Raw genomic sequence first — 144,179 nt, 5'->3', positions numbered from 1 at the left:
TGCTCCTTTTCCTACAAACATAGATTAATTTCTAATTTTTGGTACCCAAATTCTTTTGGGTCCATATTCATTAGTTTCCAAAATCCTAGTCCCTTTAGGTATCCATTTGTGTAGGATATCTTTATCTTTAGTAGTAATGAGTTCTTTAGGAACCCACATAAATTCTAATGATTTTTCCATTAGAGGTTCTTTGGGGTCCTCTATGATTGTAGTTTTTAAAATATTTTCTAACAAATTTGGATTTTGAATTTTCTCCTTTTTCAAAACGTTTTGTTCCAACTTTATCAAAAAAAGTTTTAAGATCATCAATCTTCTTTAGATGATCATCATGAACTTTTGAAAGTAAGTTATGCAAATCAATATTTTTCTTTTCAAAATCATTAATTTTGATTTACAATTCTTTGATCTTACTTTCAAGCTCATTGTTGGTCTTGGATATAAGACTATTTTCGTTTTTCAATTTTGAAATATCATTTTTGTATTTTGAAAATAGAGTCTTATAATCCGAAGCCAACCCATTATAATCCTCTAATAACTCATCATAAGATAATTCATCCAAATCAAATGAGTTAGAGGTTACCTTAGAATTTTCCTCGATAGCCATTAAAGCACAAGTTTGCAACTTCTTGTTCCTCTTCATCGGAACCTTCTTCATCGCTCCATGTAGCTACATGAGCCTTGTGCTTCTTTTTGGATTGACCCTTTTTCTTCAATTGTGGGCAATCGTATTTGACATGCCCCAGCTTTTTGCATTCATAGAAAATGATCGGGTCTTTCTCATTCGATTCAGTTTTGAAGCCTTCATGACGTTTGAATTTTCTTCCTCGGTTGGGCATCATCAACTTTCTAAATCGTTTGTCAAATAATGCCATTTCCTCGTCATCATCATCGTCATTCGAATCACTCTCATCTTTTGTGGATTTGAGAGCAACTCCAATGTTTTTCTTCTTCTCCTTATCCTTTGGTGTCTCGTCAATCTTATCGAGGTCCACCTTATCTTCAAGAATCATTTCATGAGTGAGGAGGGAACCGATTAGTTCTTCAAGAGTTAAGGACGTTAGGTCCTTAGACTCGATGATTGTCGTCTTTTTTGATTGCCACGATTTTGGAAGGGAGTAGACTAACTTCCTCACAAGCTTCTCATTTTAAATAATCTCTCCATATGATTTGAGACCATTGACAATCGTTCAAAATCTATCCGTCATAGCTTTGATATTTTCATTTGGTTTCATCTTGAAATTTTCATAGCTATGCGTTAGAATACTAATTTTGGATTTCTTTACCTCATCGGTACCTTCATGAGTGACTTGAAGTTTATCCCATATTTCTTTGGCGGTTGTACAAGATGAAACTCTTCTGTATTCATTTGGTCCAAGAGAACAAAATATGATATGGATGGCTTTGGAGTTGAGCTGGAACATTCTTGTCACTCCTTCACTCCACAATCTTGGATGAGTGAGAGGCTTGATGTATCCATTCTTCTACGGCATTCCATGCTCCCATGTCACTTGCTTGAATGAAGTACATCATCCTATTCTTCCAATAGGCATAGTTAGCTCCATTGAAGAAAAGAGGCTTGTTGACGGGCACCGAATCGAGATCGGAGTCGAAATTTAAAGCAAAGGCCATTGATGACTTGATAATCAATGTAACTCTTCCCGAATCGACTCAAGAGTCGATTAAACCTTTAAATGAGTTAGGCTCTAATACCAATTGTTAAGTTAATCGATTGATGGAATCGGCCAAGAGGTGGTGAATTGGCAATTAAAATTTTTGGTGGAAGCTTTTGCAGAAAATTGAAAATAATTGCACAGCGATTTAGAGTGGTTCGACTTTCTCAACCAAAGTCTACGTCCACTACCTTAGCTATCCACACTAAGGATTTTCCAACAAATTCACTAATTTGTTCTTTCTTTTGAGGACAAAGAGTAACCTTACAACTCCCTCAAGAATTATACCCCAATTCTTGAGCACACTCTTTTTTAAAGAGAAATACACAAATTTGCAAACTTACAAGGGAAACCTCACAAGGCAATATGTTTGCACAATTCTAGAACAAGATAAGAACACTCAAAGATAATTACAATTGAGCACAAATTGTGTTCTTGAAAGCAAAATGAATATTGAAAGGAAATTTGGCTTGAATTGCACAAACTTGATGTTTGATGCTTTCTCTCTTGTTTCTCAATGATTTCTTCTTTCTTGTTGTTGATCAATGGCTTCTAATCTTGTTTAAATACACCTTCAAATGATTCTGAACGTTGGGGATGATTAGTGGAGTCAATAGAGCCGTTTAAGTGTGAAAATAATTAATAAATTCAGTTGGGAGCGTCAGTGCATCGATGCATACCCTAGGTGCATCGGTGCATCAGTGTAAAATTCAAATATTTTGATCATTGGACTCTCAGTGCATCGATGCATGAAATGCATTCGATGTTTTGAAATAGCCTGAGTGCATCGATGCATGGTCTTGTGCATTGATGCATCAAATGCACTAAGTGCATCGATGCATGGTATGTGCATCGATGCATAAAATGCATTCGATGTTCAAGAAATTAATTGATGCATCGATGAATGGTGAAAATATGTTTAAAAAATAGTTTAAGTATAAAACACAAATTTACACATTTAGTAAGGTTTAAAATTGATCTTGAAAGACTTGGAGTAATAGCTTGATATTCGAGTAATTAAATCGAATATACTTTTCAAAAAATCATTTGTAAAATCTTAAAATTCATTTAACTTAATTTGTTATATCGAAACATCAAAAATGTTTTCAATAGGTTATTAGTGGACGGGCGAATGCGAGGCAAGTAAGGTCTCAAACCCATCACCTACTCACTACCCATTGCGGGTATGACCTTTTACATCCACACCTGATCACTACCCACTAAACTTATACCCATCTCCGCCCAAATTGGAGCGGGCGCGGTGTGGAATCCACAAAATTATTCCCATCCGTCATCCTTAAATACATGTGTTATATAACTTGTTCAAGTTTAGATAGAAAAAAATAAAAATAATTTAATTAGATTTGAACCCAAAATTAATTAGTAATCAAGCAAGCCTTACCCAATAAGCTAAATCCAATATTTAGGAATCAATTATAATATATATATATATATATTATAGTTAATGATAAAATAATAAAAACGGAACTTACATCTAGGCTAATTGAGAATATGACAACACTTAAATCACTAAAATAAATCTAATAGTTTATTTTATAATTGATTTAAGATTTTAATATTTTTAAACTAAATTTTATTGTTATAATCATAAGTTTGTGACATGTATCACAATTTGATTGGAGAAATAAATTTATTAAATTAAATTTGAAAGTATGACATAATTAAAAATTAAGAATTAAAGTTAATCTTGGTGATCAAATTAATTAATTTTAAAATCTAGGGGATTTAATCTACAAATTTAATACATGACTAGAATAAAAAAATTTAAAGGTAATGATCAATTAAGACAATAGAAAAATTAAAAATAGAATCAGGATCAAATTGCATTAAATGAAAATTCAAGGAAACAAATCATACACAAGTAGTAACCAAAATGGAAAAAACAAAAGAGGGTTTTAACGCCACAAATACATACTTTACAAGGACTAGTGTGCTAATTATACCATTTTGTTATCTGTCTACATAGACACTTCCATTAAATGTTAACGATATGTGGCTATATTGAAACAATTTAAATAGTTCAGTAGTCATATTAACGTAAATTTGAATATGATAGTCATTTTGTGACTCAGCCGATAGTTTTGTGGTCATTTATGTAGTTTACCCAAAAATATATTACATGTATTTCCAACTTTAATTTCTTTACTTGCAATTGTGAATTACCAAACTTGCCCATGGTTTACCTTAGGTTCAACCCATGGTTAATAATTAACTCAAGGTTAACCAATCATGATAACTAGCAACTATAAAATCGAAGGTTGGGGTCTTTATTTGAAACCCTACACCCTACTCAAAACTTCTCAATACCTAAATTTCTACCATTGATTTTGATTTTTATCTTTTCTTAATCTTTTCTCTTTTCAAAAAGAGAAGGGAAGAAAAAAATTGTAAAAAGGGGCTTAATAAAACCACCCGAAAGAAAAGGGTAGAAAAGAATATTAACAAAAGGGGAATTTAAAGGGGGAAGGAAAAATCCCTAAAGACGACGAAGGGAGTCCAAGAGAGAGACTAAAAAATAAATAAAAAACACAAGTATTTTTCTTTTCTCTCTTATTTTTAATTTATTTCTTTAATTAATCTAATTTTTAATCAAATTTCTTTAAAAACATTGCCTTAGAATCTAGGCCAAGGATTTGTTTCTGTACAAAACTTGCAGTTTAGTCCCTTGAGAAGTCCAATCTTTTCTCCTCCGCTCCATCTGCAATTAAGAGAGAGAAAGCGCGGGACAAAACCAAATTCACAATCAAACCCTAGATTTGTAACCTTTTCATTTTTCCGCCAAAAATCCCTAGCCTGCACCCAGATGTTTTAGTTTGTTTTTAAAACTTAAATATTTCTGTTGTTCTTTTTTAGTATTATCGTTTTGGTCCCTTTTTTTAAATTTACTTTTCTCGAATAATGAAAGATTATACAGAGAACTGCTTGTTTCTAGGTTTTGAATTCGAAATCCATGGCAGGGTAGTCGATGAGAACTGCCGATGTCTCTTCACTAGATTGCGCTAAATTCCTAGAAAAGCCCGTGCCCTTTTCCGAAGGGTTGTGGTTTAACGAGTTTCTTGGGTTGTTTTTGAAAGAGATTTGTTCCCTCCATTGCTTGCAGATGGACAGCCTGTGGATCTGTTTAAACTTTTCTTGGTCGTAAGAGAGAATGGTGGCAATGTTGTTTCGGAAAGTGGACTATGGGATTCAGTTGCTAAGGAATCTGGGTTGGATATAAATGTAGCTTCATCGGTTAAGTTGGTTTATGTTAGGTACTTAGTTTCATTAGAGAGATGGTTGGAAAGAATTGTTAAAGTGAGGACTTACATAATGAATCAGACTGAAGTGGTCAGTTGATGGAGTTGGGAGCTGAGCTTAAGGAATTTTTGATGGAATCAAAGAAGAAAGCTATGGAGTATTCACAAGTGGAGGAGAATATAGTAGCAGGGTCAGATGGAGGAGAGAAATGTGTAAAAGGAGAACCATCTAGTCATATTGATTTGACAAAGGGTTTTGCTTTATGAGGAAGTTGAAAATTTGCGGAATGACCATGATCTAAAGAACATGGTGTTCGGTCCTGAGTGTGACAAGAGGTTTATTTTAGTCGATTACTGTGAAGATATGCCTTCAAATATGGCGAAAAGTATGGTCAACTCAATGTGTAATGACGACGAGGATTGTGTTGAATATAAGAAATGCACAGATAATGACGACGACGATGTTATGATATTGGATTCAAATGATATTTAGCAAAATCTTTCATCTCATAAGCGAAAACGGGTTTCTATATGGGAAATGCTTAATTGGATTAGCGAAGTTGCAAAGGATCCTTGTCATTTGGTGGTTGGTTCATTACCTGAGAGTTCAAAGTGGAAGGCTTATGGGAGTGAAGAACTTTGGAGGCAGGTTTTATTGTTTCGTGAAGCTGCCTTTCGCAAAAATGATGATCATTCAAGTGCTGGCCAATCAAATTTGCAGGTACATACAGCCCATTGTTTTTTCCTTTTTTCCCCCTATATAATGCGAGTATTATATCCAAAGACCAACAGCAGCAAGCTGCTACAATAGGGACCAGAGTATCTCGCAAAAACTGATAGTCAGTCAAATAAATCCCAATCCGTACGAAGTCTAGCATTTACATCATCAATATTCAATCCTATCAAACTTCCTTCTATTGAGACTACATCAACAATATCTTTTATAGAATCAAGCCGTTTATTCCTTTCTTCCCATGTGCATTAGATAAATGCATTCCATGCAAGTTTGAGTAAAAGAACAAGCAGAGATTTACCCCTTAGAAAAGTGATCGCCCATTCCAGCTCTTGCTCCCAAAATTGCACAGCACAATTCAGACGCAAAGCTCCTGAATGTGCTTCCACACCCTTGCCGAAAACAAGCACCCAAAGAATAAATGGTCCCTAATCTCTGCCTCAATTCCACACAACACACATAGACCATCCGTAGATATTCCCATTCTTAGCAAACTCTCCTTAGTAGAGAGCCTGTTAAGAATCCCGAGCCAAGCCACCACAGCAAGTCTCGGAACTTGCATAGGGAATCATATTAATTTGTGCCATGCTACTTTATCCCCCTTCTCCTAAGTTCAGACCACACATATCTAGTACTTACTGTCCTCAGAATAGAAAAAACTATACGAGCCTCATTTCTTAAGGAAAAAATCTTCTTCAGGCACTAACTCATAACCCCTTTTATTTCAAAGGACCGAAAGTTGCACAACCGGTGGTGAACCATCCATGGCCAAAAGTTTTCTAAGCAACTGGAACATACAAGCTTTATTCCAGCAAAGGAGATCTTTAATACCAAGTCCACCTTCCGACTTCACTAAACAAATCTTTTCCCAACTAACCTTGGCGCCCGCAGCCTGAACATCCAAGCCTTTCCAAAAGAACCGAGAGCAAATCTGCTCAATATGCCGAAACAATACCTTCCATTGTTAAGCTGGCCTGCCTTTTAGTCATTAATTTAAGTCGGATCTATTTTATCAAAAAAAAAAATTAAGTCAGATCTATGTACTTATCACCTGTGCCTTGTTAGTTAAACCATAGATTAATTTGTATTATTCTTTAATTTCAATTTCTTTAAATGATGTGGAGGTAGTCTGCATGAAAATGCTCCACTATGCATTATGAGTTTCTTATGAATAATAAGTTTAAGTTTGGCTATTCGGGGACTTATTAGACAAGTTCCATTTTACCTGAAGTCAATAATAAATAAATTGAGTCACTTTCACACCATGATTAGAATTCTAACCATGTTGGAGTTTCATTCTGGAAACTGCGGTGTCATAGTGATGATGATTTGTTAAGGGCAAGTCTCTGTCAGCGACTTGGGGCTAGCTTAATCGCTGTTGGGAAAAACTTGGTTTTGGAGAAGTGTGGTTCAAGTGTTTGACAGCGCTCTTAAAAAATGTAAGAAATGTAAGCGATTGAAGTGTAAAAAATATTTAAAATAATAAAAGTTCAGAGTTGTGAGGATAATATTCATTTTATCCAAAAGCCAAACTTTTGTCCTTATTAGCCCTACTATGTAAGATATCGATTATGATTAGATCACAGTCTCCCATTTTGTCCTTTTGTTTGCATCAGATGATCCGCTTCCTGAAGCTTCGCATATTTTTTTCCTTATTAGCCCTACTATGTAAGATATCGATCACGATTATAAAAAATCATAGTGTAGTACCTATTTTCCGTATACGTTTCTATAAACAAGTTATAAGTGTCACATAATTTTAAAAAGGTTCACTCATTTGTAAAACTCATACAATTTTGTTTGAAATTTAAAACTAAAAACATCTTAATACAACAATAAAACAGTTGTTAAAACCTATTACCAGAGTTATCACTTTAAATACATTCTAGAGCAATTTTCTTAATTTTATTACATGCCAATAATTTTTCAAAATAAACCTGATTGTCCTACTGTTACTGATGAGAGTTAACCTTAGATTGATGATAGCTGCTACTGCTCCCAGTACCAGACTGTCTTTGATGTAACATACGTGTGAAATCAACACACATTAAGTATATACTTAGTGAGCCATAATATTGTAAAGAACATTAATGTATACATAAGTATATTTTGGTTATTTGGTTTTTAACTAATTCGTGTCATCCATAAGGATTAGATAAGTGCCTATTATTTAAATTAAATTTCTTTCATACTATCATCATAAACGTTCTTGTTATTTCCAACATACTTATCTTTCTGTGCATTTGTCCCATTATTCTTTAGTAATTATTCATTTAGGACATCTTTTCATGCCTTTAATGCACCGTTATGCATTTCATTTACGGTATCCTTTCATGCCTTTAATGCACTGTTATGCATTTTATTTATGGCATCCTTTCATGCCTTTAATGCAACATTATGCATTTCATTTATTGCATCTTTTCATGCCTTTAATGCATCGTTATACATTTCATTTATGACATCCTTTCATGCCTTTAATGCACCGCTAGGCCTTTAATATTTTATTTTAAACAATTTATACTCTAATAATTATTTCTAATATCAATTAACTCTTTTAATTCATTATAAGCTCTATAGTTTCCACACGTAGTGCCAATACGGTAATTCACAAACTTATTATAATTTGCGTGGGTTGCACACCCACTACTAATACGAAAATTCATAAACTTATTATGAATTTCTTAGTTTTGCACACACAGTGCCCATACTGAAATTCATAAATTTATTATGAATTTCATAGTTTTGTACACACAGTGCTCATACGGAAATTCATAAACTTATTATGAATTTCTTAGTTTTTGCACACATAATGCCATTTGGTAATCACCATACATATATTAAGCAACATGCATCTATGACTATCATAGCATATAAGTGCATAATAAATGGACTCACCTGGCTTGCCTCGCTATTATATCCAAAACGTAAATTTGACTACTCAGCTACTTTATTTTTACCTTTCATTTTGCTTGACTCGGGAGTTTGATTACGATCTACATAAGCATCCATTAAAGACATATACCATACTAAATGTTAGTATATTCCTTAACATTTATACTTTAATAATATTCACAAGTACTATTATTTAAATTTCAATAACAATTTCAGCTTATCTTATAAATTCTGCCTCAATAGTATCGGTACCCCTACCATGGTATCGATACTACTCTATTGTGGTATCGATACTTCTTTACAGTATCGATACTCCTTTACAGTATCGATACCATTTTTGCATTCTTTAACCAATGATATCGATAACTTCTTTATAGTATTGATTCCTCCTCTCAGTATTAATACCAATTGCATCAGTATCGATACTATTCAACTAATTCTTCCAATTTTAAGCCTATAGTATTGGTACTGTTCTATCAGTACCGATACCTTTACCCAGATTTTTCATTTTTCAGCTCGATTCTTACCCAAATTTAGTCAAATTTCCTTATGTTTACACCCAACAATACTATCAAACTCCTCTATACTTATCCCTACTAACTTCCCTTCATTTAGCTTCTTCTAACATCTAATTTCTCCAAAGAACATCCCAAACCAAGAATCATACTACTTTTTCACACATGTTTTTAATCACATCTAATACTTCTAATATCTTATTTACCTCTTTGGCAAGTCAAATATACTTTTAAACTTCAATAAAAACTCATTTTTCATCATATTACTTAAAAACCCATTTTCTTTAATTAATCACAAATAATTCACTAATCACTTAGTTTTAATCCCATTTAAACCTTCCTTAAGCTTCCACATCACTTAAGGTTTCAAAACTAGCCCATAAACTAAAATAAAAACCAATTTGAAGAAAGCTCACCTTCGGCTATGGAGGAGAGCACGAGACGAGCAAGAGGAGAAGAAAATAACTTAACTTAATTGACTTACCCCTTTTTTTTCTTCTTAAATATCCTAACTAAAATAACTTTTAAATCAATTTCCCTCTAAAGGACCAAAATACCCTTCCATTCTTTAATTCTTACTAATTAGTCTTAAACACAAATCCTCATTCATTTTCTTATACTTTACCATTTATTCGATTAAATCTTCCAAATTTTAAATCATTTCAATATAGTTACTAACCTAATATTTGGGGCATTACAATTCTCCCCCTTAAGAAAATTCGTCCTTGAATTTTATGAAGTACCTGATATGAAAAGGTGTGGAAATTGTTTCCTTATGTTCTTCTCTTTTTCTCAAGTAGTTTCTTTTACCTTATGGCTTTGCTAAAATACTTTAACTAGAGGAATCTTTTAATTCAAACATATTTAAGGGTGTTCTGCACTTCCTCCCATATAAAGCTTTATACGGGGACATCTTAATACTTGATTGGTAATTATTGTTATATGCAAATTCCGCTAAAGAAAAATACCTTTCCCATGATCCTTTAAATTCAATCACACATGTCCTTAGCATATCCTCCAATACCTGAATAATTCGTTCTGACTGCCCATCTATTTGTGGATGAAAAACTGTGCTAAAATTCAATCGAGTATCCAATGCCTCATGCAAGAACTTCCAAAACCTTGAAGTAAACCTTGGGTCTCGATCGAACACTATTGATATAGGCACTCCATGTAGTCGAACTATCTCTTACGTGTATATCTCATCACATTTATCCATCTAATAATATGTACGTATCAAAAATAAAGTGAGTTGTCTTGGTAATTCTCTCAACAATCACCCATATTGAGTCTCTCTTGCTAGATGTCAAAGATAGCATTGTAACATAGCCCACAGTGACTTGTTTCCCTGTCCATTCCTGAATCGAGATCGATTGAAACAATCCAGAAGATACTCGACGTTCAACTTTCCTCTATTGGTACATCAGACAATGTCACAATTTTCGTGATACCTCTTTTCAAACTATGTCACCAACTCGACTCTTTAAAACTTGGTACATTTTATTTCATCTGAATGCATAATCAACTGAATTAATGCCCCAAAAAGATTATCTTTCCTTAGATCTTCATCGTCGGAAATACAAAGTCTCCCACGATAGTACAACATCCATTAGACCTGACCTCAAAAGTCCTTAATCTCGTCATTTCTACTTGCAATTCTTACCAAAAGAAAATTTTATTTTAATTTTTTTTGTAATTCTCTTTTCCAATATAAAAACATCTGCTTTTTCTTTAATTCAGCCAACGATGTCATTTCTTTCAACACTAATCGCACATCCATAGTTCTCCAATCTACAAAAGTTTTCCGACTAAGTGCATCTGCAACAATATTTGCCTTCCCTTGGTGATAATCAATGATCACGTCATAATCCTTTAAAAACTCTATCCATCTTTTCTATCTCAAGTTCAACTCTTTTTGAGTCAACAAATACTTTCCAAGATAAAATACTCAAACTGATAAAATTTTAATTAATCAACTCTTATAATTGATCCCCTAATTCTCTTGACTTACTTAAGTCATTTGATACGAAATCAGAGAAACATGTTCAATACCTTAATAACCATCAACTTTGAATTTCACCTCTCGATCTGGAGGTAACCCTATGAATTTATCTGAAAAGATATCCATAAATTCCCAATTTTGTGAAATTATCAGACAATTCTACTTTAATTAATTATCTATCACATTAGCTAGAAAAGCTATATATATATATTTCTGACTTCATTTTCTTCACAATCATTATCGATATCACCTTGAGCGATGATTTTATTTTCTCACCAAAAACTATAATTTCCATAACCTCTGTATTTTTCTGAATTAATCATTTTTGTAGACAAACAACCTATACCCAATATGATCTTAACTCATCAAATGATAATTCCATCAAGTTCACCGAGAACATAGCCCCTGGAATCTTTATCAATTGTTTACTACATGTTCAATTTACATTTGTATTATGACCCACTAGGGCTTACCACTATCATCTCACTCGAGATTAAGCTGAATAGAATACTTTTATTTTAAAAATTTCTTATTTCCTTTTTGAGGTAATCTGTGTAACTTTTTGGGATCCCTTGAAAACATTCTCGAGCAGTTGAAACATTTTCCCTTTCAAATAGGAAAGTCTAAATATATACATCATTTAATAAGAATACTTGATAACTTCATAGCAATAACTTCTTTGCAGTTAATGCTAAATATTACCCTAATAAAAAAATTTACTCTTTTTCCTATCATTACAATCTTGATATTTTTCAAGTTCTTGAGAGTCAATCTCAATCTAAGCATTAATTCATTGTAGCATAGAATGAGTAGACAATCCATTTTCACAAATTACCTTCTAAAAGTAACTCTATCAAGTATATAAAACTCAACATTTCTTCTCAAACAACCTCATAATCATTTGATTTACTAATAAATCATCTTTCTTTAAACGTTTAGCGGACAACGTATTTATAGCTTACTCATTTCCTCTTACTCCAATTAACCATGTTTTAAACAATTTAATGCTTCACTAATATATTTTTCAATCATTTAATCCCACCTGAAGAAACCTCAGAGTTAACACTAGATTAAAAAATCTCCTCTGAATCCTCATCCGATTCAACTTCTCTTGTTAGTCGTTCAAACTTCTTAATGGATTCCTTCAATACAGAAACTTCGTTAAACACTGGGGCATTTCTTCCACAGAATGGAGGAAAATTCCTAGCAACATCTGCCATTCTTAAGCGTGATATTGAAGTCACGTCGGATTCTCTTGGGTCGATTTTAATCTCGACCTTCTTTTCAACATTATCAATTTTTTTGTCTTTGTCCTTAGTTTTCGAAATCTAATAGGACATACTTAGTAATAACACTACAGTTAGTAAAGAGTGTTATCAATCACACTCTAATAACACCATATTAGTAACCTTGACAATCGTAATGGCATGTAATTCCTTTTTCTAATTTCAAATAAAACTAGTTTCGGCCGAGAATCGGCTAAACCTGTAGCTCTGATACCAATAAATGTAACACCCATTTCCGTATACGTTTCCGTATACAAGTCATAGTTGTCACATGACTTTTAAAAACATTCACTCATTTGTAAAACTCATAATTTTGTTTGAAATTTAAAACTAAAAACATCTTAATGCAACAATAAAACAGTTGTTAAAACCTATTACTAGAGTTATCACTTTAAATACATTCTAGATCAATTTTTCTTAATTTTGATTACATGTCAATAATTTTTAAAATAAACCTGATTGTCCTACTGTTATTGATGAGAGTCAACTTTAGATTGATGATAGCTGCTACTGCTCTCAGTACCCGACTAGTCTTTGATGTTACATACGCGTGAAATTAACACACGTTAAGTATATACATAGTGAGCCATAATATTGTAAAAACATTAATGTATACATAAATATATTTTGGTTATTTGGTTTTGAACTAATTCGTATCATCCATAAGGATTAGATAAGTTCCTATTATTTAAATTAAATTTCTTTCATACTATCATCGTAAACATTCTTGGTATTTCCAACATACTTTTCTTTCTATGCATTGTTTCCATTATTTTTAGTAATTATTCATTATTTTCATTTAGAGCATCATTTCATGCTTTTAACATACTGTTAAGTATTTCATTTATGGCATCCTTTCATGTATTTAAAGCAACGTTATGCATTTAATTTATGACATCCTTTCATGCCTTCAATGCACTGTTATGCATTTTATTTATGACATCCTTTCATGCCTTTAATGCATCGTTATGCATTTCATTTATGGCACCCTTTCATGCCTTTAATGCATCGTTATGCATTTCATTTATGGCATCCTTTCATGCCTTTAATGCAATGTTATGCATTTAATTTATAGCATCATTTCATGCCTTTAATGCAACATTAGGCCTTTAGTCTTTTATTTTAGAACAGTTTCTACTCTAATAATTATTTCTAATATCAATTAACTCTTTCAATTCATTATAAGCTCTATAGTTTGCACATGTAGTGACAATACAATAATTCACAAACTTATTATAATTTGCGTGGGTTGTACACCCACTACCAATACGAAAATTCATAAACTTATTATGAATTTCTTAGTTTTGCACACACAGTGCACATACTGAAATTCATAAATTTATTATGAATTTCATAGTTTTGCACACAGTGCTCATACAGAAATTCATAAACTTAGTATGAATTTCTTAGTTTTTGCACACATATTGCCATTTGGTAATCACCATGCATATATTAATCAACATGCATCTATGACTATCATAACATATAAGTACATAATAAATGCACTCACCTGGCTTGCCTTGCTATTATATCCAAAACGCAAATCTGACTACTCAGCTACTTTATCTTTGCCTTTCGTTTTGCTTGACTTAGGAATTTGATTACGATCTACATAAGCATCCATTAAAGACATATACCATACTAAATGTTAGTATATTTCTTAACATTTATACTTTAATAATATTCACAAGTACTATTATTTAAATTTCTATTACAATTCCAACTTGTCTTATAATTTCTGCCTCAATAGTATCGGTACCCTACCATGGTATCGATACTATTATATTGTGGTACCGATACTCCCTTACAATATCGATACCATTTATGTATTCTGTAACCAATGGTATCGATACCTTCTTCATAGTATCGATACCCCCTTCTTAGTATTGATATAACAATTACATCAATGTCCATATTATTCAGCTAATTCTTCCAATTTTAAGCCTATAATATCGATACTGTTCTATCAGTATCGATACTTTTACCCAGATTTTCCATTTTTCAGCTCGATTCTTACCTAAATTTAGTCAAATTTCCTTATGTTTACACCCAACAATACTATCAAACTTTTCCCTATTTATCCCTACTAACTTTCCTTCATTTAGCTTCTTCTAACATCTAATTTCTTCAAAGAACATCCCAAACTAAGAATCATACTACTTTTTCACACATGTTATTAATCACATCTAATGCTTCTAATATCTTATTTGCCTCTTTGGCAAGTCAAATGTACTTTTAAACTTCAATAAAAACTCATTTTCTTTAATCTCAAATAATTCACTAATCACTTAGTTTTAATCCCATTTAAACCTTAAACTTTCACATCATTTAAGGTTTCAAAACTAGCCCATAAACTAAAAGAAAATCCAATTTGAAGAAAGCTCACCTTTGGCTATGGAGGAGAGCACGGGACGAGCAAGAGGAGAAGAAAATAACTTAATTGACTTACCCCTTTTTTTTCTTCTTAAATATCTCAACTAAAATAACTTTTAAATCCATTTCCCTCTAAAGGACCAAAATGCCCTTCCATTCTTCAATTTTTACTAATTAGTCTTGAACACAAATCCTCATTCATTTTCTTATACTTTACCATTTATTCTATTAAATCTTCCAAATTTTAAATCATTTCAATATAGTCACTAACCCGATATTTGGGGTAGTCTCCCATTTATTTCATCGTATTCTTTTCTTTTCCCCTATGAATGTTATAATATAATAATTCCATTGTGTGCTTACTCTGTAGAAAAACCAGAAGATGCATCCCCACATGTATGGTGATAACAGTAAACTTGGGTACAATCTCAGAGAGAGGCTGAGTTGCACAAGGAATGTGTTTTTTGGGAAAAGGGCAGCTAAAGGACAGGATCGGTCACAGTCATGTTCCTTGGGGAATCATAATGACTCGGACAGTTCTATGATAGGGATTGACAAACAGTTGCATGGAATTTGTGATTCTGCAACTCCAGGTTCAGTGTTCAATTATGATGTTGGCATTCAAGTTCCTATTGGGCCATTATTTCAAGTTGAGGTACCAGAGTGGACAGGGGTAGTATCAGAAAGTGATGCAAAATGGTTGGGGACTCGTGTTTGGCCGTTGGAGAAAACGGAAAAGAGGTCTTTTGTTGAATTGGATCGGATTGGAAAGGGAAGATCAGATTCATGTGGCTGCCACAATCAAGAATCTACACAATGTGTGAAGTTTCATGTTAGAGAGAGACGATTGAAAGTAAAGCTTGAGCTTGGTTCAGCTTTCAACAAGTGGAAATTCGATAAGATGGGTGAAGATGTTGCTTTTGCTTGGGCAGAGGAAGAACAGAAGATGTTTTTATCTATAGTGAAGTCGAATCCTCCGTCACCAGAAAAATCTTTTTGGGATGACATCTACAAGTATTTCCCGAAGAAAAGTAGAGAAGAGCTCGTTTGTTATTACTACAATGTCTTTCTCTTGCAGTGTAGAGCATACCAGAACCGGATGACTCCAAGCAACATTAACAGTGATGACGAGGAACCCAAAGACGAAGAAGAATCATTTGTTAAAGGCGGTGGGCGTGAAGCTATTAAGTCCTACACCTCCATTTTAATTTCCCCAAAGAAGTCACATAAGAGTAGATACACTTCCTAGAGCGAATATGGTTCGGGTTTAGGCCATTTTGAGGTCTATATAATATTCCTCAGTGGTGTGCCTTTGAAGAGTGATGTTTGGGTGTTCAAAGATTTTGTTCATAGGGGGAGAATAGATCACACTTGCACCTAAGGTTGCAAGCAGCGTCTATCTATGGATGCTGTTGAAGCGTTTTTGGATTCAAGCTTTTCGGGTTTTGAGGTAATTTTCATCATTCTCCATTTTCATCGTACTAACTATTTATCGTTAGCAACATCAAAATCAAATTTTCCCTTTTTTCATTGAGCTTGCTCTTGTTTTATTTTTATTTTTCTTAAATGCAGCATGACACTACGTTAAAAATAAATGATTTGACCTCAAAACACACCATAAATATAATTTATTGAATATTCACAAATTATAGGGTTTGTTTTGCTTAATTATTTTTTTTAATTCTCTTTTGTATTTACAGTTTTTTTATTTATTGAATTAGTGGATAGATTTTCCTAAACTCATTTAGTGGAATTCATTTTCATTTGGTAGAGTAATAATTGGGAGTAGTGTTCATGAATTTTAGGTTGGTTTTAAGAGATAGCAGAGCCCGGTTTTTATTTTGGCCCATTAGGGCAATCCCGTTTTAATTTTGTAATTTACGACAAATGCTATAGTATAAGAGGAATTTATCATCTCGAGGTGACGAGTTTTATTGGACATATTATTTTATTATCCCAATTTAGTGGGCTCCATGTGGGTTATTTTTTTAATTTATTTAATGGGACTCGTCACTTTAGGTGATGTGTCTCTTGAGAAATTATTTTTTAAAAATAATTTGAAAAATTAATTAAAAAATTTAAAATAAAAAAATTGTGGAACTTGTCACCTTGAGGTGATAAGTTCCTTTGAATTCAAATAAATTAGCCGTTTAAAATCGTTGGGCAACAAGCGGTCAATTTTTCAACGGTCACAATTTGTCACCTTGAGGTGATGAGTTCGGTCGGATTTAATTTTTAAAAAATATATTAATTACAAAAAAAAGTAAATTAATAATTTTATTACAAAACATAATAAAAGAGCGTTTACAAACTGACATATACATAATAAAAATTTATTTATATTTTCGTAGTTTTTGACAATGTCGAGGAGTGGTTGAATGATAGTGGTGTGTGGCTCTTGAGTATGTGGAGGCGTCCGCTTTGATCGTCTTCGTCTACATCTTTGTTTGGTTATTGAAAATGAGGTGTACTGAACACACTCTGAGATCCACCTTCAAAATGCGGTGATGAGATACTTATGGTATTTGATGACATCATTGTCATTGAATCGACTTGGCTATCTTGTTGACCATGTATGATATGATCCTATTCACCTTCACCTGCATGTTCTGTAGAAAATGCTTGAATGTTTTGTATTGCATCTTATGAACCTCCAACCTAAGTCGACTAAGTCTCGATTGAAGTATGATATAGATGATAAAAACCAAAACTAACATGAGATGCAAAATAATAATCTTGAGATGCAGAAGAAGAAGAAGAATAAGTCGACTTTGTGAATCGGGCCTTGTGTTGTTCCTATTCTCCCTTCTCTTCCGATGTCGTGAGATATGGTTTCCCATTTGCTTCATAATTTCGGACATAAAGAGAAAGGTCGAAATCTAAGTCGATAGGTGTAATATTGTAATGCATGGGGATGCTGATTCCATTGCTTAATGTAGGTAGCGTGCTTTCTCGACCAATTTTTGGTATATTTCCCACACGTATCAATTTTATGGAGCGCATCCATATCAAATATTTGTATTGGAATCAGTTGATGAGAAGCAAACTATTGCAATACTCTATCAACGGTGTGCACTTCAACATTCGCAAAGTGTAATAAAAGCGTTACGACACACCATAACTCCGACCTATTAAAAAATCTCAGTGGTAGTAATCGGTAGATCTCTTCAACACAATACGGAAGCTAAGAAAACTGTAAACAATAATTATAAAAATTAGTATATATAAAGTTATAAATTTTCAAAAAAATAATAAAATAATTAATATAATGCAGTTGAATATTTATCACATGTCAACCGGTAATATCGATCCTCATTCGTATATCATTTTCTTAGCTCCCGACAGCTTGGTCTCGGTTATTTTATGGTGTCGTATAAAAATATAAAAATAAAAATTGATTAAATAATAATATACAATAAATTAAAGAAAATAGTTTAAAAATGAAGTTACAAAATTACTTTGCAGCCAAAGGAAACTCAATCCGGACTGGTGTAATTGACATAAAAAGGGAACTGATACTAATCCCAAGACTGTAGTAGTAATAAACAACTCGCTACATTGGCTTTTTGGCCTCTTTCGACGTTTGTCGCATTGCATAGCTTCTGGTATAAAACGGTTAAAATCGTTGAGTCCCAAATAGTATTACGTCACTCAATCAAATTATTCAATATAGACAGATACTGAGTTTGTGTCAAATTATCGAATTTATTCGATAATAATATTCCTCTAATCAATTGTAGAAGATACGCCCGAGCCGTAAATATGACCTCGGTAGAGTTGTTCGTCACTTGAATTTGGACTCCAACATAGTCGATACCCATCTACTATCTTCGGTGGTGGCATTCTTCCCAAAACTGCGTGAACAATAGTGAATAGGTTGTAATCGTTCTGCCTCACAACAACCACACCATTAACCGAAACACTCAGCTGGCAGGCGACATCTTTCAACATAACCGTCGCTTCACCACTCAAAAAATGGAAAGTATGTGTCTCGAGTCTCCAACGTTTAATCAGAGCTGTAATCAACGCCCAGTTCACCTTAAAACCACATAGAAATGTGGCTGGATACAAGCTCGATTGTTGTAGATATATAATGATCCATTGATGTCGATCTCTCAATGTCATTTCTCATTGACGAATGTTTCCTTCTTCTTTCAGACAGAGTTCGAATGAATAAATATGGATATCATCAAGGCATAACATTTTTCATAACAATGGATGGTAAAAATCCTAAACCTCAAACCCCTATTTATAACATCAACGACTATAAACATATATTTTTTTTCAAAAATCAGACTGAACTTGTCACCTCGAAGTGACGAATTCCATGTTGACCGTTGGTAATTGATCGTTGTTGTTGCCCGTTGCCTAACTCGTCACCTCGAGTTTCATCATTTTTTATTTTAAATTTTTTAATTAATTTTTCAAATTATTTTTTAAAAAAATAATTTCTCAAGAGACTCGTCACCTCGACGTGACGAGTCTAATTAAATAAATTAAAATAATGGCTCTCGTGGGACCCACTAAATTAGGATCAATAAAATAATATATTCAATGGAACTCGTCACCTCGAGATGATAAGTTTAATCTTTTTTATTTTAGAATTTTTAATTAATTTTTCAAATTATTTTAAAAATAATTTCTCAATGGACTCCTCACCTCAACGTGACGAATCCCGTTAAATAAATTAAATAATGACCCACATAGGGCTCACTAGTCTGGGACCAATAAAATAATATATCTAATGAGGTGATGAATTTTTCTTGTATTGTATCATTTGCCGTAGATTATAAGATAAAAACGAGTGTTCCCTAATGGGCCAAATAATTTTTGGGTTTACCCTATTGGGCCAAAAAAATGGGCAGGGTGGTCCTGTCTCGTACTCACTCTCGTAACAAGGTTTTATCCCCCCTCTGTTCATTATGTGTGCAAAACCAAAACTCAAAGATCATATCTCGTGACTCGTAAAACCAAAATTATTTTTGTTTCACTGTCTACATTGATCTTGAGATCTATTTAATCATTGCTATACTCGTCTCGCAATATGTTGCAGGCACAAATTTAAAACCATCCTATCCTGTGATCCGTAAGACAAACAATTCATTTGATTTTCGAGTCCTATCTATTCTTCTTATATCTGTTCCATGACTCATTTTGTATAATATATTTACAAATATTACTAAATAAATCTATTTTTTTTTTTATAAAAACAATGGTGTATTATTTCACTACCTATAATAAGTACCAATCATTGTCTATTCAGATGGGATGTAAGGCCGGTCTCCATGAAATCACCCTACTAACATCCCTGTTTTATTTCATATTAAAAACTAATACAACATTTTTTGTTGGCTTAGGCTATTTTTCTATACCAAACATAGAAACTGAGTTTTTAAAAAAAAAAAAATTATTAGATCAAATATTCCTTTAGTATTTAATTTTGATAAGAAAAAATAAACTTTCATGTGAGCGTTTAGGTAAGTTGTCATGTCAAAATATAGCATTAGCTTATGTGCAGCATTTATTGATTTCCATAAAATAATTAATTGAGTAGTACATTACTATTTCATGTGATCTTTATTTAAGGCTAAATGAAAAATGGAAGCATTGACAGCAAATTTTGAAATGTTATTTATGGAACTCAAATTTAAAAAATTGGATTTAATCTTTTAATATAAATTATAATAATGAAAATTCATAATATTATGAAAAAAAATCAAGAGATAATAAAATAGTTCGAAAATAATAGGATTTTTTTTATTAATCAATTAATTATATGTTAACTTTTCAATGTACCTTGAAACAATATCATACATGGCGCATCTTATTGTATTGAGAAACTTGTTTGCGAGGAACCATTTTTCTGATTCTGATTAGTTCGTGCTGTCACTAAATGTGTACAGATCTCGTCAGGCATGGCAAATTCATGCAGTAAATATGATATTGGAATCTTAATATCCCAAAGCTCTTTTGATATTCTAAAGCTGCAATCACTTTGGAAAGACATGAACATCGAGGGGATCAATGAACCTACACTACATTAATGGTATATCTGATTGGAATTGTACATGCCATGAAGAACCATGAAATACACTAGATAGTCATAAATGGCTTGGCCTCCTTTTACCTACGTCTGTTCTCAACTTCTTCACAGGATTGGCCCAACCAATACTCCCAACACCACCACTTGAAGGTTGAGAAGGTTGGTTGGGCCAGATTTGCCGATGGGTGGTCTGCTGGTTCAGTCTCACATCCTTAGAGACTGACCCTGATTCTGGACTCCTGATGTTGCGAACTATACTCGGGAATGACACAGGGCCAACAGATCCAATCCTAGGCTTAACCGAAGACTTTTCCCTGTCTTTCCTCTTCTTCTTGCAAGTAACCAGCTCGCCAGGATGAGTTAGAAGAGAATCATCTTGTTGATATTGTTCCCTGGTGATGCCACTTGCACTTCCAAGCCTTGATTCCTTTTGGGGCATGTGCACTATAATCCTCGTGTCCTCACCACCAGAGTGGATGGATCCATGTCGTAATGACTTTTGAGTCAAGCCCAAGTCAGATTCCACCTCATTTATCTGCTTCTGTCTCTTGCCAACAGCTACCTGTCTAGAGGGACCTGATGTGGAGGTCGATACTGGGCTATAGAAAGAACGAGAATTCCTAGCTTCCCGAAAATCTGTATCTGGAAATGCTATCTTCAACAAGTCGAAAAACAGATCATGTACTTTCTTTGCTTCAGATCTGACCTATGAGTCCCAATTACATTTGCAGAGTAAGAAAACATATCAGGACATTGATGAGAGAATTAAAGCAAACATATATTGTTCAATTGGGCGGGAGGAGATTGGAAGAATTGCTAGGTGATTGAAGTTTCTAGGCACCTAAATACAATATAAGTAGGTTAACTTTGGACGAAAAGCCCTCAAAGTATTTGATTCCAGAAGACTATCCACAGAAAAAGCCAAAAGCGTGATGCAAAGGCGAGTAGCTGTGAACACAGAGAGATACTAACACCACCAAGATAAGATAGAAAAAAGAGATTATACCTCAAGTGAAAACCCATAAAAATGCATTGCACTTCTTAACACTAGCTGCACGTCTGAAACAAGCTCCATAACTCCACCGTACTCTAATCTGTCAACACTCTGACAAATCTTCCGGAAATCCAAATTATTACTTCCACTTCCACCAATGGAACCAGAGTTTTCAATCCTCTTCCACAAATCTGTCAAAAGTGGTACAATACGCTGACCCTCCTTATCTATTCTCCTTTGAAGCTTGCTAATCACATTTTTGCACTGGAATATGACAAATTTCAATAGAGGTCAAAGGTAAAAACTACTCATTTCTTAAAAGGGTAAGACATTTTGATGTGCAAAGCTTTCAATTATAAAGTACATGCCATGAAAAATATCATGCCTTCAAGACTAAACATGAAGATCAATTCTAAACGAACGAAAGATAGATGGACATGCGAAAACGAAAGGAGAGGAACAAATGACTGAAAATACTATATAGCGCGTAAACTTCCTAAATCTAAAAAGAAAATTCCCACCACATAAAATATAAACCAAATTCCCATCCTAGCAAAATCTAAACCAATATGTCAATGAGAGAAAACACTCGGATGAAATCCATGTATACTGCAGAGCATTAGTTGCAATATAAAAGACGAAATCCAATCAAAGAAGCCTAAGAAATTCAGGTGGATCAGAGCCATGGAGACTGGTGAGAACATGCTACAAGAAACCCCATCAAACTGTTCATAATACCAAAGCAAGTCCCCAATGGCCAGGAAAAGAAATCCATGATTGATACATATTTAAGATAAGATTCATACCTTTCTCAGAATGACGTCAGACATCTTAGCACCAAAACTTGACGACCTACTTGAATTAACCAGTTTACTGTCCCCGCTCTCTCTAGAGGGTTTGCCAGCATCTTCTGAAGGAGATGACATCAAAGTCATTCTACCAGACTTTGGTGCTGCATACAACTTTGATGTACTAGCTATTTTCCTTGAAGGTAAGTTCCTCCTACTTTTTGAAGATGAATCATTTGGATCATGCTTGGAAGCATTGTGTTCACGTGCTGGTTTTCTTTGTTTATCAGTACAAAGTTGTGGTTGGTATTTTTGGTCCATCTGGAGAGGGAACAGAGACGAATCTCCACTTCGGAGATGAGGCACGTCCATGGCAGATTTCTTCCCTACCCTTCCCACAGAATGACGAGGTCGAAACCGAATACTACGTTTTCGTTTTATTTTGGGTTGGACAACTTGTTCCTCTTCGCCTCTGTCACAATCATGGTTCCAACTTTCAGATTGCTGGTGGTACATGTGAGAATCTCTCGATACTGCAACTTCACCTTCCTCTAATTCATCGGACTGCCAAAATTAATATATCAGAAGACAGCAGTAATCAACTAACACCATAATACATCATTTTATGAAAGGAGACATACCAGCCTTCTTGCAGCAGAACCAGGCCTAGCATCTAATGCAGATAGAGATCCAAATTTCTGAGGAGATATCGGAGAGACCATCTGCGCTGGTCTACTACTGTCCAACGAAGATCCTGATGAACCACCATCTTCAAGTATGTGGTTGTTTCTAATCTGTTCTGAAACCTGGAGACACTCATACCCATCATCACCAAAGGCACCTTCTTCTGACTGGTCATTATTTATAGGTGGTGCCCCCACAGCACCACTAATTTCATCATCTTCAAATTCACCAATTTCCCCTCTTCTTCATTTCCAGAATAACCATTTCTCTCATCAGAACTTGCCTCAAAGAATTCCCCGTTCTCATCCATTTCCTTATAGTTGGGGTTCTTTTTCTTGGGTCGTCCCCTTTTTCTCTCGGTATCCATTTCCTTGGACTCAGCACCACCGTCAGCAGTAAATAAAATGTTCTTTGATGGCTTTTTTGATAAGGCAGCTACAGCAGCATTTACTTCACTTATAGTGGCTCGAAACCACTTAGGTACCTGTTCATGGCAAGTAATCTCCTCAGTCCAATCCAGTTCTTCATCCATTTGATCAAACAGCTCAACTTCTTCCTCACTTCTTGCTATCATGCGATTTACCTGGTGCAATGAGGGAACATCGTGGACAGTTTCTTGATACCTCTCCTCATCATGCAACAATGTTTCTAAAGTCATGCGTCTCTCTTCATGTGTTGTTCTCTGGTCAAAACGTCCAGCATTAATTACTTCATCAGCCATGTCAATTTTATACTGTTGAATATTATTCCTTATGAGGCTCTCGATGGATCCCATATATCTATCCTTACCAGCAAAATCATCCTCAAAATCAACTGTACCACCACTCCTTAGTTCATCCTCCTTCTGCTGGCTAGAGATTTTGTCAACAACTGCTTCCATGTAAATTACTTTGACTTCCCTTGTTTGTCCAATTCGGTGAGCTCTAGCCACTGCCTGTTCCTCATTTTTAGGATTTGGATCAGGATCATATATAACAACAGTGTCAGCAGATTGAAGATTTAGACCACGTCCAGCAGCACGAATGCTTAGTAAGAATATGAAGCACTCAGAATCCGGGCTATTGAAGTCAACAATAGCTGATTCTCGATCTTCCAAACTAGTCGTTCCATCAATACGCCTGTAAACAAGCCGCCTCCACTGCAAGTATTCCTCCAAGATATCCAGAAGCTTTGTCATGGTACTAAAGAGTAATACTCTATGCCCAGTTCTCTGCAGTTTTATAAGGATTCTGTCTAGGATCCACAATTTCCCACAAGATCTTACAAGGAAATCTTTGGAGAAATCATTGAAATACGGATAATTAAGCAAAGGATGATTGCAAGTCTTCCGAAGCTCCATACACCGGTTATTTAAGGTTTTGTACACCTTAGCCTGGTATATTGGATTTTTTGAACCTTGCGCCTCTCATCTTCCGGATCAACTCGAAGAGTCCCAGTTGATTTTATCCAATCATATATAGCACTCTGAATAGCTGACATTCTGCATTTTAATACTATCGACACCTGTAGTAGGCCAAGGAAATAAATTATTAAAACCAAGAAATGTTAAGTGGTGTTTGAAGTAGGTCACAATAAAGACATACCTTTGGAGGAAGTGAACCTTCCACGTCTTCAACACGACGTCTAAGCATAAAAGGCTCTAGTATTTGATGAAGTCGGTGGATGATGATAACCTTCTTCTCAGTCTCAAGCCAATCATCTTCTGCATTATGTGTAGATTCCCTTTGAAATGGTTGTGAAAACCAATCATGAAATGCTTTGCGATTATCAAATACCTCAGGAAGGAGAAGATTTAACAGTGACCAGAGTTCTTTCAGGTCATTCTGTAGCATAAAAAAAACTCTTGTTCAACAAATCAAACAACGATAGACACACACGCACACACATATAAGAAAGAGAGCCTGGGACAAAGGAAAGGCAAATAGGTTTAATCACTATAACGCATCAAATAAGCCACAGTGTAGGATAAAGTAAACTGTGATAGTTATCTGAACAAGCCACATTTTTTGGACAAGGGAAAGCAATACTGCAATTTCGTGAATGAATTAGAACATAGCAAGGAGTACTGTTAATTTTTTCCAGCTAAAAGAAGTTTAGGACAGACCATTGAAATTCCCAATAATTACCTATAAACAGCATTGTACGACATAGGCAAATCACATGGAACCTCCTTTTCATTATTCAAATGGAAATTTAGTGGGAACCAATACAAAGAGACACGATGAAGACTTAATAATTGGAGTTCAAGATTTCAAAAGTTAGGAGAAACTTGTAATAAACCTAAGCCTACCAACATGCATGCATCTGGGCATGCAATAAAAAGTGCTGCCAAGGAAAAAACAATGGTCATACCATTTCAAGAAGGCAGTCATAATAGTAAAGAAAAAAATGTTGTTCAAAGTCTTCAAATCTGTATGTATGTACATACAAGCGAGTAATTTCAATTTATAGAATATTAAAGGTGCCTTAACAGACCTGTAACGGTGTCCCAGTAAGAAGTAAACGCCTTTGGCAATGGTATCTATCAAGATCTCGAGCTAAAACAGACTCCCTATCCTTCATTCGCTGTGCTTCATCAATTACGATGTACTTCCAATCAATTTTAGAAAGTTTTGACCGATCATACATGATGAATTCATAAGTTGTCACAAGGACATTAAATTTCATTGCCAAAACCTCCTGCAAAACAAGTAAACTAAAAGAAAGCTCAGAAACTTTTGACACTTAAAACAATAACTAAATAAAGGTACTTATAGTTCTTACTTGAGAAAATAGCTTCGAACGTTGATCTTTTCCTCCAACATAATAGATGCATGACACAGATGGCAGCCAAGTGTGGAGTTCACTCTGCAAGAAATGACTCGTTTAGTTCTTTCCAAGATATTAGAAAAATGTCATAGCTATCAATAAAAAGAAAAAATTAAACTAACCTTCCAATTTACTAGAACGGCATTTGGAACAATTATAAGATGTGGACCAAAGTTTCCTTTAAATTCCATCAAATATGCAATCAATGCCATAACCTGCATGGTAAGTTAACCTAAGAAATTAACAGCCTTATTTTATCATATGATTATCTGCCAAAACAATAAATGCTAAGACTAATCCCAACACCCTGTCTAACTCCCAAAAAACCTATGAAGCACGGGGACAGTAAAGGAACCCCGTTTCAAGTACCTAATACGTCTCTGGCACGGGGACGGCTAGGGTACGTACCGGGGACGTGTCACGGTGGCAGGGTACGACTGAATGAAATCAGGGACATTCGATGCTTACCTAGGGAAGTTTCGGGGAAGTTCGTGGCGCTGTGAACGACAACAGCACCACGAACGGCGGCGCAGCAAGGAGTGGATGAACGACAGCTAGGTTTTGTGAAAAGAAAGAAAAATAAAATAAAAGGAGAAATAGGATTTAAAGAATTTTTGGTCTAATTGCCGTTTGATCCCTGAGCTTTCTAGGGCTTTCGAATCTGTAAACAAGTTTTGCAGTATTTTCAAATTGGCCACCAAAATTAATTTAGAGATTTTGAAAAAAATTCCCAAATGTTAGGATTTTTAATTAGGGTTAAATTAGGGTGTTACACCAATTTTCTATGGAGTATTGACTTTATTTATGATTTTTTTACATCTACTTATAATTTTAAAATTTTTTATATGCCATACCCTTGCCGTCCCCATACTTTGAAATTACCATTTTCCATCCCAGTCCCCGTATCCGTATTAGTGCAACATAGCAAATAACATACAAAACTGCAGTGTTACAATTATTTTTTTAAAAAAAAATCAAATACCTGAACAGTTTTCCCAAGACCCATCTCATCAGCCAAGATGCCATTTAGTTTATTATTATACAAAGAGCATCCACTGCAAACCGACCTACCAAAAGCCATACATAGATGTCATAAAAATCTTAACAAGCTATATAACAAATGGTAATAAACTGAGAGATACAAAATTCAATCGAGGAAAAGGTAGAAAGTAAACATAATATGTTATATAGCTACATACAAGCTGATAGTCTCGTAGTTTTCCAGCTCGTAGCATTGATGGTTGCCTTATGACCTTTTCATTGACAGCATGAGCGAGATTATAATACCTGTTGTGTTGATGACCACAAGAGATAAAGATTAAAATAGCCCAAGTTAGTGGCTTCTGATAAAATGTCATTAGAATAAACGGAAACATAAATAATAAATATTATCAATCATATTCATATGTGATTATAGTTATTGAACTAAAGAACATGAGAAAAAACTCCTGCAGGAGTCCCATCTATCACAAGATTACCACCCATTACTCATGTTTTGCGACTGAAGCCCCTACTGTATAATCAATAAGTCCTAAGAAATAAACTACAATATGATCATAGACGTAACTTACTTGCCAACAGATGAACCTCCCTGGGTGCATTCATTTCCATAAATCGATTTCTTATCATTACTTCCTCTCCAGCACAAGATGCAGCAGCCCTAACTTCTTCTTCTGATAGGCCCTTTAGTCAAGAAGTACAAACGAGAAGATAAGTAACACGGAGTCAACCTAAAGCATGGTGATTAGGAAAGGAAATGACTTTTTTCTTTAAGGCTTAGAATCAGTCCCAAAAAGAAAAAAAAAACTGAGAAAGGGGGAACACCCTAAAAGACAACCAGAAGTGGGTACAAGGGAGCTAGAGTTCAAGAAACCATGCCTGCAACCGAGCAGCAACAGCAGCAGCATTTGCTGCATCAGCTACTTCCTGCTGATTCTTGGCAGCTGTGATCTTACTTCCCAGTTTATGAAGATACTCTTCAGTCTGTGACAAGAATGATGAAAGGACTTCATATCTCTCAGCAGCATCTCCAGAGATATTTGTCTGCTGCTCAATCAACATCTCCCGGTACCTTTCAACATCATTATTCTTTAAGGCCTCCATCCTTCTATTTCTATCATCTTTCGTCTTTGAAAACTCCCGTAACATTCTTCGTGGTACTTGGCAACTCCCCTATTACAAGCAGTCCGTGCATCACGGATAGCCCAATGAGCCTCCAGGAGCTTCTTACGACACTGAAAGATGGATTTCAACTGCTTCTCTCTTAGGGCCTTCTGAGTGGCTTGTACTTGGCTGGTCATTTCAATACGCTGACAATCACACAGGCGGACAAATTTTCTATATCGTCTGTCAGGTATCGCCATTATCTCTTGTGCTGCTGGTCAATTTCATCCCTCAAACGAGCCTGAAGGTCTTTAAGTCGCAGCTTTTTTTCTTCAATTTGCAGTCGCAGAACAAGATCTGGCCTAATCCTTCTCTTCTCCATATTTATTGCCAGTAAGCCACCAATCTTCCTCAAATTCTCTGATCGTTCTTGCCAAGGACTTCCATGGCTTCCTCAAAGAGAATATCTTTGACACCATATGCCAAAGTTAAATTATTATTGCTGTTAGGCATTGCTGAACCATATGAATCGTGTTTCCTAGTGAAAAAAGGGAAATCAAATAGTGGACCATGATACTTCCTGGCAGAGGCAAGATCTTTTGGCTGGGGGGCAGCGTTTTCCTGCACAGGTTTCTTAACAAGCCCTCCATCAGATGCAGAAACTTGTGGTGAAACAGCTTTACCCCTATCCACACTAAAATCGCTTCTAAGTGGAGCTTTCGGAAGGCCATGTTCCACTTCTTGGTCTGAATTGGCACAAAAGACAGAACTTTGCTGCTCTTCTTTTCCAGCAGGTAATTTAGGTGGAAGTTCCTTGGCCATGGCTGACACACCTTGCATATGAGCAATTGATTCAGTTGCTCCATCATCTGTATGAGCTTCTTCTTTAGTAACATTCTGTGCTTCGGTATATGGCTCAGACAGTGAAACCTTCTCCTTTGACTCCACATGCTTTGCTTGATCCTCTACATTCTTTCCACCATCTCTCCCCTGGTAATTTCCACCTGAAGGAGGTAATGGCAGCTGCTGCTGCTCAAGTGGTGGGGGAACAATGGCTCGAAGAAGCTCTTGTGGAAGTGTACCTTCTCCTTTCTGTTAATGACCACAGAAACCAGCATGATCCATTCAATATTTCTTTATAAGCTTCATGCAGTAGAAATTAAGGCAAAAATATATAAATGGACTGAGAGATTAGTATACCTTCAGGCGCCTAAATGCTAGTATTTGTGCCTTGAGAACATGAAGTTGTTGTTTAGTGAAACCAAAGAGCTGCTGTGGCATCTGAGGAGCAGCTCCCCCTCGTGACGGTAAGTTGTGAACCGATCCCGCATCATTAGAAGGAGCAGCAGGCTGAAGTGAAGATCGATTTAAGTGTTTCAGATGCTGAATTTGCAGCGTTTCTATTCCACCTTGTGAATTTTTTTCTGACAAAGATGGATCCATACTCGAGCAAACATTTGCAGAAGATTGTGGAGGATGCATGGGAGGCAACTCATTTCCATGCCCAACTGGCTGTGTAGGAAGCACTTGGGTATCTTGCCCATGATTACCCAACAGCCGCATTGAAATGTTGTTAGCATTGTTAACAACCCCAGCACTGGAAGTTGAGCCAAAAGGGTTATGAAGAACTGTCTGCCTGGCTTTTGTAAATCCAGACATACCAGATATATCATTGGATGAATTACCACGGGGAGAACTCTCACTTGGAACTGATGGAGAAGTGTTTTGCGGCTTGGACACAAACTGGTGACTGAGTACCCATATTCCTTTCATTTGTTTTTTGCTGGGCAGCCATACGGGACTGCATTAGTGGAATGAGCTGAGCCATCAAGTTGGTGTTTGCAGGTTGCGACAGATCAATATTACGCTCAAGGGCCCACGCCTGCAACTGTGCAGCCATAGCAAGTTGATTGTTTCCCATGTTTTGAACAGTTTGCTGAGCTTGTTGTGCCTGCATGGCCCTTAAAACATTTCCAGGCATTAATTGTCCAGCAATTGTTGCCTGGCTGGGTGGCTTGGTCTCATTTCTGTGCTCAGAAACTGACCTTGGTCCTTGCTCCATCTGTTTTTCGGCACAACCAAGCTGCTCAGAAGCATTCTTAGAGGATGACGACTGAGCCTGGTTAGCAACCTGCAAGGAGATAAGATCCTGCATTTTTAAGTTTCCAATCCATGTGTCCTGATTCTTAACTGATGCAGAGCCCAACATGGCCATTTTAGCTTGCTGCTGCTGTGCCAGAAGTGCCTTCTGTTGCTGAGCAGCCTGCTGAGCAAACTGATAGTAAGCTTGCTGGACAGGATTTAGCATTTGTTGTTCAACACCTTGACTCCTATTCTGGCAGCCCTGGGCAGAAGAATGTTGTTGAGGCAGATCAAAGAACTTCCTGGATGGTTGAGGCGGTTGCATGGAGCTTGGAGATGAAGGGAAATTGCTTCCTCCCATTATATGTTGCGGGCCACTGGCTTGATATGCTAGGGCAGCTTCATTTCCTTCAGGTTTTCTAAGTGGTTGTAGTTGAAATGACTGCAAGAACAAATATTAAATGCGTGAACTTCTCAAACCAATGCATAAGGTTTAAATGGTGCCAGAACTATTAAGGTGGGTTGACTCAACTACATACTTCAAGCAATTCAAAAGTACCTTTTTATGATTTCAAGAGAAAAAGAATAAAACTTTGCAATAATTTCACTAGCAGCACCACAGAATTTTTTAGACCTAAGACCAGATTACAAATTTACAATCAATTTCCCAGGGGAGCTCCACTGCTTAATGCCACTAAATAGAATCCTCTTTTAAACTCCCTGAACACAATTGAATTACCAAGGAACCAATCAACCTTAAGTAGTAAATTAGATATTGCATTTATTACACCAAAATTAAAATCCCCAAAACCCGCCAAATTCTCCAACTTACCGCGCCCAATTACCGAAACGGACTGAGTTCCCAAAATCAAATTCAATTAAACCAAATTTCCTTTTGGTGTACTAAAATTTCCGAAGCACTTTACCTGCCCAGATGCAATTTGCTGCTGCACCACCGAATCAGACCCCAAGTGTGGGGTCGAAACGGCCGATGAGGAGGAAGACGGCGAAGCTGCGGACGATGTGGATGCCGCACGACCCACCGGGTTCCGGCTGGGCCCACCTCCGCCACCACCTCCAGAATGCATAAAAAAAAGTAATCCCGATATTCTTTTAACGGAAATTCCCCCGCGAAATCCAAACTATTAAGACAAAAAAACTCACCACTCTCACAACTGGAATCCCTCCAAAAACCTTTTTTATTTAATGAAAAAAAACCTCTTTTTTACCCTCCGATCCTAACGTTCAAAAATAAAAATAAAGAAAATTAACTATAAAAACAAAACCAAATATTCAGGTTTATTTTTGTTTCTCTCTCCAAAAATCCAAAAATTAAGGTAGAAATTAGAGATAAATCTTGATGAGTTAATCGGGAGCCAACTTGAAGGGAACTGTGGAAAATTAAAACTCGATGATTCGACTCACTGCTCGCAATTCACTACTCTCTCTCTCCTCTCCTCTCCTCTCCCTGGTTTTTCACACTATTTTGAAGAACTTTCCCATCTCAGGGCAAACCCTAGTGAGGGTTTTTTTTTAAAAAAAAATCTCTTTATTTGCCTTTGTGCTTGCCTGCTTGTTATTAACCTTTAAGGTGGGGTCCACTGGGGTTGTCAACAATTAGAAATTGACGGAAAGGGAAAAAGGGTATAGACATGTACATTTTAACCCTTGCGACTCATTGATATTTACAGGAACACCCCATCTGCCAAGACAATATCCGACGCAGAAGGATCACAGCAAATACTAATCCTTACACGTAGGATGACAAACGGGTGGGTCGGATGTAGATATCCCTTCTCTCATCCTCATACTAACCTAATATTTTTTAATCTATCATTCGTTCATCATTTATGATGGGTAAAAAAATTCAAATCCACACCCGTCCACGCGGGTACATTCTCAAATTCATCCCCACACCTACTACCCACTGGAGACGTACCCGGTTAGACCCACCTGAAAACAAACTTAAGTTACACAAAGCAACAAACATAAAACAAACACATCTATTAAGAAACATAATAAAATAAACCAATGATTATCTGAGTTAAGTGTTAATATAAATCTTAAAGTACATAAAACATCATAATAAAAGACATAATTAAAGTCTAGAAACATAAATGACAAACACATAATGTTTTTGTTCTTTGGCACAACATTCTAAAATTTCAAGCAATACTTTTGACATCTAATACTTCTGTATTACAATCATCATTCTCATAAAACACAATATCGGTTGAAATTTGAATTTGAAAAGTCAATTTCAATGACGTTAAAAATAGAGGTTTGAGAAGCACAAGTGAAACACTTAATTTCTATTCAGTAGCGTTAAAATGGAGATTTGAGAATCAACGATCTGACTCTGTTAGTCAAAAACATGGGTGCTCAGTCACAAGATACTGATTTGTAGAACATTAAGAAATTAAACTTAAAAAAACATTAAGATGAATCTAAAAAATAATTAAAAATTATACGAGCAAATAAAATTAACTCTTAAAACGAAATGCAGAGGAGCTTAAAACGAAATGACTACGGAAATGACTCTTAAAAATTAAATTTCAAGTAAAAGGGAAGAACATACCTGAATAAGTTGGAGTGAAGATAAGAGGTTTGAAAGAAAAAAATTTATGCATAAACTTATCCTTAATATTTGGTTAAATTACAAGTTATATCTTATACAATATTAGGATTTATAAATTAGTCTCTTAAAATTACACCTAAATTCATAATGGTCCAAATTTAATGGATATTTAGTTGGGCGGGCAGATGTGAGGCGGATGCGGGGCGGGTGGATGCGGGGCGGTAGGTCTCAAACCCATTACCCGCCCACTACCCGCGACGGTACCACTTTCTAAATCCACCCACCCACTACCCACTAAAATTATACCATCCCCGCCCTAATTAGACGGATACGATACGAAATCTACAAAATTACCTGCTTGCCATCCCTGCTTACACGTACGACATATCTACTTCATTCATCGTTTCTACACAAATAAAATGTTGGGAAAGTATTTTATAGCAACTATTAATATATAGTTACTTAATTTAATAAAAACGAGATACTACTAATTACAGATCTTAGTCTCTTAAAAAATATATCACACATTTGAGTATTCTTTTGGTATATTTGAGTTTTAATGATATGGATAAGCAATAAAATATACTATGGCATTTGATTTGATTTAATTAACCAACAAATTAATTAGTGATAATTATACGTAATTTTTTTATAATACATCGTATAAACTTTATTTTAGATAATTTTATCTGTTGAATTTATAAAATTTAAAATCAAAACTTTAATTATAAGGTAGATTTGTTAAAAATATTTTTAATTATTTGACATTACATATTACAATCCTACGAATGATACGTTTGAACTTATGATATTTGCAGATAATAATCATCTCTTTATTCTTTGAAACCACCTAATTCATACCAAAAGAGACGATATATATTTGAAAACCTCGATTGGACGAAAGGTCGAAATTAATTAAGAAAATAAGGGTAAAGTATATAAATAGTTCCCAATTTTTAGGGCGTTTGTATTTTGGTCATTCAACTTTTGAAACTTACAATATAATCATCAAATTTTTAGTTTGTTTTCAATAAGGTCTATGTCGTTACATCACGCTAGTTTTTGCTGATATGACTCCCCTTCTTCTTCTCCTCCTCCTCTTCTTCCTCCTCCTCTTCCCTCAGCTTTTTCTCTTCCGACTTTTCCATCTGATGCACATCCAGCATTCAAGTTTCTAGTTGATTGATACAGATTAACAAAAGAATGAAAATGAGAAGAGAAACTCTAATTGCCAATGACCAAAATAAAAATAAAAACCTGAAAATATGGTTGAGAAGAACACTCCAATGAAATTGATGATCGCCCAGAAAAAATCGATGGAAGTTCCCAGTCGCCTCCTCTTCTTCCTCCTCCTCTTCCCTCAGCTTTTTCTCTTCCGACTTTTCCATCTGATGCACATCCAGCATTCAAGTTTCTAGTTGATTGATACAGATTAACAAAAGAATGAAAATGAGAAGAAAACTCTAATTGCCAATGACCAAAATAAAAATAAAAACCTGAAAATATGGTTGAGAAGAACACTCCAATGAAATTGATGATCGCCCAGAAAAAATCGATGGAAGTTCCCAGTCGCCATATTGACCGCTGTGATTTCACAACGCCTAAACAACCATGCATAACGAAATGATCCCCAATTATTAAGAGAGAAGAAGTCTCCAAGACGAAAAGCAGTATACCTAAGTAAAGAAAAAGGCCATGTTTTCATCACAAAGGAAATATGTTGTATTAATAATGAAAATAGGAATTCCACTCAACTGTTGTCATTCGTAAACTCTATGTAAAGTTAAGAATATCACCGGCAACCCCTCAATCAATCAAGCAAAGACAGGTATTAAACACAACTACAACCTCTTTCGGATTTATGGTACAAAGACACGCATATACACTCACGGAACATACAGAACTTTTCAATTTGAAATAGCATTAGAAATTAGGAAATAACTGGCTGCAGATATCACAGCTATAATTGGTACCAGAGAATCAAATAGCGGACCCGAAAACGCTATTGCGGGGCGTTATTTAACGGTAGCGCTGCCGTCCGAAACCGAGATTGATAAAATTAACGGTGGGTGGCAGATTCACGCCAAGAGCGGCCCGTTGCGCCCATAATTTAACGGGTAACGGTGAATAGACGGGAGGTTATTACCGTTTTCGACCGCTACAGTGAAACAAAAAAAAATAAAGGCGAGATCAGTAAGAGAAGTAATGAAGGACAAAAGCATGAAACGTTTAAGAATCCAAATTTGTAACAAGAAGAAAAAGAAACACGGTCAAACAAAATTAAAGATAAAAAACAGTGAAAAAAGGAAGAAATTGAAGAAAAAGAATGCTTACCTCTGGTCCTTTCCATTTCTGGGTGATCAAAGCAATGAACAACTTATCAGTTATCCCAATAATGGGGAGTTTTCATTCGGTGAAATGGCCAACATATATGAAAAGGGGCTAGATTCGACGATGAACGATGGAGTTCGGAGCAGAAGAATAAATAACCCGAAAGATTTGCGACTGATTTAGAAATTTGAGATGTTTGTCGTTGATACCAAGGCTGGATTTGTACTTAGGAGACCAAAGAGATATGATTATGCATTTTAAATTTAGTACGGTGGTCGGAAACGTCCAACATGGTGCTTGTTGTGACTGTCTGCTACTCGGCGGTGAAAATGGGTTTATGAGATAATGAAGAGATTTTGGAGAAAGAGAATAAAAAAGGAAAAGAAAATAGAAGAAGATGATATAATAATTATTGGGGTAATTATAGATTTGCTGGCCTTTTAGTTACCAAATATCTATTTAGTCCTTAATTTTCATGTTTAGTTGTTTAGTTATATTAATTAGTCATTTTTTGTTCTTTAAATTTATTTAAATTTCACACTTTTATTTTAATTATATTTAATTGTGGCTTAAATAAAGTTGTGTCAAATTATTATGTTTTAGGATAAATTGTGTGAAATTTTAAAAAAAACATTCACGACCGTGACACCCGCGGTGACCGTAATAGTATCCGTTATGTCCGCAACCGCGATAAACGCAATACGAAACGCGACCGCGAACTATTTAAATCCATGATTGGTACCAACCATTAGAGGTAGGTGAAACAAGCTTTACAAGATTAAAGAGTTGAAACTTTAAATGAAAAAATGATAGGGATGTCTAAGCTAGTAATTTTGCAAAAACCATACAAAGTTTTCTTGGGAATGAACTATGTTGATTCCAATGAAAAGATTTAGTAAAAACATGAGGTTTCAAGTTCACCTGGACTGCATCCAGAATGTCAAATAGGTTCATATTTCTCATCGAAATTAGGGACCTTATTGATTCCAATGTCGGTACCTTCCGTTAGTTTTTGGTGTGAACCACCGTTGACGGAGGTGGGGTTAACGAAAGTTATTTTTATGTGTGTAATACCCCAAACATCGGGTAAGTGACTATAATGTAAGGATTTAAATTTGGTGGTTTAATTTGAAAAAAATGAAAAGTACAAGGACTGATTTTGAAAATTGTGTTTAAGACTTATTATAAGGATGGAAGAATGGAATGGTATTTCGGCACTATGTGTGCCCTATGGTATTCATAATGAGTTTGTGAATTATCATTTCGTTACCTTAGTATATTGTTGTTGTCACCACATAACCTATGCTTTCGTTTAGCAATTAGATGCAACTTATGTACCTTACATTCTCATTCGATATACATTTGGACAAATAAATGGATACTTTGAAAAATTATTGATTGATAGGTATGTTGGCGTACTAAATATTGTTTCGCATGTTATGTGAAAGAAATATGGTTTACTAAATCAGTTCTATGTATTACTATTAATATATGATTAAATTTGTATTTTGATATTTTATGATATGCTTATGTTTCGGTTACGTCTATTTTATATTATTATGCCTAACTAAGTGAATACTTAGCGTGTTGGTTTCACGCATAGGTAATAGCATACGAGCGGAGTAAGGAGTGCAGCTGACATCATAAATCAAATGTTACCTCATTAGTAACTATATGACATCTATGTCTACTTTTGATATAACTAGATGGCATGTAATAGATTTATGATGATGCTCTGGAATGTATGGGACTTATGATGTTGTAGTATTTAATATGTTAGAACTTTAAGATTATTTTACATACTAAAAGTTAACGAATGTTTTTATTATTATTAAAATATTTTATTTATAGAAACAAAATTTTACTGGTTTTCAAATACGTAAATTTTCTAAAATTCATGTGACATCTGTGACTTGTGTACGGAAACATATACGAGATATGAGTGTTACATTTATGGTATTAGAGCTACAGGTTAGTCGATTCTCGATCGAAAATGAGTGTATTTTATGTGAAAAGTGTGTACATGCCACTAGGATGTCAAAGTTATTGATATGGTGTCAATGTGATATGATTGATATAACTCTTCACTAACTTAAGTTGTTATTATATGTGTTGTGTTAGATGTCAGGAACTAAGGATAAAGGTAAGAAAGTTGATAATGTTGAAAGGAAGGTCTAGATTGAAATCGACCCAAAAAGACTGACATGAATTCAGTATCATGCCTTAGAAGGGTTGGAGCTATAAAGGATTTTCCTCCATTCTGTGGAATGAATGCCCCAGCGTTTAATGAGTTACTATATTAGAGGAATCCATTATAAAGTTTAAATGGATTACAAGAAAAGTTGAGTCGGATGAGGATCCAAAGGAGATTATTGAATCACTGATGACACTGAGGTTTCTACAGGTAAGCTTAATATTAAAGAATATTTAAGTTAAGCATTAAGTGCTTAAAGAAATGTTTATTTGAGTTAGAGGAAATAAGTAAGTGGTAAGTTGTCCGCTAAAAGTTTAGAGAAAATCGAGTTATTAGTGAATCAGATGATAATTATGTTATCATTCTAAAAGTTTTAAAATGAGTTTGAATGAGATTAGATGTTAAGTTTATGGACTTGATAGAGTTACCTTGCGAAATTTAATTTGTGGAATGGATTGTCTACCCTTTATATGATATAATGAATTACCGCTTAGATTGCGATTGATTTTCAAGAACTTGAAAAGTTTTGAGTTCGTAGTGATAGGAAGAAAAAGAGTAAATTGTTTACTAGTGTGATTTTAGCATTAACTGTAATGAAATTATTGCTACAAAGTAGTCAGACTTCTTATTAAATGATGTGGACATTTAGACTTTCATAGTTGATATGGAAAATGTTTCAACGCTCGAGAATATTTTCTTTGCATCCGGAAAAGTTATATGGATTACCTTAATGATGAAATAAGGAATTTTAAAATAAATGTATTGTACTCACTTGATCTCGAGTGATATGATAGTGGTAAACCCTATGAGTCATGGTGCAAGTGTGAGTTTGGACATGTATTAAATATCTGATAAAGATTCAAGGGTTATATTCCTGGTGAATCTTATGGAATTGTCATTTGACGAGTTTAAGATCATATTGGGCATGGGTTGGTGTACGAATTGATGACAGAAGCAGGATAAGGAATTGAAAATCTTGAAGATTTCGATTAAAAACCAAGGATTTGGAGCAATTTTGATAGTGAAGAGGAAAGAGGAGCGGCGGCCAAGAGAGAGTTTTAAGAGTGTTTTGAGAAAATGAGGAAGAAATAGGGTTTTTATCCAAAAATCCGATGGATGCATCGATGGATGGCCTTGTGCATCGATGCACATTCAAGGATGCATCGATGCACATTCAAGGATGCATCGATGCACTGTTAGGTGTATCGATGCATGAAACACAAAAATGTCAAAAATATGTTTCAAACACTTAAAATGCTAAATTAATTAGCTCTAGTGGTATTGACAACTCATATATTGAAAATTAATCATGTTCAATTAATCAAATTATTCTTTAAACTACATTTGAACATAAAATTAATTTTCACCAAATAACATAAACTCCCCCTAACTAATAGCATAGAATGCAATCAAAAATTATTATTATAAGCATTTTTCATTTATTCTTAAAAGTGCTAAAATTATTTTAAACACTAAGTGAAGATAGGTTGGTTAAACCTAATTCTCTCCTAAGTGTCCAAAATATTTCCTTGTCTAAAGGCTTTGTAAAAATATCCGCTAATTGGTACAAAGTATCAACAAATTCTAGAACTACATCTTCCTTAGCGACATGGTCTCTAATGAAGTGATGTCTAATTTCAATATGTTTAGTTCTAGAGTGTTGGATGGGATTTTTAGTGAGACAAATAGCACTAGTATTGTCACACTTGATAGGAATAGTACCTACTTCAATTCCATAATCAAAAGTTGTTGTTTCATCCATAAAACCTGTGCACAACACTACCAGCTGAAATATATTAGGCTTCAGTGGTAGATAATGCAACACAATTTTGTTTCTTTGAAAACCAAGAATCAGCATATTTCCAAGGAATTGGCAAGTACCGGAGGTGTTTTTCCTATCTAATTTGCATCCTCCATAATCCGCATCAGAAAAGGCATGCAAGCTAAAGCTAGAGTCTCTAGGATACCAAAGTCCTAAACTAGGAGTGTCCTTAAGGTATCTAAAGATTCTCTTAACAGCTAGTAAATGTGATTCCTTAGGAAAAGATTGAATCTAGCACATAAGCAAACTAAACATAATGTCTGGTGTACTTGCAGTTAGATAAAGTAAGATCCAATCATTGACCTATAAATTTAACATCTACACATTTACCTCCTTCATCTAAGTCAAGCTTTGTTGAAGAGCTCATTGGAGTGTTATGAGGCTTGCCATTTCCAGTCCAAACTTCTTGAGCATATCTTTGACGTACTTAGCTTGATTGATGAAGATGCCATCTTTTCTTTGCTTGATTTGGAGTCCCAAGAAAAATGAGAGCTCCCCATCATGCTCATTTCGAATTCACTTTGCATTCGCTTAGAAAATTCTTGGCAAAGAACATCATTAGTAGAATCAAATATTATAGCATCAACATAAATTTGAACTACTAATAAATCTCTACCTTTATTCTTTAAAAACAATGTAGTGTAAACATTCCCTTTGAAAAACCTTTTCAATTAAAAATTTGACAATCTTTCATACCAAGCTCTAGGAGCTTGTTTTAAAACCATAAAGTGCTTTTGTCAATTAAGACATGATCCGAAAATTTTGAATCTTCAAACCTGGAGGTTGTTCCACATACACTTCTTTTTATAAAACCATTTAAAAATGTACTTTTAACATCCATTTGATATAATTTAAATTCATGAAAACATGCAAATGCTAATAATATTCTAATTGCTTCTATCCTAGCTACGGGAGCGTATGTTTCATCATAGTCTATGCCCTCTTCTTGAGTATACCCTTGAGCAACAAGTCTAGCCTTGTTTCTCACTATATTACACTTTCATCAAGCTTATTCCTAAATACCCATCTAGTACCTACAGTAGATTTATTACTAGGCCTTTCAACTAATGTCCATACTTTACTCCTCTCAAATTGATTTAACTCTTCTTGCATAGCCATAATCCAATGTTCATCTTTTAATGCTTCTTTAATATTCTCAGGCTCTATGCATGAGATAAATGCCACATGATTACAAATATTCTAAGAGAGTATCTAGTCGTTACCCCTTTAATGGATCGCCTATATCACCATCCTTGACATAGTTGTACTCTCTGGATAAGATACTTCCCTTTCTTCAATGGTTAGATTCTCGAGAGGATCATGAGTTTCCTCATCTCTCGTCTCTTCCTTAAATGATGATTCTCCAACGTCATGTCTAACGTCATTTGCTTGTACAATACCTACATCATCATTAACACAAGAATCCTTCCTCGGAAGGAGATTATCATCGAAAACAACATGTATAGACTCTTCTACAACTAAAGTTATTTTATTAAATACTCGATAAGCTTTAGAATTTAAGGAATAACCCAGAAAAAATTCCTTCATCACTTTAGCATCAAATTTGCAAGGTTTTCTTTACCGTTGTTTAAAACAAAACATTTACATCCAAAAGGATGAAAATAGCTAATGTTAGGCTTTTTATTTTTGAAAATTTCATATGGAGTTTTCTTTAAAATTGACCTAATCATTACTCGATTTACAGCATAACAAGCGGTATTTGTGGCTTCCGCCCAAAAAATATTTTGGCAAATTATTTTCACAAAGCATGGTTCTAGCCATTTATTCTAAAGTCCTATTTTTCCTCTCAACAACACCATTTTGTTGAGGGGTTCTAGGTGCTGAAAATTATGGCTAATACCATTAGAATTACAAAACTCATTAAATTCAAGATTTTTAAATTCAGTGCCATGATCACTTCTAACACTAGTGATAGAGTAACCTTTTTCGTTTTGGATTACTTTTGAAAATGTGATGAAATTTTCTAATGCTTCATCTTTAGTACTTAAGAATAGAACCCAAGTATATCTAGAATAGTCATCTACCAAGACAAATGCATATTGTTTTCCACCCAAGCTAGTAGTCCTAGTTGGCCCAAAAAAATCTATATGGATCAATTGTAATACTCTACTAGTTGATACGTCATTAATGGATTTAAAAGAAATTTTTGTTTTCCTTTAGCACAAACATCACAGATTTTATCATTATCAAATTTAAGCTTAGGCAACCCTCTTACTAAGTCTCCTTGAATTAGCCGTTGCAAAACACTCATACTAGCATGTCCTAGTCTCTTATGCCATAACCAACTATCATGTTCATCCTTAGTAACTAGGCACAAATTATTTATATCAATAGAGTCTAAATGCACCATGTAAATGTTTCTTATTCTATGACCAACAAGTATAATCCGATTAGATGCAATGTCAATGACTTTACAACCATTAATTCCAAACATGACATTGAATCCCTTATCGTATAATTGACTAATACTCAATAGATTATGCTTTAATCCATTCACATATAACACATTTTTAATTTGTATGGAAGCGACATTACCTATAGTACCAATACCTTCAATGTGACCTTTTGAATTATCACCAAAAGTCACTTCTCCTCCATTTTTGGCGTTAAGCTCTATGAACCGGCTTTTGTCCGGTCTTGTGTCTCGAGCATCCACTATCAAAGTACCATGAATTTGGATTTTTTCTCGTGCCTTGTAGCATGCTCCTTTTCCTACAAACATAGATTAATTTCTAATTTTTGGTACCCAAATTCTTTTGGGTCCATATTCATTAGTTTCTAAAATCCTTGTCCCCTTTGGTATCCATTTATGAAGGACATCCTTATCTTTAGTACTAATGAATTATTTAGGAACCCATATACTCCTAATAAATTTACTATTCAAGGTTCGTTGAGGACTTCTATGATTGTAGCTTCTAAAACTTTTCTTAATAAAGTTGGATTTTGAATTCTCACCTTTTTCAAAACTTTTTGTTCCAACCTTATTAAAAGAAGTTTTAATATCATCAATCTTCTTTTGATGATCACCATGAACTTTTGAAAGTAAGTTATGCAAATCAGTATTTTTCTTTTCAAAATCATTAATTTTGATTTGCAATTCTTTGATCTTACTCTCAAGCTCATTATTGGTTAACTCATCATAAGATAATTCATCCAATCGAATGAGTCAGAGGTTACCTTAGAATCTTCCTCGATAGCCATTAAGCACAAGTTTGCAACTTCTTTTTCCTCTTCATCGGAACCTTCTTCATCGCTCCATGTAGCTACATGAGCCTTGTGATTCTTTTTGGATTGACCATTTTTCTTCAATTGTGGGTAATCGTATTGACATGCCCCATCTTTTGCATTCATCAAATGATCGGGTCTTTATCCTTCGATTCAGTTTTGAAGCCTTCATGACGTTTGAATTTTCTTCCTCGGTTGGATAACATCAACTTTCTGAATTATTTGGCAATAATGCCATTCCTCGTCATCATCATCGTCATTCGAATCACTCTCATCTTTTGTGGATTTGAGAGCAACTCTAATGTTTTTCTTCTTCTCCTCTCCTTTGGTGTCTCGTCAATCTTATTAAGGTCCACCTCATCTTCAAGCATCATTTCATGAGTGAGGAGGGAACCGATTAGTTCTTCAAGAGTTAAGGACGTTAGGTCCTTAGACTCGATGATTGCCATCTTCTTTGATTGCCACGATTTAGAAGGGAGTAGAACTTCCTCATAAGCTTTTCATTTGAAATGATCTCTCCATATGATTGAGACCATTGACATCGTTGAGAATATATCCGTCATAGCTTTGATATCTTCATTTGGTTTCATCCTGAAATTTTCATAGCTATACGTTAGAATACTAATTTTGGATTTTTTTACCTCATCGGTACCTTCATGAGTGACTTGAAGTTTGTCCCATATTTCTTTGGCGGTTGTACAAGATGAAACTCTTCTGTATTCATCTGGTCCAAGAGCACAAAATATGATATGGATGGCTTTGGAGTTGAGCTGGAACATTCTTGTGTCTCCCATTCACTCCACAATCTGGATGAGTGAGAGGCTTGATGTATCCTTCTTCTACGACATTCCATGCTCCCATGTCACTTGCTTGAATGAAGTACATCATCCTATTCTTCCAATAGGCATAGTTAGCTCCATTGAAGAAAAGAGGCTTGTTGACGGGCATCGAATCGAGACCGGAGTCAAAATTTGAAGCGGAGGCCATTGATAACTTGATAATCAATGTAACTCTTCTCGAATCGACTCAAGAGGAGATTAAACCTTCAAATGAGTTAGGCTCTGATACCAATTATTGAGTTAATCGATCGATGGAATCGGCCAAGAGGGGGTGAATTGGCAAGAGAAATTTGGTGGAAGCTTTTACAGAAAATTGAAAGTAATTGCACAATGATTTACAGTGGTTCGACTTTCTAAACAAAGTCTACGTCCACTGCCTTAGCTATCCACACTAAGGATTTTCCAACAAATTCACTAATTTGTTCTTTCTTTTGAGGCCAAAGAGATAACCTTACAACTCCCTCATGAATTATACCTCAATTCTTGAGAACACTCTTTCTCAAAGAGAAGATTACAAATTTCGCAAACTTACATGAAAACCTCACAAGGTAAGATGTTTGCACAATTCTAGAACAAAGAAATAACACTCAAGATTAAATATAATTGAGCACAATAAGTGTTCTTGAAAGAAAAATGAATATTGAATGAAAAATAGGCTTGAAATGCTCAAACTTGAGGTTTGATGCTTTCTCTTTGATTCTCTCTTGACTCTAGTTGCTTGATGTTTCTTGTTTTTGATCAATGGCTTCTAAGCTTGTTTAAATACACCTTCAAATGATTATGAACGTTGGGGATGATTAGTGGAGTCAATAGAGCTGTTTAAGTGTGAAAATAATTAATGAAAGTGGATGGGAGCGTCTGTGCATCGATGCATGCCCTAGGTGCATCGGTGCATCAGTGTAAAATTCAAATATTTTGACCGTTGGACTCTTAGTGCATCGGTGCACTAAGAGTGCAACGATGCATAAAATACATTCGATGTTTTGAAAAAGCCTGAGTGCATCGATGCATAGTCTTATGCATTGATACATCAAATGCACTGAGTGCATTGATGCATGGTATGTACATCGATGCATAAAATGCATTTAATTTTCAAGAAATTAATTGATGCATCGATGCATGGATTGGTGCATCGGTGCATGCACTTGAAAAATTGATTTTAGGCTTGATTTTGGTTCAAAATACTTTGTAAAAATTTGTTTAAAAATAATTTAAGTATAAAACACAAATTTACACATTTAGTAAGGTTTAAAATTGATCTTGAAAGACTTGGAGTAATAGCTTGATATTCGAGTAATTAAATCGAATATACTTTTAGAAAATCATTTGTAAAATCTTAAAATTCATTTAACTTAATTTGTTATATCGAAACATCAAAATGTTTTCAACAGAAGTCTTATATGGGAGAAAGTGTCGAGCACTATTAAATTGGTTGAGCTAAAAGATTGAGATCTATCTGGCCTTGACTTAATGAAAGAAATGGAAGATAAAGTGAAAGTTATCCAAGATTTAAAATTTTAATTGTTGATATTAGTATATTATAATAAATCGATATTTAGAAAATCATTTGTAAAATCTTAAAATTCATTTAACTTAATTTGTTATATCGAAACATCAAAATGTTTTCAACAGAAGTCTTATATGGGAGAAAGTGTCGAGCACTATTAAATTGGTTTGAGCTAAAAGATTGAGATCTATCTGGCCTTGACTTAATGAAAGAAATGGAAGATAAAGTGAAAGTTATCCAAGATAATCTTAAGATACCTTCCGATCGACAAAAGTCTTATCCAGACTTAAAGAGAAAAGAGATTGAGTATCAAGTGGGTGATAAAGTAGTTCTCAAGGTAACGCCTTGGAAGATAGTATTGTGATTTGGACGCAACGGTAAGTTGAGTCCGAGGTTTATTAGACCTTATGAGATTTTGAAAAGAGTCGGACCAGTAGCTTATTAGTTAGCTTTGCCTCCCGAAATAGATAAGATCCATAATGTATTTCATGTGTTGATCCTCAGGAAGTACCGATCAGATCCATTGCATATTATCACATCAGAGGAAATGAGTTCCGACCAAATTTGACTTACAAAGAAGAACCATTATGGATCTTGGCTCGAGAAATCAAAGAATTGTGTAACAAGACGATTCATCTAGTTAAAGTACTTTGACAAGATCATAAAGTCGAGGAAGCTACTTGGGAAGAGAGGAGGACATGAAGAAGCAGTATCCACACCTCTTCACATCAGGTACGTCTTAAAATTTGAGGACAAATTTTCTTAAGGGAAAGAGAATTGTAATACCCCGAAACATCAGGTAAGTGACTATAATGTAAGGATTTAAAATTTGGTGTTTAATTTGAATAAATTGAAAAGTACAATGACTGATTTTTGGAAATTATGTTTAAGACTTATTAGTAATGATAGAAGAATGGAGGGGCATTATGGTCTTTTAGAAGGAAATAAATTTACTATTAATATTTTAGAGATATTTATTAAGTGATTAATAGGGGAAAAAGGAAAAAATCTTGAACTTTGGTTATATACTCTTCTTCTTCTTCTCTTCACCATAATTCCATTGCTAAGATCTTAATCAAATTCCTGAGTAAAACAAACAAAAAGGCAAGGATAAGGTTTCAGAATAGTCGGATTACATTAAGGCATAATATTGAGGCATACCAGGAGAGTGCATGTATTATGTACTTATATGATATGAGGATGACTTGAGATGAGTCAACCTCGAATGTTTATATAAAAGCATATTTTATCGTATTTTGAAATATTTTCATAAAGTTTATAACTTGTAATGTATATGTTACATTTTCGTATCAGTACTATCTGTGCATCCATGGTATTCATAATTAGTTTGTAAATTACCATTTCGACACTATGTGTGCATCCATGGTATTCATAATGAGTTTGTGAATGACCATTTCAACACTATTTGTGCATCCATGGTATTCATAATTAGTTTGTGAATTACTATTTTGGCACTATGTGTGCATCTATGGTATTCATAATGAGTTTGTGAATTACCATTTCGTCACTATGTGTGCACCTATGGTTTTCATAATGAGTTTGTGAATTACCATTTCGTTACCTTAGTATACTATTGTTGTCACCAAAAAACCTATGCTTTCGTTTAGCAGTTAGATGAAACTTATGTACCTTACATTCTCATTCGACATACATTTGGGCAAATAAATGGATACTTTGGAAAATTACTGATTGATAGATATGTTGGGCATACTAAATATTGTTTTGCAGGTTATGTGAAAGAAATTTGGTTTACCAAATCAGTTCTATGTATTATGATAACTCCGTAAAAAGGTCATATTTAGGACCTTTTCACTTAAGTTATTGACTGTCTAAGAGCTCATATAGGATCATATAGATGCATTTAGGAGCATATAGTTGCATGTGGTGAAATTTTGTTTGTCGCGGCATTTTATTTTGTAATCAGTGTTGCGTTATGGGGAAGGTGTTTTGTTTAAAGATGTGCAAGATTTGGGAGCAAAGATAAGCAAAAGGGAATTGCCATGATATCTCGGACGACATTTCTGGGCAGAAAAAGTCAAATAATGTATTTTTAGTAGAGCCAACTGTCATGGAATAAAAGGTGATTTCTGCAATCAGCATTAAAGAAGGGTCAGTTACCATCTTTGCACCAACTCTCGTATAAAATGAATGAACTTTAAGGTGCAAGTGTAATTTTAACACAAAACCCTAGGTTCATTCTCCCCTATAAATAGAAGATGAAGCTTGACTTTTTAAAGAGACTTTGAACTTTTATACAGCCGCTAAAAGCCTAAAATTTTGGAGAAAAAGATCTCTCTTTTTTTCGTCAATCGTTTTTGCCGTGGAATTCCTCCACCGGCAAGATAGAGGGAGTGGCGAACTAGGCATCCGAGAGGAGCTAGATCGCTGGGACAGTTCGTGGTGCCCGAGGGAAGCTCCGACAGTTCACGTCGAAGGCTTTTCCTCCTTCCCTTTTCTCTTTGCTTTCATATTTTATTAATTAGGTTGTAAGGAACGAATTAACTTGTTTTGTGCTTGTTTATTTTGAACCCCACCATGAACTAATCCTATTTGGTGGGAGTTTATTTTGGATATTTAAGTTTTGCTTTAATGAATGGTTATTTTTCTATGTTATATTCTGTTTTGTTTATGAAGCTTAGCGCCTTAAGGTTGTAAGAGCTACGAGAGTAGCCGTTCCTTAGGAGATTACTTAGTGCTTGAGAGAATGTTTAAGTAGCACTTCCTTAGTATTCGAGAGAAACTTGGGAGAAACCACATAAGCAAGGGGTTCTAGATAGTAACTAGGCTTAATCCACCTCAGAGATAAGGCTAGGATTTCATTCGACTAAAAGGAGTTGTGCATGAGTGATAGGTTAGATGTTAATGCTGCCGCAAAAAGGTATTGCTGAGACATATCTTGTTATCTGGACCAATAGGATCACTGCAGGGGTTTACGCCAATCGGTTTTGCCAAGGCATCTTCACTTTGTCGAGTCCCTTACTAGAGATAGCATAGGGCATCTTAGTAGACTCTGTCAGGCAGATAAGGCATACAAGTAAAACCATTCTAAGAAGTGGACTTAGATTTTCATTAGTGACTCCTATCACTCATTCCCGTAGTAGCTTGTCTTGTGAGGAAGTTAAAGTCCTATAAATTAAAATATAGTATTTACATTTTATTTTTCTTTTACATTTTCATTTGTTTGCACCAAACACAATTAAATTTGTTATTGCATTTTCATTCACTTTGCCACGACATCTCCATCTGCTACCATATTACCATCATTCCATTTCCACCACAACCATTTTATTTTGCCACATCATTCTCATTTGTGAATACCATTAGCTATACTTAGTTACTTTAGAATAATGCATAAACTTTACTCAAGATCTCTCTAATCCCTGTGGATACAATACTCACTCATCACTGTATTACTTGTTCGATTGTGTATACTTGCACACATTTCCACATTCATATATAGTACTCACAATACGCGAACAAGTTTTTGGCGCCTTTGCCGGGGATTGGCAATTGATGATGATGAGTTTAGTTGTTGCACCGTTTTATTTCTTTTCTTTGTACATAGTTACTTGATTTTGTGTTTACCTTTCTCAAGTGTTACGTTGTCGCATGACCCGTAAAAGACCCAAGGAACCATTATTTCATATTGAACTTGAGGCTTATGTTGTGCAAAATAAGGTGAAGGATCCTGCAGTTCTAAATGCCACAACAATTCTAAATGTTGTGAATGATGCTCGACCACAAACTATTAGAGATCACTTAACTCCCACCTTGGACGACCTAAAACCTACTATTGTAGCTCCCAAGATTCAGGCAACCCACTTTGAGCTCAAACCAGTTATGTTCGACATGTTGGACTTGATTGGACAATTTGGTTGTGCTCCTCATGAGGATGCAAGACAACATGTTCGGGAATTTTTAGAGGTATGTGACTCCTTTAGACAACAAGGTGTGCATGAAGATGTGCTGAAATTGAAGTTATTTCCATATTCTTTGAAAGATCACGCCAGGGCATGGCTCAACGGATTACCTTCTGGCTCGATAAGGTCTTGGGATGACTTGTGCAAAAAAAAATTGCTACGGCATAATCAACCCAATATGAACAACCATCTTAGAAATGTCATAGCATCTTTTCACCAAGGCGATGAAGAGTCTATGTATGAGTGTTGGGATCGATACAAAAGTTTGCTTCGCAAGTGCCCCAATCATGGATTCCACGACTGGACTCAAGTTGTGATGTTCTACAATGGAGTCAATGCACCTACGATGATGATGCTAGATGCCTTTACAAATGAGACATTGCTTGATAAATCACCTGAAGAGGCTTTTGAAATTCTTGGTCAAATTGCTAACCATGATTACCAATTTCCCTATTTCAGGTCTGGAACTAGAAGGAATACATCCAACTCAGCATGTCTATTTTGCCATGGCAATCACAATGAGAGCGAGTGTCCAATCAATTTGGAGTCCATCAACTATGTAGAGAACTATAATCGAGGCAACAACAACCCTATTCTAACAATCTTAGATGGTGTCAGCGTCCAAACTTCTCTTGGGGAAATCAAGAAACTATCAATACTAGTCAACCCACTAGGCAGCAGAACTTCAGTGACTCCCAGGGTTTTCAAAAGAATATGCCATGACATAATTATAACAAGGGAGTACAATCTTCATCCAACATAAGCTCATTGGAGGCAACAATGCAAGATTTTATCGCAACCACGAAGACCATGTTGCATGTCCATACGACCTCTATAAAAAGCCGAGAAGCTTTGCTTCAAAGCCAAAACTCGTCTTTAAGGGCCTTGGAAGGTCAGGTTGGAAAAATTGCCACGACATTACATTCTCGCCCACATGGCAGTCTTCCTAGTGATACTGAAGTCACTAAGGTTCAAGACAGGGAGCATTGTAGTATGTTCACCTTAAGGAGTGACATCAAAATCTACAAATATGCTAAGTTTAGGGGGGGAGACACTCGGAGAGCCTGATCATGAGATTGTGCATGAAGATCCGAAGGTGCAAGATGATTCATATTCACTGAAAAATAATGATGAGGGTTCGAAGAGTGCAGCCAATGAAGACAAGAAAAATTTTGCCACGGCAAAAGAAAATCCCCATCCGTAGGAGTTGATGACCAAAGAGAAATTGTAGAATTTTGCCGCAACAAATTGTTATGCACTGATAATCACTTAAAGCTTGATGAAGAAGATGAAGATGAGATCGAGGATATTCCAAAGGAGATGAGTCAATCTAGCTCACCCATAGCTAGACCATGTTGAAATTTAAACCTTTGGATTCTATTAAATTTACTCATCCTAAACCCCAAGTAACTGCCCATCTGTCTAGACTAGAAATTATAAAAGAAATAAGGAATGGAATGGAGATTAAGGAAAAATTCCCTAATGAGAAATTATTATTTTCCACGGTAATTTTGTGGTATGCTAGCATTGCCAATTTTCTCGTTAGTGTTGTTTTGCTTTTTTACTTGAATAGCCTAGGAAAGAACAAGATCACACACGATGTTGGCTACTGTCATAGTGATAACTTCGACCTCTTCAACAAATTGCTTCTCAAATGATAACAAGTTACCACGGCAAAAATGAACGAAAAGAGATCTCACTCTACTACCACTCAACTTCAGGCAAAGAGCACTTTGAAGAAGAGAGGACTACTGAAAAGGTCCTACAATTCTGATGTGAAAGACACGAAATGCCAAGGCAAAATATTTTGAAGGTGGAACTATTATATATGTGGGGCATTTTGGTCTACACTGGTGCTACGATCGAACGTGAAAAATCTGCAGTTCTCTTGCATGATGTCGAGACTTGCCAAGCATCTTGAAGATGCCGTTATATTTTGGATTTACTCATGTGCATAAATAAATGTTTATTTTGTTACTGCTTTTTTTTCAGTTTCCTTTTATTTTACTATTTTATTTTTCATTGTAAGGTTAGGGTCCATCCAGATTTCAACCGTACCAGCATCCCCTCGGCCCGTAGAGCCACTGGAGGATGAACAATTAGAAATGCCGTAGCAAATTCATTTGCCTCTGAACATTCCAGCCCCACTCAATTTCAAAAGCACACACGTCGCACGACCACCACACCACCACAAGCGTAAAGTCAAGGTACCTTGCATTTCATAGCATTTAGTTTAGTTTTACTTAGTTTTTAGTAAGCATTGAGGACAATATTTCTCTCAAGTTTGGGGGAGGTAGGGTTCTTAAATCATTGCATGATAGTATTAGAAGAATGAAAATGCCATGACATTAGTAAGTGGTTGAATTGTTTTTTTGGAATAAATTAAGGATGCCCGATGATGATGAATTATTGATGGCTAGGATTGAATGTACATGACTGTTGAGGATGATAGAACCAACTCTATGACTTGTTTCTTTGAAACCTTTGAATTCACGATTGTATGTTTTTCATGCTTAAGGAACTTAGAAATTTTTTATAAGAAAGCTCTTGCATGTCTTGGCATAAACGATGAAAACCACACTTTGAAAAAAAGGAAAAAAAAAGAAGTTGTGAATTAATGCTTCGGTATATCTGTATAGGGACACTCCGCTATGTCATGGCATTTCCTGGAAACTACAAATAAATAAATGGCAGCTATGGTATATGAGTGAATGAAAGTAGTCACGAGATGACTCTACTTGACTAGCTCGGGGGTGGAAGGTATGCTCCCTTTCACCTAGAGTGTGGGATGGTAGGTGTGATGGACTGACTCCCCTCGTAGCAGTGTTAAAAAAATAAAAATAAATAAAAGGAAAAGAAAATAATGTGGGAGTAAAAATTGTAAATGTTGTGGCAAAACAAGAAAGCTTGCGTAGAAAATTTTTAGGTTTGTTAAGCATGGACTGGATACAAACACGCACACACCCACATAAAGAATCTTGCCCTATGGGACAATACTTGATTTCTCAAACCAGTCTAGCATGTTGAAGCCAAATGTTCTGATGGCTGAAATTTTATCCCATGTAACTATTATGCGTCTGAACTTGCCTTGGTATTTTTATTTTGCTTAATATTATCCATTGCTTGAGGATATGCAATAGCTTAAGTTTGGGGGTGTGATAACTCCGTAAAAAGGTCATATTTGGGAACTTTTCATTTAAGTTATTGATTGTTTAAGAGCTCATATAGGATCATATAGATGCATTTAGGAGAATATAGTTGCATGTGGTAAAATTTTGTTTGCCGCGGCATTTTATTTTATAATCAGTGTTGCGTTATTGGGAAGGTGTTTTGTTTAAAGATGTGAAGGATTTGGGAGCAAAGATAAGAAAAAGGGAATTTCCATGACATGATGAGACTACTGAGCAAAATGCGATTGCCATGACATCTCAGATGACATTTCTGGGCAGAAAAGTCAAAGAATGTATTTTTAGTAAGAGCCAGCTGTCATGGCATAAAAAGTGCTTTCTGCAATCAGCATTAAAGGAGGGGCCAATTACCATCTTTGCACCAACTCTCGCATAAAAGGAATGAACTTTAGGGTGCAAGTGTAATTTTAACACAAAACCCTAGGTTCATTCTCCCCTATAAATAGAAGATGAAGCCTGAATTTTTAAGGAGACTTTGAACTTTTAGACAGCCGCCAAAAGCCTAAAATTTCAGAGAAAAAGATCTCTCTTTTTTTCGTCAATCATTTTTGCCGTGGCATTCCTCCACTGACAAGCTAGAGGGAGTGGCGAACTAGGCATCTGAGAGGAGCTGGATCGCTGGGATAGTTTGTGGTGGCCGAGGGAAGCTCCGGCAGTGCACGTCGAAGGTTTTTCCTCCTTCCCTTTGCTCTTTGCTTTCATATTTTATTAATTGGGTTGTAAGGAATGGATTAACTTGCTTTGTTCTTGTTTATTTTGAACCCCAACATGAACTAATCCTATTTGGTGGGAGTTTATTTTGGATATTTAAGTTTTGCTTTAATGATTGGTTATTTTTCTATGTTATATTCTGTTTTGTTTATGAAGCTTAGCGCCTTAAGGTTGTAGGAGCTACGAGAGTAGCCGTTCCTTAGGAGATTACTTAGTGTTCGAGAGAATGTCTAAGTAGCACTTCCTTAGTATTCGAGAGAAACTTGGGAGGAACCACATAAGCAAGGGGTTCTAGATAGTAACTAGGCCTAATCCACCTTAGAGATAAAACTAGGATTTCATTCGACTAAAAGGAGTTGTGCATGAGTGATAGGTTAGATGTTAATACTGTTGCAAAAAAGTATTGTCGAGACATATCCTGTTATCTGGACAAATAGAATCACTGCAGGGGTTTACGCCAATCGGTTTTGCCAATGCATCTTCACTTTGTCGAGTCCCTTACTAGAGATAGCATAGGGCATCCTAGTAGACTCTATAGGGCAGATAAGGCATAGAAGTAAAACCATTCTAAGAAGTGGACTTAGATTTTCCTTAGTGACTCATAGCACTCATTACCATAGTAGCTTGTCTTGTGAGGAAGTTAAGTCCTATAAATTAAATATAGTATTTACATTTTATTTTGCTTTTACATTTTCATTTGTTTGCACCAAACACAATTAAATTTGTCACTGCATTTACATTCACTTTGCCACGACATCTCCATCTGCTACCATATTACCATCATTCCATTTCCACCACAACTATTTTATTTTCCCACATCATTCTCATTTGTGAATACCATTAGCTATACTTAGTTAATAGTGCATAAACTTTACTCAAGATCTCTCCAATCCCTGTGGATACGATACTCACTCATCATTGTATTACTTGTTCGATTGTGTATACTTGCACACATTTCTGCATTCATATATAGTACTCACAATACGCGGACATATTACTATTAAATATATGAGTAAATTCGTATTTTGATATTTTATGATATGCTTATGTTTCGGTTACGTCTCTTTTATATTATTATGCCTCACTAAGTGAATACTTAGCTTGTGTTGGCTTCACGCGTAGGTAATAGATAGTATACGAGAGGAGTAAAGAGTGCAGTTGACATCATAAAACAAATGTTGCCTCATCAGTAATTGTATGACATTTATGTCTACTTTTGATATTACTAGATGTCATGTAATATATTTATGATGATGCTCTGGAATGTATGGGACTTATGATGTTGTAGTATTTAATATGTTAGAACTTTAAGATTATTTTCATACTAAAAGTTAATGAACATTTTTTATTATTACATTAAAATATTTTATTTATAAAAACAAAATTTTATTGTGTTGAATTATATTTCGATATAACAAATTTAAAGGCAAAATGTTTTGGACTTGAATTTAATTTATTCAAGGTTTTAATAAGGTTTCAAAAATAATTCAAAGTCCATTAAATTCGGATTTGAGCAAAAATGCTAAAGGGTGTCAAAGTGCATCCATGCACCCCTGCAGTGCATCCATGCACCTGCCACTAGTGCATCGATGCACCATGTAGTGCATCCATGCACTCCATTTCGAATGCAATTAATGCATCGATGCATCCTGTTGTGTATCAATGCATCCTGTTGTGCATCGATGCATCCTGTTGTGCATTCATGCACCAAGGCTGCAACGGCTAGTTTATTTGAATTTAATGAAGGGGTATCGATGCACCTTGATAGTGAACCGATGCACCTTATTATGGGCATCCTTTTTGAGTAGAAAATCATCCCCAAACGGCTCCAAAACATTCCCAACGGTTATATACGACATCAAACACATTCCAAGCTATAAATACAAGCTAAGGACACTTGAAGAAATAAGAGAACAACTATCCAAGCAATCAAACACAAGAGAAGAGTTTTTCATTCTTATTTTATCTTTCTCTTGTAAATATTTTGTTCTTGTGAGCTCAATCTTGTAAACACCTACCTTAGAGAGGTTTTCTTGTTTACTTATTTTATCCTTTTGTAAAGGGAAAATGTTCTAGCTTATCTCGTGTAAAAGCTAGGGAAAGGTTCTAGTTTAGCCCGGAAAAACTAGGAAGTTGTAAGGTTATCTCTTTGTCCTCAAAAGAAAGAACAAATTAGTGAATTTGTTGGAAAATCCTTGGTGATGAGCTAAGGTAGTGGGCGTAGACTTTGATTTAGAAAGTCGAACCACTCTAAATCGTTGTGCAATTTTCTATCTTTCAATCTCCTTACTCCCAAAACTCAAAAATCGTTCCGAACCCTCTTTACAAACCGTTCCAGTTGTCAAATCAAGCTTTCAAAAATTCCAATAATTGGTATCAGAGCCTAACTTGTTAACAAGGTTTAACCACCTTGAGACGATCCTCGAAGAAGTTCTACTAATTTCCGACGCAACCGACAAAGAAATGACTTTTTCCTATGGTGCTTATTATCTTGAAGAATATCCTATTATGGATTCACAACCGGTCAACAAGACACCCTTCTTCAATTGAGAAAATTATGCACATTAGAAGAATAAGATGATGTCCTTTATTCAATCCTACAATCTAGGAGCTTGAAACTCAATCATGGACGGCTACTCCTCTCCACCCGGCAAGTACAACGATTGGAGTAGAGAAGAGTAAAAAAATTTTTAACTTAATTCTAAGGCTATACATATTCTATTATGTGCTTTAGGCCCAAATGAATATGGAAGAATCTCATCTTGTTCCAGTGCCAAAGAGATTTGGGATAAGCTCCAAGTCACTCATGAAGGAACCAAAGAAGTGAGGGAATCAAAGAAAAGTCTTCTCAACCATAGCTACGAGAACTTCAAGATGAAACCTGATGAAGACATCAATGCTATGACAGATAGATTTTCCATGATTATCAACGGTCTCAAGGGATATGGAGAAGTAATCTCAAATGAGAAGCTTATGATGAAGATGATCTACTCTCTTCCAAAGGAGTGACAATCAAAGAAGACGACCATTATTAAAGCAAGAAACTTAAAGTCTCTCACTCTCGACGAGCTAATTGGTTCCCTTCTCACTCATTAAATGATGGTGAAGGAAGATGAAGAAAGGGAAGAGAAGAAAAACAAGAAGAAGAATGAGGGTGAGGAGGAGGAGGTAGGCATTGCCTTCAAATCCACCAATGAAAGCTATCAAGATTTAAGTGATGAGGTGGATGAAGATGATGAACAAGAAGAAGAGATGGTCAAGCTCTTGAAGGAACTTAAGAGATTCATGATTTCCAAGGAAGTGAAACATGAATCAATCAAGAAGAAGAGTCCCCCGATATGTTTCAATTGTCAAAGAAAGGGGCATGTCAAGTATGAATGTCCTCTTTTAAAGAAAAAGGGGAAAAAGACATTTGTTGCATCTTGGAGCGATGAAGATGATTCCAATGATGAAGATGAAGTAGTCAACCTATGCCTCATAGCCACTCAAGAAGAATTCGAGGTATCTTCTAACTCAAATGAATTTAATTCATTTACTTTTGATGAGTTACAATATGCATATAATAGGTTGTATTTGGGATTTGAGACCATGAATTCCAAATATACGAAATTAATTTCAAAACTCAAAAATAAAGATAATTTGATTTTGAAAGCAAAAGTTGATTTTGAAAATCAAAATGAAATTTTGAAAAATGATTTAGAGCTTTAGAAAATCAAAGTAAATAATTTAGAAAAGAAAAATTTTGAGTTAGAAGTTAAGCTTGAAGGCTTAACAAAAGAAAAAGAATTAATTTCTAAAAATAACCTATTATGTTTAAAAATGGCAAAATGCTCACATTGTCATTTTTATGGTCATTTGGAACATTCTTGTCCTTTAAAGAAAGAAAACATTTTAAAATTAGACAAGTATGTGTTCCTAAGTGAACAAGTAACGTCCAAGGATCCAAAGCAATTTGGATACCAAAATCAAAATGAATGTCTCTTGTAGGTGTGTGGGAGCAATGGTGATGAAGATGATGATATTCAAGATGCTCTAGCCACACATGAAAAAGGAATGGGTAACCTCTAAGCTTAATACTTTTAATTTTGGTTATTTGGTTGCTCATTTAATATTAAGCATGCATGAGTTTTGATTTTAAATAATTATGTATTATTTTTAATCTCATGTATGTTAAAAGGAAATTATGATGAACATTTTAATCTCTTAATAATTTTTCAGAATTTTTAGTTCATCATAATGAATTTTGGTCAAAATTGGTTTTAAATGCAAATGATATCTCTCTAACAATTGATATCAACTTTTCAAATGTTTTGAATTTACAAATTTTAAAATTTTGACCTAAATTTAAATGATTATGCATATGGTTTAAATGAAAATGATATCTCTCTAACAATTGATATCAAAATTTTCAAAATGCATAACTTTTTTGGAAACTTTATGCAAATGCACTTAATTTTAAACAATTGGTATTAATATCAAATTTCAACAATTGGTATTCCATAAAGTATTTTAGACTTGGATATATTGAATTTCATGTACTACTAACATGTTTGTTATTCTTTATTGAAATTCAATTTTGCTTAAGTGTCAAGTTCTTAAAGCTAAATTTTGTTTGGAATGCATTTATTGAGGGGGAGCTTTGATTTTTCAAATAAGTTTTAAAATGTCAAATTTACTACTTACTCTCCAAAGTTATTTTGAACTTCAAAGATTGAATTATTTTTTATATAATAAAAAGGGGGAGAAGTTTGGTTTGAAAAATTCAATTTCTTAATGAAAAAGGGGAGTTTAACATTTTCATATATTTTCAAACAATTGTTAACAATTGATATCATTTTGTTAACAATTGGTATCTTTTTCATTAAACATTTTATTAAGAGGGAGTTTTGCCAAAAACAATTTTTCAAATGTTTTGTTATATCAAAAAGGGGGAGATTGTTGAATTATGTTTCGATATAACAAATTTAAAGGCAAAATGTTTTTAGACTTGAATTTAATTTATTCAAGGTTTTAAAAAGGTTTCAAAAATAATTCAAAGTCCATTAAATTCGGATTTGAGAAAAAATGCTAAAGGGTGTCAAAGTGCATCCATGCACCCCAACAGTGCATCCATGCACCCCTGCAGTGCATCGATGCACCATGTAGTGCATCCATGCACTCCTTTTCGAATGCAAGTAGTACATCGATGTATCCTGCTGTGCATCGATACATCCTGTTGTGCATCAATGCACCAAGGCTGCAACGGCTAGTAACAACTAGTTTATTTGAATTTAATGAAGGGGTATCGATGCACCTTGATAGTGCAACGATGCACCATGTTATGGGCAGCCTTTTTGAGTAGAAAAATCATCCCCAAACGGCTCCAAAACATTCCCAACGGTTATATACGACATCAAACACATTCCAAGCTATAAATACAAGCTAAGGATACTTGAAGAAACAAAAGAACAACTATCCAAGCAATCAAACACAAGAGAAGAGTTTTTCATTCTTATTTCATCTTTCTCTTGTAAATATTTTGTTCTTGTGAGCTCAATCTTGTAAACACCTACCTTAGAGAGGTTTTCTTGTTTACTTATTTTATCATTTTGTAATGGGGAAAGGTTCTAGCTTATCCCGCGTAAAAGCTAGGGAAAGGTTCTAGTTTAGCCCGGAAAAACTAGGGAGTTGTAAGGTTATCTCTTTGTCCTCAAAAGAAAGAACAAATTAGTGAATTTGTTGGAAAATCCTTGGTGAGGAGCTAAGGTAGTGGACGTAGACTTTGGTTTAGAAAGTCAAACTACTATAAATCGTTGTGTAATTTTCTATCTTTCAATCTCCTTAGTCCCTAAACTCAAAAACCGTTCCGACCCCTCTTTGCAAACCGTTCCGGTTATCAAATCGAGCTTCTGAAAATTCCAACATACTGGTTTTCAAAAATGGAAATGTTCTAAAAGTCACGTGACATATGTGACTTGTGTACGGAAACGTATACGGAAAATGGGTGTTGCAGTGTGAGATAAGAAGTATAGGTGGCAAATGGGTCATTCGGATCGGGTTTGGGTCGAGTAATTTCGAGTCTTGATTAAATTCAGTTTAATTTTGTTCGGATCAGATCGAATCTGGTTCGGATCTAGTTTGGGTGTACGTTGAATCGTATCGGGTCGATTATCGAGTCAGGTCAATTTTCGAGTTAGGTGATTATTGGATCGGTTGTTTTCCTGTTCGAATCAATATCAAATCGGTTGATTTTTGGATCGGGTCAATATCGGGCCGAGTCAATACATGATCGATTGATTTTTGGGCAGATTAATATTGGATCAGTTAGATTTTGGGTCAGGTCAATATCAGATTGGTTGATTTTCGGTTTATGTCAACCTTTAGATCAGTTCAATTCAAGTTGACTTGATTATAAGTCTAATCAAAATCAAGTATATATAGAATAATTGATATATACTTGTAAAAATATGTCTTTTTATTTGTTAATTTTATCATTAGGTTTAATTTCAATTTTTAATCATTCAATATTTTGAATTAAACAATCATTTATAGATGATAAATCGATAATTGACACAAATATGATCCTATAATACGTGTTAGAATTTGTTATCAAAATTTTATATTGATCTCGTATGAAAAGTTTATAACGAGAACTATTTAATAAAGGAATAACAAATTTATTAAAAAATTAATTTCCAATTATAAATAATATTTTTTATTAAATTTTAAAAAATAATAAAAACTTTATTTGTTAAGTTTTAATTGTAACATAAGTAAACTTTATATTTTTTATTATAAATATAATATTATTTCCTTTGTTTTAGTTGTTTTCTATTATTTTTATTATAAATTTAACATTTGTATAACAAATAAGATAAGTAAACTTTATTTATTACTGTTTTCAATCTTATAATTAGATTCTTACTTTTATATTCCTCTTAAACTTTCTATTATTTTATTATAAATCTAATATTTTTAATAAATTATTAATTTTATTTAAATTAATTTATTATTAAAAATAACTTTTATTGTTTAATAACTTTTTTCAATTTTAATATGTTCGGGTTGCTTTTAGATCGTGTTAAAATTTGGTTCGGGTTGCTTTCAGTTTTTAACACCCATAGCCCGTATACGACTCAAAATACGAGCTAAAGATGTTACATCAACTTTTGGAACGTTCACTGAAAGTAAATGCTGAAAATTTAGTTTCATTTTAAAAATTTATTTATCAATTTTATTTATGCTTCATTTTGCATGCATATTCGTAAAATAATAATTTATCATTCCAAAATAGGCTGATCTTTTGCAGCAATTAGGCAGTTCCATGCGGTTTCTTATTTATATACAACTGCCTAATATTACTTAATTTTCAAACCATTTAAAAACCGTTCGTAATATTCATTCATATTTACGACTATAACTAAAATTAACCAAAATGAAACAGCCATAAATTACTATTACGAACCTTTTTTAAAATAAATATGATAAAGCAACCTAACAGATATAATGTACATGCCACTAATAAATCAAAGTTAGGATATATTACTTGTATTGTCGGTAGGTTTGATTTTCGTAAGATGCTGGCAAACTTTTCACTTCACGTCATTTACTTTATTTGAACTTACACATGAAAGTCATCACACGCTAAGCAAAATTTAGTAAGGTAATAACATAACTAAAATGATATAAAATATAAATTTCATAAAGTATTATAACATGAAACTGTAATTTTAATGAAAATACTAAAGCTTTTGAACCGAGTTGTTCAAGTTGATTTTCCTTTGAAACTTGAAAATCATCCTTACATGATTTCATCAAAAAATCATGTAAATCAATAATAACTGTCGTAAATAATTCATATTCCTGTCATTTTAAGTTATAAACTCATAAAGATTCTGATGAATAATATCAAATAAAATCACAATACCATGATTTCTTTTAACTGGATGTCATTCATAACTTTCATATTCATTTTCATATTATGTCATAACTTTCATATTTATCTGTATAGCCCAATGTATATGTAAGAGAATATAAGGTACGTAAGTTTAAGGTGTGCACTAGTTACAACACGATACCAAATCATAACTGAAAATGCGATATGATGCACTTCAGTGCAATCATAACCTGAGCACGAACTGTGCTGAACATTGGTACACGAATGTACCAAAGTTGAACTGATAAATGAAAAGTACTAACTAAATGTCATGCCAAATATACTTATAACTCTCAATGCAACATAAAATGGGCTTATATATATCATCATAAAATCATTTATTAATCTCTGTCTGATAACTATAAAACATATGATATTTATAAATATCTGATAATTGAAATCATCTGATAACAGTAAACATTTATCATAAATATCATATTTGGGCAGTTCATACCCAAAATCATTCATAAACTTATTGAAACATATTATAAAAATATTCCATACTGAAAATTTATAAATCATATTGGAAAATAAAATGAGGTTGACTAATCGCAAGTCATCCTCGGTTATAATAATCAAATAAATAAACTGCACTCACTTTAACATTTTTTTAAATAAAAAATATAAGTCTAACTAAGCTTTAGATTTAAATCATTTGTCTTCGAGTACTTTCAATACACAATTTATCAAAATTCCATATTCTGACAGTTTGCATTGCCTTCAAATAAATGTTATTATTTATTAATATATATATTGAAAAATTATTCCATTTGTACCACTAAATACTATACTCAAATACAAATCTAACCATATAAGGCAACTCTTCTAGTTCAACTTGTACGATTAATAGAGAAATTTTCAAATTTGACTGACATAAGTTGTTTTGAGCAAAAATTTGATGCCATATTTTCTGACATATTCACGATTAAAAATTCATATCCTTTTGTGTACACCTCGAAATCAATCACGTCTATTTTAAAGAAAACTAGAGTGACATACAAATCTAACGATGTAGAGATCATCATCTAATCAATTCTGTATAATTTATGATGAATTTCTAAACTCACTGTTCAAACCCTAATTTCTAGACAACTTTCCTTAATTAGTATCATTAGCTTAATTTCATAATTCTGTAAGCTTTAATAAATGATCCTTTAGGCTAGAATCACAATTCACATAACATTAGGAGTCACTTTTTACTGTAGTAACTCTGTCATTGGAGTCACTTTTTACTGTAGTAACTCTGTCATTGGCTCATCACAAGCCAATGTTTGTACGATAACATAAACACGAATTAAATGCACTCACATTTGTTTTCATGTCGAATCTCCTCCTCGATAATCTTCTCAATTTCCGCATTTTCCCTTCTTTTTCGAGTTAATCGAATCACTAGATTTATTGAGGATTGATGATGTCATATAATAACATAAAATGTTCAAGGTATATGTTAGTATTAAACTAACATAATATAAGCGTAAAATAAAATTTGATAAAAATAAAATTAATATAAAACTAAATCGTACTCCCATCAAAATTTCATACTTCTCAATATTTCCTTAAATTCCAATATATATTTTTATATATGTATACATTATCAACCCTTTAACTTTTGCTAATTGCATAATCAACCCACTAATTATGAATTCTTTCTAGAATTCACCTTAACTTCCCATTAAATTCATAATAACCTTTCACTGTTATGGCCAGGTCACATTAATCACATAAAATTTCCAGCACCTTAATAAAATATTCAAATCAACACTTGAACATTTAAAAACTTACAATTTCATCCTTAACTTTCTAAAACTTTTCAATTTCAACCACCCAACTTGATAAATATGAAATTCGATCCTAACTCAACATTTAAACTCAAAAATCAGCACATAAATAAAATTTCAAGCAATGTACTATTTTACCCAAATGGTACTTTCACATTTAAAAAATTTGAAATCAAGTCCCTATATTTCTTGGACTTTTTGAATTCCACCCCTAAATTTTACCAAACATGCAATTTGGTTCCAACCAACTTTGCAACTTAATTTTCCAGCATCTTAATAATAAATATTATCATAGAATACTCCAAATCTCACATTTATACAATAATTTCACACAATCCTTAAAACTTGTAAACTAGCCCTTTTTCACTTTTAAGGTTCCAAATTGATCCAAATCAATCTCCAATTCACATAGAATACTTCTAATATCATTTTTAAACCATAGGAAATTTTCAACATTTTTCCTTTAATATTTTCCCTATGGTCAAATACCCCATGTCACTTTAGGGGGACTTTTGTTCAATTTCAAGCATGGATTCAGCCTCCTCATGCTATTCTAATCATAATAACATCAAATTTAATCCAAATCCAATCATCTCTTAAAACCTTAGCCATGGCCAAGTGATATATAAGCACCTACACATCATTGTGATCATTACACAAGCTTTAGAATTAATCTCCAACACCAATAACATACAAATCTTTTATTAAATCCATAAAATCCATAAACCCTTCATAAACTCTAGTCATCAAATCTCAACATCCAAGCATGTTTAGCAAGATTTTCTTATATCAAAAGATAGAGAATTGAATGTAAAACATTTTCCTATTTCCAACTTAGTCCAAAATCCTTCTAAAATAGCTCAAAATGGAAAATAAATTTTTTTCTCACCTTGGAGGGGTTCACGACAGCATGCTGATGAAGAATAAGAATTCTTGATTTTTCTAGCAATTTTAATGATACACATGGCATTTAAACCAATTAAATTGAATTTAAAATTCCATTAATGAAAAGTCCCCATAATACCATTAATGAAACTTGATATTTACCAATTGCCATCACAATATCTTCCAATAAAATATTCTTTAGTCAAAGATGAACTAAATTAACTTTGAACTTCTACTTTGGTCATGTAATTTTCAAAAATTGCACTTTAGTCACTAAGATGCCACTGTTCGGTCAAATATGAAAAATTACACTGTTTTGAGCCAAATTTCTCTGATCTAAATTATGGAAATACTATTTCCAACCATTTTCTAACATCCTTCAAATTTTCATGAAATTTCGATTCGATCTGATTATCCGATTCCAATACTAAACTTTTTCGCTTTATAACTTTTAACACAAATCCCGTACCGAAAATCTGATTCCATGAAAATCCTTGTTTTGGACCAAGTTGTTCATTTACGGGGTAAATAAAATATATAACTTTTTAAAATTATTTTTTGGTCCCCAAACTTTTCAAAATGTACACTTTAGCCACCAAACTTTCAAAACTTACCTTTTAGTTACTAGACAAAAATTTGGGGTATTACACTGTTTGGGTTAATTTCGGTTCTGGTTGATTTTGGTTTTTCTAAATTTTGGATCGTGTATGGTTCGGGTCGGGTATAGGTCGGGTATTGAATCAAATTTGATTATCATGTTCGGGTTAATATCAGGTATTGGGTCGGGTAAATCAGTTTGGGTAATCGGGTTCAGGTCAAGTTTGCCAGGTTTAAGAAGAAGGGGGTTAACAGAAGTTAAGTGCCACGTCAGCAAAATCTAATGGGAGGTAGCGACAGGGATCTTACTGAAAACGAACTAAAAGTTTAATGATTGTATTGCAAGTTTCAAAAGTTGGGTGACCAAAATGAAGGTGCTCTAGATAATAAATAATCATACAACTGTTGATTATTCTATCCGTGTGACCAGATAAGCGGATCAAATGCATTGATCGGGTGTAAAAATTTTGTATCATTTGTAACGTGCTGTTTCAGAATTAAAGCATGGTTATTATGTTTAAATTGGGCACACAGCTGTAATATTTCTTTTATTTCAGATTGTTGTTTCAAAGGATTCTGATGTACAACAAAAAGATATGTTTCAAATGTAACAGGAATCAAAATGTCCATGGAATTATCGTTTATCAACCAGAAATGACTGAAAGGGTTAATGAGAAGAGAGGTGATTTTGGGGTTGAGGTGGCCCTCTTTCGATATATTTTATCCCTGGTTGGAAAATGCTTTTTCACTCTGGGTTTCTTGTTGCACTGTCTACAAAAAATACATCTTCAATCCAAGCAACAATGTTGAAAGCTAGACCTTCTAACACTCTTGAATAACTCTCCAGTATCGCCTGCCCCACATCCTGCAAAACATATTTTCCATTAATTTCTTATCATTAGAGGTCAAAAGCTTGCATGATATTGAGGAAAGCAATTTGGAGAAAGTATCAGTTTTGATCACTAACCCTATTGTATTGAATTTTGCAGGTGTCCTAAGGACGTTTGTGAAAGTTCGGGATACCTTTGCTTCAATGCAAATGGCAAGCTCTCTGCTCTTTCAGCTAATATATGTTTTTCGTTGCTTCGATCGACATCGTACATTAGGTCTTTCATCATGCTCCATGATGATTTCGAATGGCTCATGCATGCTTTACGTCTCCATGTATGTGCTTCGTGTTCGGATGCTATTTTGAGACAATCGAGAAGATATTCAGGGGAGAATTTTTCTGCGGAATACGTGAAGCGGTAAATTGCATCTCCAATACTGGCTCTTCCACTCTGTCGGTAAGAGGAAAAGAGGGTTGGAGATTGGACCGGGAGTTACAAGCAAACATCAATCAAACTTTGATGAGTGATTGCATGAACTAACTGAGCTAAGCTATGGGTTCAATATATAGTTACTCGAATATGATTAGCTGAGTTCATCAACTCTCTTAAATATACATGAACGGAGCATTTGTGTATATACAATTTGGTCACCAGAAGGACTAACCTTTGGAAGGGATGCCATGTACGAGTCTGGGATTTCCATCTCAGAAAGAACACTACTGTTGATAGACATAGCTGCCTTGTGAATTTGAGTAGCACACTCTCGTTTGTGTCGCAAGTGCTTCCTTGCTTTCTCAGAGAGACCAATGGGAGGAACACATGGCACTGGCGCCCACCATTTCTCGTTGTTTCTCTAAACAACTCTTCGAAACGAGCCAGTTCGGGTAGAATTTGATGACATACTCCCTTGCTCCACGTACCAGAATTCTCTGTCTGGAAGCTGTCAAGTATTTCCTGTTAAAAGGATGTGAGCTATGAGATAAAAGCTTTTCAAGTATAATAAAAGTCTTAAAATTTTCTCACATAGAGCTTGTCTTACAATGAGCATTGCATCCAACTTCCTCAATGCTGGAAGATTGATGTAAATATTTGATCTCGGTCTGCTTTCCACTATCTAAAAGGGTTAAAGAAAAACATCATGCTAAAACAAGAAAAATGAAAGCTTTTATGAAATATTACCTCAACAGCTGTTCCATTGCGCAAATTCTGTGATTTAGCGAGAGCAAATTCCACAATGTAATCACAAACAGATAAAAGATAGTCCATTTCTCTTTTCCAAAGTGCCTTATTTTCAGGGTTCAAAGGCTCCAACCTCAAATTTTGTCCAAATAAGGTCGCTGTAGTGATTTCAACATTCAACATAAAACTAACTAAATAAGCAATTTCATAGATTCAAATGACAATTTGTCGTAACCGTCCTTCGAGTGGGCCCGTAATCGGACTTTGACTTAATTTTGATGTGTCAGAGCCACCATCGATCATTTAAAATTAGGTTGATCGGACACCTTGACTTATCATTTACCTGATCTACGTTTTACCTAAAAATTAATCGGATTCGGGAGTCGATTACAGTCAAAGAAGGATTAGCACCTTGTATTGCCCTTTCGGTACCAATTTAATTTCTCAGTTGTCTTAATTGCGAAAATTAAAAGTTAAATTAAAATTTAAAATTCGATCTGAACTACTTACCTTTGATCGATTAAAATCATTTCTAAAAGAGTTAAAAAATGTTAAATAATAAAATAAAATAAAATAAATGCAAAAGTAATATTAGGGTTAGAATAAAGTAAACAAAAATATTAAAAATTAAATAAAAAATTAAAGAAATAAAAAAATTTAAATTAAAAGGATAAAAATGGAAAGAATTAAAAATAAAGGTTCAAATTAAATTTATTGAAAGCTGCAAGGGAAAAAATAAAAGTTAGAGGGATTTAATTGCATAAATATAAAAAGATAAACATGGACTAATTTGAATTAATTCAAAATTTCAGGGTATATTTACAACAAGTGACCAAAATAAATTACACATCAAAATATCAGGGACTGCGAAAATAATTAGACTATTTCATAATTATAAGGTACTCCCCCTATAAATAGCCCTAAAATCAGGAAAAAAAATTAATTTTGACAATTCTTAAAAAAACACTCCATCCTTTTAAAAACTCTCTCCCCTCTCTCCTCCTTCAAACCATCCGGCCAACGGCCAACCACCCCTCCCGGTGACCAACCATCGTTGCTCCGCTAACCTGGCCACAACCTCTGGTGGCCGAAAATTTAAAATCTACCCCCTTTCAAACCCTTTCAACACCCCGAGGCCAAAACCAACCCCAAACCTCCAAAATAAACCTTAATCTGCGTAGATCTAAAAAATTGTCTCGGCTTTACCTTTATTCGTCGGCGGCTTTTTGCTTTCCAAGCGATCTTTCTGTCTCCTAGCACAACCGAGGATGAAGCTTGTTTTTTTTATAAATTTGTTACGATAAACCGAATGGTTTTTTGGTGTTTTTGATGTTTAACGCTTTTTGATTTCTCTTGCTTGATGTGTTTTTTGTGGCTTCTTATTGTTCGATGTTCTTCGTGGTTGCTCTCTTATGTTTGTCATCTTAATTGTGCAGGTATTTATAGAGCCCCCTATCGGGGTTGTTTTCGATTACTTTGGGGGTCGTTCTCCCTGTTCCCTAATTACTCGGGCTAGTGGAGGTTGTTGTTGGCCGAAGGATTTGGGAGGTTCAGTCCCGAATCGGGCCTGATTTTTCTAGGATTTGGTTGTTTCGAGATCCCAAAATTCTTGACCGGTTGGTCACCGGAAGCTGGCCCAGGATTCTCGGGTGAACGCTTCTTGCGCGTAGTACTCACGCGCCCTCTCGTGCGATGCCAATGCTAGGGTTCAAACCCTAACTACCTTCGATCTGGGCCATCAATCCTTGTCTTGATCTAATGGTTGTAATGTGTGCGACACCAATGCTAAAGATGAAACCCTAGTCGGTTTGGACTGGGTCAGACCCAACTACCCGATTGGGCTCCTTACTGGACCTTTGCTGGACTCCTCACTTGGACCTAAAAAATAATTAAATAAAATAAATAAAAAAATAAAGATAAAAATCGAAAATAAAATATATGTATTAAAACTATATAATATAATATATTTCAAAAACAATATAATATATTTTCAAACATCATATATTTTATACGTTTTTAAAAACCATTTTTAAAAAAAAAACATATATATATATATATTTTCAAAATAATATGTTTTGAAAAACTATATTATATATGTTTTCAAAACCGTTTTTTAAAAGCTATATACTATATGTTTTCAAAAATATGTTTTCAAAAAACTATACTATATTTTCAAAAACTATATATATTATATATTTGAAATTATTATATTTATATATACTATATAATGTAAAAAGACCCGGATAAAAATGAGTGTCTACAGCTACCCCTCTTTGCCCATTATTGTGTAACAAAAATAGGGCAAAGACAAAAAGACACAAATTTTTGTTCGGCACAAAAAGGACTTAAAAGCAAGCTTGTTCCTATGAGGGTTGTCGATATCTAAGTTTAAAATCTGGCTCAATGTCGAGTCAACTCTTTTTATCGAATATCCTCCATCGAGGAGTTGAAATTAGACTTAAAAGTAGATGATGGGTTCTTGTTGTTGAGTCGTATTACGGGTAACTCTTTCGTAGTGAAGTTAAGATTTGACTAGAAGACCTTAGTCCGTCTTTAAGTTGAACTATGTTGTGGATGACTCCTTCACCGTGAAGTGGAAATCGTGAATCCTTCATCATGAAGTTGAGTCAATCTTGGATGTTTAGAGCATGATATCATTCGCTGTGAAGTTGAAATCTAGTTCAAAATTTGAACTGAAAAGTGACTTCTTGTTTCTAAATCGTAGTCAACCTTGGTCTTCTTATTGGCTTAAAGACCTCGGTTTGAAATTCAACCAAAAAGTAGTTCCTCGCTGCTACCAAATGGTTGATACGCCCTCAAACTGAATGAAATCGAACTCGAAAGTTTTTGTTGACATACAACTTTTCTTGACTTAAGCTATGTTGTAACTTTGGTTGGGAGATAGTTTCTTGTTGCTAAATCACATCCAACCTAGGTATTCTTCTTGGCTTAAAGACATCGGTTAAAATTCAACCGGAAAGTAGTTCCTCGCTGCTATCAGGCAGTTGATATGCCCTCGATCTGAATCGAATTCGAAAGTTTTTGTTGATAAATAGATTTTCTCGACTTAAGCTATGCTGTAAATCAGACTAAGAGATAGTTCCTTATTGCTAAATCACAGCCAACCTAGGTCTTCTTCTTGGATTAAAGACCTCGGTTTAAAAATTCAACTAGAAAGTAGTTCCTCGTTGTTACCATGAAGTTGATATGCCCTCGAGCCGAATGGAATCGAACTCAAAAGTTTTCGTTGATAGATAACCATTTTCGCCTTAAGCTATGCTATGGATGGTTCCTCTAAGTGAAGGATGGCTCCCCTTTGTAGGTCTATGCCAGTCATAATTCCTTAGACGACTCCCCTTCACGGGAAAACCAAGTGGTATATTCTTCAGGTGGTTTCCCTTCGTAGGTCTGAACCAGGTGAGATGATCTTTGGATGACCTCTTCACCGAAAAACCATGTAGTATATTCTTTAGGTGACCCCTCTTTACGAGAAAGCCAAGTGAGGTAGTCTGTCTGTCGGATATCATCCGTATTGGAGTTGAAATCTGTCTTGAGAACTTTAAATGGATACTAGCCATTCACCATTGAGTTAAGCTAAACTGAATCCGTTCTAAATTGGCTCTCGAACTCATCGAACCTGATTTGAAGTTGATTCTAAGATCCATCGATCTTTCTATAGGTCAAGTTGGTTGAGGTGTAGCTCCTCGCCACTAAGTTAAGCAACCACCATCAATTTTTTGAAGACGCTTTTGAATCGAGTATCTTTCGTCGTGAAGTTAAAACTTGATTTTAAAGCTGCAAAAATTATGTATGCGGAAAATGATAAATGTGATGCTCTTAAGTATGTCTAAGATGTATGCATAATGAATTAGATCTTGTTTTATTTCTTGGACAGAGTCTCATTATTTGTATGCTGGTCTTGTCCATGGAATCGATCATGCCCCAGCACTAATGGCTTCATGGAAAATATCTGACATTTGCTCATTTGTTAGCTCAATTCAGTGATCTTACACTATTCATTGTATGGATTAATTTTAATCCAGAGATTCTTAAACGCTCTTTTAGCCTTTTTTTACTCGAGGGAGTAAGATTTTTTTTATTTCGGTTGATGATCAACTACTGGAACTGATTGAATCATCATCTTAGTTGACACAACAATATTCAGTGAAAGGCTTCCTTACGTGGCTTGGAAGCTCAAATGGCAACTTCTTCAGCCAATGATACCTCCTCCAGTGTCCGTAAAATTATTTTGATTGTCATGGAAAAATACTGGCGAACAAGAAGGCCTGCTGCCTTGAAATATATCAAGCAACCTCAGTTCTTCTTGTGAGTTTTCAGCTTCTTCTACTCGTAGAGTACTTTGAATTTCTTGCATGGGAATCTTGGCAACAAATCTTATCTTTACTCTAAATGTCATTGAGTTATAAGTGTCTCGCTTTCTTCCTTTCACGCTTATTTGGGCTATCATTATCATCAGGGCTTGTATTCCCGTTGTTTCTCTTTGATATGGCATCCTCAAGTACAACAGTAAACTCATGATTTATGAGGAACCCTATAGTGAACGAATTTATCATCATCATGGGCTAAACTCTTTCCTACCAACTCATTGTTTTAGGTCTCTTGCACCTTACTAGATGACCATCTTCATAGTATAGAGAGACATTGTGCTGGATAAAACAACCATCTGTATTGCTCATACTCACTTTGAAATGATTGGTTATAATGGTTATTTTTTGTTCATTTGATCTAGTATCATGTTTGGCCATGGATTGTAACACTACCTTTTTCTTCGCAACGTCAAGCTCTGTTTTGATAGGAACAATGTCAAGAGGCACGGGTTGTGGAAAGAGAAGAGATTGGAAACCTGGAGATGCCACACATCGTTTCAAATCATTCAACCGATTTTTCAAGAAACTATGTCTTGTCTGAGATATATCTCCCTTTTTAAAAAGGTTTGGTATAAAAATAATGTCAAAGCAATTGAAGCAAAGTATCAATTCACTGAATATCAATTCAACTGATGCATTCCACTGTAAGACTCTTTAAAGAGTATTTCTATTTCAGTTCTCAGGAATCTTCCATTTGTTCAAGTTTTACAGACTCCTTAAGTAAAGATAGCGCTGAAATATCAATCTAAAAACAAAACCCCTGAGTGCTTTTGTGTAGTCAACTGTAACAGATGTTTCCTGACTCCCTTAGTCCATATTTCATTGAAATTTAATTTCAAATCCATATTTATTTCAGACCTTATCTACTTTCTTTAAATTATACTTTGTTAAACTTGATGTCCTCGCTTTAGATTTTGCTGGGAGATTCATCTCGACATATAGAGACTAGTGTCATGATCTGAATATACTCGTACTCATAAAGTTAGGGAACTTAACATTGCCTATTACTTTAGTATAATACCCTTAGTTAAAGGATTCAAGTGTCAGAAAGTCTTCGACTTGACAAACTCAAACTAAACTCACTTCATAAAGCTCGAACATTATCACCATAGTTGCTTCAGACATTACCTCTGAAGATTAACATTCTACTACTTTCAGTGGAGTGCCCCCAACATTGTTAAAATTGTTGTTCATTAATATCACATTAATTCTTCGATTTTGAGATTTTCCTAAGTTTGTCAGGAAGAATATGTTATAGTCTAAGTGTATGTGGAAATCAAAAAATTTCATCTTTAGATCTCAATTCCTAAACAACTCATCTAACCAAATTTGTTTATTCCACCATTCTATTTGTGAAAATTGTATATCGTCACGGAACATCCTTAACAGACATGCGTGAGAAAACATTTTTTCTTTTTCGGGTAAAATATATGGATCTTTTTAAAAAAAGGAATTTGATCTCGGCATATGTCAAAAGGCTATAACCTCATTTCTCAAAATATGCATTTCATTATACTTGATATTCACTGAATTTCAAACAATTCTCTATTACTCAAAGAAATGTCATTTAAAAAAAAGTTCAAGTATATAAAAGATAAATTCAAACAGTACATTATTTCATAGGCAACACAACTCTGTGGTAATAGTGATGATCTCCTCTTATCTCGTCCAAAGATACCCCATTCTTAGATTGCGACATTCACTTTTTAGATACATCTCCAGTTGCACAAACATCCACTTCGGGAGTATCCTTGCTTTCATTGTAAAATTCCAGCTCTTTTTTGTCCATCATTAGCTAGATTAAGGCTCTAAATTTGACACATTCTTGTACATTTTGTTCGTCCTCATTGTGATAACAGCAATGACTACCACCTTTGCAATCTAATGTGCTAGGATATGGTACAAGAAACCTCACATCATTTATTATTTGCCTCCAGACCCAAGCCAGAGGTGACTTCACTTCGAAAACTTTGGTTTTAACCTTCTTACCCTTCTCCTTAATGATTGCATTTTCTTCATTCTCTTGGTGATAAAAAAAACGGTTATGTACAATCTTTGGACAATCCTCTTAAAGGAGAGACAGTTTTCAATAACATGCTCTGGAACACCGCCATGATATTCACAGTTTGTATTTTCATCATACCACCTAGGGTATGGGGCTTTAGAGGTTCCTTTGGATATGGTGACACCACATGTGTGCCAAAAAGCTATTGATAAATCTCCTTATATGTCATGGAAATAGGATCAAAACGTTTCTTTCCTCTTTATCTCCTTAGTTCCCTAGAATCTTGTCTAGAAGTACCTAACGGTATAGCTGTAGTTGGTTTTGATTTAGAGATCGTAATATTTTTGCTTGTGTTGAAAGTGTTGATGTTGTTGATCTCACATTCTCTCTTTTTCATGGGAGGTTTTCTACTTAACCTATCTCTTTTTGTCTTTTCTTGCTTAATGGTCGTTTCCACCATCTCTCTGGCCATCACAAAATCAAAAAAAATCCCGGATGTAATTGCAACCAGATGTCCTAAGAAATGAGCCTTCAGTGTATGTACAAAGAGATTCTCTTTTTCATCCAAAGGTGGATACACATTTAACTCCCTCCCTCGCTATGCAGATTGTCTGAAATTTTTGTTATACTTTTTCTCTATATTTTGCAGCATGACATGATCTGGTCTCATGTCAGTTACATAGTTATATTGCTTCAAGAACGACTTGGTGAGATCTTTCTATGCCCTGATGTGTGAATGGTTCAACTGATTGTACCATCGGATGGCTGAACCTTGTTGAAAACATTTTGATATTTCGATATAACAAATTAAGTTAAATGAATTTTAAGATTTTCCAAATGATTTTCTAAGTATATTCGATAGAATTATTCGAATATCAGAACATTACTCCAAATCTTTCAAAGATCATTTTTAATCTTTACTCAAAGTGTAAAATTAAGTTTTAATCTTAAAACAATTTCAAAATAATTTTACAAAGTATTTCGAACCATTTCAAAGCCAAAAATTCCAGATTGCTCAGAGGGAACCGATTCCCCCCTAAGGGGGTACCGATTCCCCCTGAATGGTTTGGCTCTGAGAATTCCAGTATGCTCGGAGGGAACCGATTCCCCCCAGGGGGTACCGATTCCCCCTTGTATAACGGTCGAAATATTTGAATTTTACACTTAGGGAACCGATTCCCCCCACGCTCCAAACTGTTTTATTAATTGTTTTCACACTAAAACGGCTATATTATTTTCTCTAATTATCCCCAACATTCAAAAGTGATTCAAGGTGTATTTAAGCAAGCTTAGAAGCCATTGATCAACAACAAGAAACATCAAGCAATTAGAATCAAGAGAGAATCAAAGAGAAAGCATCAAACCTCAAGTTTGAGCATTTCAAGGCTATTTTTCATTCAATATTCATTTTGCTTTCAAGAACACTTATTGTGCTCAATTGTATTTATTCTTGAGTGTTCTTTCTTTGTTCTAGAATTTTGCAAACATATTTGCCTTGTGAGGTTTTTCTTGTAAGTTTGCAAATTTGTATTTCTTTGAGAAAAGAGTGTTCTCAAGAATTGGGGTATATTCTTGAGGGAGTTGTAAGGTTATCTCTTTGGCCTCAAAAGAAAGAACAAATTAGTGAATTTGTTGGAAAATCCTTAGTATGGATAGCTAAGGTAGTGGACGTAGAACATCAAACCTCTCACCCATCCAAGATTGTGGAGTGAAGGAGAGACAAGAATGTTCCAGCTCAACTCCAAAGCCATCCATATCATTTTTTGTGCTCTTGGACCAGATGAATGGAAGAGTTTCATCGTGTACAACCGCCAAGAAATATGGGACAAACTCAAGTCACTCATGAAGTTACCGATGAGGTAAAGAAATCTAAAATTAGTATCTAACGCATAGCTATGAAATTTCAGGATGAAACCAAATGAGATATCAAAGCTATGACGGATAGATTTTCAACTATTGTCAATGGTCTCAAATCATATGAGAGATCTTTCAAATGAAAAGCTTGTTAGGAAGTTATCTACTCCCTCCCAAAATCGTGGCAATCAAAGAAGACGACAATAATCGAGTCTAAGGACTTAACGTCCTTAACTCTTGAAGAGCTGATTGGGTCACTCCTCACTCATGAAATGATGCTCGAAGATGAGGTGGACCTCAACAAGATTGACGAGACACCAAAGGAGAAGGAGAATAAGAAAAACATTGGAGTTGCTCTCAAATCCACAAAAGATGAGAGTGATTCGAATAACGATGACGATGACGAGGAAAATCATTGTTGCCAAACGGTTCAGAAAAATGATGAGACCTTATCGAGGAAGAAAATTCAAACGAAATGAAGGCCTCAAAAATGAACCGAAAGATAAGGACCCAATCATTTGCTACGAATGCAAAAAGCCAGGGCATGTCAAATATGATTGCCCACAATTGAAGAAAAATGGTCAATCAAAGAATAAGCACAAGGCTCATGTGGCTACATGGAGCGATGAAGAAAGTTCTGATGAAGAGGAACAAGAAGTAGCTAACTTGTGCTTGATGGCATTTGGGGAAGATTCTAAGGTAATCTCTAACTCATCCGATTTTGATGATTTATCCTATGATGAGTTATTAGAGGAATATAATGGGTTGGCTTCGGATTATGAGAAATTATTTTAAAATATAAAAATGATGTTTCAAAATTGAAAAATGAAAACAAACTCATATCCAAAACCGACAACTATCTTGAAAGTAAAATCAAAGATTTACAAATCAAACTAGAAGAGTTTGAAAAGAAAAATTTAGATTTGCAAAATTTACTTTCAAAGATCAATGTTGATCATCAAAAGAAAATTGATGATCTTAAAACTTCTTTTGATAAAGTTGGAACAAAACATTTTGAAAAAGGTGGAAATTCATAATCCAACTTTGTTAGAAAAAGTTTTAGAAACTACAATCATAGAGGTCCCCAAAGAACCTCTAATGGAAAAATCGTTAGAAGTATGTGGGTTCCTAAAGAACTCATTACTACTAAAGATAAAAATATCCTACACAAATGGATACCTAAGGGGACTAGGATTTTGGAAACTAATGAATATGACCCAAAAGAATTTGGGTACCAAAATCAAAATTAATCTATGTTTGTAGGGAAAGGAGCATTGCTACAAGACACGGGAAACAAATTCAAATTCATGGTACCTTGATAGCGGATGCTCAAGACACATGACCGGAGACAAAAGCTGGTTCATTGAGCTTAACGCCAAAAATGGAGGAGAAGTGACTTTTTGAGACAATTCAAAAGGTCACATTGAAGGTATTGGTATAATAGGTAATACCTCTTCCATACAAATTAAAAATGTTTTATATGTGAATGGATTAAAGCATAATCTATTGAGTATTAGTCAACTATGCGATAAAGGATTCAATGTCTTATTTGAAATTAATGGTTGTAAAGTCATTGACATTGCATCTAATCGGATTATGCTTGTTGGTCATAGAATAGGAAACATATACATGGTGCATTTAGATTCTTTTGATATGACTAATTTATGCCTAGTTGCTAAGGATGAACATGATAGTTGGTTATGGCATAGGAGACTAGGACATGCTAGTATAAGTGTTTTGCAATGGTTAATTCAAGGAGACCTAGTAAGAGGGTTGCCTAAGCTTAAATTTGATAATGATAAAATATGTGATGCTTGTGCTAAAGGAAAACAAAGCGAGAGTTTCTTTTAAATCCATTAGATGTATCAACTAGTAGAGTTTACAATTGATCCATTTAGATCTTTTTGGGCCAACTAGAACTACTAGCTTGGGTGGAAACATATGCATTTGTCTTGGTAGATGACTATTCTAGATATACTTGGGTTCTATTTTTAAATACTAAAGATGAAGCATTAGAATAATTCATCACGTTTTCAAAAGTAATCCAAAATGAAAAAGGTTACTCTATAACTAGTGTTAGGAGTGATCATGGAACTGAATTTGAAAATCTTGGATTACTGAATTTTGTAACTCTAACGGTATTAGCCATAATTTTTTCAGCACCTAGAACCCCTCAACAAATGGAGTTGATTAAAAATGGCTAGAACCATGCTTTGTGAAAATAATTTGCCAAAATATTTTTGGGCGGAAGCCACAAATACCGCTTGTTATGTTGTAAATCGAGTAATGATTAGGTCAATTTTAAAGAAAAATCCATATGAAATTTTCAAAAATAAAAAGCCTAACATTAGTTATTCATCCTTTTGGATCTAAATGTTTTGTTTTAAACAACGGTAAAGAAAACCTTGGCAAATTTGATGCTAAAAGTGATGAAGAATTTTTCTGGTTATCCTTAAATTCTAAGCCTATCGTGTATTTAATAAAAAGAACTTTAGTTGTAGAAGAGTCTATACTGTTGTTTTCGATGATAATCCCCTTCCGAGGAAGGATTCTTGTGTGAATGATGATGTAGGTGTTATAAATACAAATGACGTTAGACATGACGTTGGAGAACCATCAAAAAAGAAACGAAAAATGAGGAAACTCATGATCCTCTTGAGATCCAACCATTGAAGAAAGGGAAGTATCTTATCCAAGAGAGTACAACTATGTCAAGGATGGTGAAATTATAGGTGATCCATCAAAAGGGGTAACAACTCGATCTTCTCTTAGAAATATTTGTAATTATGTTGCATTTATCTCATGCATAGAGCCTAAGATATTAAAGAAACATTAAATGATGAACATTGGATTATGGCTATGCAAGAAGAGTTAAATCAATTTGAGAGAAGTAAAGTATGGACATTAGTTGAAAGGCCTAGTAATAAATCTATTGTAGGTACTAGATGGGTATTTAGGAATAAGCTTGATGAGAGTGGTAATATAGTGAGAAACAAGGCTAGACTTGTTGCTCAAGGGTATACTCAAGAAGAGGGTATAGACTATGATGAAACATACGCTCCCGTAGCTAGGATGGAAGCAATTAGAATATTATTAGCATTTGCATGTTTCAATGAATTTAAATTATATCAAATGGATGTTAAAAGTGCATTTTTAAATGGTTTTATAAAAGAAGAAGTGTATGTGGAACAACCTCCAGGTTTTGAAGATTCATATTTTCCGGATCATGTTTTAAAATTGACAAAAGCTCTTTATGGTTTAAAGCAAGCTCCTAGAGCTTGGTATGAAAGATTGTCAAATTTTTTAATTGAAAAAGGTTTTTCAAAAGGAAAGGTTGACACTACATTGTTTTTGAAGGATAAAGGTAAAGATTTATTAGTAGTTTAAATTTATGTTGATGATATAATATTTGGTTCTACTAATGATGTTCTTTGCCAAGAATTTTCTAAGCTAATGCAAAGTGAGTTTGAGATGAGCATGATGGGGGAGCTCTCATTTTTCTTGGACTCCAAATTAAGCAGAAAAGATTGCATCTTCATCAATCAAGCTAAGTACGTCAAAGATATGCTCAAGAAGTTTGGACTGGAAAATGGGAAACCTCATGACACTTCAATGAGCTCTTCAACAAAGCTTGACTTAAATGAAGAAGGTAAATGTGTAGATGTTAAATTATATAGGTCAATGATTGGATCTCTACTTTATCTAACTGCAAGTAGATCGGGCATTATGTTTAGTGTTTGCTTATGTGCTAGATTTCAATCATGCCCTAAGGAATCACATTTACTAGCTGTTAAGAGAATCTTTAGATACCTTAAGGACACTCCTAGTTTAGGACTTTGGTATCCTAGAGACTCTAGCTTTAGCTTGCATGTTTTTTCTGATGCGGATTATGAAGGATGCAAATTAGATAGGAAAAGCACCTCCGGTACTTGCCAATTCCTTGGAAATATGCTAATTTCTTGGTTTTCAAAGAAACAAATTGTGTTGCATTATCTACCACTGAAGCCGAATACATTTCAGCTGGTAGTTGCTGTGCACAAGTTTTATGGATGAAAAAACAACTTTTTGATTATGGAATTGAAGTAGGTACCATTCCTATCAAGTGTTACAATACTAGTGCTATTTGTCTCACTAAAAATTCCATCCAACACTCTAGAACTAAGCATGTTGAAATAAGACATCACTTCATTAGAGACCATGTCACTAAGGAAGATGTAGTTCTAGAATTTGTTGATACTTTGCACCAATTAGCGGATATCTTTACAAAACCCTTAGACAAGGAAAGATTTTGGACACTTAGGAGAGAATTAGGTTTGACCAACCTATCTTCACTTAGTGTTTAAAATAATTTTAGCACTTTTAATAAATAAAAATGCTTATAATAGTAATTTTTGATTGCATTCATTGCTATTAGTTAGGGGGAGTTTATGATTCTTAATGAAAAATTAATTTTATGTTCAAATATCGTTTAAAGATTAGTTTAATTGTTTGAACATGATTAATTTTCAATAAATGAGTTGCCAATACCACTAGAGGAAATTAATTTAGCATTTTGAGTGTTTAAAATCGGATTTTAGCATTTTGGTGCAGAGGGAATCGATCCCCCGATGAGGGAACCGATTCCCCCTTTGAAGGGGAACCGATTCCCCCTTTGAAGGGGAACCGATTCCCCCTGGGGTTCTGGTTATACACGAGCAGAACCCTTATTTTTGTTCAAAACCCTTTTCTCTCTTCCGTCGTTCCCTCTCAACTCTCTCCCTATCTCCATTCTTGCCTCAAATCATCGATTTTAATCGGAATTCACTTCAAATAGCATCTCCTAAACTTGCAATCATCATTAAAATCGTGCAAACAACATCAAAATCCACTCAATCTCATCCTTCAAGGTAAAATTTTCTAAACTCTCTATTTTATTGATTTTGAACATAGGACTTGTTTTAATTAGTTCTAGGATGAACTTTAGATCGGGCATTGATTGTTTAGTGATTAGAAACTAGATATTACAACCAATTTCATCAAAAACACAAGAATTTTCCAATTTTTTTTAAATTTTCGAAATTAAAAAAAATGTTAATTTTCAAATTATTGTGTTTTGATTAAATTATGTTGTTGTTATGAAAACTATACATATATTGTTTCTCAAAACCATATTTTTCAAAAGTTTTTCAAAAACTTTGCCCATTAGGATTGATTTAGAGAACCTTGAAATATTGAGGACTCATTTGAGTTTTGGGATTGATTGAATTGCATACATGTGTTTTCTAAATTGCAGGTTATCAATTCTATTCCGATTTCCTAAACCATGTCCAATCCTAAACGTGCTAGGTCTTCATCTAGTCGTTCACACCGTCAACCAAATCCACCTCCAAATCCTCCACCTATTCCAATTTCTAATCCTAAGCCTATTGATCCTAATTTGACTATTCAAAATTCGTGTTTCAATCATCATGGTCCTAGAAATCATCGTTTTTGGTATTATCAATATTTCGACTCTTACAAAATCCGGGAAGAACGTATTCCTTCTCGTCAAGCTATGTTAGCTATCAATTTTAAATATCTTCCTCTTTTACAAGAGTGGAAATTTGATAAACTCTTTGACCTTGAACCCATCGTTTACCATCAACTTGTTCGTATTTTCTATTCTAATGTTGTTTGTGTTAAAAACCAGACTGAAACTAAAACCATAGGAATTCGTTCCTACCTTCTAGGACAATTCTTATATATTGACTCGTCTTACATAGCTAAAATTCAGATTAGATAATGATGGGATTTCAAATGAAAAATAGGTTTTAGGATCTCGTTATAAAAGAAGGGATAGTGCAAGTGTCCTAGACCTTCATGAACGTTTTCTTCATCTAATGATTTCTTGGTGGTTTCGACCATCCGGAGGTCATTATTCTACTCTTAGAGCCTTAGATCTTTGGTGGTTACATTGTTTCGAAAACAATATTAAAATCAACCTACCTCAGATTATTTTTGCTGAAATTGTTGAAACCCTAAATCTTGTTCCTAATAAAAAACTCTGTTCATCTCTTGTTTACGGTTGCATTTTGAGTAATCTGTTTTCCAAAGCTGGGCTTAGAGTCGGTCTAGATGCCATTTTTCCCCTTAAGAAACAAATTAACCTTCTTTCCTTAACGAGGGCGGGATGGATTAAGGATAAGGAAACCGGTGAATGGGTTCGATCTTCTGCAAATACTCCGGGAGCTAGTTCTTCACAAGCTCCACCCGAAGCTGACGAAGATCTCGAGCTTGAGCAATTAATACGAGACATCGATGAAGCTGAAGATGAACCTGAGCAGCCCGAGGAGCAGCCCGAAGAGCAAGCACAACAAACGCATCCAATACCTCCATATTTCCAATCCTTTATGGAGACATTCGATTTTCGATACGCTGCTATGGATTCGCGCTTTACTTCTATAGAGTCCCATTTATCCACAATGGGAGCTCAACAATTAGAAATTTTTCGGGAAATGCGTGCAAATAATGAAGCAACCAACGCACGTATTAATGACCTCACTAACGAAATGGCCGCTATGCGAGCTTGTTTTCCTCCTCCTGATCCGGATATGTGATTCAATGTTTTGCTTTGAACTCCAAACTTATTATTTTAACATTTTGAATATTTTGGAATGTTTGAATTTGTGGATTGATTGACTTTGAATTTGTTTGGATTCATGAATGGTTAGAAATTATCTATTTGGTGTGATTAAATTTATTCATTATTGCATCATTTACTTCATGATTAGATATATGACCAATTTTGTCATTTCACATTAATTATGAATATTGATTATGAAACTAATGGCTAACGTTTCTCTTGCTTGTGATCTTAGCAGCTTATTTATATAATCAATTGGCTAAATGATTTCAAACCTTGTTTAAATTCTTTAAAATGTCTTTTTGATTTAACAAAAAGGGGGAGAAGTGTTAAAGTGTTTTTAAATGATAAATGGGAGAAGTGTTAAAGTAAGGGGGAGTAATTTCAAAACTTTATTTAAAAATCTTAAAATTACTAAAATGTTTTGTTATATCAAAAAGGGGGAGATTGTTGAAAACATTTGATATTTCGATATAACAAATTAAGTTAAATGAATTTTAAGATTTTCCAAATGATTTTCTAAGTATATTCGATAGAATTATTCGAATATCAGAACATTACTCCAAATCTTTCAAAGATCATTTTTAATCCTTACTCAAAGTGTAAAATTAAGTTTTAATCTTAAAACAATTTCAAAATAATTTTACAAAGTATTTCGAACCATTTCAAAGCCAAAAATTCTAGATTGCTCAGAGGGAACCGATTCCCCCCTAAGGGGTACCGATTCCCCCCTGAATGGTTTGGCTCCGAGAATTCCAGTATGCTCGGAGGGAACCGATTCCCCCCAGGGGGTACCGATTCCCCCCTTGTATAACGGTCGAAATATTTGAATTTTACACTTAGGGAACTGATTCCCCATAGGGGGTACCGATTCCCCCCATGCTCCAAACTGTTTTATTAATTGTTTTCACACTAAAACGGCTATATTATTTTCTCTAATTATCCCCAACATTCAGAAGTGATTCAAGGTGTATTTAAGCAAGCTTAGAAGCCATTGATCAACAACAAGAAACATCAAGCAATTAGAATTCAAGAGAGAATCAAAGAGAAAGCATCAAACCTCAAGTTTGAGCATTTCAAGCCTATTTTTCATTCAATATTCATTTTGCTTTCAAGAACACTTATTGTGCTCAATTGTATTTATTCTTGAGTGTTCTTTCTTTTTTCTAGAATTTTGCAAACATATTTTCCTTGCGAGGTTTTTCTTGTAAGTTTGCAAATTTGTATTTCTCTTTGAGAAAAGAGTGTTCTCAAGAATTAGGGTATATTCTTGAGGGAGTTGTAAGGTTATCTCTTTGGCCTCAAAAGAAAGAACAAATTAGTGAATTTGTTGGAAAATCCTTAGTGTGGATAGCTAAGGTAGTGGACGTAGACTTTGGTTGATAAAGTCGAACCACTCTAAATCGCTGTGCAATTTCTTTCAATTTTCTGCAAAAGCTTCCACCAAAATTTTTATTGCCAATTCACCCCCCTCTTGGCCGATTCAGTCAATCGATTAACTCAACAAACCTGCCAGGCTCTCCTGGAAACAGTGAATCAAGAGTTAGTCATTCCCAACATTTCCTGTCATTTTTCGATAGAACATGGTAATGTGGGCTAAGGGGCAACTGTTTCCATCAAACTTCTCGAAATATGGAACTTTAAACTTAGGAGGAAGAATCAAATATAGGAAAAACTTAGTTCTAGAGCATCAACTCCATAATAGTTGTCATCTTCTTTAACTGTCTTCATTTTATCTTTCAAATGCTTGATCTTCTCCAACATCTTCTTTGCTTTTTCCTCCTCATCAATGTCTGGAATACTATAATCATCCAGATTCTTTTGAAGGTTGGTTACAAAATCTTGTTATTTTATAGTAGATCGGTCCTCTTGAAGTCATGGTAAGATTCCAAGTGAAATAACTAAATGTAAAGTAGGTGGTACAACCCCCTTCAGATGCCCCTGCCACAGAAGCATTCAGTTGATTCAGGTCAGACAACCTGGTAACAATCTGGTTAACCCATGAATCTTGGTTCCTAGTGATGGAATCTAAGATATTTTATTGATTCTGACTTATTTTCTCCTCAAGTTCTTTTTGCAATTTTAGCATATTTTCCTCAAGCTCATCGATTTTAGTTTCCATCTTCTGCTTCTTTGAACAGATATTGTGAAGATGAGGTGTGTCCAATGCTTGAGGTGGTACGTCTAGTGTTTGTTCCTTTGTTTGATGAGACATTTTCTGTTAGTTAATGTAAATGTAAAGAAAAATAAAAATGAAAAATATGCAGGAATGCATGATGCGTAAATTTTTTGAGGTACTGATCCAAAAACGTGTCAGTTATTACAACTAATCTTTATTGGGACAAAAGTGTTATTTCTAAGAGACCAAAACAACTCAAAGGTATATTCTAGCTAGGTCCTCTAGACTCCGAACAGCTTTTAATAGGTTGACAAGTCTTCTTACTTCATCTGTTACTGACTGAATACCTTGTCGAACCACCCCAGTTTTTCTCTCCAAACCATGCAAGTGGCGTGCCCCTTTCTTTACATGCTCTAAAAAGTCTTTAATGACTATATCTCAAGCTTTTACCCTTTTTTGAACATACTCCTAATGAAAACACCACTGAAGTCCTCCATCAAAAGAAATAATTTGGAGTTCATTCGACTGCTTCTTGAATTTGTTCACAACAACCTCTAATTCTGCTATAGTTTTGTTATCATGCTCCTGCTCTTTTTGAAGAGACCTCTCCAGATTTTTGTTATCATGCTCCTGCTCTTTTTGAAGAGACCTCTCCAGATCGGTTACCTTGTTCTTCAATCGCTTGTTCTGGTGTTGGATTTCTAATAAACATCTTTGAGAAGTCTTTAACTGATCTTTCAATGTTTTTTTCATCTTGTTCATCGAACTTTCTTTTCAGGCTGCTAGCTTTACCTTTCCAGTATTCGGAAGACCTTTTTAAGCTGAAATTGCTTTGAACTTGCTCTTGATACCCTTTTCTCAAATCTTCCAACTAAAAGTAGACTTTTTTCTGTTCCTTTTCTAACATGTCTGCTCGATCCTTTTGAGTATCGCCATCTAACTTCTATTTGAGTTTTTCAGCTTCGAGTTCCCTTAGTCTTTGTTTTAGTTCCTATTTTTCGGCTTGAAATTCCTTCTTTGCTATCTATAACTCAGAGGGAACTAGTTTAAGATGCTCTTCCATGGTCGGAGTATCTTCATGATCTAGTATGAGAAAATTGTCATTTTTCCTTAGCTTCATCCATTCTATATAATCTGGAGTAAGCATGTATTTAGCAGCTTCGACATCTGTACGGAGTTTCTTCCTCCATGACTTGGCTATATCTTTAACCTTCTTCTTGTAGTTGTCCTCATGGTATGCAAACTCTGATCCAAATATCTGACGTGCCCATACTGCTGAAGTGCTAAAATCAGAGAATAACTAACTCTTCCCCATAATCCGAGTAACATTATTACTCCTGAACCTTCACACCGATAAAGGATGTCACTATGAGTCAACCAAAGGGCTCTCCATACGATGTCTTTATCTTGAAGGTGCATGAATACCTTTACCCATTTCTCCTTCAGAATGCATTCTCGCTACTTTTGTGTAAGGAATTCCTCCAAAGGAGAGTAAGTGGTACTGAATCGGCGGTAAGAAATCTCATATGTCTTCCAGAAGTGACTATGGATCCAAACCTGAAGAAGTTGTGTGCATCCTATAAATCTCCCTCCACCAGTCCTTCTGCAATGTTTTAGTGAATGAAAAGTTTCAGCTAAGATCGTTGGCACATGATTTACTCGCTTAGGTAGTTGCTCGAACAACTCCACCACAGTTGCCTCAATGTATCCTAAAGTTTTTGGGAAGATAACCAAGCCATAGATGCTCAGTGCGAAAAGGTCAATCACCTTCCATTCATCAGGATGATTCTTCATTAATTGCTTGATGTGAGTCCAATCAATTCATTCTTCCTTGCCTTTGTGTTGAATCTGGTTAGTTACCCATTTGTCATCAACCCCTGCAACCTTTGCCAACCCATTTTTGAAAGGTTGACTTTTGATATATTTGGTGTAGACCCGGTCCATTCTGATTCCTTCACAATGCAATAGGGTAGTGTATTCCTCGATTGTGGGCACCATGTCATCTTGGTTGAATGTAAAGAAACTATACGCTGGATTCCAAAATTGCACTAAGGCTCGAATCAAAGATTCATCTATCTGGACATAAAGAAAATGTGTAATATCATTGTACCACTGGCGGAATCTTTGTTTCTTGTCATTTTTTCAACTGTCCCAAATGCTCTGCAACTCACGAATATCATTTTGCTTAAGGCTGACAAAAGCATAGCCAACCAGATCTGACACATAGTTACTTTGCAGACTGTCCACTTTTTCTTTCTGAGTCTTCTCTGACCATAGACGGACCTCTGCATTTTTCACCTCTTGTATTACAACTCCTTTGTCCATTAATACAAATTATTTGAATTTTAACGAACACTTTTTGCGGATCAACACCTCTTTAAATGACGCGAATGATAGAAATGAAAGAAAAAATAAAAATGAAGGAAACAAGTTAGTAAAAAAATAATAATCTGAAAAAATAAAAATTCCTACCCCATATGATGTTTACCCCACATGTTTTTTCTTACCCAGACATGATTTCTATCATGTATGTTAATTTTCTGAGCAAATCCTAACCGCATATATTTCTAATTCTCATGCCTTGAATAGAAAATAAAGCAGGAAATAACTCAAGCAGCCTAGGTTTTGAAACGGAGTTTCAAGGTGGGCTCTAATTCCTTGCAGCCTCCTAGTTTAGGTTCTAAAAAAATTACCCGAGTTCTCCTTGCTGGTGCTCCCTTAGGCTTTTCAGACCCTCAATCCTAAGCCCATTATAAGCTCGTGTGAACCAAGTTAAACTCGAGATGATACATTCTCTTATGTCTATACGGAGAATAAATTCACATGAAGACATAAGGTATATGAATCCCAAAGGTTACTTGTTAAGCCCATACGGAGAATAAATTTTCACGAAGGCTTCGCTTTCACCTCCACTTAAATATGGTTTGGAGCTCGGGAATAGAGTCTGAGATGAATGATGTTTTGAAAAAGCTGAAATCATTAAAAAACATCAGTACAACTATTTATTTGACAAATAATAATAAAAGGTAAATAACAAGGATCGAAAAGATGAATTACAATTTAAACCTTCAATTTTCGCTTAAAAAGACAACTGCAAATTAATTTAGGCTTGACTCACTTACTGTCCCCAGCAAAGTCGCCAAGTTGTTAATCATCCTTCGGGTGAGCCTGGAATCGGGCTCTGACTTAATTTTGATGTGTTAAAACCGCCACTGATCATTTAAAATTAGGTTGATCGGACACCTTAACTTTTCATTTACCTGATCTGCATTTTACCCAAAAATTAATCGGATCCGGGAGTCGATTAAAGTCAAGGAAGGATTAGCACCCTTGTGTTGCCCTTTTGGTACCAAATTAATTTCTCGAATTAAAGTCGATTAATCGGACACCTTAATTTTGATTAGAGCCCAAAAATTTAAAATTTGATCTGAATTACTTACCTTCAATTGATTAAAATCATTCCTAAAGGAGACAAAAAATGTTAAATAATAAAAGAAAAGAAAAGAAAAATACAAAGAGTTAATATTAAGGTTAGAATAAAGAAAACCAAAAATAAAATAAATAATTGAATAAATAAATGCAAATTTAAATTAAAAGGATCGAATTGGAAAGAATTAAAAATAAATGATCAAATTGAATTTATTGAAAACTGCAATAGAAAAATATAAGTTAGAGGGAATTAATTGCATAAATATAAAAAGATAAACATGGACTAAATTGAATTAATTCAAACTTTTAGGGTAAATTTACAACAGGTGACCAAAATGAACTACGTGTCAAAATATTAGGAACTACGGAAATAATTAGACTATTTCATGATTACAAGGTGACCCCTTTTATAAATAGCTCAAAATTATGGAAAAAAAAACATTTGAACCATTCTTTAAATAAAACACTCTCCCACTTTTAAAAACATTCTCCCCTCTCTCCTCCTTCAAACCATTTGACCAATGGCCGACTATCCCCTCCCGGTGACCAATCGATGTCGATCCGGCCACCGGACCCTCTTTCGAACCCTTTCAACATCGCGAGGCTGAAACCGACCCCAAACCTCCAAAATAAACCATAATCGACGTAGATCTAAAAAAATGTCTCGACTTTACCTTTGTTTGTCGGTGGCTTTTCGCTTTCTCGACGCTCTTTCCGTCTCCTAGCACAATTGAGGATAAAGTTTTTTTTATAATTTTGTTGCGATAAACCGAATGGTTTTTTTGGCTTGACTGTTTCGTTTTTTGGTTTTTTGACGTCTTGGCGCTTTTTGATTTCTCTTGTTTGATGTGTTTTTTTATGGCTTCTTGTTGTTCGATGTTCTTCGTGGTTGCTCTCTTGTGTTTACCATCTTGATTATGCATGTATTTATAGAGCCCCCCATCAGGGCTATTTCTGGTTGCTTCGGGGGTCGTTCTCCCTGCTCCCGATTTACTCGGGCTAGTAGAGGTTGTTGTTGGCCGAAGGATTTAGGATGGTCCAGTCCCGAATCAGGCCTAATTTTGGTGGGATTTGGGTGTTTTGAGATCCTGGAAATCTCAGCCGGTTGGTCACCGGAAACTGGCTCGGGATTCTCGGGTGAAAGCTTCTTGCGTGTGATTTTCACGCGCCCTCTCGTGCAACGCTAATGCTAGGGTTCAAACCCTAGCTGCCTTTGTATGGGTCGTCGATCCTTGTCTTAATCTAACGATTGTAATGTGTGTGGCACCAATGATAAAGACGAAACCCTAGTCGGTTTAGGTTGGGTCAGGCCTGCCTATCCGATTTGGCTCCTTGCTGGACTCCTCACTTGGACCTGAAAAATAATTAAATGAAATAAAAAATAATAATAAAAAAGAAAGATAAAAATGAAAAATAAAATATATGTATTAAAACTATATAATATATTTCAAAAATAATATAATATATTTTCAAACGTCATATATTTTCTACGTTTTCAAAAAATGGTTTTTTAAAATTATATATATATATATATATATATAATATATATATATATTCAAAAACTATATTATATATGTTTTCAAAACCGTTTTTTAAAAACTATATATTATATATTTTCAAAAACATGTTTTCAAAAACTATACTATGTTTTCAAAAACTATACTATATTTTCAAAACTTATATATATTATATATTTAAAATTATTATATTCATATATATATATAATGTAAAAAGTCTTGGACGAAAATTAGTGTCTACACAACTAAAAAACAGTCATGTATTCCGAATATATATATTTATATATATACCATAAAGATTGGTTATGGCATTTGAGATGGTGACATGTCTTCTCCAAGTAAAAGTTCTGCAAATCTTTCCTTTATCATTTCAAGTTCTACCAAACATAATTTACACCCATTAGCATAAAAAAATAATATAATTTAGCATGAAAGACGAAGCTTTCCCAAATGTTTTTACCTAAATCCAATGATTCCAATTCATCAAGCTTTTCATCTACATCGCTTTTGCGCTGCTTTGTTCCAAGCCTTGTAAGAACAGCTAATTTCTGAGCTACAGATCCTCTTGCTGGACAATGAGAAGGTGAAGCTTCACTACAACAACGATGATCATCAACAGGCTCCGAAAACGCAGAGTTCCCCGAATAAGTCCGGCAGTACAAGAAAGAATCACCGCTCATCGTCGAACACCCCGGAGTTTCCGTAGTTGATTGGTCATTTTGTTCAGTGGAACAAGGAGAAGGCTGATAACCCAGATCATAGTTTTCGTCGGTGTTTGATAAATTGTCCATTTGAGCTGCAGCTTTATAAGTACTAATTCTAATACTATACTATCTGCAAATAATCATGGAATTTGGTCAGTGGGGCTCAAGATTTGGACACTTTTAAAGCATAATCAAACCAAACTGAACTGATGGGACTTTAAGACATGGTCCAAAACATGGACCCAGCAAAACATCGGAAAGAAGGAAATAACAACTTTTCTTGCAGAGACAAAAAGGCTAATGCTTGGTGTCCTTAACAGTCATTGGTCGTTGTTTTTATCCGATCCTAACTATAATTCACTAAAATTCAAAAAAAAATGTAAAGCAAAGCCAACGGTTTGATGATGAAACAACTTTCTTTTCCAGTAACTTACCATTAAAGGGTACTACAAGTATTGAATTTGAATTCGGGAACCGTTGAGATAGCTAGTGAGAACGTTTGAAACAGTTCCCTCCTAAGCATTTCTGCTGCCGTCGTAACCTTTTCTCTCCAAAAGAAACACTTTCTTTTTCCATTCCCATGATCATGAAAAAAGGGATCTTGAGTTCTCAACCGTCCGATCACTCGCTTCTTTTTGGTTTTAAACAACAAAAAATCAAGGGTTAACTACATAGTTCACTTATCTTTGAGTTTTATTCACTATAGATCACTGATTTCAAAATGCATAAGATATAGTTACTTACGTTTTTATTTAAACAAGATTTGGTCACCTAAGCTAACTGTCGTTAACAACAGTTAAATATTTTGATATATTCACACATTTGGTCCCTGCTATTTACATATTATCTCAACTTAATCATACTTTTAATGAATTAAAATAAATTATATATTTTCAAATGAAATAAAAATAAAAATAAAATATTTTTAAATTAAGTTAATAGTAAAATATATTTAATAAAGTAATATAAAAATATTTTAATTTAATATATATATAAAATTATATTATATACAATTCAAGTCACGGATACTCGGTTCATAATTTTTTTATTTGTTCTTTAAATTATATTATTTTTTAAAAGGGTATATAAAAAATTCTAAAATTTAAAACTTAAAAGTTTATAATATATATAATCCACAAAAATTTTAAAAATTCAAATTAAATAATGGAAATAAAATTTATTAAAATTTAAGATAAAGAAATATAATTTAATTTCAAATGTTTTGAAGTTAAAATAAATATTTTAAAAAATAATTTAGAATGTTAATGTGAAATAATTTAAAAAATTAAGAATTTAGAACGTTATAGTGTCAAAATTTAATAAATTAAGATTTTAGAATGTTAGTGTGCAATAATTTGAGGATTATGAATAAAAAATTAATATAAAATAAAAAAAATATAATAAATCGAGTATCGGGTCAGTGGGTACTCAGTTAAACAACATTTTGTGACCCATGCTAGACCCAGAAACTCGGTTGGGTACCCGACATGGAAAATCGAATATTTTTATTATAAATACTCGATATTTTTTAATTGGGTCAGCGAGTCGATGGGTCAACTCAATCGGGTAGAATTGTTTTAACAACCTTATTGGCATGACATGTGGCATTGTTTGATTAGAAGATTAAATTTATTTTAATTTATTAAAAATATGACTAAATTGAGAGAATATATAATAACAATGACCAAATGTGTGATTATATAAAATATTTAACTGTTTTTAGCGGCAGTTATGACCACATCTTAATTAAATAAAAACGAAAGTGACCAGATCTTGTTTAAATAAAAACGTAAGTGACCATATCTTATGTATTTTGAAATCAATGACCAAAAGTGGACAAAACTCAAAGATAAGTGATCAACTACATAGTTAACCCAAAAATAAAACCCGGTTTCAGAATCTGGAGAAAAATAGGGTTTGATTTGATACTCCGGAGAAAAAGAAAGTTGCAAAAATTTCTGGCTTTTTGGTTGAAAGAGTATTATTTCATATAAGATGCAGAGTGCGCTTTATTTGTGTATTACATGTGAATATTTGAGGTTTGAGGTTGGTTATATTATATGATTGCAAATACGGGATGAATGTTTTATAGTTTGGTGAGGAAGAATCTCAACTATTTTTTTAAAAAAATTAAAACTTCTAATTTCCAGAGATAGTGTCAGAAACTCTATCTTTTAACCCTGAAACCGATCCATGTATTTAGAGTTTTTTTTCCTATCATAGGTAGGTTACCATGTGAGGGCTCATTATGAGAAGATTACTATAATAACTTACCTAAAATGAGTTGATTTATCACGTTATGATTGGATTATGTAATATTTAAAAGCTTTTTGGAATAATTTATAACAAATTATTCATAATTCATGTTTTGGAAAACATGTGAAGAATAACGAGTTGGAAAAGATTAAGGGGTTTTTTTAAGCAAGTAAAATTAGGATTTTCACTATGATATCTGCTCTAGTCTTAGATCTTTGGTGTTTAGAGTCATAAAGTTATTTAATTTTTTTTTTTGAATTAATCACTGGTATTCGATCTATTGATCGACTAATCCAGATCGGGTACTGCAGAGGCGAGGACGAGCTCTATTCACAAATGGCCAAGATTCGAACCCCTAACCTTCTTAAGAGACCTAGTGCCGCATCCAACTATAATAACAAGTTTTTGGTTAAAGTTTTTTTATTATTTAGAATCAAATCAAGTCAAATCTCATTTCAAAAGATAATTTTTTTATAATATTTGAAATAAAATCTTATTTGAAAGAGATCAAACTTATTTTAGTAGTTGACTCTGTAAATTTTTACCAAATTTAACTTGATTTTCATGGGATACATCAAACATGGGAAATTTGTATTTTGCTTGCATGTTTTAGAAACTTTTATTAATAGGGGCCCCAAGAAGTTGGCATGGTTACCTTGGAAATAAACAACAAGTCTTCGGGAGTAATAATTCCTGGGTCAAATAGAAACTTTTGCAAATAATTCATTGAGATGGACGTGCCTTCCATTTCTTTGAACCCTGTGGCATGTTAGGTCCTTTTGCAAAATTGGTGTAAAGTCTTATTTTTCTAGTTCATAGAGATTTTCAGACCAAAAGTCACAATCCTACATTAAATCACATGCAACTGACTTGTGCTGTTCTTCCTCTTAATCATCTTTGTGCTCCTTTTTGGAATTCTTGAGTTTAAAGAGATATAAATATACGGAGGTTCCGCAGACACCTGATGCAGCTATAAATTGATCTCGGTTCATCAGGCAGCGCATCAAGTTCTTGAATCTCATTTTCCACTTCTTTCTGCAAATTTTAGCAAATGAATTTAATCTTCTTGGCAAGCTATTTTTTTTTTTTTTGGAATAAGTAATCTTCTTGGCAAGCTAACTAAATGGGAAAAGGGAAATGGGAACTTTGGGTCTAAGTAAACTCACATTAGCAATGAATTTAAATCCAGTCTTGATCTGTCCTTTATATGTATCATCTTCAAGCACTACATTGTATTGGAGCTGGTCTCACTTCTATAAATCCTGTGTCGGTCCCCTCGGTAATAATTCCACCAAGGTGAATTCTGGAGGTAAAATATATTCGGGTTAGTTTAAATGCGAATTCAGGTATCAAGGCAATGAGAAAGGAGGTAAGAAAAAAAACATATCATGGAGAGAAAGAAAATAGATTACTTGGTTTCACCAACAAATCCATTGTCTTCGAAGAATTCCTTGTCCATGATCTTGAATTTGACATAAGTCAACTTTTCCCATTCGGATTGCGGAAAATTGAACTTGAATTTCTCATTCAACAGTACTTTCTTATGTTTTCCTGAATCACAAAACAATCGTCACGTTTCAAGAGACCCCGGAAGGACAAAATTAGTAGTTACAGGTCATCAATAGACCTAACTAAAAAGTAGAAAGCGAACCCGGTACGTTTTGCTTCTGTATTCTTTAGTTCCGCACTGTAATATAACATAGTAGGCAGGTCTTCCTATGACCAAACTGTTAAAAGTTAGAACAAAAAGCTGTTGAGAAAAACATGATAAAACAGGACATATTTACGATGCACAGATAGGGGGAGAGATATACCAAGAAGATTAGTGTGTCTAATATCCTCAGCATTTACGACAAGAACTTCAAGGATTCCTACTTTCATGAGTGAGATAATCTGGAGATAGAACAGGGGCAAACTTAGTTCTGTAATTAAGGGAGCAAGACCGCAATAGAGTGATTAATATGAAGGATTTATATGTGAAAAGGTTGAAAAAAGTTAATGCAATCAGTTTTAAAAGTTCATTTAATAACACATTTACTTTGATTTTAAAGTGCCAATTGGAGTAACTTCTAGCCATAAATTCGACACTTCAAACTCCCAAGAAGAACCCAATATTACTGCATGGAAAATGTTTTTGTATACTGAAACTGGAACAGTTCTCATCAATAGTAGCTTATTTTTATATCCAACAAGGTCTTGCAACTGCCAAGATAGATCGAGGCTTAGTCTAAAGCTTAGTCTTCATTTAGTATGATGTTTTTTCTTCTAGAGAGATAGAAACAGAGCTGTACCGCGTTTAAACTAAAGCATGTTTTTTCTAAATCCAATTCTGTTTTACTTAGATTCCAGGAACAACATATTAAACAATCTATAAAATCCTTACTTTTCAAAAAAAAAAAACCATATTAAACAATCTATAGATTCTTGCAGAAAAATAATGTCTGAACTCGTGCACAATTGAACATTTCATTATAACTGGCGAAGGAGCTTAACAAACTACAAAATTAAGGAAAATAAATCCTGTCTCCAACTCGGTTAAAGCTTCAGGAACATGAAACATTCCGAATCATAAATGAAATGAGAGATAAACAATATTAGTAGTATACCAGAAAGATCTTGGATTCCAAAAAGAAAAGACCTCATGTTTTACAAAATTACAAATTTATAATTCAACGCAACACAAAATGAATTGCATACAGAGGAAGAGTATCAATTGCTTTAACTACTGGCTACTCATAAAATCAATTGATATAATGTAAAGAAGACAAACAACTGAGGCATCCAACCTTTCTCTCTAGGCATTCTCATCCACCAATCTTCTCATCATCTCTACATCTTCCCTTCTACCTTCATCTGCATATAGGTCTGATAAAATCATGTAACAGTGAGTACAATTTTGAGGGTCCAATGTAGCAAGCTGTTCAACAACAAGCTCTACAATCTCAATTTTCCCAGGTGTTAATCTACAACCAGCAAGAAGAGCTCCCCAGATTCTTTTATCTGGTTCCATTGGCATTTTCTTCACAAAGTCTAGGGCTTGCTCAATATTACCCTGGCGACTGAGCAAATCCACCATGCATGCATAGTGCCCAAGTTTAGGGGTAACATTATACTTCTCTTTCATGGAATGAACCAGTTCCAACCCTCATATTCTAGCCCAAAATGACTACAAGCAGATAAAACTGAAAGAAAAGTAATTTCATTGGGCTTTATCCCACAATCTAACATATTTGAGAATGTATCAAGAGCCTCAACTCCATAACCATTTAAAACATATCCATTAATCATTGAACTCCAACAAATGAGATCTTTGAAGGGAACTTCGTCAAAAAGAGCCGTCCCTGCTTGACCCTTCCGAATCTGCAGTAGAAATCTATCGAGGCTGATGACAAATAAACATTCCTCGAGTAACCAACTTTTCCTATGAACGCATGGATGCTATCTCCAAGTTCATTAGATGCTTCTTGGGATGACATCAAAGAACACATTTGCAATAGACTATTAAACTGAAGCAATCGGGTTTCATGTTCATAAATAACATCTGTGTAAATGTATCCACAGCATTAAGAGGTAACATGCATTGGGTGTAAGCTGAGATCATTGCATTCGAAGCAATGAAATCTTTACAGCCAATTTGATCGAATACACTCCTAGCTGAACCTACCATGTCAAACTTAGCATACATCTGCAGAAGTGCAGTTGCAAAGGAAACAAAATCCAAGAAGCCATTTTCAGAATGTAACAATGAAATGCTGATCCAATTTTACTCCCTCCAGATTGTAGCAATGCCATTATCATATCCTGGACAACAAATTCATCTGGCGCAAAGAAAGACAACAGCCGCATCTTTGAAAAAACATTACTTGCTTCTATACAACGTTCATTCTCGATATAACCACGGATCACAATCCTCCAAGAAACCAAGTCCTTCTTCAACATCCCATCAAAAACATGAATTCCAGTCTCAAGACTCCTACACTTTGCATACATATCAACCAATGAATTATGAACACTAACAACACGATAAAACATTCTTAGTATAATAAAACCGTGCATTTCTCTGCCCGATTGTAGAGCGCCAATGTTAGCACAGGCAGGCAGAATGCTGATAATAATATGATTAACTTTCAGCCCAAAATCTGCGTTCTCTAAACAACTCAAGAGCTTACTGATAGTCCTTATTCTTAACACAGGCAGCAACCATAGCACTCCATAACACGACATCCTTATCGGGTATTTGATGAAACAAACTCCAACAAGTTTCCATATCATAAACGGAATAAGACCCTGGGCTCTGATATAAACCCCATTCTCACCACCATTACATGAACCATCATTACTGGAGCATCCCAATTCAGAGCATCGAAGGCTTTTATTAAGCTTAAAATTGTAACATAGTTTGTCCTTTGATTACTCATCAGCAATAGCATTCTCTTGAACAAGCAAATGGCTTCCTCTGGCTGGCCTTGCCTTACCAACTTAGATAACTTGGATGTCCATGAAACCAATACATAATCATTTTTATCGCAACCGTCTTTCTGGTGGGCTTGAGCATCCCAATTCAGAGCATCGAAGGCTTTATTAAGCTTAAAATTGTAACATAGTTTGTCCTTTGATTACTCATCAGCAATAGCATTCTCTTGAACAAGCAAATGGCTTCCTCTGGCTGGCCTTGCCTTACCAACTTAGATAACTTGGATGTCCATGAAACCATACATAATCTTTTTATCGCAACCGTCTTTCTGGTGGGCTTCGACTTAAGTAAACGGGTTAGAGTCGCCACCGATCATTTATTTTAAGAACAAAATGGGTTGATCGGATACCTCCATTCTTACCTGATCTGCTTTTACCAAAGATATGTTGGATTCGAGAGTCGATTACAATCAAATAATGATTAGCACCCTTGAACTGCCCTTTCGGTACTAATCTAATTTCCAATTTCTTAATTAAGAAATTTGCAAGTTAAATTGAAAGTAAAATTTGATCCAAATTACTTACCCTAATCGATTTAAAAAATACCCTTAAATGGTCAAAAAGATGTTAGATTGGTAAAGTAAAATGCTGAATTAAATGAAATAAACGGTAAAGAAAAAATGGTAATTGTGAAATTAATATAAACAATTACTGAAAAAAAACTAAATTTAAAAGGACAATAAAAATAAAAACAAAAAGGAAAATAGGGACAAAACCGAATTAAATAGGAAGGAAAAATAAAATAAAATGGCTTATTAAAAAAGACATAAATGAAATAATATAAAAAAACCAAAAAATGTTAGCTAAATAAAAAGAAAAAGAAATGAAATGAAAGAAATAAAAAAAAAAATTAAAACGTGAATTAAATAAAGAAAGGATTAAATTAAAGAAAAGAAAAATGTGATGAATTTAAAAGAAACGAAGTTAAAATTAATTAAAAGTGCAGAAAGAACTTATAAATAATACATGGACTATGGTCGCAATTAACCCTAATCCAAACAAAAACCGAGGATCTCCTAAGATTCGGTCGGGTTATTAGTCCAATGGTCTAGTATAAAACTCAAATATTAACAAAGCAATTTCATTTTCCTCTTCTCTCAAAAATCGATCAAAACGAAATTTCCATTTTCTCTCCTTGTTCATTGTGTTCTTCAGCAAATGAAGAATACGAGCCCCAAACCCAGTTTCCGATCGGCCACCGCCGAGCTGGCCGCCGTTCATCGGTGATGATACCCAAAAAAAAACCATCTTTCCAAAGCTCTTCATATCTTTTCTTCAAAAATCACATTTGTTTTAAAAACAATCCTCGGGGAGGGCTAGATCTGAAAAAGATCTTTCGAATGCCCCCTCTGATCATCAACATCCCTCTTTTTTTGGGTTTTTTGAGTCAAAATCAAAAAGCAAAAGAATAAAAGAATACCCACATGCAATCGTACCACCGAGAAAAGCAAAAAAGCTACCTTTTTATTGCGTTTTCGAGAGTTTACAAGTCTTTTTTTTTGCTTCGATCTTATGGTTTTTCGTGATTGTCTTGTGTTTCTAACCTATTTTTGCAGGGATTTATAGCATCAAAAGGTCCCCTTTTTCGTTCATCCAAGAGTTTACATTTGACTGAAATGCTATTTGTTTGTTGTTGGTTGTTTGTTGTTTGTTGATTAGTCCTATGTGGACTGAAAATCCAGGGGTGGCGTTGATAGATGCAGTTGTGTGATTTGGGGTTGTTAGAAACCCTAAAATTAAACTCTATTGGGGACTGTTGGATCTCATCTTGATCCAACGGTGGAGATGTTGGCGGCTGTTGATATCTTAGGGTTAGAAAACCTTAATCTGCACTGGATCGGTTTGGGTCGGGTCCGAATTGGATCGGGCTTGAACCAGGTTATGGTTGAGTCACTGATCCAGGCTTGTTTGCTGGGTCAGGCTTGCAGGCTCGGTTGGGCTTCCTTTATGGGTCGATGCTGGACTCTCTGAACTTGGACCAAATAAAAAAGAAAATAAAAAAAAAAAGAAAAAAGAAAATAATAAACCATAATAAATAATACATATAATATAATACCATAATATCATATATATATATATATATACAATATAATATATAATATACATATAAATATAAATATTTTCAAAAACTATATAATATATATGTTTTCAAAATGTTTTCAAAAACTATATATTATATATATTTTCAAAATGTTTTCCAAAACTATATATTATATGTATTTTCAAAACGTTTTCAAAACTATAATATATTTTCCAAAATGTTTTTAAAATTATATAATATATATTCGAAAACCGCTTTTTTTTAAAACAGTATAATTATATGTTTCAAAAAAACCGTTTTCTAAAAACTATATAATATATATTTTCAAAAAATATTTTCAAAAATTATACTATATTAACACACACACACACACATATATATATATATATATATATATATATATATATATATATATATATATATATATATATATATATAAACTCTGGACGAAAATAAGTGTCTACACCTGCCCCTCTTTGTCTTTTTTCGTGTAACGAAAAATAGGACAAAGATAAAAGAACAAAAATTTTCGCTCGGTATGAAAGGGTTTCTAAGTCTAATATCCTCCCTTGTGGAGTTGAAAAGTGACTCTGAATACAATTAGGAATAATTCCCTGTTAAATTGAGTTGTGGATGACTTCTCCTTCGCGAAGTTGAGTCGGTCTTGAAATGATATTCATGAAATCGAAATCGTAGTTCAGAAGTTGAATCGGAAGATGGCTTCTTGCGGCCAAATCGTAATCAACCTTGGTCTTTTCCTTGATTTAAAGACCTTGGTTTGAAAATTTGAATGGAAAGTAGTTCCTGGACACTACCATGTAGTTGATAGGCCCTCGAGATGATTGGAATCGAACTTGAAAGTTTTTGTTGAGAGATATCTTTTCTCGACTTAAGCTATGTTGTACTATGCTAAGAGATTGCCCCAGATCTTCTTCTTGACTTAAAGACCTCGGCTTAAACTTTAATCGGAAAGTAGTTCCTCGCTGTCATCGAGCTGAATGAAATCGAACTCGAAGGTTTTTGTTGACAGATAACTCTTCTCGCCTTGAATTATGCTGTAAATTTGATATGCCCTTGAGCTGAATGTAATCGAACTCAAAGGTTTTTGTTGACAGATAGCCCTTTTCACCTTGAGCTATGCTGTAAATTTGATATGCCCTTGAACTAAATGTAATCGAACTCGAAGGTTTTTTGTTGACACATAACCCTTCTCGCCTTGAGCTATGTTGTAAATTTGATATGCCCTTGAGCTGAATGGAATCGAACTCGAAGGTTGCTGTTGACAGATAGCCATTCTCGCCTTGAACTATACTGTAATAGGCTGGGAGATAACCCCCTATGGTTGCATATGACTCATTTGTTGTGAAACTAAATCTATCCATTTGGGCACGATATCCTTCATCGTGAAGTTGAAATTGTGGATGGCTCCTTCGCTGTCAAGTTGAGCTTTAAATTTGATGTCCTTCGTTGTAAAGTTTAAATACAAAATTGCATTGTTTTCGAGTTCAATATCTTTCGTTGTGAAGTTGAAATTGACTCTGAATGAAACTGGTTTTTCATAGTTATGTCACAGATGACTCATTCGTCGTAAAGTTGGGTCAATATTTTAGGTACGATATCCTTCGTCGTGAAATTGAAATTGTGGATGGCTCATTCGCTGTGAAGTTGAGCTTTGAGTTATATATCTTCCGTTGTGAAATTGAAATCCAATCTTGAGTTTTAGTGCTTCGCCAAATTGTTTTTGGTTTAGATCCCTCATTGTGTGAAGTTGAAATTCAATCTTGTATAAGTTGTGTCGTTTCGAGTTCGATATTTTTCGCATTGAAGTTGAAATCTAGCTCGAAATATGAATTGGAAAGTTATTTGTTGACAGACAGATTTTCTCAACTTAAGTTGTGCTGTAAATTTCCTCTAAATGAAGGATGACCACCCTTCGCGGGTCTAAGCTGATCATAATTCTTTAAATGACTCCCCTTCTAAGGAAAACCAAGTGGTATATTCTGTGAGCCAGATATCATCCTTCGTGGAGTTAAAATCTGGCTTGAAAATGTTAACTGGAAACTAGCCACTCGTCGTTGAGTTAAGCTGAACTAGATCCATTCTGAATTGGCTCTTGAACCCATCTAAAGTTGATTCTAGGATTTGTCGATCTTTTAATTGGTCAAATTGGTTGATTTGTATCTCCCTACCGCTGAGTTAAACAACCACCGTTGACTTTTTTGAATGTGTTTATGAATCGAGTATTTCGTCTTGAAGAAACTTGACTCTAAAGCTGCAAAAAAGTATGCTAAAAAATGGTAAATGTGATGCTCTTAAGTATGTCTAAGATGTAGCAACATGAATTAGTTCTTGTTTTATCTCCTAGATGAGCCTCATTTTTGTCTTGTCCTTGGAATCGACCATGCCCCATTTCTCGGGTTGTTGACAATGTCACAAGTTATATCTGATCACTCGGACTATTTGCTTTCAAGAATGTGCAATGCTCCATTATTCTGGTGCCTTATTCTTCTTCAATAGAGGCAAAATTAGTCTCATCAGCTTCAAGGACCTTTCACATTTGAGATTGTCCTGTTTAAAAATGTTTTTCTCATTTCTTTTATTATAGGGAAAAAAAAGAATATAAGAGTTTCATAAAACATTTCCCCTTAATTCAGGCTCACAATAGAATCAAATTATGAACATGAGTTCACAGAAAATCAAAGAATCAATAGAACTTTAATGTTTCAGAGTTATAGCTCTTTGAAAAAATATCCAAATTGATGAGTTGGCTTCAGGTTGGCTTCCTATTTCTTAAGGTTTTCGGCCACCAAAATATCATTTTTTCTCGGTCATGTTGAACATTACAACATGCCCCTTTTCTTTGGCTTGGTATTTTAATCGGGTGCAAACAAAATGACGCAACTAGCATAATCAATTACTAGACCTTCTATTTCGGTCCTCTGAAATCTTCCATTTGTTCAAGCTTCGTAGACTTCTCAAACAAAGGCAGTGCAGAAATATCGGTCTAAAAATGAAATTCCTGAGTACTCGTGTGAAATTGACTATAACAAGTGTTCATTAACTCCCTTAGTCCATCTTTACCGAAACTCCTTATTTAAATAATTTGTCATTGTCTGGCTAGCTGAATCTTATCCTAAAAGGGGCATTTAACCAATTGATCTAGAGGGATAGCTCAATATTATAATCACCTTTATCAGGCTAGCTGAATCTTATCCATAAAGCCAGGACGTTTAACCAATTGCTCTAGAGGGACAACTCAAGCTTTATTGTATATATATAATATTATAATCTGGGTATACGGATCCAATTTCTTAAGCTTGTCAAGAAGAACCTGTTATAGTCTAGGTGTTGTTGAAAGTAAGAAAATCTCATCTTTAGAGTTCAATTTCCAAACAATTGACCAAAAGTAGATTCACCTACTCGACTATTTCATCTGTTAAGATCATCATCATCATTGAACGTCCTCAACAAAAGTATAGTAATGTCATACACAAGAGATGCCCCATGTTGTCCGCTCCTATACATACCTAATACCAAGCTTCTTGTTCATTCCCTTATGAAATGAGAAGGCTATATCGGTCCCTGCTAGAGAAGGATATAGTGTTCGAGTTATCTTCTGGGGTAAACAAAGGGTCATTATTTTACCAATTTTAATTATGTCACTTTGTCAAATATCTATAACTCCGATCATTTTCAAAGTTTTTTAACTCAATTGATATCCAAAGAATTTCAAGTTGTAAATATGATTCAATGCTCAGCATAAATTCATTTAAATATCCTTATAAAAAGAAATATGAGAAAGTTCAAAAAATAAGTTACAAAAAGAAATATGAGAAAGTTCAAAAAGTAAATTCAAACAGGATGTTGCAAAATGGAATAAAGCCTCATTAGGATGCCCCATTGTTTCTATAATGTTGAGAGTCTAATTGGATTAGGGACTTCATCTGCACTTGCTCCCTATTTCTCAATCGTTTCACTTGTCAGGGCTCCTTTTGATGTACCCTCAGACGCACAAATTTTTTCTTCCTTCTAAGCAGCTTCTTGGGAAAATCCCACTTCCTTGTTATTCATCAGTTTTTCTTTCCTGGTTGGAAATTCGGCCCAAATTTAGATCTAAACCGATTTTCCTTGGTGGTGATAGTTTTGACCAGATCCTGAACGCATATTGCAGCTATGATTGGCGTACTATTCGTCAGGCCTTTTAAGCTACCCAAAACCCCTCTTGCCTTCAGAAAATCTGATATAAGTGTTTGAGGTGTCTTCAAGGTTGTATCTGCCCCATTCATTCTTAAATCCATGGGTCAGTCTTGGATTACATTCATGGAAGCCATTTTTCTTGGATTTCCTTTCGTTCTTCATAGGAATTGCTTGCATTAATCCCTGGTGAAGCAACAACTTTCGAGTTTTGAACCTTAATCCCTTTCTCTTATACCTTGCACCCATGAATTGCTTGCTCTAAAGGATCCTCAAGGTTGCTAGGAACCTTAATTGAACAATCTGGGGTTCCATTCTGGTTTATCCAAAGAATCTCCTTATAAGTCCACTTCTCATTCTGGGGCCACTGTGGCTGGACATATCCCGGTGTAACCAATCTGGTTGTGAACATTTTTTAACATAATTTTTCAAGCGAAAAGTGGAAGGGAGGGAATTGAAAACCTTGCACTCTCTTTTTCTTCTCATCTAATCCCCATGACGAGGGACTACTTGATAATGACTTTATAGATAAAACTTGATTGAATGATTGTAAATGGTTAGAATCTCTAATCATGAGAGATTGATTCTTCTTAGCTTTCTTGGTCAACATTTGGTCCTCTTGTATGCCCCTATTCTTTAAGGAAAGCTTTTCTCTCACAAGGGAAACTTTATCCTTCATTAGCTCTTCATTCATTGTTAACCCAGTGGAACCTTATACAACCACATTTGATATTTGGAGCTGGCCTGAAATATTAGGCTTCTTAACATGTCCTCAATTTTCAGTTTCAACACTAGCACTCATAGTCTCATCCAAAACGGGATCCACTAGTGGCTTCTCTCCATGGAACACAACATTTAACATGTCCATTAATTTGGTCATTTATTCTCTTGATTCATTTTGAAACCTTTTTTCTTGATCAAACATCTCCTGTTGGGTCTTTACGAGTTGCTCTTGAATTTTCTCAATCTTACCAACATGCGCTAGTATTTTATTCATCGCTTTGGATCTTTCTACAGACAAGCTTCAGGTAACTTCAATTTGCTTTCGAAGCTTCTCTTTTAATTTTCTTTTCTTTGAACGGGTGTTATGAGGATGAGGTGTGTCCAATGCTTGTGGTGGAATGTCCAGTGTTTGTTCCTTTTTTAATGAAACATTTTTTGTTATTTAATATGAATGTAAAGAAATGAAAATAACAAATGCAAAATATGCATGATACATGAAATATTCGAGGCATTGATCCAAAAACACGTATGTTATTATAAATTATCTTTATTGGGACAAAAGTGTTATTTCTTAAGAGACAAAAAAACCCCTGACAGCTTCTACCAGGTTGACTACTATTCCACCTTCGTTTGTCACTGGTTGAATACCCTGTCGGCCACTCCGACTTCTCTGGCTAAACCGTGCAAGTATAAAGTTATTTTTTGTACTTGTTCCAAGAAGTCTCGAATGACTGCATCTCTGGCTTTCACTCTCTGCTGAGTTTGCTCCCTAACGGAAACGTCATTGGAGCCCTCCATTGATAGGAACTATCTGAAGTTCATTTGCTTATTTCTTGAATTCGCCAACAATGACCTCCATTTTCAGCTATCGCTTTGACATATTGTTCTTGTTGTCTTTGAAGGGACTCTCCAAGTCAGCAACCATTTTCTCGTCTTGCCCCTGCAACCTTTGCCAACCCATTTTTGAAAAGTTAACTTTTGATGTACTTGATTGTGGGCACCATGTCTTCTTGATTGAATGTGACACATATCTGCCTTGCAGAATGTCTCCCTTTTCTTTCTGAGATTTTTTAGACCATAGTCATACCTCGGTGTTTTTCACCTCTTGTGTTATAACCCCTTTGTCTATTAATACAAATTATTTATGTTTAACGAACATGTTTTTTTGTGGATCAACACCTCTTTTGAATGATATAATTGATAAAAATAAAATGAAAGAGAACAAAAATGAAAGGATGTTAGTGAGGTAAGGATAATAATCAAAACAATAAGGAAAATAAAAAGTCCTATTCCACATGATATCTACCCCACATGCTTATTATTCCTACCCGGGCATGATCTCTATCCCGCATATTAATTTTGAACAAGTCCTAGCCACATATCTTTCTAGTTCACATGCTTTGAATAAAAAGTAAAGCAAGAAATAATTCAAGCATCCTAGGTTTTGAATAGAGTTTCGGTGTGGGCTCTAATTCCTGCAGTCTCCCGGTTTAGGTTCTAAAGAAAGGTACCCGAGTTCTCCTTGCTGGTACCCCTTAGGCTTGCCAGACCCTTAGTCCTAAGCCCATTACAAGCTTATATGGACTAAGTTAAACTCGAGAGGATACATTCCATTATGTTTGCACGGAGAATAAATTCACACGAAGACATAAGGTATATGAATCTCGAAGGTTACTTGCTAGGCCCGTAAGGAGAATAAATTCTTACAAAGGAGTCGCTTTCACCCCTACGTAAAAAGGGTTCGGAGCTCAGGTATAGAGCCTTAGATGAAAAAAAGTTTAATAAGATGAAACCATCAACAAAAACGTCAGTACAACTATTTATTTGAAAAGATAATCAAAGGTAAGTAATAAGGATCAAAAAAATTAACTTAAAATTTAAACTTACACTTTTCACTTAAGAAGACAACTGGAAATTAACTTTAGATTGGTCAAAAGAATACCCTGATCGATTTAAAAGAATACCCTTAAAAAGGTCAAAAAGATGTTAGATTGGTAAAGTAAAATGCTGAATCAAAATGAAATAACGGTAAAGAAAAAATGTTAATTGTGAAATTAAATATAAACAATTTACCCTGATCGATTTAAAAGATACCCTTAAAAGGTCAAAAAGATGTTAGATTGGTAAAGTAAAATGCTGAATCAAAATGAATAACGGTAAGAAAAAATGTTAATTGTGAAATTAAATATAAACAATTACTGAAAAATAAAAAAAATAATTTAAAAGGAAATAATAAAATAAAAACAAAAAGGGAAAAATAGGGATAAAACGAATTAAAAAGGAAGGAAAAAATAAAAAAAAAATGGCTAAATTAAAAAAGACATAAATGAAATAATATAAAAAACCAAAAAAAATGTTAGCTAAATTAAAAATAAAAAAGAAATGAAAAATAAAATAAAATAAAATGAAAAAATAAAAACAATTAAATTAAAACGTGAATTAAATAAAGAAAGATTAAATAAAAGAAAGAGAAAAAAAGTGATGAATTTAAAAGAAAAACGAAGTTAAAATTAAATTAAAAGCGCAGAAAATGACTTATAAATAATATAGGGACCATGGCTGCAATTAACCCTAACCCAAACAAAAAAACGTGGGATTGGGTTTTCAGGCTAGCGGGTCCAGTATAAAACTCAAAAATCAACAAACCAATTTCCTTTTCCCTACTCTCTAAAAAATCTATCAAAATGAAATTTTCATTTTCTCTCCCTTGTTAATCGTGTTCTTCAGCAAATGAAGAACACGAGCCCCAAACCCATTTTCAGTCAGCCACTACCTCGCTGGCCGCCATTCATCGGTGGTGATACAAGAAAAACATTTTTCGAAAGCTCTTCATATCATTTCTTCAAAAATCACATTTGTTTTCAAAAACAAGCCTTGGGGAGGGCTAGATCTGAAAAAGATTTTTCGAATGCCTCCCTCCGATCATCGGCCTCCCTCATTTTTTTGGGTTTTTTTTAGTTAAAATCAAAAATAAAATAAAAAAAGAATACCCATGCAATCGTACCACCGAGAAAGGCAAAAAAACTACCTTTTTATTGCGTTTTTAAGAGTTTACAAGCCCTTTTTTTTGCTTCGATCTTCTGGTTTTTCGTATTTTTCTTGTGTTTCTAACCTAATTTTGCAGGGATTTATAGATCAAAAAGTCCTCTTTTTCGTTCATCCTAGAGTTTACATTTGACTGAAATGCTATTTGTTTGTTGACGAGTTCTATGTGGACTGAATAGTTCCATTTTTCTTGGTGTTGTTGGAGATGGGTCAAAAATCTCGGGGGTGGCGTGCTAGATGTGGTTGTGTGATTTGGGGTTGTTAGAAACCCTAAAACTAAACTCTATTAGAGATCGTTGGATCTCATCTTGATCCAACGGTGAAGATATTCGCGGCTATTGATACCTTAGGGTTAGAAAACCCTAATATGTACTAGACCGATTCAGGTCGGGTCTGGATTGGATCGGGCTTGAATCTGGTTGTGGCTTGGTTGTTGATCCAGGCCTGTTTGCTGGGTCAGGCTTGCAGGCTGGGTCAGGCTTGCAGGCTCGGTTGGACTTCCTTTCTAGGCCGATGTTGAACACCCTGAACCTGAACAAAATAAAAAGGAAATAAAAAAAAATAATAAATAATAAACCATAATAAATAATATATATAATATAATACCATAATATAATATATGTACAATATAATATATAATATACATATACATATAAATATTTTCAAAACTATATAATATATTTCAAAAACTATATAATATATATGTTTTCAAAAACTATATATTATATATGTTTTCAAAATGTTTACAAAAACTATATTATATATATTTTCAAAATGTTTTCAAAAATTATATATTGTATATATTTTCAAAACGTTTTCAAAACTATAATATATATTTTACAAAATATTTTCAAAATTATAATATTATTTTGAAAACCGATTTTTTTTTAAATATATATATATATTATATGTTTTCAAAAAACCGTTTTCAAAAAACTATAATATATTTTTAAAAAATATTTTTGAACACATATATATATATATATATATATATATATAAACTCCGATCGAAAATTAGTCTATAATTTTCAGCATAAGAAACTGTGTCCTCGTGATCTGAATCCCTATGGAATAAAGCTGCGGTGAGTCTCGCTGGATATTTTCTAATTTCTCTGGGTAATTTTCTGTGCACTGCGAGACTGAAAAATGCAAACGAAAGTGATTAAACGACGATATAATTTGCTATAACAGTATGCTTTTGCTTATGGCCCGGAAAAGAGAAGATTTATACTTACTAAAAGAGGGAAGCCAAAAGCCTATTCATTCACCGAAGGCCTCGACTTACGTCGGCATATAGATTAGGCCCAAATGAAATTTGAGTTACTTGCTTGGGTCTATCCATTTTGTTCGTAATAGTCCCTTCCTCTCTTTGTGCTAAGGAAGTTTCCCTAAAATTACGTTATCTAAATCCCACCCCAACGGAAGATTACCGAGTACTCTTTTAATTTGGAAATAAAATTGCTGGTTTCTTAATTCATTCACCTTTTAAGTTTTATATACCTTTCCGTCGATCTCCAATTATTGAAGCTCCTAACCCGATCCGATAATCCCAGGTCAGCATCTTCTCCCTCCTTTTTTTATATTTTTCTTGTTGCGTCAATTTCTTTGATTGAATTTTCCATTTGCAGCACTTTCTTTATCCTTTTTTGCTTTTGCCTGATTTCATATGATTATCTTAGCTAAATTGATTGTTTTCGTTTCATTAAGTGATTGATCTCATTTTTCGGTAGTTGGCGCGTATAATTTTCGTTGAAGAATAAGATTCTGGAAACTTTATTTGATTGCGGGCATTAGCATGGGATTTGGCTCTCATACAATCCACTTTTGAAACTAAAAACATCATTATTAGCTTATAATCTTGTTTGTTTATTTGAAAAATTATCTAATTGCAATTTGGAGAACTCTTATGTGAAATTGTCTGGTCTGTTTAGTCTTTTTATGAATTGTAGACTGTAAGACAAAGCAAGGATTCCCATTAAAATGGAGAACTTGGAAGAAGGATCAGAAGGAATCAGTCAAATGGAACAGGTTTGCTGCTAGTATTGGATCCCAATTCATCAAGAAGGTGTTGGAGCAGATGCGGGAGCTTCCGCCTCGCAGCTTGCTGAGAAGGTATCGGTTTTGAAGTGTTGGGGAAAAAACTTTACTTGATGGGAGGCGTCGATGGTCTGAAGATGCTACGATGAGACCTACTGTTATGATGCTTCGAACAACTCTGGAGAAGCTAATCCCTTGTCAACTGCGAGGTAATAACTTTCTTCTCTACTTCTTGAAGAAGTTAAGTTTGCCCGGTTGTTATGCACATCAACTCCCTCACCTTTCGTGTGAAAAGGTGAAATGCAAATGCTTATTTGTATGTGTGTATTTGGATTTGTACATTCCAGAACGATCTGTTTTTGCTTGCCTGTTATGGATACTTTACCCTACCTTTCCTTTAGATAAATTTAAAGTGATCTTGGGTGTTTGTGTCAGATGCTTCTCTCTTGTGAAGTTCTCGATCAGAAAATATACAATTGGTGGATTGGGTTTAAACTCGAGCGTTCCACATACTTGGGACACTTTGATCCTTGCACAAACATTGGAGTTCTCACTATGATGGAAACATTATTCCTGAAATCGAAGATTCTTTGTGTTGGGTGAGAAGATCTATATTCGCTGTGGCAGATCCGCTGTAACCAGCCATGTATATGCAGTAGTTTTGACCATCGAGTGGCACTTGGCAGCATGCAGATGCTGACATGGTGTCGGGCTGGCAAGGGCCTGCAGTTGTCGTAGACGAGATCCTTTGTCCTGGATGAGAGTTCTGGAACTAGGTTAATGATGTGGGATAAGGATCTTAGGGAGTGGGTTGCCATAGGGAGCTTTCGCCCCTACTTACGAGACCACCCTGTAAGCTCGTTGCTGTCGGAAAAGAATCTACGTGATAGGGAAGGGACGTAGCACTGTAGTTGTGATGTCAGCAATGCAGGGAACGGAGGAGGATGATGGTGAGTTCTTCGATACCTAACTGACTTCAAATGATGAGATAATTTGTTGTAAATGTTTGGCTATCTGAATTATTTGATTTGTTGAAAGTCTATTGTTTGTAATATTCAACAAGTTACTGACCTCAGAAATGAAATATCATGACTTCTGTAAGTTAAACATGTATTATCATTCACAAGACGTTATAGTTTCTCGAACAGTTGAAGGATCATGTATCTGTTAGTTGAATCAATCATGTATCTGTTTAGTTAGTCTAATGGCATCTTTTGGGCAAGTAGTTTCAGGTTGTGTGATTTTCGGATTCAGGTCATTTTGAGTGAATTATGATCATTATTTTATGTTTAATGATTTCAATTTAGTGTAACATAAATTATTTTAAGTCAAAATTATTGTAATATTTACCCTATATTTTCAATATAATCATTAATTTTATGTTCACAGAATTTAGATAGAATTCCCAAATGCTTGATGAAGTATTTGATTAAACTACAAAGCTTACGACCGAGGAAAACAAAATTACTGCTTCAATTTTTTTCTTTCCTGAGAGAAGGTAAAAACAAGGGAAGAAAATGTTTCTGGGGTTCCGAATCAATGTGACGAGGAAGAATGTTATAAAGGAGCGCAATTGATCAAACCCAACAAAGAATGAAAAACACTCACATACACTCCTAAAGGAAAAATTCAATAATAAAAAAAGGCAATGACTACACTTTCTCTTGCCAGTACACGGGGAAATAAGATTATTTTTCTATGGTTGAGTTACACAGAATGAATGAACGCTTAGTTACACGGTCATTGTAGGAGAATCGCAATCCGCAAGGAGCTGTTTATCTTTTCCCAGCCACTGAGCTTCTTTTGGCTTCAAGAGTTGCGCCCTCCTTGAGTGCTGTTTGAGACTGCTCCATCCCGAGAGCAGCAACTGCAGTAGCCTGAAGATAGTAAGCAATGTGCCATGCTGGGAAATCACTTGGGCTTGCATGGCATCATTCAGGGCCTCTTGAGGCATGTCATTATTAGATAACACAAGCTACGCCGTGCAAAAATAGTTGGAGAAACCATGGTACCGACATCGATAAACTGTGAATTTACAAAGAACTGTCAGTGGGTTTATAATATGACATTCATCACGAATACCGATAAAACATTCCAGGCCAAAAGTATTTAACATATTAACAGGAGAATGGAAAATAAGCATGCCATCCACAAATAAGTTTGTGGAATCCGTACAATAATATTCGAAAGGGAAGCTAGCATAGATATATATGAAGTTACAGCTAATGTTGTTTAAATTGACGGAAAATATCATAGTAAGAACTTAACCTGAGTGTAGCACTCAATAGCTTCTTTAAAATCTTTCTGCCTCAAAGCAGCATCACCCTTTTTCTTTGAATTCAAAGTTTCCTGCATTTGGTCAGTTCACATTTGGAAGGAGAGCTGCAGGAACCAAACAATCACATAGATTCCCGAGTATTTGCAAGTTTTGTAAATTTAGATTGAAGCAAATATCGGAAAAATGGAAATTTAATTATAACATATATGTAGTAAACAAGAAACTACTACTACAATTAAAAGTGTGAGAGAGTAGTAGTAAAAGGCACACTAACACAAACCTCATTTACCACTCCTTCGTCATCTTTGTAGCCAAGATTCTCCAAGATCTCGTGTATAGCAGTCAAGTCCCCTCTTAAGCAAGCCTCCCCAACTGGGGAGGAGTGAAGAAAACACTGTTTGGAATGACCATTAATACATGTGAAAGAACCTACACAGAAAAGGAAACGAGAACTCAGTGAACTGCTGTCCCTTTTCTCCTTTCATCTCAGTAGTAAATGGACCTTCATGAAAAGAAGATTCCTTATTGAACTTCAATGCTATTGCTTACCAACCAAGTCACATAAAATGTAATATATTGCCTCTTGAAAGGAAAAAGAAAAAAAAACAACTTACCTCGGTTTCCTTCTGAAGGGGTGTCAAAGCAGAGACTAAAGATTTAGGATTTGGCCGCTCTCTGGGTTCATATTGCAAACATCTAGAGGCCAAGCGAACGAGTTCGGTTCCATAATTATCAGAAAACTGCCCTTCCAAGCAAGAATCAGTCAACATCTGAAGATTTCTGTCTCGTATTAAGTCAAGTGCCTGGCAGAAATTACTTGGGCATTAGCAATCAAGATACAACAAGTCTTAACATGTCAACGTCATGACTCATGAGAATCACATTAAGGATCGACATGCTTGCGTGTCCAGCTGAGGAACAAAATAAATCGAATGATTATCTTCAAAAAAAAAAGGCAGATTACATGGCAAGGAGGGATATGTTTTCCACTGAGGAGATCAAGCAGAAGAGTGCCAAAGCTATATATTACACTTTCTGCTGTTACTCTTCCTACATTAAAATGGTACGGCACGAGAAATAAGTTCTTGATTAGAATGTATCAAATACAAAAGTTAGTGAAAGATAAATGTGGGAACAAGTATTGACAACTCAATTAACACTTAAAACTTATGATGGAACGGTATCATAGTGTAGATCCAAATTTCCATGCTGAATATAGAGACATAGCTAGAACATTATTCACTGTTATAAAATAACAATAAAATCGAATGCATATTGTAAAAGTATCCGCATTGTAAATACCAGTCCTCAAATATTCAGGAGGAGTAAATGCCAAATTTGTACTGTAACTTTTTCCATCTCTACTGTTTTTCATCAAGCCAAAGGTTGAAAGTCTCGGATTTCCATCCTGCAAGAATTCTAGCATATAAATCAAGGAATCATATAAAACTGACCATTCAAAAAGCATCAGATAGCCAGATAACAAATTGTTACCTCATCAAATAGAACCCTGTAAGCATTGAGATCATGGTATAGTGCACGCCCCTTGTTTGTGCAGTATTCTAAAGCTTGTGCAAAAAAGAATACAACCCTTAATCCCATGGTCCATTTCATTGGTTGTGATTCCCCTGAATTAATAAAGTAAGAAAATTAATCCATACGCTTTGTAATCACCAAATTTATCCCAAAATCCGACCCGACCCGGTTCAAATCCAATACCCGGATCCGACCCGAACCAGCTCCTGCCACACGGCACCACCATGCTCAAGCCATACTCCACGCTGCAGCAACCACCACCAAACCAATATTTATTTTGGTTATTTTACATGTAAAGGGGGGGTTGCTATAAAACCCAAATGAACTTAACTGTAAAAAGGGGGGATGGGTCTTTAAAAAAATTTGTAATTATTCCCCATTATTTGAAATACAACAGCAAAAAACAAGAAAAGATTTCAAAAGGTTCATTTTTTTCAGTATTCGTTTTCTTCTTTATTTTTTTCCGAGAAGAAATATAGGGATAGAGGAGTGAGTTTACCTTTCCTCAAGTTCCTCGTTGGAATCTCGAGCCGGCGTGGTCTTTGGTTTTGTGAAGACCTCTCGGTCGAGCAAAAGAGAGGAGGAAGAAAGCCTCTTAGGGAGCTGTTTGGTCTCGGTTTAATGGCCTCTTCCGCCATCTTTGCCACGACCGGAGTCGTGGCCGGCGGCGTTGGTGAGGAGCTTTGAAATTCTCGGCCTATTGTATAAGGGAGAGGAGATTTTGGTGTTTGGAGAGTAAAATGAAAGAAGGGGGTCTTTTGTTTTGGGGTTTCACGTGATTCTGGAAATGGTAAAAGGGGGAGGTTTTCATTTTATATTTTGGGTATATTACTCATAGGTTCCCCTATTCTAGGTATTTTTGATTTGTTCATCTGTTTTAGGCTTAAATATCAGTTCAGGTCCTCACTGTTTTAGAGTGTTTTACATTTTGGTCACTATTAGGATAAAATTATCTTTAAACTCCCCGTATTTTATATTCCTTTGCACTCTGGTTATGTACTTTGTTATTTATTTTGAATATGCATATTCGTTTTATTAACTTTCGAATTTAATCACTTTTTTATGTTTATTCATTTTAGCTATTGATTGGGTTCTGCTTATGATGTTATTATGATTTGGATGTGATATTTGTAATTTATTCATTTTAGTCACTTTTTTATTTCTGATTTGGTTACTATTTTTGCTTTATTATATTTTGGTCCCGTGTTTTTCATCAATTTAATTTCAATCATTTAATTATTACACTCTAGTTTCTGTTTATTTTAGTTTAGTCCCATAAATATATATATGACCATTTCATGTTTTTATCATATTGAATGCCTTATTTTGCTATCTTGCATTGTGGTCCTTATGTTTATGATTTTATTTTATTAAATTACTTATATTTGTGTGATACTTATTTGTGGGCCTTTGATTTTTATTGTGTTTATATTTTTTCCATTCTAGTTTAAATTTTCATCATCTAGCATGATTAATATAATTTGGATTAATTGGCTTAATTTTTATTTGGTCGAATCAAATTATTTTAATCTTGAATTCTTTGGAGAAATTATTATATTCCTTTTATTTCAGTTGAAAAGAAAAATATTCGTCCTAAAATATTTTAGGTATTATTTTCTCTTCAATTGAAAATATTCGAATATTTTATATTCCTCCATAGAATTTTTCGTTCAATAAACATTGCATGGTTGAATATGGAATAATAGAATCGTAACTTAAATTTATATTTGAATTCTTAGATTTCCATTATTAGAGACAATTTATAATCGATGGGGTGCGAATTTTGAGCGATGTGGGGGGTGCTTATCTTTCCCCACACGTAATCGATCCTCGAACCTTTTTTTCAAAAAAGAACGAATATCTGGTTACACATAGACAGGTTTATCTTTTAAAATGATGTTTTCCTAAAAACTCTTTTAAAAGAAAATTTTTAGGTATTCGACCTACCTAACCCAAAAGGTCGATGGCGACCCCAAAACATTTTCAAAGAAAAACCCCCAAGTCGCACCAAGTTTTTCCCTGTCCGGGCAAAAAAAGGTGTCGGCAGCTTGGCGACTCCACTAGGACTTTAGAGGGTCAAACCTTAAATCGATTTTATATTGTCTCTCTAGTTGGAAATTGAGAATTCAATTTTTTTATTTACGATTCTTTTGATTTCTTCCATTTTTTTATTTTATTTCATGTATTTGTATATTAATGTTTGTATTTGATTGATTTTCATATATTGACATTTTGGATTCATTTTAGCCGATCTTAGTGTGGTTGTTGGTCAAAGGTTTGAGAATGTCTCTTTACACACAACACTTGCATTGCATAACATAAGCTCTATACTCGAGCTCTTTCACCTTTAAATGGGAGTGAAAGCACGTATTCGTGAGAATTTATTCTCCGTGTCAGACTTAGCAAATAGCTTTCGGGGTTCATATATCCTATGTCTTCGTGAAGATTTATTCTCCATGTCAAGTATAGGGAAATGTGCCCTCTCGAATTGAACTCGATCTGCTTAAGCCTATAATGGGTGAGGATTGAGGGTCTGGCTCAAGGGGCACCGACAAGGACAATTCGAGTACCTTTACTCCTAGGACCGAAACTTTGCATATAGTTAACTGTAGAAACCCACCCGATCTAAGACCATGCCGAAATTTTGTCCATAGGTACCCAAATAAGTGTAAACAAAGGAGAAATGAACTCTAACATTCGCCTTTTAATTTATTCGATAGATTCTTTTTGAATAAATGCATGTGAACTAGAAATTATATGGTTAGGGTTTTAATTTTCTCTGTGTGTTTTATTCACTGTATTTTGTGGTTCATTTACCAGTTGAATTTAATCTTTTCATATTTCACTAATATACATTTCCTCTTTTTGATTATTATTTTTGCTAACATCTTTTCCTCGTCCTATTGATTTGTTTGTGCATAAACATGTTGTTAATACCCGAGTTATTTATTTAAAATAAAACGCTTTTAAAACGACAATGCCACACGAAAGGGTAAATATTTTATCTGCTTTGACATGTTGGGACGTTGTGAGTTCTTTGAAAGTTGTTCTAGGATAATTACCTTGGAATTAACACATGTTTCATACTTATCATGTCATAGACGATATTGATTCCCGAGTTAATAGTCAAATTAAAAGGCTTTCAATACGACATTGTCACTCGAAGAGGTAGAATAGAAATGCAAAAACGCATCAATGGTCTAGAAGGGTGCTCTAGGAAATAACTGAAGAGTTATATCAAGTTGGAATACATGAAGCTCAAATGATGCAGTAAAACAAGTTTTTCAAGGGTGCTATGACGATGTTGATACAACTAGCCGAAAAGAAATAATATGTTTGAAGTCATCAAGCAACAATGATAGTAAACACGAGACAGTTGATGATATCAATCACATATGGCTGCTTAACAAATGTATTTCTGGAAAAGAAGTTGAAGCATTGGAATTTTCCATCAAGCTAGGAAATAGAAGGAGAATGTTTCCTTGCACATTCGATGAAAATGTATGAAATTGAGCAGTATGACGTGATTTGTAGATTCCATCTACCTCGGTGTATTGAGACATTGTGTGTTCTTTGGAAGTTATTTTATGACAATTACTTTGGGGATCAATTCCTTTGTTGCATTTACATTTTGCATTTTGCATTCCCATTTTGCATCTTTGCATTTGCATGAGCATTTATACAGCGTACATTGCATAATATACATTGCATCTCAACATGTATTAATCATGGGTCCCGAAAGTAACTCGCGGAGAATCTTATGATAAGGGTTTTGAGGTGAGATAAAGTTACCTATTCATTCCTAGAAAAAATTGATTGAAAGCTATGGATGTGATGTTATCACCATCTAAAGATCAAGGCACCTCATTGAGAATTATGGGGCATTGAAGCGTAAGATCTAGAATTTAATCGATTCAGGGGTATGACCATTCGATGAATGATGGGGCATTATGATTCAAACCGAGAAAAATCATTGCATCCACTAGAAAATTTTGATGCACTCGCATATTGTCTTGTTTGAATTTATTTTCTTTATCTTTTCTTTAAAAAGTTTTTAAGTCACTTGACATTCAGACATTTTAAATAAAATGCTTCATTCTTAGGAAATGAACAATGAGCAAATCTTAATCTTGAAATTCCTTGAATATCATCTTAATTAAAAGCTTTTTAATAATTGAGGTTGTAAATCTATGACAAATGACAATATTGAACCCAGCAAAACAAGGACCCGTTGGTCCCATTCCAGAAATACACCAGATTACATACCATTCTCTAAAAGGGACTGAGCTAGTTTTCTCTTCACATGAAGAAGTAATCAAAGGACTTGGCATTCGAGTATGTGTCAAGAACAGACAAAATGGGGTATCTGGCACATGAAATAGCAAAGCTGATTAGTTCTACTTCTATTAATGACGTTCAATGATGATCATGATCTTCTCAGATGGAATGGTTAAGTAGGTGAATCTAGTTTAGGTCAGCTGCTTGGGAATTGAACTCTAACGATGAGATTTTCTAACCTTCAAAAAACACCGATACTATAACAGGTTCTTATCGACAAGCTTAAGAAATAGAATCCATTTACCCAAAAAAAATATATGTATAATATATATGTATACAATAAAGCTGAGCTATTCCGTTAAAGCAATTGGTTATATAGGAAACTCAAAAGTCCTGACTTTATGAATAAATTATATTCAAACTATTACATTGATCAGGTACTTGGCAATTCAGTGTTTGCTCCACTGTGGTTGTCAAGTCAAAGACTTTGTAATGACATGAATCCTTCAGCTAGTCAAAGAAAGGCAATTATAAGATATATGTACAATAAAGCTGAATTCAGCTAGCCAAACAATGGCAAATTAAGTCAAATTTACTAAATAAGGAGTTTTGGTAAATATGGACTAAGAGAGTTGAGGAACACCTGTTATAGTCAAACTCACACGAGCACTAAGAAATCTCATTTTTAGATCGATATTTCTGCACTACCTTTTCTATAGGAGCCTACGAAGCTTGAACAAATGGAAGATTTCAGAGAACTGAAACAAAAGTGTTCTAAAAAGTTTAGCAATTTACTATGTTAGTTGTGACATTTTGTCCACCTCCGATCAAAATGCCAAATCAAAAAGAGGAGCATGACATAATCATCACGAAGGACGAATCAATGAAACAAACCTAAGAATTTAGGTAGCCAACCTCAAAACCAGCCTTTCGATTTTGATATTTTCCAAAGGTTTGCAACTATCAAAGATTAAGGAGTAGTTGATTATTTTGATATTCAATGAACTCCTGTTTTATGATTTGTTTCAATTGTGAAACTTAGAAGAAGACAATATTTTTTTAAAAATTATTTTCGATATTTTTCAAAATTTCAAAAATTCAAAGGAAGTAAAAACATTTTCAAACAAGATAATCTCTCTGGAAGCATATATTGGAATTCAACGAATATCCCTCCGAAGCTCAAGATCGAAGCTGGGGCAAGATAAAGCCAAATATTTTGGCCAAAATTTGATGGGGCAAGGAAAATAAATTGTCTCGGGACGAGGTTTGCAAGAGTACACCCTGGTGGAAATGAAGACAAGCTGAGCCAGGGATAAAATGAATACTTCTCACACAGTCATTCCCCTCACACATACATATACATACATCAACACAAACATACATGACACGTGAAATTTGCATCTTTGTATCAAACATTCATCATCATGTACATTAAAGACATTTTTTGCTCTCTCGAGGACAAATTCGATAATTCATCAAACACATAAAATACAAACTTCATCGTGACACCCATAAACATACAAGATAGACAGTCATAAATACATCATATCGATCTTTCAGGAAATAAAAGCTTGGAAATGACCATATGTCTTCAACCTGAAAGAACAATGTCATCCACAGATTTGACTTCCTGAAGTCAACAATTAGATCTTCTGAAGACATTTCCTCAACGTGCAGGAAAAAGCAAACTCTCTGTCTCCTTGGGTGTTATTTCTCTCGAAACAAAATGTCGTCTCGCTAGAGACATTGTTTTCATAAAAACAAATTTTGTCTCACTTGAGACATTTTTCTCTTAAAACAAATTTCGTCTCACTTGAGACATTTTCCTTCGGAACACAAATTTCAAAGTTATTTTTCTTAAAAACAAATTTTGTCTCACTTGAGACATTTTCTCTTAAATCATATTTCGTCTCACTTGAGACATTTTCCTTCGGAATACAAATTTCAAAGTTGTTTTTCTTAAAAACAAATTTTGTCTCACTTGATACATGAGATATTTTCCTTCGGAGATCAAATTTCAATGTTGTTTTACTTGAACCAAATTTTGTCTCGATTGAGACAATTTCTCTTAAAACAAACATTGTCTCGATTGAGACATTCTCCAAAAATTTTGAAATATTTAAAACAAAATTGATCTCGCATAAGATAGCTTTCCAAAGAACAAATTTTGATACGCTCAAGACAATTTTCATTTAAAAAACGAATTTTGTCTCACTTGAGACGAAACAAAGTTTTGTCTCTCTTGAGACAGTTTCTCTTGAAACCAAAATCTTTGAATCTATTTCTTTTGAAACAAATTTTTGTCTCTCTTAAGACATTTTCCCTTGAAACTACTTTTGTCTCCCTTGAGACAGTTTCTCTTGAAATATAAACTTTGAATACGTTTCCCTTTAAACAAATTTTGTCTCCCTTGAGACAGTTTCTATTGAAAAATAAACTTTGAGAACGTTTCCCTTGAAACGAATTTTGTCTCTCTTTAGACAGTTTCCCTTAAAACAAATTTTGTCTCTCTTTAGACAGTTTCCCTTAAAAACAAATTTTGTCTCTCTTGAGACAGTTTTTCTTGAAACAAATTTTGTCTCCCTTTAGACAGTTTCACTCGAAATAGAAGATTTTATCTCACTTAAGATAGTTTCGCTCGAAACAAAAGATTTTTAGAAACTAAGCCTGATTTTCAGGGGTTTCTTGATGTTTTTAAATGAATTTGAAAGAAGCTAAACCTAATTTTAGGGGTTTCTTAATGTTTTCAAATGAATTTTAAAGAAATTAAGCCTAATTTTTAAGGATTTCTTGATGTTTTTAAATGAGTTTTTAGAAACTAAGCCTGATTTTCAGGGGTTTCTTGATGATGATTTTCAAAAGAGTTTTTAAAAAGAATTTAAGCGTAATTTTTAGGGGTTTCTTGACAACTAAGAAAATAAGCTTGATTTTCAAGGGTTTTTTAATGAGTAAGTCCTTCGAGCCATCAGTAAGTCTTTCGAGCATGATGCTTAAATATTTCGGGTCATCTATAAGTCTTTCGAGCAAGATGATAAGTCCTTCGTGCCATCCATAAGACCTTTAGGCAAGATGTTTTCAACGTTTCCTTTTTCTCGATTCACACACTTCGAATCAGCTTAAGTCCTTCGGGCCATCCATAAGACCTTCGGGCATGATGTTTTCAACATTTCCTTTGCTCGATTCACAATACTTCGAATCAGCAATGCCTCACTAGAGGGGTTAACATTTCCTATTGCTTGATTCACAACACTTCGAATTAGCATAAGTCCTTCGGGCTATCATTAAGTCTTTTGAGCATGATGAGTAAGTCCTTTGGGCCATCAGTAAGTCTTTCGAGCATGATGCTTAAATCCTTCGGGTTATCTATAAGTCTTTCGAGCAAGATGATAAGAACTTCGGGTGATCCATAAGACCTTCGGGTGGGATGTTTTCAAATGATTTTTTAGAAACTAAGACTGATTTTCAGGGGTTTCTTGATGATTATCTCAAAAACAATTTAAAGAAAGCTAAGCCTAATTTTTAGGGGTTCCTTGATGACAACTGAAGAGGAAAGATTTTTAGAAGCTAAGCCTGATTTTTAGGGGTTTCATGATGTTTTTAAATGAATTTTTGAAAGAAGCTAAGCCTAAGTTTAGGGGTTTATTGATAATTGTAAATGAATCTTTTCGAAAAAGCTAAATTTATCCAAAAAAAAATTACTGGGGAAAGATGTGCCCATTCACAAGTCAAGATTCACAAGAATACACTCAGGTGCAATAGGTAAAGAAGACAACCAAACCAAGAAAAGAATGAAGACTGATATAGCAATGAAAATTGCCCTTGCAACCATTTTCAACAGATCAAGAAAACCTGCATTCATACATGAATTTGCATATTTGCATAATACATTTCACCATTTCATACACATGATAAATTTTGATTTCCCTCTCATGAGGATATATGTAAAGTCTATTTTTGAGAAATTATTTGTCATTCTTAGGATCATTTTTTAGAGAATTGTTTGAGCCTTTCTTAGGACCGTTTTTCTGGGATGTCGCATGAGTCTTTCTTAAGATTTTTCCCTAGAAGCATTTTCAATTATGTCTTTCTTCCAACTTCACTTTTCCAGGCCACTTCAATGAGAATGAGCAGTTTCGTTTCCAAGATGGACCCAACAAAGACAAAAACTCAGCAATTTGCAACATTAAGGAATTCAAAGAGCCAACAAAGATTTCATTTCACAAATTCAGCAAAGAATTAGTCCAATTTTCACCATTTAAAGAAATTGATCTCAGCAAAATAAAGGACCATCGGGTCATTATCTTCGGGTACTTTAAATACAAATCACTGATATATGATCATCTTTTGCAGGTTTAAAACTTTTCAAAGAGAAGATGAACCGATCAACATTTCCAATGAAGAGTTCATAATGAGAAGAACTCTTCCGATAGAGGGAGAAGAAGTTCATAATGAGAAGAGCATGTTCGACCTATCACTCGATTCACGGCATTTCGAATCAGTGACGCCTCGCTTGAGAAATCAACATTTCAAATGGAGAGTTCATAATGAGAAGAACTCATCCGATGAAGGAGAATAAGTTCATAATGAGAAGAGCTTGTTCGACCTATCTCTCGATCGAGGGATCATCATTTTCAGTGGAGAGTTCATAATGAGAAGAACTCATCCGATGAGGGAAAAGAAGTTCATAATGAGAAGAACTTGTTCAACCTTAGCTCGATTCATCACATATGGAGTTGAATCAGCAATACCTCACTCAAGGGATTAACATTCCAATCGAAGGGTTCATAATGAGAAGAACTTGTCCGAACAGAAGAGTGAAAAGTTCATAATGAGAAAAACTTGGAGCTTAAAGATATCAGATGACCAAGCTAGATAAAATTGGTGTTTTTTGTCTTTGCCATATTCCTGTTTCACAACAATGAGCAAAGAGGGGCAACTGTAATCATCAATTTTATCCCAAAATTTGACCCGACCCGACCCGACTCGATTTAAGCCCAATACCTGAATCCGACCCGAACCAGCTCCTACCACACGGCTCCACCATGATCAAGCCATACTCCATACTATAGCAACCGCCACCAAACCAATATTTATTTTGGTTATTTTACATGTAAAAGGGGGTTGTTATAAAACCCAAATGAACTTCACTGTAAAAAGGGGGACGAGTCTTTAAAAAAAATTATAATTTCCCCATTATTTTAAATACAACAACAAAAAATCAAGAAAAGATTTCAAAAGATTCATTTTTTCCAGTATTCTTTTTCTTCTTTATTTTTTTCGAGAAGAAATATAGGGATAGAGGAGTGAGTTTACCTTTCCTCAAGTTCCTCGTTGGAATCTCGAGCCGGTGTGGTCCTTGGTTTTGTGAAGAGCTCTCGGTCGAGCAAAAGAGAGGAGGAAGAAAGCCTCTTAGGGAGTTGTTTGGTCTCAGTTTAATGGCCTCTTCGGCCATCTTTGCCATGACCGGTGTCGTGGCTGACGACGTTGGTGAGGAGCTCTGAAAATCTCGGCTTATTGTATAAGGGAGAGGAGATTTTGATGTTTGGAGAGTAAAATGAAAGAAGGGAAGAGTCTTTTGTTTTCGGGTTCCACGTGATTCTGGAAGTGGTAAAAGGGAGAGGTTTTCATTTTATTTTTTGGGTAAATTACGTGTAGGGTCCCCAGATTCTAGGTGTTTTTTGCTTTGTTCATATGTTTTAGGCTTAAATATTAGTTCAGGTCGTCACAGTTTTAGAGTGTTTTACATTTTTGTCACTATTAAGGTAAAATTATCTTTAAACTCCCCGTATTTTAAATTCTTTTGCACTCTGGTTATGTACTTTGTTATTTATTTCGAATAAGCATATTAATTTTATTAACTTTCGAATTTAATCACTTTTTATGTTTATTCATTTTAGCCACTGATTGGGTTCTGCTTCAGATGTTATTATGATTTGGATGTGATATTTGCAATTTATTCATTTTAGTCAATTTTTTATTTCTGATTTGGCTACTATTTTTGTTTTATTATAGTTTGGTCTCATATTTTTCATCATTTTAATTTCAGTCCTTTAATTATTGCACTCTAATTTCTGTTTATTTTATTTTAGTCCCATAAATATATATATATATATATATATATATATATATATATATATGACTATTTTATGTTTTTATCATATTGAATGCCTTATTTTGTTATCTTGCAATGTGGTCCTTATGTTTATGATTTTATTTTATTAAAGCACTTATATTTGTGTGATACTTATTTGTGGGCCTTTGATTTTTATTGTGTTTATATTTTTTCCATTCTAGTTTAAATTTTCATCATCTAGCATGATTAATATAATTTGGATTAATTGGCTTAATTTTTATTTGGTTGGATCAAATTATTTTAATCTTGAATTCTTTGAAGAAATTGTTGTATTCCTTTTATTTCAGTTAGAAAGAGAAATATTTGTCTTAAAATATTTTATAGATTATTTTCTCTTCAATTGGAAATATTGGAATTTTTTCTATTCATCCATAGAATTTTTCGTTCAATAAACATTGCATGGTTAAATCTAGAATTATAGGATCGTAACTTAAATTTATATTCGAATTCTTAGATTTCCATTATTAGAGACAATTTATAATAAATGGGATACCGATTTTGGGCGTTGTGGGGGTGCTTATCCTTCCCCACACGTAATCGATCTCCGAACCTTTTTTTTTCAAAAAAGAATGAATTTATGGTTACACGTAGATTAATTTATCTTTTAAAATGATGTTTTCCTAAAAACTTTTTTAAAAGAAAATTTTTAGGTATTCGATCTACCCAACTTAAATGGTCGATGGAGACTCCAAAACATTTTCAAAAAAAACCCCAAATCGCACCAAGTTTTTTCCCGCCCGGACTAAAAACTATGTCTACACACTTCCATTTTGGGATTAGGAAACATAGTTTCAAACCCACTGGTGAATATACAGCAAAGCCAGATTACCCTAAAAAATGAAAAACTAACTAATAATTAACTTAAGATAATATTTTCGTTTATGGAAGCATTTTCCCAACAGGACCAACAGCAAAATTATAAACACAAGGATTATAAGCCTTACAATGAAAAAGGTGTTTTGCGAGTGTCTCATTGGGCATGTACTCTGCAACAAGCAACCTTTCATCACCTTCACAACAGCCAAGCCAATTCGCCAATTTATTGTTGCGTAGCTGACCAACTGATCTTGCTTCCTCCTACAGATGCAGAATAAAATAGCCCCGAGTTACAATCACTTAAAGAAATGAAAGCAAAGCTTAGTTAATCGCGCAAACTTCCATTAATTATTTACCATAAATTGTCTTGAATCTGGCCAGGCCATTCTATTGTAACGTTCAACAGCGATCCTCCTATGATTCTCTAACTTCCCTCTATAAACAACATTGGGAGCCTTCTCCCCATGCTCAGAAACAATATTCTCGACTGCAAATCCAGATGTTGCATGCTTGAGTTGCTCCAAAGTGAATTCCCGAAACGTAGGTAACTGATCAACCTCGCTACTCTCATTCTCTACAACAAGTTAAAACGTTTTAACTAATCATTCCGGTTCTCAGCAACCACGTATAAAAAAGCTTCCAAATAAAATTTTATAATAATAATACGCACCAACATCAGGGGCTTCTAACACTGCTGCTTTGAACTGTGAATCCCAGCAACATGGAGTTTGCTTAGAGCATTGACACCCCATCTCAGTGACTTCAAAAACCAAAAAGAAAAATAACAAGTCGTTAAATTTCATGAGTTGAGTAGTTAATCGAAAAGTCGAAATGGAACTGTATACTCTACTTTATGGCAACCCGAAAACGACGACAATAATATAACAAGGGATAAATTTGCAGGGCATTTAAAAGCAGGAACAAAAAATGGAAAAATATCCGATTAAATACGAGAAATACTCGATACAGGCTTTCCAAAAATAGGAGTAATAAATGATATAATAAGCAGCCAAATAAAAATGAGAAAAATTAAATTAAACACGCCAGGAAAAAAAAAACGGTTCGTCTGCGCTTTTCCGAGTCAACTCAGTTTCAGTGGAAGCTTTCCTTCCGATTTTTATCCTTGAAGCAATCCGATAAAGTCTTTGTTTAGATCAAAACAAAACTCAACACTTTTACAAGATGATCCACCGCATCTTTCTCTCGTCCCCACTCTCAAATCACAATCAAATCCAACGTATTTCAGATTCCTTGTTTTCTTCCTCGTCCCTATATCTCCTCGATCCGATAAGTATTTGCTAGTACGAGTGAAAAGCGTGAATATTGAGGAAACTGAAGAATCAAATCTGGATCAAGTACATGAATAATAAACGAAAATATGAGAATGTTGATTAATAAAAATATGGGGATGAGATGGGAAGATCAGATTCATGAACAGGAAATTCATGAAACTCTCTTTCGGAGTTTTATGTTTAATAATAGTAATAATTTACCGACATGTCCTGGAGTTTTATTCAGAAGGTAGAAAAGCTAGAATCTCGTAGATTTTCCCCATTTTTTTTTATTATTTACGTGTCAAATACCGTTAGAGATAATATTACGGATCTAACATATTTTATAGATAGACGCAGCCCATGTACCGTGCCTTATGCTGATGTGGTGTCACATGGAATAAGGCGCGACCCATGCACCGCGCCTTACGATGATGTGGTGCCACGTGGGGTAAGGCATTGTCTTTGGTATTTAATCCGGACCGTTCACACTCCCCCATCCTCCCGTTCACACCCTCTATCCTATTCTATAAATATCACTCTCTCAACTACTTTCACCGCACCAAATCCTCTCAAATCATATCAAAAAACCAAATCCTGATCAAATTTTATTTAGAAAGTAATATATTATATTATATTCTATTCTATTTAATTTATTTTTTAGTATTTTATTTAATTATTTTATTTTTTTCGCTGTTATAAAATAAAAGACGGTATGTTTCATTTGGATGAAAAACATATATCGAGACATTTTGCTAATACGATAATATTTTTAAATTTTATTTTAATTTAAATTATTAGTAATAATTTATTTATTTAATTTTTTATTATTAATTTATATATTAATTTTTGTAATTATTAATATTTTTAGAAGATCTACCGTATATTAGATCATTTTATCCGTAACCTTAAATTAGCGATATCAATCCGTGTCTGACTGTATTTAGTCGATGTTGGATTCGGTTACATAGCTACATATAAAGGCCACTGTAGGATAAAATCAAATCTGATTTCTGCATTAGTCAAGCGGTGGAGACCGGAGAGACACACATTCCATCTTTCGTGTAGAGAGTGCACGATTACGCTGGAGGATGTTTCCATACACTTGGGGCTTCTAGTGGATGGAGATGTGCTTTCAGGGGCGGCGCACGGTAACTGGAATTCTTTGTGCCAGGAATATCTAGGAGGTACCCGCCAAATTTTAACGGTGGTCGGATTCCGTTAAATTGGTTGGATGTAAATTTCCAGAATTCGAGTGAGGACGCCTCAGAGGATCAAGTTAAAATGTATGCACGGGCATGCATACTACAACTGATAGGAGGGTTGTTGATGCCAGACAAATCGTGCAACCAAGTTCACAGTATGTGGTTGCGGCATCTCGACGATTTTTATCTGGCTGGATCACTTAGTTGGGGATCGATAGTTTTGGCATTCCTGTATAGGGAGATGTGTCGAGCTACTGACTACAGAAAAAATGCTATCAGCAGATGTCTCCTTCTGTTGCAATCTTGGGCATAGTATCGCATGCCCTTTTTATATCCTGTTGTGAAGAACCCGCTCGTATTCCCGCTACTATTGAGGTAATTACAAAACTGATTTCGTATATTAATCATTTTATCTAGTATATAATAAAAATTATTTCCTTTAATAGGTGGTCTATTGCCAGGAAAAATCATCGGGATCTACCTGATGTATTAGAATTAATGAGGCTACTAATTGATCAGAAGGCTGGCACAGAGGTAAGTATTTAAATGTTTGAAAATATATTTTTTATTATAGTTATATAATTAGATTATTATTATTTTGATAAGAATTATATATATTTGTTTTAGTTTGAATGAGCTCTTTATTGTAATGATGATATGAGGATTTGCATCCCACATGAGTTAAGGGGCCCATTAGATGTTTAGATGACGGTGATCCCTCTGATCTGTTATGTGATTGTCGAGTGGCACCCCCACTAATTGCATGCTCCGGTAATTTGGTTTTGTACAACCAATTCCGGAAGTACCTTAAAATCTCGACGAGTTATATAACACCGATCGACGCGGTAAGACAAATATAGATTGGCTGCTGAAGCATTATGAGTGGGTCATGATATTGAAGGATCGACGTCGGTGCATTCCCCATAGAGATCCCATTTATGTGGACCATTTGACAGTTGCAGATGGTTATTACGAGTGGTTCAATAGTAACGGGAAATCGTTTCTACTTTTCGAGGATGCACAAGGACGGAGCATTCATCGACGTCGATAGAGACGTGCATCGTCACAACCCCATCGTCCCCCGACTCGTGGACGAAGAGGAGGTGCTTCCGATTCGTCGTCAGCTGCAACACCAGAACCTTCACAGCAACCACCGTCTGTAACGATGTATACCCCACAACCATATCAGATGCCGCCACCGCCGTTCCCATACCAGATGCCGCCATCGCCACAGAGTTATATGACCCTTACTGGAGGATATTACGGTTCTATGTTTGTAGATCTAACTTGGGGTTCATATACTGGTTATTTGACGAGTCCATCCTCACCACCGATGGCCGCCGCACAGACACCTCATGTACAGTTTTCTCACTCATCGATGTCTGTGTTTTCTCAGTTTTCCCAATTTTCTATAAGCGGTGGGATATTCAGTCATACACCTCCAGGGTCCTTATTCTATAGAGGGGCTACATTATCATCAGTTCATCATCAATAAAATGTATCTGCTCCTAATGATGACGACGACGACGATGATGGTGATGATGATGAGGATGATGACAGTGAGGAGTCAGAACCAGTTATACGAAGAAATCCCCCTCGAGACAGCCAGTCACCGCCCTGGGGAAAACATTCGCACCGCAAACATCAATAATTTTTTATATTTTATTATATTTGTATTTACTTGTTTGTTGGACAAATAATTGTATTTTTTTTATTTACCATTTAATAATTAATTTATTTTGTTAATTTTGTTTATTACTTAATTCAAGTGAATGGTGATGATCATTTAGTGTTTTTTAATTGTTTTTATAATAATAATAATAGTAAATATATGTATAAAAAACAATTGTCTTTTAAAAGTTTGTTGTATTTAAAATTATATTCAAATACCGAATTGATATTAGTTTGATAAAATTTAATAATTGTCTTCGAAAACTTTCTTAAGTTTGTCACTTATTATCTCTTTTATTTCAATCACATATAACGCTAACGTCGAATCCGTTGTACCAATAAAAACGTGTCATATCTTTGAATGGTTCTTCTTTATCAATGTTGATGGATAATTTGACTTTGAATGGTTCTTCTTTATCATTTTCTTGTATTGTTTTTTTAAATAATCAGTGGTTATCAAATGACATTAACTTTAAGTAAATGTGAATTAAATTACAATAACTATTATTTGATAAACAACAACTACATCAGTTCCTCATCAATGGTTACTTGATGACAAAAGAAGTGGACATGTTTTTCTACTGTGTCCTAGGTTTCTACAATACCCACATATTTTGTTTTGTCTAGATGTTTCTCGAATATCCATATCACAATGAATTCGAGTGGATTTTGGATGACCACTATCCCTAAATAAAGTCACATTTGGTACAATCGGAACCTAATTATGAACCTCATTAGGGTCTTTTTTCATTACCTATAGGGGAACTCAAATTCATATACTTGAAACACTTCTGATAGTAGGTATACGGGATCCAAAAACCAGTTATAGTTTTGACGGGTATACGAACAAGTTGCTATCACATGAGAGCATGGATACTTCAGAGCTTGAAAAACCAGCAGTCGCACTATCTGTCCTGTAGATTTACTCTTAACGAGTTAGCTTCAATCCCTTGAAGAGTTCGAGTCATCTCTGTGACACGAAACAATTCATGCGTTCTAGAGAAGCTTGTTACAAATATTTCATTTGATGCATCAATTCTTTTTTGTAGATCTGTAACTAATCTAGGGTGATAAACATGACCACTTTGCATCCATGTTTGAGCTTGTCCCCTGAGCTTCACAAAAAGCGCTCCCAAACGAAAAATATGTCGTTTTTACCAAAGCCGTTATAGGTAAGTGACGTGCCCCCTTTAAGGTCGAATTGATTACTTCAGCCAAGTTGGTCGTCATATGTCCATATCGATATCCACCATCATATGCATTTGTTCACATTTCTTTATTGATGAGGTTGATGTATTCGTATCCTTCCTCATTCTTCGCCCGTAGATCTTGAAGCATGGATTCAAATGTTTGAGGTAGTAGTTCGTAACCTGAGCATAAAATGTAGAACTTACTAACTTTGTTTCTATAAAAAAAATGAAAATGATTGAAAGAAAAAAACTACAGCAGTTTCACTTACCCATGCAAACAAGTAATTGGCGCTCATCATTCTTCTTGAACCTTCCATGGTAGTTCGCAGCAATGTGTCAGATACAGTACCTATGCTGGACAAAGGGTGGTTGCCACATTGGACCCAAAGATTCTATTGCTGCTTTGATCCCAGGTTCGCGATCTGAAATGACACATATTTTTTTCCTCTTAATAACATGTGAGCGTAAGTTTCAGAGGAAAAAAACCCAAGAATATGTATCTTCTTCTTCAACAAGGGTAAAAGAAACTGGAAGAATGTTGCGATTACCATTTTGGACAAATACCAATATTAAAACTTGCTTGTGTTTTCCATACAAGAAAGTCTCATCGATCTGGACCACAGGCTTGCAGTATTTCACATCATTAATGCAATATGGGTAAGTCCAAAAAACCCGGTAGAATTGGTATCGATCGCAAAGAACTCGATCATTATGGTGTGCATGACAAGTTTTGAAGTCTACAATTATCCCAGGATTCAACCTCCGCACCACCCTAAACCAACCTGAAATTTCGTTGTAAGATGCATCCCATTCGCCGTGAAGTTTTTTAATCGCACTCTGCTTTGCCAACCATGCTTTTCTCTATGATACGCAATACCCATATTGTGATTGTATAGCTGAAATCAACACAACAATAGCTATATGGGAGTTTGCTTTTACCATGTGCATGATGGCTTGGCATATCACTTCAGAGTCTAAGTTGGGATGATCTTGGTTGATTCCTCCAGCACAACATATGTGAGGACCGTTGTATATCGTTAGTTCTCATCTATTGTTTTTCCTCTTCCTCTTCGATACGTGAACCATCCAATTGCATCCGTTTTCACTTCAGACACAGTTGTAGACATACTTTTCTGGCGTAGAGCGGTCGACTCTGGACTGAACAGAATTACGTATATTGTAATTTTTTATTGCCATCATCGTTTCTTCTTTGCTTGAAAACTCCATGCCTAAATATAACTCACCATTAATTATTGATGAGTTAAACTATAGTCACCGAGATTAGGCATATTCGTAAATTATGGCCCGTATATTGCACCATAGTCAGCTTCATACATGTGTGTTGCAGGTTCAGTTTGTACCACATTTGTGGGAACTTCATCTACATCATCATCATCATCATCAGAGTTGAACTGTGGTGATTTTGGGTGAATGAATAGTCCAGTCTCAGCACCATTCGCACCTGGCTCATAAAGCGGTTCTTCTGGTGAAGATGATGGTTCCTCCATGCTGCCCACATTAAGGTCGAACAACCTGCTACTTGCATGCATTCCCCTTGAACTAGAAGGCATCTCGACATTGAGATTGAAAAAGCTCGCAGTATAATGCCTCCCCCTGGAGCTTGAAGTCATCGTATCAAATGGAAACTACACATATTGTTGCGTCGAGGGCATCTCTATATTTAGGTCAAAGAAATTGGCAGATGAATGTCTTCCCCTTGAACTGGACGCGATGTTGCCATACGGATTGTTTGTGGACCCACCTTGGTACAGATCATAAGGAGTTATTGATTAATGTCTCCCCATTGAACTTGATGGGATGGAACCATGATGCGGATTTCCCATTATGACGTTAAAATCATTACACATTATTGTAGTTGGGGTGTCAACTTGATCAGCTTGTTCAACCATCCCATAGTAGGAGCTTAATGACAAACCTCGAACAACACGCACTTCAACAAAATTTGCATACATCTCCGTATCGACGTCTGAATAATGATTTTGAGAATCAACCATCATTTCAACATCATCATTGTTCGATAATTTGAACGATGTATAAGTTAACGGAAACAATGATGTTGGAAATCTGTACTGAAGCGAAGACAGTCTTCTAGTACTTCCATCATAAACCTTCCTTGAAATCTTCGTTATCAGCTCCTAAAGAGTTATGTTTCTCTTGAAGGATATTTTAACAGAATGATTCGATACGAACACAACGCCAATTTCATCTTTCCGAATTTCTCCATCATAATAAACAATAGCTGAAATTCGTATCATTCTTAGAGTTTGAAAGGGAGACAATCTTATATCTGCAAAAAAAACATGAAACAAGTCTAATTAAATAAATAATATATTAATTAAAAATATAATACAATAAAATTTTTAAAAATAAATTTAAATAATATAATTTTATATTATTACTGTATCGGAAAAAAATATTTCAACGTATGCTCCCGCTTTCCAATTTTACAACCAAAAAAATTAATTGAAAATAATTAGTACAATATTTTTTTCAAATAATCATATATAAAAAATATTATATATTAAAACAATTACCTTACAACGAAAGATCAAACGAACTTCTGAATCAAATATAAGAAGATTATCGGGTGATGTTTACGGGTTGAGAGGATTGTTGTGTGATGTTTTCGGGTTGAGAGGATTGATGTAATGTTTACGGGTTGAGAGCGCATCATTTATAGCCGAGAGAAAAGTTTAAAAGCCGAGAAATACGGGCACAATTATAAAAGGCGCGACCCATGCACCGCGTCTTTCTTGCTTGTGTGTCAGCCGACAGAAAGGCACGGCCCATGCACCACGCCTTATGCTGATGTGGCTCCAGCTGGCGTAAGGAAGGACCCATGCACCGCACCTTACCCCACGTGACGCCACATCAGCGTAAGGCGCGATGCATGGATCGCGTCTTTCTGCAAAGGGTGTTAGATCCGTAATATTTTCTCTAACGGTGTCTGACACATAAATAATTAAAAAAAATGATTTTTCAAGAAAATCTCCCAGAATCTACTATTTATTAATATAGGCGTGTTGGAATAATTATGGATTGCCGAGAAGGATTATATATATATATATTTATAAAATAATATCTATTTTAAATACTTTTAATTATCATATTGTTTTTTTACTATTGATGTTTCGATTTAATCAATCATGTCATTAAATTATTTAAATACTTCAATCAAGTCATTTTCCTCTAACTTTTAATGGATAAGATGATATGATAGTTAAAAACTTGGTGTAATTGCATATTTGGTTAACACGTGTCAGTATCTAATTGAAAGATATTTTTATAATTATTTATTTAATGTAATTTATATTTTATCTATGTCACCACCTTATTAAGTGAGAAAATGACATGTGGGAATAATGCTTCCAACAGATATTAAACTTGGGTTAGGATGTTGAACTGTGCACGCCTAAACCGCTAAGCTAACCAAGTCATTTGGTTTCAAATTATAACATTTTTTTGGTTACCCTTTTGGTTTAAAGGCTTTGTCTTGATTAATCCAGACCGATCTGGATCATACATTTAGTTTTGGTGGGTGAGTTTTCTAGCGGAGATTATCTGTATAAACAAGGACTCAAACTCAAGACTTACTTAAGCGATATCAAACTGGTTACTACTTGAACTAACCCCGTGGGTTAAATTATAACATATTTTATATTTATTATCTTGGTTAAAGATAAAAAAAATTGAAAACACAAATTGGGGATTCAAAACAAAGATTAAATAATTAAATCTAATCACATATTTGAATATAATTTACAACATTTTTATATATTTTAAATTTTTTAAGGAAGAAATAATTTTTAATTTTTTATTAACTATAAATTACAATAGTTTTATATATTTTTTATTTTTGTTAATGGAAGAAATAATTTTTATTTTTATTTATTAACAATAATTTACAGAAGTTTTTACATATTTTTAATTTTTATTAATGAAATAAATAGTTCTTAATTATAATTTACAATATTTACAATATTTTTTTTGTTAATTAAAAAATAATTCTTAATTTTATTTATTAATTATAATTTAATAATTATATAATATTAAATTGTAGTTAATGAAAGAAATAATTTGTAATGTTATATATAATTATTAAATTATAATTAACAAATATATATTATATATATAATTATATATAATGTAATATTTATTGTTCCTATGGGTACATAAGAAATGTATTGTATCGATTCTTTTTAATTAATTGATCCGATCGCAACTTCGAATATGGAATTCAAATGGATCAAATAGGAAATGATACTCTAAATCATAGAACTATAATTAAATATATGACCAACCAACATGTAATTCTCCAAACACCGGGTCAGTAACTAAAAAGTAAGAATTTAAAATATGATGGTTTAATTGGAATAAGTTGAAAAGTTTAAGGACTAATTTTGGAAATTTGTGTTTAGGACTTATTAGCAAATATGGAAAAATAGAAGGGCAAAGAGGTCTTTTAGCATGATATGAATTTAAAAATTTATTTCTTTTAGATATTTTAAGCATATAAAGATTAAAAAGGAGAAATATCTGGAAGATTTGGCTCACTTCTCTTCTTCTTCCTTTTTGCCGTGAACTTATATTTTCAAGGTGAGTTAATTTCAAGTTGATTGTTTCTTGAAATTTTAAGTTAGTTTTTGGTCTTTGGGGGATATAAAAGCTCAAGGAAAGCTTAAAGATGATTAAAAGCTAAGAGATTAAGAAATTATAGTGAATTAGGAAAAAGAGTTTTAAGGAAACTCATGATATCTGGTTAGAAATTGGATTCTAAATGCATATTTGACTTGTTAAAGGTCTAATTAAAGTGTTTGAAGCCTTAGAAGTGATTGAAAACATGTGTGAATATTTAGTGTGATTTTTAGTTTTAAGCGTTCTTTAAAGGAAATTAGATGTTATAAGGGGATTTATGGAGGTAGGTTAGTTAGGATAAATGATATGATGTTTGAGGGCATGATTGGAGCTGAAAGTTTAAGATTTTGGTGAGGTATGTGTAAAATTTGAAGTGAAAGAGGTAAAATATGGGTTAGGGTATTGGTACTGGAAGAACATTATCGATACTATAAGGTGAAAATGGAAAGATAATATAGGATTCGGATGAACAATATCGATACCGATTTAAAGAAGTATCAATACTGAGGTGTAGGTATCGATACGAGGGTAGGTATCGATACGAAGGGTAGGTATCGATACCAAGGGTAGGTATCGATACCAAGAGGAAGGTATCTATACAATAATCAAAATGAAATTCCAAAATGCTAGAATGGTATCAATACCGAAGTGGGTATCGGTACCATAGAAGAGAAGTATCGGTACTATAGGGGGTACTGATACTATTCAGTCTGAAATTTAAATTAAGAGTTATTGCTCCTTTTACATAATTGTTAACTGATGAAACATTAATGGAAATTCGTTATTGATCTTGGACATATTGATATGTAGATTTGGATCGAAAGAGTATCGAAAGAATTGCTATTGTACGAGATTGATCGAAAGGAAAAAGGATTCCATTTAGGACATATGTGAGGCAAAGGTGAGTGCAACTCATTTATTTTATATTAGATTTGAGGGCGGCTTGCGATAAGCCAACCTCAGAGTTTTCGATCGAAAACCGTTTTATTTCTTTTAGGCAATATTTTTATAATGCTTTATTCAAGTTATTTTTCTAAAGCTACGTTTTGATTGTTATATGTACATGAATGTGAACATGTGATATATGAATATGTTAATACGAAAATGTTCTATGTGAAAGTACTCTATGAGAATGTACTTCATGTGAATAAGACATTTTGAGTAGTGAAGTAAGAAATAATTATATATAGTTAAAGACCAAGGTATATGTATGAGAATTAGAGGTATTGTTGGCATGCCATGAGTCGAGTGTTCTATGTGGTCCTTCGGGACAAAACTATGTGGTCATTCGGGACAAAACTAGTGGTCCTTTAGGACAAACCTATGTGGTGCTTCAGGAAAAATATGTGGCACTTCGATACAAATTATGTGAGCAGTGGTGACTGCATTAGTGCACAACCTCAATGTAATCAAATACCTATAGTTCTCAGTAGTATGCATTGGGTTATTAAAAAGAAAGTGATATAAACAGAACAATGTGTAAAAGTATACATTCTTTTTATAAAATGTAAATTGAATCCCTTAATAAATGTTTTATCTGAGATGAATAAGAAAATATTTTATAATGTTTTATTTTACTTGTACTTGCCTCACTAAGTCAACAACTTAGCGTGTGATTGTTTCACACGTAGGTTCGAAGAAAGCAGAGGTTTAAAGCTAGGAGAGGACAACATACTCCCAAAGAGGATCATATCAGAATAAATTTAAATGTAGGTTCCTTATTTGGTGATTTTGTTGGCATGTATTATTACGTTTTAAATTGTAATGCTTTGATCCGTTTTGTAATCATACACCTCTATATTTATGTAAATTATCGAATGTCTTATTTTCATTTAGATTTTTAATAGAAATTTTATTGTAAGGGGTTCACCACTAAAATACAATTTAGAGTTTAAATTTTATATGTACTTCTAAAGAGTAAAAGTTTTGAAAAGTTGACGTGACACTTCAGATTCATATCCGGGTTGGGGATGTTACATTTATTGGTATCAGAACTATGGTTTAACTGATTTTAAGTTCGAAATGAAGCAGTTTTTGTTTTAAAAAGTGTACATGCCAACTAAAAGTTAATTCTCTCTGATCTGATAAGGTAATTAGTGTGTTGTCCTTACTGATAAAATAATGATTTCATCTTAATAGTTGTTGGACTATGAGGGCTCCCAAAGTGAATCATGAGATAAAAATAAGGGTAGTAATAATTCACTTTCCCCAAGTAGGCAAGGTAAATTACAGAAGCCTCAGGGAGTGCCTGTACAAGATCAAGGGACATTTTTCCAGACGTTGGACGCGATTCTGATGCATTTCCAACCATCTACTGCCTTAGCTCCTAAGATGAATGTGGCTAAGGAGCTAAGAAGTTTAGGAGCACCTGAATTTAAAGGAGAAGCTGAGGAAGATCCCGTTGCTACAGATTTATGGTTAAACGACACTAAGATTATGCTTGAGGGTCTTCATTGTTATGAAATAGAGAAATTAGATGGTGCAGTCTCATTACTGCGAGGACAAGCACGAATATGGTGGACCAATGATACAATGTGAGCATCTTGAGATCAAGTGGTGTGGCTGTTGTTTTTGGAAGAATTCAAGAACAAGTATATAGGTGACCAGTTTATTCATCAAATGAAACAAGAATTTATGAGTTTGAGACAAGGGAATCGCACTGTGTATGAGTACGAGTGCGAGTTCAACAAGCTGAGCAGATTTGCAGCGGAGTTGGTCCCTACGGGAAAGAATTCTTGTGACTGGTTCGTAGAGGGTTTGTACCCCATATTGAATGAGTTATTACTAGCACTGAATATTTCCACATTTCAAGAAGTGGTGAACCCAGCTAAAGCCTTAAAGCGAGCTCAAAATGAAAGAATTAGGGAGCAAAAAACCCAGTGGAACAAGAGATTGGGTACCTCGGCGAGTGCATCATAATCGAAGAAAAGTTGAGGTTCGAGTTTTCGACCTCAGACTAGATCAGAGTTAGATGCATCCTCAGGTAGAGGATCCAATCCTGTGAGAACTAGACAGACTCAATCAGTTGAATTAGGAGTGGAAAACTCAACTCAATGTTAGCATTGTGGCAAACAACATAGTGGCATATGTTGAAGAGTTTCCAGAGCTTGTTTTAAATGTGGGGAGGTAGGAAATTTTATTCGGGATTACCCATTGATGACTGCAGAGCCTGCACAAATAGGGAGATCTGCTACTGTACCTCAGAGAGGTAGAGGATGAGGATGAGGAAGGAATCAGTCTGAGTCGACCATTCAACCTGAAGTGCGCTCAACTGCTCGAGTGTATAACCTTAAGACTAATGAAGATCGCGATGATCCGAAGATCATTACATGTACTTTCCAGTTGTTTGATAAATTTGTTTTGGTTTTGATTGACCCGGGATCAACTTATTATTATGTTAGTAGAAAATTGGTGAAAGATTTGAAATTTTTGTTAGAATATATTAGTAGTGAGGTGATTGTGACTAATATGCAAGGATTATACGTTGTTTAGCAATGCTTCACTAAATGATTTGTGTAGTGTTCTAGTGCAAGAGGGTCGAGTGATTGCATATGCATATTGATAGCTTAAACTACAAGAATGAAACTAACCCACCCATGACTTAGAGCTAGCATTCATAGTCTTTGCTTTGAAGATTATGAGGCATTATCATTTTCGGGAAAAATGTTACATCTTAACCGACCACAAGAGTTTGAAGTATTTGCTCACTCAAAAGGAACTAAATTTAAGGCAACATAGTTGGGTAGAATTGCTAAAGGATTATGACTATGTAATTAATTATCACCCAGGTAAAGTGAATGTAATAGCAGATGCCTTGAGCTAAGAGACAATATTCGATCTTCGAATATTGTTCACGTGGTTGAGACTAACCAGCGATGGCAGACTTTTAGCTGAGTTGCAAGTGAAACCTGATTTAGTTAAGGATGTGAGGAAACTTTAAAAGACTGATGATCGCTTGGTATCTAGGTCTGAACAAACTCGTCGAGACGCTTGAGTTTAAGCTGAAAAATGGTGATGTATTATATTTTCAGGGTCATTTGTACTTTCCATCGAGTGAAGAGTTATGTAGTAAGATACTTAGTGAGGCGTATTGTAGTCCATTTTTAGTCCAACTTGGAGGAAAAAAGATGTATCAAGACCTTCTCCAGTTGTATTGGTGGTCGGGTATGAAAAAGGAAATATATGAGATATTGTCTAGGAGTTTGGCATGTCAACAAGTGAAAGCGGAACATCAGATTCCATCAAATTTGCTTCATCCCATTCAGATTATGCAATGGAAATGAGATAGAGTGACCATGGACTTTGTGACTGGGTTACTGATAACGCGAAGGAATCATGACACAATCTGGGTAGTGGTTGATATATTAACTAAGTTCACTCATTTTTTGCTGGTTTGTATGGATTTTACCCTAGAAAGACTAGTTAGACTACATATTTAGGATATAGTGAGATTGCATGGAGTATTGATGCCAATTATCTCCGACGAAATCTACGTTTCATGTTGAGGTTTTGGAAAGTAATTCACAAGACCTTAGGTATCTGACTACATTTTAGTATCTTCCATTCGTAGACTAATAGCCAGTCTGAACTTGTGATTCAGATTTTGGAGGATATACTTAAAAATTGCATGATAGACCTCGAGGGTAGTTGGGAAGATCATCTTCCGTTGGTTGAGTTCGCCTACAACAATAGCTACTAGTCTAGTACTTAGATGGCCCCCATTGACACCTTGTATGGGATGAAGTGTAGGACATTTTTATGTTAGACAAAGTTTGGCGAAAGGAAATTAGTTGCCTTTGATCTAATAAGAGAAGTCAAAAAGAAAGTTTGGGTAATTCAGGGTTGTTTAAAGGTAGCCGTTGACAAGAAAAGATCGTATGCAAATATGAATTGTAAGGACATAAAATTCGAAGTGGATGATAATGTTTTCCTCAAGGTGCCACCTTATAAGAGGGTACTTAGATTTAGGCACAAGGGAAAGTTAACCTCGTATTTCATTGGTCTTTATGAGATCCTTGAGAGGGTTGGACCCATAAGCTATCGACTAGCATTACCAACAGAGTTGGAGCACATTCATAATGTGTTCCATGTTTCAATACTTAAAAGATATCATTTGGACCCATCACACATCATTCCTTCAGTGCAAATCGAAGTAAACCAAGATATGACCTATGAAGAGGAGTCGATAAGAATCTTGGATTGAGAGGTCAAGAAATTGAGAAACAATATCATGTTAGTGAAGGTCTTATGGAAGAACCATGGGACGATGAGGCAACTTGAGAAATCGAGGAAGATATACAACTCCAGTATCTCTATCTGTTCTATTCAGGTAAATTTCAAGGATGAAATTTCTTTTTAGGATGGGAGAGTTGTAACGCCCCGATTTTTGGGTTAATTGTTTCAGGTTAACCCTAAGGGACTTTGAGGAAACCTAATAGTTTTTTTAGAAAGTCTTAAACCAAGTATGAAATGGATTGGGCTCGAGTTGAGCTCAATTACAAATAAAATTGTGTTTTTGAATTGGATATAAGAAGTAAAAGAATAATAGAACAAATTACACCTAAAGTCTTTTCAAGGTTTAATTTTGTTATAAAGCTTATATCACCCGTAGGAAATCACCCTTCATTCTTTTCTTTTTCCTTCTTTCAAAACACTCTTCTTCTCCTCTTCTTGTAAGTTGCAAAAGCTGGAAGCTTGTATGCCATTAATCTTAGCTCGATTTTGGTAAGGTAAGGAAACAAAATCTCTATTCCTAGAGTTTTCTTTTGAGTTCTCCATCTCTATAAATGGTTGTGGTGGCCATGAAAGAGGTTTTGTGGGGGGTTGGCTTTTGGAAACCTTAGAGTGATTTTAACTCGATTAATGTTTAGAATCACGTTTCTAAAGGTAGGCATTGATACTCTAGCTGGGAGTATCGATATTACCTAGTTATCTTATAATCCAGTAGCCATTTTCGGTATCGATACCAAAGGTGGGTATCGGTACTCAAGGGTCAGTATCGATACTGAAAGACTAAGTATCGGTACCCTTATCTTAGAGTGGGTAAAATTCTCAATTTAATTTTAAGTGTTCTGAAAGAGAATTAAGAGTCGTTGGGGCTTCTCTAATAAGCTTACAAGTGAGAACCTTAATAATCATGCAATAACATAATATCTTAATGAGGTAAGATTCTATAAGATTTATGCCCTTATTTGATGCTCGGGAAACGATGAGGACACCAGAGTCACTTTATATGATGATTTTTTTGTAGAATAATGATTATTTGAATATATTCAAATTAGTGCTTAGGAACTTAAAATGTTGGTGGACATTGTGATGATGTTATATAACCCAGACACATCCCAAGTACTCTAGAGAAATAGACTATCCCGATAAGGTACTGATGCTGCATGTGTGACCCAAACCTAGCCTGAGGTAATAGGAAGATACTGATATTGTGTAACCCAAATCTAGCCTAAGGTCCTTGTAGTAAGCAAATAGGGGTGTGAGTTTCATGATGCTAAGTGGCCTCGACCTATACCATGATGCTTACTTTTATCATTGTGATGATGAATGTATTCAAATGTCCATGTTTATACTTGTTGTATGCATATATGTTGAATGCATGTAGTATAATAGGGTTATTCATGTGGCATTGAGCTTGTGAGCTCCACATATGAAATGTGTTTTTGTGCACAGGTTATTAAGTGCCAGTTTGAGGAGCTCGTCACCAGATTTCATGATTTCCAGACTTGATATTTTATCTAAGTACGTCTCGATTATTATAGTGGGCATGTACTGTCATAAACCCTTTTTTAATATTGAGTCATAAACTATGTTTTAAATTTATGTATTTTGAAGACTATTGTTAGGAGCTCCCCATATTTTGTTATCATATATATTTGGTTTTTTATTATGTCTTGAATTTATAAATGCGTCTAAATGATTTAAAAAAATGAATAGTCACTTAGGTGGTTCCATGTAATATTCTAATCCTCTGGATTTTGGGTTGAATCGGGTTAGAGTGTTACACTCCCGATTGGACTGTGCATTCATGCCTATCGATAATGATGAATTCCCAACCATATTTTAAGACAAAGTTCTCGAAGTTGATGTAATACTTTGTTGGCTTTTTGCAATCTCCTACTTACTCAAGGAACTCTCCTCATCAGTTGCCACCATAACTATATCCAATCATTCCTTCAGGGTTATAGCTCCACCATTTCCTCTAAAAGTCCTCCAAAACTCCTCTATACATCTCACAAAATAGTGTTTAAACAATATAATCATCGGGAATCAAGGGTTCTTCAAAGTAAAAAAACTCCTATTCTTTCACTCCAAAACTTAGGCTCTCAAATTTGTGTTCAATTTCACACATGATAAATATGAAAAGCAAACCCAAAATAAGGAAAACACATTAACACCACGAAAACAAAGAGAGAAAACAAAATAAAATTGAGATCACAACCTAACAAACATGCCAAAAAGTAGAAGAGAAAACAGCGTGCCAAGCAACAGAAAAACCCTAACACAGAGGGGTTTTAGAAACATTTTATTTAAATTTTTTATCTCATTTGTTTAGTTATACATTGGGTAAATTAAATCATTCCTCACTGAACTATACTCTCTCTTATTTCACTCACCGTACTTTAATTTTTCTAATTTACTAATTGAACTTTCGAATTGCTCATGTTTTGGTCACTCTAAATTATTTTATTATTATTTCGTTATGACATGGTATTTTTTTATTATTTAATATAAAATAAAAATAGAAGGTGGTCGGACATCATCACCGATCACCGTTGACCATAGTAGATGATGGTCGTTATGTCCTAAATTTCATGGGTCGGTTCGTCTCGACCCTTGAGTTTGAACCTGGTGGTTTTTCACCGAAAAATGTCTCATAACCCGTGAATCTCGAGTGAAACGTTTTTTCTTCCTCATTTTCAATCTTCAATTCATGGATTTTAGAGCAAGTTTCGACATAATGGATATTGAATTCAGACTCACGGTGGCGAGACGAACCGACCCATGAAATTTGAGATTGAATGGCCACAATCTATGCGGTTGATGGTGGCCGGTGATGGTTTCCAACCACCTTGTGTTTTTATTTTATATTTTAAATTATTTTATATTAAATAATAATAATAATAAAGGCCACATTATATGGAAATAATAATAAAATAATTAGGGGTGATCAAAACAGGAGCAATTTGAAAGTTTAGTGAGTAAATTAGAAAAATTAAAAGTACAGAGAGTAAAATATGATAGAGAGTATAGTTCAGTGACGAATGTTGTAATTTACCATTATACATTATTAACTAATAATACAAGTTAAAAGTTTTGATTGATATAAATATATTATATTAAATAACTTTGAAAAATATCCATATTATAATTTTAATAATAATAATTAACGATATTATTGGTTATATACTTAATTTTTGTTGGGTAAGTTACGCATTTAGTACCTAAATAGTCAATTTTGATCTATTTTGGTGTCTAAATTGTAATACCCCAAATTTTAACTAGTGACCCAAATGTAAATTTTGAAAGTTTAGTGGCCAAAGTTTAAAGTTTGTAAACGTTTAGGGACTAAAAGGGTAATTTTAAAAAAAAATCAAGGACCAAAAGTGTAATTTTAAAATTTTAGATGTTTTGACCCTATAAATGAATAGTTTAACCCCAAGAATGATGTTTTTGTGGGTATCAGATTTTTTTATCCGGCATTTATGTTAAAACCTTTATAGTGTTAAAGTCTGATAAATAGTAAATCAAATCGAATAAAAATTTTGAGAAAATTTGAAGGTTATTAAATTAAGCTTGGAAATATTATTTCCAAATTTTAAAATGATGGAAAATAATATGGATTATTGGATTAGAGAATTTATTTTCATGTTCAATTTGGGCTGTTTGATGAAATGGCAAGATTGAAAATTTTTGGAAAGTTGTAAGGATAAAGTGATCAAAGGTATAATATTTTGTTCATATTTGACTATGAAAGATGATAACCAATATGTGGCTTAGTGTTGATGTAATTATCAAGTTTCATTAATGGTAAATTTGTCATTTCTCATTAAATGAATTTTAAATTCGTTTAAACTTAATAAATGACAAATTAACATGAAAATTTTATTTTTCATTTTCAAGTAATTTCCTTAGGTTTTTTGATTAAGAGATGAAATAGAAAATTTTTCTATTCGAAGTGCTTTATCATTTGGTACAAATATTGCATGATAACCTTGCTTGAATGCAAAGTTCCCAAAGTTTATGGTTTATTAACATGTTAGGGTTTTACAAATTGATGATGATTTTGAGGTTATTGATGTTGTAGAATCATTTTCAAGCTTGACTGATGATTAAACCCACCTAGATATGCTTGTATTGGTTTCGGCCTAAACCTTAAATTTGGGGATGTTTGTGTTTTGATGAAATTTGGTTAGGGGTTTAATTGTAGAGACTTGGAAATGATGATTGGAGGTTGATTTAATGATTGAATCAATTGAAATATAACCTTGAAGTATTCTTTCGAAGCATTAAAAGGTGAGAAAATTATGGAATAATTATGTAAGGGTTGGAAATGAAGTAGGATTAAAAGTCTTAAAAAGTTATAGCGACCCTTTATGTAATTTTGTGAAAGTTAAGGGACATATTTGGTAATTATGGAAAATTATGAGATCAATTTGTATTTTTTCAATTGTTGATGGACTATTCTAGAAATTAATGTTAGAGTGTTGAAATTGATGTTAGAATGTGAAATCGGATTGTTTTGGAAAGTTGGTAAAAGTTTAGGATCAAATCAAAAATATGGAAAAGTTGGTAACTTAAGTGAAAATGCTATGTGAAGTTTGGATAAATTTGGATAAAAAAGGAACTTGAATGGTAAACTTGAAGTGTTAAGGTCAACATTTATCTTGTTACATGGAATTTGTATCGAATGAGCATCGGAAAATTTTTAGGAATTTATTTTCTAATGTGTGCCTATGTTAGCAAGATTCTAACATGTGGTTGAATTGTATATGTGTTGTAAATGGTGTTCGTTTAGATTATGATTGAAATCAAGATCAAACAATATTAAAGCTAGGGAGAAGTTTAAGGATGAAATGTGAATTTCTAAGGAAAGTTGCAAGCTAAGGACACCAGGTGAGTGCAAAATTAATTTGTACTTATGTTATCGAACAAACATTGGCTTGCGATAAGCCAGTGACGGAGTTACTATCGTAAAAAGTGACTCCTAAATGTTATGTGATTTGTGATTAATGCATATATGTGCATTTGGTGAGCTAAAAGAATTAGTGAACAAGATGAAAATGCAAATTGGTGAAATTTGTCTAGAAATTTATGTTCTGGACAATATGTTTCAAAAATCACAATAAATTCTTAACAAATAATTAGAGGATGATTTTTATACCGTTGGATTAGCATATTAAACTAGTTTTGTTTAAAACAAATGGATGTTGATTTCGAGGTGTATAAAAAAATATGAATTTTTAATCAAGGATAGGTCAGAAAACAAGGCAACATATTATGCTCAAAACACCTTTTGTAAGTCTACTTTGAAAATTCATTATAAATTGTACAAATTGAACTAGAAGGAGTGCCTTATATGGTTAGATTTTTATTCAAGTCTAGTTTCCAATGGTATAAATGCAATAATTTTTAAGTGTTTAGATTAATACATAATAATATTTATTTAAAGGTAGTGCAAACTGCCAGAATATGAAATTGTGATAAATTTGGGATAGAAGCAAATCGAAAGCAAAAGATCAAGTTAAAGCTTAGTGATACTTATATTTTGACTCATATATAATGTCAACGCATGCGTAACATTTATACATGGATGTTTTATACATTATCAGGTAGGACATGCGATAAGTCTACCTTGTTTATATTGACATAATTTTTTATGTCATTTATCATATATTTAACATATTCTAAATAAGTCAAAGGTTGAATATAAAATATCATTGATCACTGATTATTATATATGATGTTTATCTTGAATACATATGATGTTTATTATGAATTTTATTTCGGGTATGAACTGCCCAATGCTAAATTAAATTTATATACATTATTTTCACGGACGGAATAAAAATAGACTATATGCCCAAGTAAGTCATTGAAGTATAGGGTATAGTTGGCATGCCATAGAGTCCAGCAGTACACTGCATATTCGAGATAGCACTATAGTGTGTAAGGACACTTAGTGCAGGTGGTGGGCACGACCTTGTGTGTCATATTTGGGATAGCGCTATAGTGTGTAAAGACACTTAGTGCATATGGTGAGCACGATCTTATGTGTAAACACTTCGGTGCATATTTGACTCGAGTAACCAAGGTCTTCATAGGTTTATATTTAGGCTATGGTTTATTGGTTAATAAATCATAAACATGTGAATAAGATTATGAGCTTATGAAATAAATGACAAGTATATTAGTAAGAACTTTTATATTCGGGTTATATCATGTTATATATGGTAACATGGTTGATATGCTAAAGTGATCATAATACGTTGAATAGTGTTACTCATTTACATTTATGTGTTGCATTGCTTTGAATATTCTTATGATTATCTCACTAAGTGTATACTTAGCATGTGATGATTTTCACGCGTTGGTAAAAGATAGCGAGAGGAGTAAGGAATTGAGCTTGGCATCAATCACCAAGGAATATATTTAGGAAACAGTGATGACATCCTATTGTGTTCTAAGTTTTTTAGCTGGCATGTATACGAGTAAAAAATGTCTGTAAATTATTAATATGGTTAGTATTAAATATTAATTAATTGGATTTTAAAATCGGACAGTTTTTAGGCAATTTTATTTATTATATGAAACAGAGCAAAATTGTTTGTTACTGCTTGAAACCGAATTTGAAATAGAAGTCAGAATATTGTATTTTGATTTTCTCTTATTAATTATTTTATAATAAATATTAAAAATTTGGAAATTTTCAAGGAATCAAAATTTTACCCATTTTGGGTTCAAAAATGTTTTGAATAATTG

The 144,179-nt window shown here is 34.3% G+C and overlaps 1 protein-coding gene and 6 pseudogenes across 1 annotated transcript; 2 read left to right on the top strand and 5 right to left on the bottom strand.

The window, feature by feature from the left end:
* The first annotated feature begins 4,324 nt into the window (after nucleotides 1–4,324).
* Nucleotides 4,325–16,109, top strand: LOC120192997 (annotated as a pseudogene).
* Nucleotides 16,110–20,746: 4,637 nt separating this feature from the next.
* LOC120193016 lies at nucleotides 20,747–31,731 on the bottom strand (annotated as a pseudogene).
* Nucleotides 31,732–64,447: 32,716 nt separating this feature from the next.
* LOC120193049 lies at nucleotides 64,448–88,865 on the bottom strand (annotated as a pseudogene).
* Nucleotides 88,866–91,568: 2,703 nt separating this feature from the next.
* LOC120192996 lies at nucleotides 91,569–92,525 on the bottom strand (annotated as a pseudogene).
* Nucleotides 92,526–93,764: 1,239 nt separating this feature from the next.
* On the bottom strand, nucleotides 93,765–96,338 carry LOC120192995 (pentatricopeptide repeat-containing protein DOT4, chloroplastic-like). Its single transcript, XM_039195639.1, has 4 exons — nucleotides 96,190–96,338; nucleotides 94,328–94,983; nucleotides 94,061–94,185; nucleotides 93,765–94,004 (listed from the first exon to the last, which is right to left on the bottom strand). The coding sequence occupies exons 1-4, from the start codon at nucleotides 96,336–96,338 to the stop codon at nucleotides 93,765–93,767; spliced, it is 1,170 nt and encodes a 389-aa protein (XP_039051570.1).
* A 10,896-nt stretch (nucleotides 96,339–107,234) lies between these two features.
* LOC120193045 lies at nucleotides 107,235–108,175 on the top strand (annotated as a pseudogene).
* A 510-nt stretch (nucleotides 108,176–108,685) lies between these two features.
* On the bottom strand, nucleotides 108,686–123,578 carry LOC120193052 (annotated as a pseudogene).
* Nucleotides 123,579–144,179: the final 20,601 nt, after the last annotated feature.

The sequence above is a fragment of the Hibiscus syriacus genome, unplaced genomic scaffold, assembly GCF_006381635.1.
Source record: "Hibiscus syriacus cultivar Baekdansim isolate YM2019G1 unplaced genomic scaffold, ASM638163v2 tig00116984_pilon, whole genome shotgun sequence".
Classification (NCBI taxonomy): Eukaryota; Viridiplantae; Streptophyta; class Magnoliopsida; order Malvales; family Malvaceae; genus Hibiscus; species Hibiscus syriacus.
Note: the sequence above shows the minus strand (reverse complement) of the source record. Positions and strands in the feature narration are given on the sequence as shown.

Coding starts and splice junctions, on each gene's coding strand:
- LOC120192995 (XM_039195639.1), bottom strand. CDS start 96,338: ATGAACGGCGGCCAGCTCGGCGGTGGCCGATCGGAAACTGGGTTTGGG. Junction 94,186..94,327: donor GCAACTGCACTTCTGCAGAT/GTATGCTAAGTT, acceptor ACATTTACACAG/ATGTTATTTATGAACATGAA. Junction 94,005..94,060: donor TCCATGCGTTCATAGGAAAA/GTTGGTTACTCG, acceptor TTTCTACTGCAG/ATTCGGAAGGGTCAAGCAGG.